The sequence below is a fragment of the Neoarius graeffei genome, chromosome 6, assembly GCF_027579695.1.
Source record: "Neoarius graeffei isolate fNeoGra1 chromosome 6, fNeoGra1.pri, whole genome shotgun sequence".
NCBI lineage: Eukaryota > Metazoa > Chordata > Actinopteri > Siluriformes > Ariidae > Neoarius > Neoarius graeffei.
The window spans coordinates 14404979-14549157 of record NC_083574.1 but is presented as its reverse complement, the minus strand read 5'-3'; the positions used below and the strand labels follow the sequence as shown (position 1 = coordinate 14549157).

At 40.5% G+C, this 144179-nt stretch overlaps 3 protein-coding genes across 5 annotated transcripts in view; 2 read left to right on the top strand and 1 right to left on the bottom strand.

Annotated features, from left to right (window-relative positions):
* Positions 1-30408, top strand: part of mob2b (MOB kinase activator 2b) — a 123309-nt gene extending 92901 nt beyond the window's left edge. For 2 of the 3 annotated variants that reach the window (XM_060923342.1, XM_060923341.1), the window contains exons 2-5: positions 18495-18655; positions 19647-19740; positions 25231-25355; positions 28783-30408. In XM_060923342.1, coding sequence (XP_060779325.1) covers positions 18495-18655; positions 19647-19740; positions 25231-25355; positions 28783-29054 — 652 coding nt within the window. In that variant the 3' untranslated portion in view covers positions 29055-30408. Of the gene's footprint in view, positions 1-621; positions 825-18494; positions 18656-19646; positions 19741-25230; positions 25356-28782 lie in introns of those variants that run through there. The other variant, XM_060923340.1, reaches the window with a different exon arrangement.
* Positions 30409-31964: 1556 nt separating this feature from the next.
* abcc8b (ATP-binding cassette, sub-family C (CFTR/MRP), member 8b) lies at positions 31965-111567 on the bottom strand. The gene is made up of 40 exons (XM_060923109.1): positions 111547-111567; positions 111019-111178; positions 108431-108572; positions 108117-108238; positions 104203-104369; positions 101726-101968; positions 100716-100904; positions 98050-98214; positions 96804-96959; positions 94617-94751; positions 89586-89748; positions 86539-86579; positions 86270-86421; positions 84473-84581; positions 84234-84368; positions 84084-84156; positions 83834-83939; positions 83711-83743; positions 80315-80353; positions 70877-70975; positions 65429-65513; positions 65273-65374; positions 62176-62313; positions 60614-60727; positions 59701-59782; positions 52678-52910; positions 49527-49693; positions 49337-49406; positions 48671-48828; positions 47972-48064; positions 47757-47859; positions 44070-44183; positions 43862-43982; positions 43330-43460; positions 43155-43233; positions 42948-43056; positions 41124-41227; positions 37939-38072; positions 36208-36270; positions 31965-32224 (listed from the first exon to the last, which is right to left on the bottom strand). The coding sequence occupies exons 1-40, from the start codon at positions 111565-111567 to the stop codon at positions 32087-32089; spliced, it is 4788 nt and encodes a 1595-aa protein (XP_060779092.1). The 3' UTR covers positions 31965-32086.
* Positions 111568-115891: 4324 nt separating this feature from the next.
* scamp5b (secretory carrier membrane protein 5b) lies at positions 115892-137826 on the top strand. Its single transcript, XM_060923108.1, has 6 exons — positions 115892-115898; positions 116002-116121; positions 121200-121356; positions 123773-123874; positions 127182-127299; positions 137626-137826. The coding sequence occupies exons 1-6, from the start codon at positions 115892-115894 to the stop codon at positions 137824-137826; spliced, it is 705 nt and encodes a 234-aa protein (XP_060779091.1).
* Positions 137827-144179: the final 6353 nt, after the last annotated feature.

Here is a 144179-nt window from a genome sequence, read left to right as displayed (position 1 = left end):
GATGACCTGGCGACTTGTCCAGGGTGTACCCCGCCTTTCGCCCGTAGTCAGCTGGGATAGGCTCCAGCTTGCCTGCGACCCTGTAGAAGGATAAAGCGGCTAGAGATAATGAGATGAGATTTTCTTTCTCTGTTTATTCTGCTGAAATTTTAATTTCCCTGCGGGAACCCTCCCAAAGGGATCAATAAACATCCATCCATCCATCCCTCCTAACATTTGTTTATGTATTGTAGTGATAAGAGATATGTGCTAATCTTTGAAAGGTTTGTGTACAACAGTAATAAAGCAGTAAAGTGTAATTAAACGAAGTGCAGTGTGCCAGACTCCTCAGCTCTGCTGTCATCATGTAACTGTCACCAAAGTGTATTACAATTTAAAAAAAATAATAACTCTGTATTGAGATGTGTACAGCACTATATAAAGTGCGTAGAAGCCTTTATTTCGTGCCACTCGCAGTGCGCGTGTGTAGGGAAGAGCGAGCTATTTGGAACGTTTTTCACTTTTCCGGGTTTGCGCTTTGGCTCCGCCTCCTACCTCTGTTCTGATTGGTCCGAAGTTCGCCACCAGATCCAGCGAGCGGAACGGAGCGCGTGCGCGCAGAGACGCGGGTGAAAAGCGGCAGGACGATTCAGAGCTCTGTCAATGTGAACGCCGAGCGGAGTCGAATCTGTTGCTCGCATTTCGAAAGAAATAAACCGAAGCAACTGGAGTTCGTCTGCAATGGTCGGAGATCACACCATATCCGGTGAGAGCGCGCTCACTCAGCGGCCTAAAAACGGATTAAGCTGTAAAATGGTCCTGCAGGCGGTCGGCAAAGTGCTCAGGTGAATGATCAGATTAGTTTTTTTTTTTGCACTTTAAATGAACGCATGTCCTTTTTTGAAAGTGTCCTACTGTAATGAAGCTTGTGTTTTTATATTGGTCCAGTCATCTAAACTTCCATGCATGTCCTGGAGATGACAGTAGGTGTGTTGATGTCGAGATCCTGTGTGTTCAGCTCCTCTTGTTTAAACACATCTGTCCTGCTTGGAATTACCCTGAGGATTGCACTGCTCTTTTAGGACCCAGACTTGCTCTGTCTTGTGTTTTCTCAACTCAGGTTGTGTCAGTGCATGAAGAAATGTGATGGCGTGTTAATAAATCATGCCAATTTGTGGTCTAAAACAAGGACATGGATAAAATTATTACTGCAGACTTGATCTGGACTTATTGTTATGTAAAGTTTTTTTTTTTTTTCCTTATGAAGTTTTGTATACTTTTCCGCACATTAATGCCACAATGACATGACACTACTATTACAATATTACTACAACCAAGTGGATCTTTTGTACATAAAATTCCATGCTGGCAAATATTTTCAGGAGAACATATCACATGCATGCTCAACAAGTCGCTAGAAGTCACCAGGTGATGTCATGCTCATTTGCATATCGAAAAACTAGTTATATGCAGAAAAAAAAGTGATTTTTCTTCTGAGGACACAGAATAGCGTGGAATAGAATATACTTGAATAGAGTATAATCGGGGCGGCACGGTGGTGTAGTGGTTAGCGCAGTCGCCTCACAGCAAGAAGGTCCGGGTTCGAGCCCCTTTCTGTGCAGAGTTTGCATGTTCTCCCCGTGTCCGTGTGGGTTTCCTCCGGGTGCTCCGGTTTCCCCCACAGTCCAAAGACATGCAGGTTAGGTTAACTGGTGACTCTAAATTGACCGTAGGTGTGAATGTGAGTGTGAATGGTTGTCTGTGTCTATGTGTCAGCCCTGTGATGACCTGGTGACTTGTCCAGGGTGTACCCCGCCTTTCACCCATAGTCAGCTGGGATAGGCTCCAGCTTGCCTGCGACCCTGTAGAACAGGATAAAGCGGCTAGAGATAATGAGATGAGAGTAGAATCACAGTAGAAACTATATAGTAGTGTAGAAGTAAAACTAGAATCGTGTTTTATTAAAATGGAAATTGAGTAAGGAATAAAACACATTTGTCCTGTCACAGGAAAATAATCCACGATTCGTGTGCCACCTCGAAGTGGACTATTTTCCTCTCACGGCACGTCCAAAAGTGTTTTGTTTTCTTTTGCACCTCATAAATTTGCCAGTGATTTACAACACATCATGCTTGTGGGTTTTTGTTTGTTTGTTTTTAACCCATTTATCATTCCAGTTAATGTTGTGGAATGCCAGTTAAACAATTATATAACTTTTGTAAAAATATTGACACAATATTGTGATACCAACAATATCTCCGAAAAGTGTATTTAATTAATTACAATATCACAATTGCCCGTCTCTAATTGGATCATGAGAATTTTTTTTTTTATTTTATTTATTTATTTAAGTTTATTTATTTAGTGCTTAATTATAGCATAGCTAATCATAGCACTTGCGGTCTAGTGGTATAATAAATCATATAAATTTACAAGCAGAATGTTAACATAGTATGAAGAAATAAAATATAAGTCAGGCTATATCTTCTGATTATATGCATCTAAAAAGATATTGCCTTCTCTTTAAATCTCGAAACATGTTGTGCATTCACAACACAGGCTAACAATTTTTTTTTCTTTCCAGTTTTTTTATGATCTTGCAGGGTTAAGGGTTTCTGATGTACTGTGACTTTGTGACATGAAATATCCTGTGGGATTATTTGGCTGAATTCCTGTTAATCGGAACGGTGGTGGGTTGTTTTTTTAAAACCGAAAACGAGAAATAGAGATACAGTAAAGTGACGTAAAAATAGAACTGTTGAGTCATTTAAAAATGCTAGTGTTGAGATGAGAGCTTAAAGCTTAAATTTTAGGGATTTGTGAATAAGGTGGAAAACCACCTTGACAGGTGTGAAAATGAAGTGAAACCATCATATGATTACTGCGATACAGTTTAGGTAATAAACAGGATTTCTAAAATGTATTATCAAGGCCCCCCCCCCCCCCCCTTTTTTTTTTTTCTTCCTCAAAAACCAAATGTGAAACCATGCTGACTTGGCAATTGATCCTTGGCAAAAGATTCGTGCATGCCTATTTGATTACAAAATTTGACCAACTTACTGATTTTGTACAGGAACTCTAATGACTGAAAGATGATGTGGAGTGGGTGGTGTGATCTTTAACCAGGTAAAACATGGGGAAAATACAGTGAACACCAGATTCCCTGATTTGAGCTCTTGTTTCTGTAAAAATGAAAGCCCTGATGAGTGAAAACTAATTGTTTAAAAAAAAAAAGGTACTTTGCCTGATGCTATGTAGTGCAACATGTTCCAGACACAGGTGCGCCCCCCCCAACTTGGTTGCATAGTTGATTTAAAGGAAAACTCCGGAGTGAAATGCTTTTTAGGTCTATTTTCGCATTATTGGGAGTGCATACGTTGAGTTGCTATCAATCACATAAATTGGATGTGTTTTGAGAAAATTTGTTTTTTGTGATTTCAACCGGAAAGCACTAACATGGCAGTGTCCGGGGCATGTCTTTTTGCCGATACAAAACGCTAGTTTTAAAACCATTGCAAAGCTCAAAATATGACAGTTCTGTGGAAGTGAGTAGAGGGTTCCTACAAACAAAACGAGGTGCGTCTAGCTCTAAAATTGCACGAATAGAGTGTGTAGAATAGTAAATATAAAGGCAGTGACCTTACCTGAAGTCAGTCTTCCTCAGACGCCATCTTCAGGGGACAGTCCGTGAAAGTCGAGTGCAGAGCCCATCCCGCTGGAAATGCACAATGGGCTCTGCACTCAGCACTCGACTTTTACGGACTGTCCCCTGAAGATGGCGTCTGAGGAAGACTGACTTCAGGTAAGGTCACTGCCTTTATATTTACTATTCTACACGCTCTATTCGTGCACTTTTAGAGCTAGACACACCTCGTTTTGTTTGTAGGAACCCTCTACTCACTTCCACAGAACTGTCATGTTGTTTTGTGCTTTGCAATGGTTTTAAAACTAGCGTTTTGTATCGGCAAAAAGACATGCCCCGGGCACTGCCGTGTTAGCGCTTTCCGGTTGAAATCACAAAAAAATAATTTTCTCAAAACGCATCCGATTGATTTGATTGTGATAGCAACTCAACGTATGCACTCCCAATAATGCGAAAATAGACCTAAAAAGCATTTCACTCCGGAGTTTTCCTTTAATATGTTGTGTTTTAGTTCGCCAGTGATCCCAAGTTATTTGAAAGCCCAAACAATTACCTTTGAATTAAATCTAAAGGCATTTTTGTGGTCCAAAATAGGGCAGTTAAGGATAATAACCACAGAAAATAATGCAGCATGTCTCGGCAATATCCGAAACATTTTGCTAAATGTATTCTGGGTTATGCTCCCCCCCCCCCCCCCCCCCCCCCCCTCTAAATAACCGTACTGGCATTGCTGTAGGCGAAGCATTCCCACACATTGTGGCTTTTCGTAGAAAGGCCTGATTTGGTACTTCTATAATGGGATTTTAAATGGCGGTTTGAAGGCCCCGGAGCGTTCATGGCAGCCACACTGGAGTCAGAGCCACTAAACGACACTCTGAGTAATGACTACAGCTGAAACACATCTGATGGATTTCAGGTTTCAACATATGGTTAGATGACCAGGTTTCTTTGGACGTCTTTTGACTGGCAGCTAAATCCCATCCACTTATGTTTTGGCAAGTCCAAAGCACAAAGCCAAAATTATATTCTAGTATAACCAGCTTTTTGCATATCGATGGGTTTGTCATTTAATGGAAAGATGTCTTAAATGGTCACTTTGTACACATATATATGGCTAAAGCGTTATCCAGACCTAGTGGGATTTTGTAAGTTATTGCTTATTTTATGTTCTGCCTGTGTTTTTAAAGACGAAGGTCAGTCCGCGTGGAGGAGGCTTGTCTTTTGGGATTGTTGAAATACTTAACATTCTAGCAAAGGGAAAAAAAATAGATGAGTGTACAAGCCGTGTTGCTTATGAAGACCTTAGAAGACATTTGTTGATGATTAATAATAACAGTACTGCCTTCATGAGAGCTAGCATACTTCTTATTGGTGTACCTCCTCTCGAGTACATTTGTAGGGTCCCGTTCCCCCCCCCCCCCCCAAGTTACATAATGCATCAATAAATGAAGGAATGCTTTTTATCATGGCTCTTGACGTCAGCAAAGGTCTGAGGAATGTTTCTTAGCATGTCTGGTTCATATTTCTGATAGTTTGAGGGAAGTATGATTGTTTTCCAGAGTACACGAGTCAACAATGAAGTAGTTTTGCAAGAAATATTTTTGGTTCCTTCCCCTTCATCTTACGCATTCACACACTCATGGGTTGAAAAATGAAGGGCTACTATTACACTTGCTGCCCTGGCATAGCAGCAGTCCTATCATGTGATCAGCATTTGCTTTCTGATCAGCATGCTCATCTTTCTGTGCAAATGCAGCCACAAGACTCGGCACAGAGACCAGAATAGCTCCTGCATTCCCACTGCCTTCGTCCATTCTGTTTCTCTCTTTTCTCTCAAAGGGTAGCAGTCTTTTACCACGGCTTCAACTGCTGACGTACGGGCAGCCAATCACTCCGAAACCTTTCAAGTCGCCTCGATTCCCAATAGTCTTTAACTTTTGTCTAACAAAAGGAAACGACGCTATTAAGTAGAACATTCACTGCTGTGTTCTGCTTCCCAAAACCTGTTCCAGCTTCGATTGTGGCTTTATTTTAAGGAAAAGAAAATGTCCCCTGTGCCAGGAGTCATCCTGTTTTCTGTTCTCCACCCACTATTTCGATGATTAGCCATAAATGGAGCTGAATGTGGCCAGGTCAGGCAGCAGAAAACAGTCCTGCATGAGCTGAGGCCACAGGCATCTGAAACCGTGGTTAGATGGGCTTCAGGAACTTTTAACTAGTGGAAACGCATCATGATAAATAGTGATATGAACTAAGGACTGTGATTAAGGGATTTTAAACACAGTCTTGGGTTCAGTATAATTTTTGACTTGGAGAGCTGAAAACTGGATTGAACTTTGTATGTATTTGGTGCTTTTAAGGGGTTTGGGAGGTACACTACTTCTTATGAATCGATCACTGCTGCGTTCTTACCAAATTTCTTAAATCTGTTCAGCGAATATCAGTGTGGCTCCTTTGACCTCACAAGGATCCAGGGTGGTGGTGGTTGTTGTTTTTTTTTTTTTTTTTAAACTTACTCGATTCTTGCTCAAGATATGAATCAACATTAAGTCTCATCGCCGCAAGTCTCCTGCCTTGTTCTTTTTTGTTAAGCTTTGAAGTTCCACCCCAAAGAATAGGATGTGGCTAGACAGATCTGGGAGCGCCTATGATCGAGAAGGCACAGGACTGAACGTGCCTGAGAAAGCCGCTCTTAATCTCGCAGGAATGCAAGCAGCTTTTGCGCAGGATAGTGTGAAATACAGGGAAGCGCAGAGGCCATCTAGAACTCTGTTATGATATTTAGCAAGCAGTTCTTCTCTATTTGGACTGAATTCCTTCTCAGTGCTATAGATATGTTTTTATTCCAGGAAAGTCATTCAAACATGAGCTTTGCCAAAACATCTTGAGAATTTATGCTACCTGAATTCCGACTGAAATGCATTTACTAAAGAAGAGGGGCTCATTGAGGAGTGTGATGACGCATCAGTAGATTTGTTAACAATGGCCGTTGTGGTACATTGGCATTTTGATTTCCAACATTTCTGGATACATTTTCTTATTTAAGTTATATTCTGCCCATTCTGATTCCCATTCTTCAAGTATATTTTAGCCTATAAAGGATGGTGGGATAATAGTCAGTCAATCAATTAACGACCAAGAGTTTGATGGTTCAATTTCCAGGACTGCCAAAGAAACACTTTTGGACCCCTTTGAGTAAATCTATAGACGTTCCACTGCTCCAACTGTGTGCTGGAATACGTTTTTGGTTTGCTAACCTGGGGGAACTCTTGATGTTGAGCCCCCATGTTAAACTGTTTCTTTTCCAGAAAGGGTTCCTAGAGTTCCTTTAGAAAGTTAAGTGCCTTTAACTATCCAGAGACCCCTCAAGCAACCCCTTTCCCACTTAAGGATGGCTCCAAGTGGAGTCTCCAAAGACTTAACTTTCCAAAGACCCCTCAAACAACCCCCCCCCCCCCCCCCCCCCCAAGAGTGGGTTCCGCATGGAGTCCCTTTAGATAGATAACTATTCAAAGAAGTCTCTGGCAGACCTTGAGGATGTGGGTTATAGTCTGTTTTATTCTGGAGTTGTTTTGGATCAAAGCATCTGCCAGATGAGTACAGGAAAATGTTTTGTTTTTGAATAGTGATGGTGTTAGGAGTCAACCAGCCCTGAAGGAACAAGGACCGTGTGATCCTGTCTTTGTTTTCTACCATTTTTGTGTCTGTGCAGTGGCTGTCCAGTGGGCAATTTTTTTTTTTTTTGACCAAGTTCTGTATTGTCTCCACCTCTGCCTACACCAATCTGAGAGTCTGTCTTTTACGGCTGTTATGTTTTCCAGCAGGCCCATGTGCTTGGCACGGGGTAACATTTTTCCCTTTAGTGACCTACCAGCTGTGCCTTCCTTCATCTGTCATCTGCCTCATCCTCTCGATGCTGGAAGAATTTTGGGCATAGTTTTTAAGTTCATTGTGAACATCGTCTTGAAATCCAGTGTAACTGTGTTTCCTAGGTGGATCTTACAACCTTCCTCTCTTGTCTAATAGATCAAAAGCGTGACCTTGACTTTCATTCTGAAGTCCAGCTGGCTTCTGATTCTGAAGGTCTCTTCTAAGAAGACAATATAAAGCTTGAACAAGTCCACTCTTGGCCCACAGGCGAACCGTGTGCTTTTTCATGCTTGGCATTGTCATGTGTGGGCTTTTTTTTTTTAAGTCCAGGATCAGTGGCCTCCTCTTGGCTGAGTACCGCACTTTTCCAGGAACCAGAAACTGTTTGTCTGAATGAGCAGAAAAGGGGAGAGGAACAAGCCCAAAAATGTGCCCTAGGGGGTTGCAGCTTTTGTTTTTGAACAGAGTGATCCTTCATAGATGCCAAAAAAAAAAGCAGGCCTTAAAGACACATTCTGTAAATTAAAGCCAGCTTCTGCTGTCCCTGCTGTCCTCAGACAACCTTATCTAAACTGAATGCATCTGAATTGAATACCTCTGAACTTCTTAAATGAAACGAGGATGAGGAGACTGTCTATCTTCTAATTGGAGCCATGTTGTACTCCAGCCAGCAAAATCTAAATATTGTGTCCCAAGTTAATTCAGAAAGTTGTGATCCGGGGTTTGCCAGCGAGTTACATCTAAATTAGAACATGAAACAAAACCAAGACTGTTGTTGAGACCACATGTCTGAAGACTGGCTGGTGAACCCCAAGAAAGCAGTTTGCAAGGAATTAAGATAGTAAATTGTTCACATGTGAAGTCGTAAAACTTGAATCAATTTAACTGAAATAAAACTCTAAAGGGCTTGAAGTTGTTTTACTGTAAAATATTAAGAAAACATTAAAATACGTTGGTTTTTTTGTGATTAGATTTGGAGATTTCATCCCACAAATGGTCCTTTCATTTATTCCTGTTTTTTTATTTTACAAAAGGTAATGGCAGATTCTACCGTAACTGGATCCATTAACCACTTGCCCACAAAAATAAGAAATTTTTCTTGTCCTTTTTTCAGTGAGGTAATATTTTCAAGATTGAAAATATGGTATTTGGTCTTCTAAAACAGCACGTCATTTAAAAATACACGGAGTATATCAATAAAAGATTTTTAAAGAATAAAGTTCTATTTCTTTGACATATCTGACAGACATAACTCCCATTTTAAAAATCCCTTTCATTATCCCTGTTGCTATCGTCAGTGAATTTCTGTCAGATGACCTGACGATAGACTCGGCCATTATGGATCTTTGGTAGTTATCGTGTGGAAGCAGGCTTTATCATTTTTGGGTGTCAACAGATAGAGTTGAAATAGATTAACAGCGAAAAAACTATTTCGTTCACGAGAGAAGCCCACAGTTATTTTTAAAAACTGCTATCGTCAGTCTGTCAGTCAAATGCACCTGACGATAGCAAAATTCAAGCCCTCACCACGCACATGTTGACTGACGCAAAGAGGAAATTCTACTGCGCGTGATTTTTGTGACGGCAGACATTTACTTCCGAGCAAGACTTGGAGTTCTGACAGCTAGATTTCATCAAATAAATCAAGGTAAGATTTTCAGTCAGCTATCCTGACGATAGAAATTTTTGACGATGGAAACATTGAGAATATATTTGTGCATTCATGTTTAAATTTTTCTGGAGGAAAGCTATCGTAAGTTGAGATAAATCAGAGCCACTTGCGACCCTTTCAGCCGACAGGCCATTTCAATGTGTTATTTCCCCGCGAAAGTGACACAGTCGTGTCTATCGTCAGTGTTCTGACAATTATTGTTGATTATTTCAATTTTGAAAATAAATTTTATCTTTATTTCAATATTTAATTTTATTATTTGGTTCTAGTGATGAGGTATTTAATATTACTAAATTTGTCAGATTAATAATGTAAGAAACGGTTTTGTTGCTATTGTCATCTAGAGTGTCTGTCAGAATATGATGGTAGACGTTGGTTTGTCTGTCAGATTTTGATGATAGAAACCGATGTGTTTCTATTGTCATTTAGCATGTCTGTCATGTCAGGCTTTTATTAATTAGTTACCAGGACGACTGTCCTAAAATTTACTGTGAATGTCCAAGACCCCAAATGCTACTAGAAAAACTTAATAGAATGATCAAAATAATCAATTCAGCAATTTAAGGAGATGGGACTTAACTGGCCTCTGTTATGGTAGAATCTGCCTAATACAAATAGTCAGCACGATATTGAATAATTATGATAATTATTTCGATCGCTTCCTAGTTTTTAAAAAGTAGACGGAGCCTTTTAAATCGTGTTAGGACTTGTCAGCATTTCCCTCAGGGTAAAGAACTAATAAAGAAAATACTGCTTATGACTTGAATTACACTTAGCATAGAATGCAAACAAATGGCAAATTTTAAACTTGAAACAAAATAGAGGAATATCGGCATTCTTCTCAGATGTGTCAAGAAAATATGAATATAAAAACCTTGATGAGTCATGACTAGTGTAATTAGTATTAGCATTGATTGCTTGCTAATGCAACATCCAGTGTGTACACAAGGCCTTTTAAATTGTGTAAGTGCTTCAAAACATCAAGAATAGAAACATTTTCCTCAGACGTGTTGATAAATTAAGGCCAAAAAAAAGTGTTTTTTTTTTCTGGTTACGTAGATTTCAAAACTAGGGTAGGTAGGCAGGCTTTTTTTTTTTTGAATATTTTTTTTCAAGATGGCTGCCATAACCTATATTTAGACAGGAATAATTTCACAAAATATAATGAATTTCTTTGCAGGTCACCTGAGTTACCACCTTCTGATGAATGTGATGCAGCATGAGACACCTTTTAACATGAATTTTTCTGTAAATATAACAGCTCAATACACCATGTTTGTTTCAGTTCAGGGTCTATGGTTTAAATTAATAAAATGAGGTTTAAATTTGAAAATAGTCAACACACATTTGGAAGTAGAAAAGAAACTATGCTTAAATATATTTAGATTTAATTTATTTAACGTTCTTAACAAATTACACAAAATTGATTCACAGAATAGTGTATATATAGGAATCCACTTTTGATAGCAACATGATAAATACTTTTACATACAGTTTTGCTATGAAACTAAGGCAATATTTGGAAATTTGATCTTTTGGCCATATATTTATAATTATTGTCATGTTCATAATTTATTGATTCAATGCACCTCCTTTCTGATATTGCACCTTTTTAAAAAAAAAAAAAAAGGTGTCTACGAATTCACCTACATTTTGTCTACAAATTTCTATCTACGAATTCACTTTGTCTACGAATTCACCAATCCCCTTATAATTGTACAGATATATTTGATATATATTTATATATTTAAGGTAATGTAATGCTTTTAATATTCATGCACTTTTTAAAATGTGATTTTACAAATACAAATTTATGTTTATAATTTCAGGGTTCTTTAATTTATTAAATATTTGTGGGTTGGGGGATCTAGGGGATAGCTTCATGGCTAATCCCTTGCTAGATCATGCTAGAAAATCGTTTTGACTTGGACACATGTTCAGCGATTTTCAGATTTATCTATACGCACCGACTGGTCTTCTTCGGTGGAAACTCGCGTCCTCTCGCCATGAGAATCTGAAAAGCGTCGATAGTCTTCGCTGTAGCTTCGTTGGCAGCCGTTTCCAAAGGGTTGTCCACTGGGATACAAGTATCCTTTAACTTTTTTACGCCAAAATTGGCCACAAGGTCACCAATTATAAGACCAGGATCCACATCAAAATATTTCGTTGACGAGTTTATGTCTGGATCTGTGGAGGCCTTGCTTTGAAAGATTTCCCCTTTACCGTGTTACCTATGGTAGTGGTAAAAAATGTCTCGCACAGTCAACAGTTTTGAAAATGATGTCAATGCCTTAATGCCGCCAATGTGTTTACAAGGATCAATTTCAATTGCCACGACCACATGTGAGAACATGGCAGCCGCCATTTTCCCAGTGAGTGACAAAAACTTCCGGTTCACGCGGTTGGGTTATATGTAAAAGTCGCGACTGGGAAAAAAACGAAAAAAAAAAGTTTAGGGTCGGTCGGGTAACCGGAAACACTTTTTTTTTTTTTTTTTGGCCTAATAGGAAAAAGTTATTGACTAGAGTTGCGCTGTATTTGCATTTAGCACTGAATGCTAACTCGTGAATTTGAAACTCTAAACAAAGCCCTTTAAATTGTTACCGATTCAGACTATTGGGAATATAAATATTTTTCACAGATACACTACCGTTCAAAAGTTTGGGGTCACCCAGACAATTTTGTGTTTTCCATGAAAAGTCACAATTTTATTTACCACCATAAGTTGTAAAATGAATAGAAAATATAGTCGAGACATTTTTCTGGCCATTTTGAGCATTTAATCGACCCCACAAATGTGATGCTCCAGAAACTAAGGCTACGTTTACATTAGACCGTATCTCTCGTTTTCTTCGCGTATGCACTGTCCGTTTACATTAAACCGCCGGGAAACGGGAATCCACCAGCATCCACATATTCAATCCAGATCGTGTCAGCTCCGGTGCTGTGTAAACATTCAGAATACGCGGATACGCTGTGCTGAGCTCTAGCTGGCGTCTCATTGGACAACGTCACTGTGACATCCACCTTCCTGATTTGCTGGCATTGGTCATGTGACGCGACTGCTGAAAAACGGCGCGGACTTCCGCCTTGTATCACCTTTCATTAAAGAGTTTAAAAGTATGAAAAGACTGCAAATACTGATGCAAATACTGCCCATTGTGTAGTTATGATTTTCTTTAGGCTTGCCATCCTTCCACTTGCAAGTAGTAAGTGATGTGCGTTGGGATCACACACACAGCGGCTCAGTCCCGAATCGTGGCTTGTGCACTTCACTCGCGCGCTCTGTGAGCTGCGCAGGGCCGGAGTGCGCACCCTCCAGAGGGCACTCGCTGTTCAGGGCGGAGTGATTTGGAGCTCAGGATGCCTGCGGAGCCGAGCGTATCCGTGTATTGGCGTTGCTATGTGCACGCAAATCGTGTATTGGTGTTGCTGTGTGCACACTAATCGTTTTAAAAACGTTAATCTGATGATCCGCTGATACGGTCTAATGTAAACATGGGCTCAATCTGCTCAAAGGAAGGTCAGTTTTATAGCTTCTCTAAAGAGCTCAACTGTTTTCAGCTGTGCTAACATGATTGTACAAGGGTTTTCTAATCATCCATTAGCCTTCTGAGGCAATGAGCAAACACATTGTACCATTAGAACACTGGAGTGAGAGTTGCTGGAAATGGGCCTCTATACACCTATGGAGATATTGCACCAAAAACCAGACATTTGCAGCTAGAATAGTCATTTACCACATTAGCAATGTATAGAGTGTATTTCTGATTAGTTTAAAGTGATCTTCATTGAAAAGAACAGTGCTTTTCTTTCAAAAATAAGGACATTTCAAAGTGACCCCAAACTTTTGAACGGTAGTGTATGTTGAGAAACTACTAAGAAAAGACTGTTAATGACTAGATTGGTACGGTTATTACACTTCAAAGCTAACCAAAATTCCAGTCTTTAGACTTGTAAACCAGGCCAATTGTGTCGGTGCTTGTTTGAGAGATCATCTTGAATTCAACACATGAGTAATGATGATATCGAGAGTGCTGAATATTGGGTAATACTTCACTGCTAAGACAGGTGAATTCAGAAAACTGCAAATGCTCCGATCTGTTGAGTTTGTGCAGTTGGTGTTTGGACTGCTTGTTGGACTGCTGTGGTTAGTGCTCAGGGTGGACAAGAGGCTCTCATGCCTACGGGGTGTGTGTGTTTGTCCAGCCTAAGAGCAACAAGGCTATGCTGTGTGTGCGAACCAGAGGCCAAGCAGGATAACATGGGAACAGCTGCTTAAAGAGCAGGGGCACACTGCCTGCACACACATACAGAGCTTTATACAGTAGCTCTGCTGTTATTGGCCAATCAGTCGCAATATAGACGCCAGCGACTTGAGGCCTATATGGCGTAAAATCAAGTTTTCCCTCTTTTCACTAAAAGGGTCATTGAGTCAGTGAAAAGCTCTTTAGTCGAGCTAGACAAGAACACAAGCAATTGCAACAGATGCTGTTACAATGATGGCCTGTTGGACACAGATGCTTTCTCAAATTACCCTCGAGGGAAATTGGTTTTATTGGTATTCTCACCTGTTTCATCACACAATTGACCACAGTAATGAGGTATTTGCGTGCTGAGACGGAGCTGAGGAATTGTCGAGGTGTCAGAACAACAATCTGGGTTTAACCATCAGTAAATGTCAAGTTTTTATTGCAGAGCGGACGTACAATGAAGGATTCATAGCTCCTTGAGTGCGGTATAGTGTTAAGAAGGCTGGATTGTTCACCCAGAAAAATATCTGCCTTCGGTTGAGTGAAATTATATGAATTGACTACGGTACTAGCATCACTTTAATTTGGCATATCAAAATTGGCATGGAGTGATGATCAACAAAGACCAGACAACATCATCCATCCATTATCCCAAACCGCTTATCCTGTGCAGGGTCACAGGCAAGCTGGAGCTTATCCCGGCGGTCTGTGTGCGAGAGGCAGGGTACACCCTGGACAAGTCTCCAGATCATCGCAGGGCTGACACAGAGACAACCATTCATACTGTACTTGCATTCACACCTACGGTCAATTTAGAGCCACCAATTAGCCTAACCTGCGTGTCTTTGGACTGTGGAGGAAACCCATGCAGACATGAGAACATGCAAACTCCACACAAAGGCCCCCATCAGCCACTGGGCTCGAACCCAGAACCTTTTTGCTGTGAGGCAACAGTGCTAACCACTACACCACCGAAGCACATCCAGATATTTTAATAAGTAGAGATGTCCATAAGCGCTGGTGACCGGCGGTTTTCTCCCCCTACACAGGCAGTCTGCACTGACTACTTGATCCCAGAAACGGGGGGGGAAAAAAACCCTTTGCTTTTCAATGTTCAAGTGATTTGATATTGTCTCTGCTGCCCATAATCTACTGCAAATCCAATTATTTCACCATGAGATTGTCTTCAGTTCGGGTCTAGTGTGACTGTAAGCGACGCCATAGTTGTTGATCAATTCTCGCACTCGGATTGGCTGAGCCGGACCATGTGACCATGCCATAGCATATGTAGTTGTTGCACCATGTAGTTATGTTACAGAGCCAGGCAGCATACTACAGAGGGTAACTGAGAAAGCCAAGCACACAAACATCTGGAAGGACATTTCATACATATTTTGCAAGTCTTTTACAGGGAAATGCTTAGTAATGTATTAGCTGAGAGTGCATTAGAAGTCATCAGAAGGCATGCAAGTTTCAAAATTTTCTGTGCATTAGCACATCGTTGGCTTCGCCGCTGCAAATTCCCGAGTTGTCTATTCCCTTTTTTTTTTTTAAAGCCAGCTACTTCAGATTTTCTGGCAAACACTGAATAAGCGTTTCCTAAATGATATTCTATGAATTCTCAAGTTTTAATTCCATCAGATTTCATCATGGAATTCTTTCAACTTTGCACACATGGCATTCAGAGCTAATTTTATGTGCAGTTTCAACGTGGCATTGGCTGAATTATAAATGCTAGTTTGAATCCAGTATTCTTTACATGACCAAGTAATACACTGGTTACTAATCCAACACTAGAACCCTACATGCTACCTATATATTTGCTTCCATCAATCAACTACTGTATATCGAATGCCTGGTACACGTGTTTTGGGAGCTTGTTTTAGAATCCACACAGACTGGACTCGATTTTACATCCATAAAATGTTTAAAAAGTTTGAATGTGTAAAGGGTTAAGGCTTCCGAAAACGTTGTTGCTCGGAAACTGGGAAACCTGAACACACTATAAGCTGGCGAACAGCTAGCTCGTGGCTATTTCGTCTTTAATACGGACAGTGTAAAGGCTTGGTGACCTGTGGAAACCAAATGGAAGCATCTGGAGTAGGAACGTTTCTCTCTGATATGCTAATAAATTAATAAGAAATGACTGTTAAATCCTAGAATTACACTGTAATTGCACTTAGCATTGAATGCTAACTCACAAAAGGGCAATTCCATGTAAATGTCAACCTCACCATGCAAAAATAAAGCAGCATGTAATACATCAAAACCACTCCCAGAGATCTCACCTAGGCCTGTATTTTACAGATGTGAATAAGTTAAACCAATTTGTAACCAACCTAATGTGTCACAGTCAGTCTTTCTTTCTTATAATGTAAAACCCAAGCTAAAATCAACTTTGATCATGTACAATTCTATATTATTGCCACAATCCACAGAAATGTATGCTAAAATCCACAAAACAGCAAAACAATAGCCATCCTAAATATTATTTAAGAACTTTGATAGTTTTAGCTGATATTTAGAGAGTTTTTCAAAGGGTTATGGTGGTTAAATTGCTGATTTTCTAAACATATGCCATGTCTATTTCAGACGCGTCACATCCATAACGCTGACTTTTCCTTCCGAAACTCTGCATGAAATACAAAATATTTTAAACAAAGATTTTTTAATATTCACCTTGGACCCCTCTATCAAATGGATATCTCCATTTCGACATTAGGTTTACAATTTCACAGAGTTTGATAAAAATGTACAGTCACCCAAGAAAAGTGATACTTTTTCTGTCACATCCATAACGCATCTTTTATTGGCATTTTCTGGCATGCCCTAGATGTACTATGGGAATTGTTCTTGTTCTATCACTTCTCCAGTATGGTACAGCCTTAAAATATGCAACACCTGTTTAAATACTGGGAGACGATAAAACATGCACTGGGTCATTTGTTGCCATTTTGAGTTCAAGTGTCACGTCCATAACGCTGGAATTGCTCCTAACAGTTTAAATTGTGGTCATGCTTCAAAACATCAGGAATAACATTTCCCTTAGACGTGTTGAGAAATTTATCAGAAAAGACTCTTAATGACTAGAATCACACTATTTATACTTGGCATCACATACAAACTCAACTACCATGGATTCTGCTATATGGAGGAAAACCAAATTGTAAAGTTTAGAGTGGTCAGAAAATTTTGACTTGTGAAGATCACAAGAATTGCTGTTTATGAGAAATCATGAGCTTTTGAGTGTAGGAACTTTCTCCTTTGCCATGTCTTGCATTTTTTGTCCTACAGAACATTGGCCATCACTGCCATATGCTAGTTATATCCTCTTAGATCATCCGTTCCGTATTTCTCAGGGTTGTATTTTTGTAACAAAATAAACCTACAAAAGTGGGTATTAACCAGTATTCCTGATTCTCTGGCACAACCACAAACATTCTAAAAATAGAGAATGAGGCAAATGGCAAAAGTACCCATCTCTGTTCCACACAATCTGCTGGTTTGTGGCTTTTGATGAATTGTACCATGACGTACAGTTGACGCCCCAAACCTCTCGAACCATTCGACCATCCCCCACCCCACCCCACTTCCATGAGGGGCTTAAGGGGAGCGTTTGATGTTCGACATTGGGTGGAGGTCTGCTTGTAATATGACTCTCCAGCACTAAAAATAGCTCGGGCAGGAAAAGCCTGCGTGTCTGGGGACCTCATTGGCTAATTACAAGCCACGGTTGAGTGTTAGCAAGTATGTGCTCCGCTCAGGCTGCGTAGCTCATTGGGCTGCTGGAGAGTTGTGCAAGTCTGGGAAAGCATGGAGGTTTGAGTTTTAAGGGGCTGATTTTTAGATCGAGGAAAGTATGGCAAGTGCTAATCTTTCATAATAAGAAAAGAGTAAGATTTGAGACACTAAGGTTTTAAATTTGTAGCCTTTAGATAGTCCTATAGTTTCTACACTAGCATGATTACTCTATATGTGTATATATTGTATGTTTGCCTCTTTTCCTCATATATTTTAATAACACGTAAACTGGCCAAGGATACTGAAAATGGAAAATCTGGAAAGCTTAATTAGCCAGCAAGGACAGCACGCCAACTGTGATGTATAGTACCTTGGCTTCTTTATGCTGAATTTTTGTCTGGACAACGAGCCCGAATAACCTATCCATGTCTCTTGGTCCTGTTTTTATCCTTTTTTGAAAAATCACCTTGTTCAGAAGCAAAGGACTGAACACGCATGTAGACAGGAGTCAAATATAAAGTGGTACATAAGTACAAAGTAGAGGCGTTCAAGGGACTGTTTTTGTACGCATTCCCAGTTTCGCCACTCCCAGTTTATTATGCACTCCCAATTCCATTCCAATTCCCATGAACTTAGTTGGTTCTATTTCCTGAAATGTTATTTGTTGATATTCACTTAACCACAGCAATCCTGACACAGAACCCCAGAAGAAAGCATTTATTGAAGGAAAAATGAATGAACAAACAAGGTAAAAACCCACATGTCCATCATGTTCCCCTGTTAATGAGTGTGGTCTGGTTGGGTTCCCCCCCACACACACACCTTTCCCCGTGAGCTTCCTATCCCACCTGCATGAAACTAAAAATGCCCACTCCTATGGGTAAACCGCAGCACAAGGAGTCACCATGTAGATGGAGTTAAGATTAGAGGATGATGCTACTGACCTATCCCTCTTTCTTGCATCATTTTAAAGGTATACTAATAAAATTAAGTCCAAAAATGGGGCAAAGTTAAGGTACAGGAGACCAGAGATGTGAAAGGAAGGCGAAGGAAGCTTGTTGCTAGGGATACGACTGTCTTAAACCGTTAATGTTTAAGTAAGGTGACGCCAAGTGAAGAGCAAAGACAAAAAAAACAACTTTGAAGTTCAAGCTAAATGAGACTAGAAAAGAGAAGGATGAGCTGAGGGAACCTTTGACCTTTTATGTTTCACTTGGAGCCTTTCTTGGTGAAGGTCTGAAATGATGTGCAATGGAAAAATAGGGGGGGGGGGGAAGGTATGGCGAAGGGAACTTGCTTGTAGAGACACTACTCAACGATGTGCCTGTCTTTACAGGAAGTCTAAGACGAAGCCAAACGGAAAGAAGCCACCTACAGAGGAGAAGAAGCCGTACCTCGAGCCAGACTGCACCAAAGTAAGGGTCGTTGACTTCGACCTGAAGGAGCTGGTGGTGTTGCCACCCGAGATCGACCTGAACGAATGGCTCGCCAGTAACAGTAAGCGTATTCAGTTACCTTTGCTCGTCCTCATTGTCTCTCAGAGCATGGGCTTGGAGCAGATTTTCCAACTTGCTTTTGTTTCTCTGGAGCCTGGTTTAATCATGCATGTTTCACCTGCAAATAAATCCCAAATAGGAATGCTTACAGGGTTGAATAATGGCCAGTTTTGGAGCCAAAGCCACAGGAAAGTTGACTGGTTTTGTTATGTCTAACATTTTAGAAACACCCATTATTTTGTTGGACTTCTGTCCATCACAGGAAAACGCAGGACATTATTTCAGCCTTATGTAATGGATGAAAGTTGTCGAAAGACTGAACTTTGATTAACATTCCAGCATGAGAGAACATGGACTATTGTTTTGTATTTCCTGCAATTTTTATCTTTCTGGCAGATCATTCATTAGAGCCATGGAGAAACAGGGGTCTATTTTGGAGGGACCAGAATGTTCTGGGTGGGATGTTTATTTTATTTCATTTTTTAAAAAATTTTTTATAAACAAATTTAAATCAGCACAATGTGTCTATTAGAGCCTTTTTATGGTTATTGGATGCACTTGGTCCCTGCTCATTGGGTGGTTTATAATGTGTATCTGCTAAAGGGTGGCGATTATTCTGGAATCTTTTCAGCGGTTTTACTTTTAACATTTAACCTGACCGTGGTTAGAACCTGACGCAGATGTGTGTTAAAGTCTAAGTTTGTGACACGAGTGAATTTTCCAGCTATGCATTAAGGTTGTAAAGCTGAGCCTGCACAGTATTACTGTTACAGTGTATTGCACTGCACTGCGATTACAATCTGCCTTTCCTGATGTTAAATCTTTACGAGGATAAATCGGCCATTCCTTGAATGCGCTTGGTGGTTTCTAGGTGATTGGCATTTATCAGTATGCAGACATGAATATGAAAAGTCAGCGTCATAAAAAATTTGAGCTTGGCCTACAAAAAACTTGAAATTACCAAACAGTTTTCCTCTTTTTCTCCTCCACAGCCACGACGTTCTTCAATCTGATCAACTTGCAGTACAGCACGGTGTCCGAGTTCTGCACAGGAGACACGTGTCCCGTCATGTCGGCCTGCAACACGTAAGAATGCTCTCTCCTGCATTATTCACTCTCACTTCACCATAACTTATTGATCCTGCAGCCACTCTGGCAACTCAACACTCGCTGTATGACAGGTGACTGCTCAAAGTCATGACCTTCGACACGAGGTCACCCTTTGCCCCATCAGCGGGCTTCACCTCTGGGAGGCAGTGTATGTAGTGTTGTGTTTTAGCCTTGCTGCTTAAAGATGATACGGAGAGATTAAAGTGCCCCGAGCACCAAGGACAACAAAAACTGATATCCAAGAGTGTAGATGAAAATCTGATTAATTCTGGTAAAATCTTTTAACAACGATTTTATTACTCTAAAATCATGAAATGAAAATTCATGCCTGGGTTTTTGGAATCACTTTGCTGAATGCCAAATACTGAAACTCAACTCAATGGATTTTTTTTTTTTCCTTTAGTTAATTTGATATTTATGATGTATATAGATGACGGTACAAAAAAGTATCCTTTTCAGGGAAAACTGAATTACAAAATGACAAAATTAATAAACAGTTGTTGTCTCTTCAGGGAAAGCTTGAAGACATGAGGTGCATGTCTTCATACCAAACATTAGTTAAGTCACACTGTCGTTTTATCATCCGTGTGCTTATTTTGCCTGGAAAATGGCATATTCCCCCCCATATTTTTTAAATTTAATTTTGTAAAAAATAAATTGGGCATGTAACTATTCACCTGATTCACAATATTGGGTTCATGATTCAATTTTCCCATGATTTTTTTTTTTAAAGAAATATTAAATGAAAATTATTACTAAAAAAAAGTGTTTTTCCTATCCTTTATCAACTTAAATATTCCTTTTGTTCAATTAAAAAAAAAAACCTTCATTTTCTTAATCACCAACAGTATTCACTCACATTTAAGAGTTGGAGTAAAATATAATGGCCTGTTCACAAAAATATTGCTTTTTATTAAAAATGAAAAAGTTAATGACAGACCTTTTCTTAAAAATAAACTTTGATGAACAAGTTATTTATTCTGCCTGCATTTGCCTCTCTTTTCTTTAGCTTTCAGCAGTCTGTAAAAAGAGAGCTCTGATCTTTCTTGTTAAATCTATTTGTACAGACAGCTATCTCCCATTTTAGATCTTTTTTTTTTTTTTTTTTTTCAGCATGAGAGCTGTGCTACTTCCACCTAAAGTGAAGTCACATGTATTCCTACAATTGTCCCTTTTTAAAAAAAAAAAACACCCTCTGCTGTCTGGACAACACAATTATAGCTACGAAAAACGAAGAGGTTACATAGGCCGAATCCCATTTCACCCCTTGGACCAACCCCTTGGCCCTTCCCCTCCATTTTGCGCGTTCACGTGAAGGGGTAGGGGCATCCCAATCCCAGTTAACGCGGAGGGGTAGGGGAAGGGGGAGGGCTTCTGTACCCCTCCAAACGGAGATTTTCCTGGAGCTGACTCCGAACGAAGGGGTTTGAGTGATTTCCCACAATGCCATGCGGATTTCAGCGAGATTTCATGCGGATTTCAGAAAGATGGCGGTTCCCGCGGCGAAAGATTGTCATAAATGTATTTTCTCCATTATTTACGTGTTTTAAGTTGTTATCCAGAGGAAACACGCCGCTTGATTCGCTTTCGAGCTGAGAATGAGTGGCGATTTCTGAAATCCAAGCTGCTGCTAAAAAGCTTTGGGAGTGAGTATTGTTTCCGGTTGCTTTACTGCGTACGTTTTGTTCTGTTATTCTCGCTTTTATTGTTTACATGAGTGTTCTGACACCTCATTCTGTCGGATGTGGTGCACGAAGCGCCAAAGATATCCCATTCAGTGGTGTTAGTTAACAAATCACATCCTGCCAGCAGAGATTTCTGGCTCTGACTGTAGCGGCTGGTCGCAGCCAATGACGCGTCGCGTTTTGCTAACATAAACGCTGACGGAGGTACGCGATGACGTATGCGATCGTTGAAGGGCTATCCCAATACGTAAGGGTTGAATTTCAAGCCCTATCCCTTGTAGCTCAGTTTCAAGGGGGAGGGGAAGGCGGAGGGGTAGGGGTAGAAATTAGAATTGGGATTCGGCCATAGTCTGATTAACACAACTTATTATTTAATAGATTCAAAATGTCAAGTTTGTATCACAATTTGTCGTGAAGTAGAATTGCATGCAGGTTTTTTTGTTTTTTTTTTTATATAAGGGCCTTTCTGTGTGGAGTTTGCATGTTCTCCCCGTGTCCGTGTGGGTTTCCTCCGGGTGCTCCGGTTTCCCCCACAGTCCAAAGCCATGCAGGTTAGGTTAACTGGTGACTCTAAATTGACCGTAGGTGTGAATGGTTGTCTGTGTCTATGTGTCAGCCCTGTGATGACCTGGCGACTTGTCCAGGGTGTACCCCGCCTTTCACCCGTAGTCAGCTGGGATAGGCTCCAGCTCGCCTGCGACCCTGTAGAACAGGATAAAGCGGCTAGAGATAATGAGATGAGATAAACAACTATACTCTGTGCTTCACATGTTATTGTCCCACTGATCAGCCAAATGATTTTATTATCAAAAGGAATTTATTCAATTCAGCAAACTAATAAGTTATTGAATACTTGCTGTCAGTTTGTATTGAACCAGACAGCACTCAGGATCCTAGTTTAAATTTAATATGTTGACGTATGCAAATAAAAATGTCATGAAATAAAATTCCTCATTTCCTCCTTTCCTACGGATGATCTTCCGTTTGAGAGTACGCCGTGCGTGTTTTGACAGGAGTGTTTCATTTCATTTTTATTTTTTCCTTTTTTGCTTTTGTGGTTTTTTTTTTGGGGGGGGGATGTTTTGTCCACTGGTTGTGGTGTAGCTCCGGACCCAGTTTTGGGCATCAGTTCCCTTCAGGCCTTGGTGCGCCATGGGTGATGCCTGTGCTCCTCGCCATGGACTGCAGTGAGCTCGTTGCCATTTTTAATATCAGGGTTGTCCAGCGCTCTGTGCAGTGATGCTTTTGTGCTGGGCGCAGTGTTCCGTGCGATGTTGCCTGGTGGCATCACGTTGGCTGTGTAGTTGGTTTGGAACACAGGTGCTTCTGTGCTCGCTTTCTGGATCCATGGCACGGTGTTTGGCATGATGTTGCCCAGCGGCTGTGCAGGCGGTGTGGGATTTATCTTCGTGCGCCTGGTGGGACTGTGGTAACTACGCCAATGGACTTGCATCCTGACCCTCTTTTGGTGAAATACCCCCCCAAAAAAAATTGTAAAGCGACCTTGGGTGTGAAAAAGGCACTATGTAAATTGAACTGATTTATTAATATTAAGTGTTTTTACTGGAACAAACCTGCATGTGCGTTGTGCTTCCAAATGATCAACAAATTCTTGAGTCATCAGCAATTCTTGCGTATTTTTGGCTCAGTATATTTAGTAGCCGAATGTTTTCTGCAGTCCATATATTTTAAGAGATACGGTTGCGTGTGGGGGTCGGAGACAATCTATTGAAAGTCGCTGTAGTGGAATTATATGCAGAGATGCACCGATTGACCGGCTGCCGATCGGAATCGGCCGATTTTCACGTGATCGGCCATGACCGGCGACCGGCCGGTCAAAATTAAAATATGCCGATTTTCTGCCGATCAAAACTTGTGTATCACATAGAGATGAAAGTGGAAATACTCGTAATTCGCAACTAAAAAGGCTGCAGCTACACTGGCAGCTTGAACATGCTTTCTAGTGCGATTGTGTTGCGCTTGCGCAGAACAGTGTCAGTCCTGAGCGCCTAACGAGCACCGGCGCGCGCGCCGTTAACAAAAAAAAAAATTCACGATAGTTAATTTTTTTTTTTTGTGCCAGATATTGGATGTGAAAAGAAGAAAACATTTGTGGTTGTGTGAATTTCCCATTACAGGAATTAATACGTTAGCCTATTACCAAACATCTAGTTAGATTTGTACAAAGAGAGAAAGAAAAAAATGTCTTTTTGTTTGTTTTACGACCTTGGTTGCACTTGATTCCATTGGAAATTACTCTACAAATACACATTTGACAAAGATGATAGAATGGCTGTGGTATAAGTATGACTGGAAATTATTTTTGTATTTTGATACTGAATGAAGAAATGGGTTGTTCTATAAGGCATAAGTTTTCAGATGTAAATAGGCTTATGAAAGTGTGTTCCGTAGCAGTTGGCAAATAATATATGAGGGGGAAGTTGTTTTTGTGCCAGATATTGGATGGGAAAAGAAAAAATGTTTGTGTGAATTTCCTATTACAGGAATTAATATGTTAATACCAAACATGAAGAAAGATTTTACAAAGAACAATGTCTTTTTGTTTGTTTTCAACCTTTGAGGTGTTGAAAATTTATTACTGAAAATCTGGCAGAATGTTCTATTAAAGAAAAGATAAAAAGAAAATAGTCTTTGTGTGTGCTGTGAAGTGGTTTGAAAAAATGAAATCGGAATCGGCCAAAATCGGTATCGGCAGGTCACACTCCATGGAAAATCGGAAATCGGAATCGGCCCAAAAAATTGCAATCGGTGCATCTCTAATTATATGGGGGGGGGGGACTGCCAAATTGACAAGTTTTGACAATTTGAGTGTTTCTGCCACTGATGTACTTTGACATCTCTGTTTTAAGAAGGAAAAACAAAACCATGTCATGTTCATATTTGGGCTACTTTTCTAACCTTTTTGTGTCTGTCGAAGATCATGTAGGGGAAGGAGGCAGGTTAAGAAGCGCAGCAGTAAGTGCAGTCAGTCTCTATGAAACTCTAAAACCTTGTTAGCTAAGTGTGATTTCCTCACACAGTGAAGGTCATGATTTGATCAAGTTGTTGGATTGCTGTGTGCTGGAGTGAAACGTACATTCGACTAATCAATTCAGTTTAGTACTGCCATAGTATATCTGCAGTGCTCCTGTGCCATCATATATCATCAAAACTGAGAAGAGCGCTTGTAAGAAGTTCAGTTGAATGCAGACACATTTTTGAGATGTTTAAAAAAAAGACATTTTTGAAGAAAGCCAGACTTGTGCTTTGAGCTTTACTTGTGACTGAGATGCATGCAGAAAAGAAACCGAAAACCATGTAATTCTCAGAGCTATAAATGGGAGGAGGGTTTTCCCTTGTACATCAACGTGCACATACAGCACAGGTTAAAGGTCATTTCGTAAAAAGGCTGGGAAGTGCTAATTTAATCAAAAGACAGACTCCTTATCAGGAGTCAGGATGTGCGCACAGAAGCCCTTTTGTTTGCGAAGGTGACGCCCAAAATCCCTGCAGCTGCTCTTACACTGTAAGTGGGTCACCTGCCAGGAGATAAACTGAAGGGGGGGCAAGCTGATCAAACCACAAGTTCAGCTTCATGCACAGATGGTCGACTACACGGTTTAGTTAATGATCCAAATCAGAGTGTTGGATAAGGAGCTTGTTGGATCATGTTTTCCTGTAATTCAAGATAATTTGCAGTGTCTTTGTTGTACAAATAATGGAAATTTTTAGGAAAATCATGCATGTCCTGCTATCAAGCCTTTCTTTTTCTTTCTCTCAGGACGTACTACTGGTATGATGAGAAAGGGAAGAAGTCAAAATGCACAGCGCCGCAGTACGTAGACTTTGTCATGAGTTCAGTCCAGAAGCTCGTCACCGATGAGGATATCTTTCCCACAAAGTATGGTGAGTATAATCCTCTACTGCCACCTAGTGGTGCCATAGAAACACAATTGATTTGATTTAATTTCTGCTTTGCAACTGAAAACGGAACTGAGAGTCCAGAACACGCCAAAGGATAATATTCGACAGTCCTCATTTCTGGATGCTAATATGCAATTCATCAGATATATATTTGGGAACAATCAGTCAGCCCTTTGCCCCGGAGAATTGTTGCCCTGTTATTTCTTTATTTTATTTATTTTTTTTTAAATGCTGAATTTAAAAAAAAAAAAAGGCAGCAAGAACAAGCAGCTTTGCTTATAAATGTAGGTCCCAGTCCATGTACATTAAATATTCAAGATGTTAAGCATTTACTTTCTTTGTTTTAAATATTTCAGACTTCTGAGACTTGTTTTTTTGTGATCTTAGACCAAGTGAAAAGCAAATTGTTGACAGCGAGAGGAGCGTTTTCACTGCATAGTGCATGTGTTCATTATTAACTTGTTCATGGTGCAAAGGGTGGAGTCTTTGTAGGGTGTAGTCATGATCAGCAGATTGGATAAAAGCCATCGTTAATTAAGGCAAGTCACTACAGGTATATCAGCTTATTTGTTGTTTAACCAGTAAATGTCAGTCAGTCTTTGACAGTTAATTTCTAAAATTAAAGTGCTTTTCTATTGGAACGTTATCAAAAATTTGACGTTTATGCAAATCAGGCTTTGTCTAAGTAACTCTGCCAACTGTGTTGGAGGTTGTTTTTGCCTCCGTTTGTTTGTTCCCAACCCAATTCAAAAAATAGTGAACAGATTTCTATGAAATTTGGTGTTGAGCTTGAGTATTATCCTAGGTCCAAGTGAAATTATTATTATTATTATTTTTTATTTTTTATTTTTTTGATGTAATGTGGTTTGTGGTGGAGGCATGAACTCTACTGACTGCCCTTCTGGTTAATAATGCAAACGTTAATAATGCATACATGGTGCAGGTCAAAAATCTAGTATTTTGACTTTTGTAATTGAAATGTTCTCTCCTGGATCCATATACGTGTCCGAATTTGCTTCAAAATCGTTCCTTGGCTCATGGCTCCCCTTTACTCAATGTCATCAAAATCTGTTCTACTTTTTGAGTTAGGTTGGGAACAGACAAACAAACGGAGGCAAAGACATGACCTCCGGCACAGTTGGAGTAAATTAGACAAGGCCTCATTTGCATAAATGTCAGTTTTTGATGAAGTTCAAAGTACCAATGGGTAGCACAAGGAGTAGAATTCTTGTATCTCAGCACCTCAATCCAGGAGTGTCTTGTACATTAATAAAATAAGTCAGTATACAATCTAATTTAACAATAATCAAGACTTTGGAAAATTCCTCTAATGTAATTCCAGTTACGGTAGGGACACTGTGGACTTAAAATATTTACTTGTAAGAGCTTTGACTGGAAAAACAAAATCATAACGAAATTTCATATTTTTTTTATATAAGTTTCAATTCGTATTGAAACTCTCAATTTTTGTTGTTGCTATACTTAATGTTCCATTCGTATTTTTTAAAAAATGTTTGTACACATTTTTATTTTTTTCTTTTACACATTTTAAACATCTGTGCTTTTCTTTTTAAAACATCTTGTTTTACACATTTTAAACATCTCATAGCATCGTTAGCTAGCACCTCTTGGCAGACAACACACTGTGGCAGTGGAGCATCTTCAGATCCAGTCCATGAAAATCCAAACTTTAAATAATTGTGGTCATACTTCCTTCTTTTTTCAGTCCCCCCAGGATTCTGCGGGCCTTTTTTGTGATTGTTGCGGGCTAAAATGTCTGATGTTGCGGGTGGGTTTCCAAAAAAATTGCGATGAAAGTTGCGGTGTTTTTTTAGGTTTTTATTGCGATTACATTGCGGGAGGAAGTGAAAGTTGCGAGAAATTGTTGCGATTTTCTCTTTTTGTGATTAAAATTGAGTGATGTTAAATATTAAGTTATTACTGAAAAACTATTGATTAAAAAAAACAAAGACACTGAGAAATGGTCCTATAAACAACTTTACCAATATAAAAGATTACCAGGACTACAAAAATGCAGAAAAATAGGCTTTACTTATCCAAATGCACCTGTTGGTTCAAAAGTTAAAGTGCATAGAACCTCACAGCACAGCATGAAGTTACCTTAAAATATAATATGCCTCAGCTTTCATGTAAGAAAAACAACTATTAATACTAGTACTGTGTGCAGGCAGTCTCTCCTGAAGACTAAATTAAACAATAATTATAAACTAATAAAATAAATGGCTCAGGCTTCATAGAAGAAAAAAAACAATTTGAACAGAATCTCATAGTATGATGCTGAAGCTGCCTAAACAATGGAAAATAAAATACCATTTTGGCAAAAATGTTGGCGTCCATTAATTTCTTGTATTAAGTAAAAAATAATGTAAAGTGCACACAGTCCTTCACTGTAAACATGACACACTTTCAGTAACAGAATTTTAAGCCTACATAAACACTGACTCACACATCATGCAATGTTGCCAGATACTGCTGACGTTTTCCAGTCCAAAATATGTTCAAAACCCGCCAAAATGCACTTAAAACCGCCCAATCTGGCAACACTGCGCGCATGCTGCTTCTCTTGAACGTATACACGGAAGTAAGGCGGAAGGTAGTTTGTCGACGTCACCTCAAGACGACGCCAACGATTGGTCAAATTTGCGTGAAGGTTGCGGTGATTGGATATAATTGCAACACCGCCCTGAATTCGTGGGGATTGCTTGAATTTGCGTTGAAGTTGCATCGCGAAATCCTGGAGGGTCTGATTTTTTGCTTGGCCCAGACTCTGTCTCCTCACTTACTGTAGCTTTAGGTACTAAAAATCGATCCATTTTGTCTCTGGCAAAGGCTAGCTGAACTTCGCTAAATGTCTGCAATAGTAACTTATTCTGGTTTATGTTTCCTCACGTTGCGCCCCCCCCTGAAGAACTCTGGCACCCCCCAGGGGAGGCGTGCCCCACACTTTGAAAGGCCCTGGTATATCTTATTGATGCATGCATTGATGTACATCAGAAAACAAGATTTTCAGGCATATATACCTACGTGATTGTGCCAAGTGGGCAGAGCTTTTAAGCATTTTCTTGAAGTTGCAGCGTTTCAGATAATGTAGTAGTTGGGGGGTGTAAACTTCTTTTTTTTTTTTTTTTTTCCCCCCTCCCCTCTCCCACTGTCCCAGGTTGTTTTGGTATTTTTGCATCACTCCAGTGTAAAATACATGATGCATATTATTTAAAAAAAAAAAAAAAAAGCTAAAAAGATGGCCAAAATTGTTGGTCTGTAGTGCAGTAACTAAAGCAAACGTCATTCCAGTTATTACTAGGTCTTTTATCTCAGTTTCATTGGTTCATGTTGTAGACAATAAATGATGGCATATCCACTGCTTACCTTTTACTTGGTCTCTGTCCAGGCAAAGAGTTCCCAAACGCCTTCGATTCGCTGGTGAAGAAGATCTGCCGCTACCTGTTCCACGTGTTGTCGCACATCTTCTGGTCTCACTATAAGGAGACCTTGGCCATGGAGCTGCACGGACACTTAAACACGCTCTACACGCACTTCATCGTATTTATACGGGAATTCAACCTGATGGACCCCAAGGAGACGTCCATAATGGACGACCTGACCGAGGCCCTGTGCACCCCTCTGCCCCCTCCTCCACAGAACCACGTGACGGAGAGATGAGGCTCGCACTTGTCTCCCCTCCATCCCTCTGCTCAGGGGAGGACAGAAAGACTGCCCTTTCACCTCCCACAAACTTCGCTCTCTTTTTTACGACCTGGTCAGGATGGGTAAGCCTGGCCTGCGGGTGGCAGCACTCGCCAAAATCCCAACCCACCCCACCAGCCCTTTTTCCAGAGGCTGAACTGTTCTGTGAGTCCTTTAACCAGGAAGCATTCACACTTTCAACACCCCCCCCCCCCCCCCCCCCTTTATTTATTTATTTTTTGGGGGTTTGGTTTTCTCATCCTCATGTACTAATGAGTTTGGGTTCGGAATATTGGGACACTTGGTTTGGTTTGTTTCTTCCTCCTAACGTTAGCTCCATCTATCAGTCGAGCCATGTTAGAATGAGAGGATGTGAGGAAGATACTGGTGGCACTGTTTTTCTGTACAGTTTAAGAAGGCTGAACTGTAGTCCTGGTTGTCTACAGAGTCCTCTAAAACTTTTTTTTTTTTTTTTTTTTTTTTTGAGGCATAACAAGCGTAAAATTTAGACCTTCAGGACCAGACTGTTTACCCATAATCCTTTTAGTCTGACTACTTTCCACCCAAGATGCTCTTTAATCCAGCATCTTCCACAATGGGTGCACCTTTACTCCCCTCCAGTTCTTTTCCAATATCTTAGATAATCTTCTCAAATCCCCCCCCCCAAGCATACCTCCAGCACTGGAGTGTACCACAGGCGGCCGTATCGGATCCATCTAGAAAGCGGCACCAGTCCGAAGGCCTCGCTTTGTGGTGCTTTTCCATTAAGCACAATGACAAAGACATTTTGTCTGCTACATTTGATTGTCCTATATCGCATATAAAGGTACATTGAAATTCCCCCTCCATGCTTCATTCAAAAATTGCTAAGGGAACAATTAGATTGGAATCACGCTAGACTCGAGGTATCTCCCAGGCTCGCTTTGCAAGGACACTTTCACAGAGGAAAAGTGGCAAAAGAATGTAAATCTAGTCTTTATGTATTTAACTGTTGGAGAAAATTATCCAGAGTGAGTGTGTGAGAGAGAACGAAAGGAATAAGTGTCTGTAAGCATGAAAGAGAGAGAAAGATATTTTAAAGTCCTCCCTTCATCACTGTTCAGAGAGTTCTCTTGGGTTGAGGTTCTCTCATTAGAGGGTTGGATGTTCATTTTTAATTTATTTATCTTTTTTTTTCCCCGTTTTTGGTTTAATTTTGGCTTTTTTTTTCTTTTTTTTCAGGACACAGTTCTGGCTTTCATTTTTATGTATTTTAATAATACTTAAGTTAAAAGCGATTTAATATTTTAAGCTCTGCAAATTATACCCTAATAAAATATTTAAAATGTCATTCACTCTTGTGTTTATCATTTCTACCAGTAGTTTGTCCTGAAGTCAATAGTAACAGTGGAATAATGATAGAGTTCTTTCGTGGAGGCTTTACGTTGGGACCGTTTTTAAAAGGTAAAGCTTCTTGGTTCCATTGTTTTGTTCCAAGCTTCAGATTTTCTGTCAGTAATTATACAATTAGAGATTAGTAACAGATCATTAAGCGTGTAACTACTCACCCGATTCATGGTATTGGGTTCATTATTTGATTTTTATCCCCCCGCTGGCCAAAAGGCCCAAAGGGAGATTGTTTGTCCGTCCCAGGCAGGGTACTCACTTTCTGAAATAGACTCCTCTTTCAGTTTTTGGAGGAATTTCACGAAACTTGACAGGATTCTTTGTTTTTTGTCATTAATATGCATACTGCAATTTTGTTCAATTCGGTTGCATTTTACCAGAGTTATAGCCCTTGATTACCAAACTTGTACTTTATACTAGCACTCTTGTTCTACAGTACTATATATGAAAAAAAATAAATAAATTTTATCACCTTTATCAACATAAATATTCCTTTTGTTAAAGTGACAGGTTGATGTATTAAAAAGATGAATAGTACCCTGTGGTGCTAGAATAACCCCTTTGAATCACACGCTGTATTGCCTGCTGCTTCATGCCTGTGAAGAATGAGCTGGAAAAACACGGCACGCTAATGTTTACACTTGGGTACGGAAGCGACAAGTTTATCCTCATTTTATAATTTTATAATGATCGAGCTTGCAACAAATATGGCGGAACCGGCGGCCTCTGACACAGCAGCGACCGCTCGAGAGCTTTCAAGCTCACAGGTGTTTAGATTTGGAATATTTCAAGTGTTGATTTTTTTATTTTAAATTTCTAAATATTTCAGTCTGTCTCAATTTGGGAGTCTTTGTTTGATCTGGGTGATCCGCCATGTTTGCTGTGGCTCTGTGGATGCGACCTCTGACCTGTGCATGACTTCACGTGACTCTTCCGAACTGGCTGCCGAGCAGTTTGTAAACAGACTAACGCATGGTTAGGACGCCCCATGTTAGGAAATCAAATGTATTGAAACAAGATGACGCATACCAGCTATGAGGATGGGTATCGGCTCAAGCAAATCAGAAAGGGGAGTGGATTAAATGATTCCTGAACCAGCACACTGACCTGTGTCACTTTTAAAGATTTTGTTTCAGTTTCTTCATAACCACCAATAATTATTTACTCACATTTGTAAAGGTTGGAGTAAAATATAATAGCCTATAAAAAAAAAAAACTGACTTTTTTTCTTAACATGAACATTTGTACTCCTTCCATTTGCTTTTCTTTAGCTTTCAGCCATCTGTAAAAAGAGCTCTGATTTCTTTTTAAATCTTTGTACAATCATACATCTCTCCCGTTTTAGATATATTTTTTGTGTGTTTCTGAGGTATTAGAGCTGTTACTTCCGCCTAAAGTGAAGTCACGCGTATTCCCACTATTTTATAACACCCTGTTGTCTAAACAATGCAAAAACTTAAGATTACACAACCTGATAATCACAATTATTTATTCAATCGATTCAAATGGTCAAATTTTTATTGTGATTTACATTACATGATATATCGTTACATGCTTATAGATCAGAGTAAAATCCCTTTATGCGTCCTTGCCCATGAAATGCACACTCCTTGTTGCCTTTCTCACTTGTCTGCTCTGACGAAAGAGTAGAAGACACTGTCTTTCTGTTCCAGCAGGACATCAGGTCTGTCGTATTCCAGAATGGCTCCACCCTTCATCACGATGACTACGTCTGAGCCCAGGATGGTGTGCACACGATGCTGCAGCATGATGCACAGTATATCATGGATACACTACATGGTCTGAAGTTGTGTCGGAAACTTTGTATTAGTGTACTATACACTGCGTACTTGCCCAGTATACCCTGTGTACTGCACACTACTCCCCACCCTAGTATACAGGTATGACACAGCATCCATGTAGTGTACTATAAACGAGTACATCGGTCATCGCTGTACATTGCACAGGCTGGCAAACTTGTGGTGGCTCCATGAACTTCCAACATCGTTCAAGTCCACATGCCTTCACTTGATCAACTCCAAAAACAATATAGGCCGTGTCTGATACTCCTCGTATACTGATCTTGGTGGAAAAGTAGAAAGTTGTATACAGTATATGGAAAAGTAAAAAAAAATTCTGCAGTACACGACAGTTACCTGGATAATGTACACCACTTACTCTGGTGAAAACTTCCAGTATACAGCCAGAGCTCAATCTGTTGTTATTGCATCCCATGATGCAACACGGTGATTTCAAAGGCATGAATTTTACACGTAATGCAGCGTTCATGACGCCAAAAATTGGTTAGAAACAAGCTCTGATTCAGACAAAATATAATATAAGGACTGTAATCAAATATATACATAGTACATAAGCTGAATGGTAAGATAAGTAAAATATAAATAACTATTATATTCAAATTGTATTATTATTATTATTATTATACATGCAGGACACTTTTTCGATGGAATAAAAACGTGTTCTATTCCCTTCTAGTGGGTTTCATTCATTTGGTTTGATAGCATTCAATATTGTTAGCATATCACTTATCCTACGTGTATTACATCGCTCTACCCAATGGAAAATAAGTGTTTGAATATGGTTTACGATATTGTATGGTTGTCAAGATAACATGACATCACACGCCGGTGACATAAAAGTTCCACGCTAGCGAATAACTGACAATTTGTGAACAAACATGGCCGCCAGGTTTGCTTCGTTAAATATAGATGCGTTGAACACCCAAAAGGAATGTGTATGCATAATAATAAAACAGTTATTCCCCAAAGGTGAAAAAGAAGATTCACCGATACTCATTGAACCGGAGGCGGATAATTGTTTTAGTATAAATACACAGGTAACTTATTTTTTTAAAAATTGTATTAAAAAATAATTTATTTCAAACTTCAAAAGCGGCATGCAAATGTAATAACGGTGCCGTGCAGACTTGTCGCTTATCTATGCCGACTCACATAAAATACTTTCTTTTGAAATGGATAAAATAAATCACAATCCCACCTTACCTTTGAATAGTTTTAGACCAAACTTTGTAGCATCTTTAGTGCTTTTAGGAACAGCGTTTTCTTTCATAATTTCTCATTCTTCCTCACTTACGGTGACAAAGCATTTGGCCGCCATTTTACCGAGTCACTCGAGGTGATTATTGAGAAATAGTCCGAATCTCTCGACCAATCAGTGCGATTGTTTTCAATGATCACTAACGAACTATAAATAATCCCTCTAATAAAGTATAATAATGTAAAGTTAACGTATCTTGGAGACCATGCAGGTAAGACAACAGATGTTGCTGCTGGCATCTGTATTCTTTTCTGTTATCAAGTGCACAAGTTTTTCAGAAGTTGAAGGTTATTGGACGTAGCAGTACGGTAGACTGTCACAACACGGTCGTACTTGGTGATTGGAAGTTCGGATCGTATTACTGACTCGGATCTTTGAATCTCGTTCAGTAAACTGAACAAATCTTTTCACTGGAGCGATTGTGGCGCTGTAGCCACCATAACAGTTCTCAAACACTACGAGCAGCATGGTTTGCTTCACTTGGTAAAGTAAAAGACACAAGTTCAACTTTTGGACTGTGGACTATTGAGTTATTCAGTTGAAATGACAGATTACTTAACATTCAGTTGCCTGTATGAGAGAGCGGTGTCCATCAATATCACTATTTATTGTATGATTGATAGTTGTTCACTTGAGTCTATCCTAGTCATTGAAGGTGTGTCATGAATGAACTCATTCCAATTGAAAGGCAAATTAGACATCTATTCAATAGTTACATTACGCACAACTAGCTAAGGAATCATTCTAGCTGAGCAGCTAACGTTAGCAAGCTCTGCTCTCGTCTCCAGTAATAGCATTGGTCACATGATTGCTGTAACCATGTGACCTAATGAACAAGAGACTCCTCCCTGAAAGACCTGTCGTTATGATTTGTGAACGGATCACTCCTCCTTACTGAGAATACGCAGCAGTCATGTGACAAGTGAACGAGAGACTCGCACCTGAAAGACCCTTTAATGAACCAAGATGAGCATGAATGCGTGGCCCAGGGGAAAAATGAACATGTTGAATTGCTCACTGAGATGACTCATTACTCCCTGAGTCGTATAAAAGATTAGTTCAAAAAGAACGAATGGATGCTGTCTTACCTGCATACTATACTGTATAGTAGGGTGGGGAGTAGTGTGCAGTACACAGGGGATACTGAGGTAGTGTGTCGTACACCAGTATGGAGTTTTGGACACAGACTTACTGAATCAGAGTCAGGATCAGATGGTAGTTGTTAAGAATCAAAAACGGTTAACACTGTGTGAGGAGTGTCCAGGTATGTAAGGGATCATGTACAGTGAGCCAGACATTATTATGAGAGAAACCCCAACAGGAGGATGCAGGAATCACCTTGAAGGCATTTATTATCCAACTTATGAAATGGCTACTTACTAAGGAAATTAATCTGTCCGTCTGCTGCCATCCTCCTAGTTGAGGGTCAGCGATCCAAGAAGCTATCAACCAGCTTCCATGAAGTCTCCAATGATTTATAGGACACCAGAAGGACCCAAACCCTCATCTGGTCGCAGGTACACACCGATTGGCAATTTGGAGTAGCCAATCGACCTAAACTGCATGGCTTTGAACTGTGGGGGAAACCGGAGCACCCGGAGGAAACCCACACAGATACGGGGAGAGCATGCAAACTCTACACAGAAAGGACCCCTGTCTGCCATTGGGCTAAAGAAATTAATATTTTGTGTCAAATTATTAATTTAAAAATGAATTTATTGCTTCCGCTTAAAGATTAGCTGAGTGTTATAATTAACAATTATTCCACGAAAACGAGTCGTACATGAGCTGATAGCTGATGAGGCACGTAGTGCTGAGTTGGCTATAAGCCATGTATGACCAAATTGACTGACTGGAATAACTGTTTTATTCTATCCACATTCACTGGATTTTGAGAAACGGAGCATTTTTATTTTTTGCAAATTCGATAAATAAAAATTTTAAACAAAGCATTCCACAAAATCATTTCTGCTTAGAATGTCAACAAACCGGCGAAATGATGGTAGTAATTTGTGAAAAATGCGATGATAATTCTTGAAAAATGTTCTTACCATCAAATATTTTCAGTCCATGCGCCGCCATTTTGTTTTTCTCGGCTCATGGTACATGAGCTAGTAGTAGAGTAGCCAATCAGAGTGTGCGATTGCTTATATCCAGTGAATGCGGATAGAGTAATTCATATTATATTGAATATTTCCATTGATGGTGTTTTTCTGATGGAATAATTTTACTTATTTATTTTTGCTTTTGGCCACAAGGTGTTGTGAATGAGCTTTGATTATTAAAGCAACATTTACCAACCAGAGTATTCAACAAAGCCGTGTAATAATACTCAATATTGATCCTAAGCTTGATTGATTCCTAGATTCTTCATTAAGTTGGTTCCTAGAAGGATTTGTAGCTTGATCGATTCTTCAATAGCTTTTTTCCCCTGAATGATTATTTGATTGATAGCTTAGATTGTTTCCTAGGATGATTTTTAGACTGACTGATCCATTGAATGAATGTTTGAATCCTTAGATTCTTTGATCGATTAATGTATCTTTGTTTAAGTTTTATACATATTCATTGATTTGAGTTGAGGGAAAGTAAAGCGTAGTGTTAAGTGATGATGGGTGAGATCTAAAGATCTCTTTCTATTGCTACATCATGAGCAGATACTTACAGCAATGTTTACGACAGTCCAATCTGCAAAAGCAGTCATAACGACTTTTTGTAGAATGTTTTCCTGTTCAGAAGAAGAAGGGTGTTGAAGGTTCGAGCACTTTTGTTACGTGTATTGTGAGATACAGTTGTGGTCAGTTGTTTACATACAGTGACATGAATGTCATCTTGGATATGAAGGTCATGGCAATATTTGAGTTTTCAGTAATTTCTTTGAACTGTTCTTTTTCTGTAGCAGAATGATTGTACAGCATACATCTTTAATTTAAAAAAAACCCACGAATTTGGTGCACAAGTTTTAATTTTCTTTTGGTTTTCTGAAATCAACACAGGATCAAAATTATATATACAGCACATCTAATATTTGGGTAAAATGTCTCTTCGCAAGATTCACCTTGACCAAACATTTGTGTTTACCATGAACAAGCTTCTGGCAGAATTCTGGTTGGATATTTCATGACTCTTCATGGTAGAATTGGTAGAGTTCAAATAAATTAGATTCCCCCCCCCCCCCCCCCCCTTTTCCGAGTCGACTTATAAGCACGGGCCAAATATTTTCAATCGGGCTGAAGTCAGGATTTGTTTTAAGCTTAATATTAGCCTGCTTTATCCTCCACAACCAGCTCTGATGCGTGTTTGGGTTCATTGTCCTGTTGTAACTCCCAAGTCGTGTTCAAGTTTGATGGTTTATGCTGAAGAATTCTGAGGTAGTCCTCCTCCTTCATTATTCCATCCACTTTTGTGCAATGAACCAGTTCCACTGGCAGCAAAACAGCCCCAGAACATGATGATCCTACCACCACCACCAGCTGCTACAGTGTCCCTCTGTACATGGTGGTCATTGTGGCCAAACAACTCAATCTTTGTCTCATCTGACCATATAGCTATCCTCCAGAGGGCTTTTTCTTCGTCCATGTGGTCAGCTTCAAACTTTAGTTAAGCTTGAAGGTGTCAATTTTGGAGCAGGGGGTTATTTCTTGGATAGCAGCCTCTTAGTCCATGGTGATCTGAACTGTAGACAGTGATCCATCAGCTTCCAGTTCATAGCAGGGCTGTGCCATGGTGGTTCTCAGGTTGTTCCTGACCATCCAAACCAAATATCTTTCAGCTGAGGATCACAGTTTGGGTTTTCTTGAAGCAAAGTGACTACACCTCACAATAACTTGCATACAAAAGTTTGAACTGATCTTGGAATTTGCATTTGTTTAGAAATGGCTCCAAGAGACATTCCGGAGTTCAGATCTGCACTGAGCTCCTTGGACTTTCCCATTTTATTGGGTGTTGGTCAATCCAATGAGTGCTGTAAACAAACCCTTTTTAGGAAGGTACAGAGAAGCTACCAGCTGGAGTCAATCATGATCACTAACAGGAAGTTAAGAGACCTCCACCTTGGCAAGATAAGAGACATTTTGGAAGTTTCAGCACCTCTGAATTAATAATCAGTGAGTGTATGTAAATTTTTGACCCGGCATGTATAATTTTGACCCTGTGTTGATTTCAGAAAATCCAAAGATATTAAAACTTGTGCACTGAATTCTAGTGTGTTTTTTTTTTTTTTAATTAAAGATGTATGCTGTACAATCATTCTGCCACAGAAAAAGAACAGTTAAAAGAAATTACTGAAAGTCCAAATATTGCCATGACATTCATATCCAAGATGACATTCATGTCACTGTATGTAAACTTCTGACCACAACTGTATGTACTGGATATAGTATATATGATCTCTCACAGTGGCCATGTCTATAGACGCTGTGGCTTCATCCATGATCAGGATGCTGCTCTTCCTCACAAATGCTCGGGCCAGACAGAAGAGCTGCCGCTGCCCCTGGCTGAAGTTTTCTCCTCCTTCTGTAACCATGGCATCTGAGACATGGACAAAACAATCTTGTTAAGCTTTATTAGGTAGTACGGTTCTCTCTCCCTGTATCCGAAATCACTTACTACTCACTATATTGGACTATATAGTGACTTCGCCATTTTGTAGTGCTGTCGAATGTATAGTGAGAATCATTACACCCTTTATCGTAGACTCAAAGTATCCCACAATGCACCGTGAAAAGTAGTGTACAACCGATGGTCACTAACCAAGCAATATATATCATCATGCATTGTGGTTGTGCTGAAAACAAGTGTGTTGGGGTGAATGTACAGATTATAAACGGACATTCAAGTACAATTAAAAATAGTAAGATAATAGATAAAAGCTAAAATAGAATAAGATAGATAAAATACAAGAATAAAAGTTACAGTGCAGAGCGAGGAATTAATCAAAAGCCTCAAATTTGATTTAATAAAAGGCAGCGGCAAAGAAGGTAGATATTCAGCCTTGATTTAAATGAACTGAAAGATGCAGCAGAGACCAAGTACTTTTGTATTTATTATTTTGAATGAAAACCTACCAGCTGAGTGATCTGGCACGTTTTAATTGTGACAGTAATGGTCCAAAAAAAAAAAAAACAATCAAAAACTAATCAAAACTGAATGTTTATTGAAATATTGATCACCAAAAATTACTGTTATTAACTTACACAGGCATTTCCTGTGCAAAAATAGATTTGACACTAAAGTAGTTGATGAATTTCCAAAAATAGGCTGAAAAAAATCTAATTTAAAATGCAGCTCAGTGACAAAGCTTTACAGCAATGGTTCTCAATTTTTTTGTAGCCAGAGACATTCATGCTCTAAAATAAATTCCATGCCCTCTCATTATAGATTTATTTCCTGAAAATGATTACAATTTTTTTTTTAATTATATTGGGGGGGGCGCCACAGAAATTTGTATTCCTGAAATTTCCATGAATAGCACACATTCAGTCTGAGTTGACTTTGGTGCTTGGACCCCTAAATATAATAACTTGAATAATGTGACATTGTGATTTCCACCAGTGTGTGTGTGTGTGTGTGTGTGTGGGGGGGGGAGTCATGGACCCCCAGGCGATGCTTCGTAGGCTCCTGGGGGTCCCCGGACCCCACTTTGAGAACCACTGCTTTACAGTCTATGCAAAAATCATGAAAAAATAAAAACAATCCCTTAATAAAATAACAAAAAAAATTGAAAATAAAAAAAGTAAAAGTCAAGGTATTTCTCCTTTAGATTCAACAAAATAGATTCTTTAATTCTCAGAATAATTCTTTGATTTCATTGTTTAATTTCTGGTATAAAAAAAGTTTAAATATGAAAGTAAAATGATGCAAGTTTTCATGATAACACAATCTAGAATTTAAAATGTGGTCAAGTACTATATGGACAGTATAATGATTAAATGCTAATTTACTTTCTAATGCTTTGTTCTCGGATAGTTTCTTTAACAGAATTATTCAGTGAATGATTCTTTGATTGGCTAATTCCGAGAAAAAAGTAAAAATTACCAAAGTGAAATTGAATAAATGACTGCAAATTAATAATGTTAACTGACCATATAAATACTCCAGCTCTCCCAAAACCAAAGTGCGATCAAAGATATTATATCCCTCATCAAAAAATTTCCGTGCAGGGATTGGCCAAGGATGGCTCACTTGACATAAAATAGTTCCACCATTGATTAAGCAATGTATCTCGGGACATCAAAAAAAAAAAAAAAAAGGATATGGTGAGTCAGTCATGGTATATCCTGGATATACCATGAACTGATGTCACAATTTCAAGCTATATGCCCAACTTGAGTCGTGGCTGTGGCTCTGTGAGTGTTTGTGTGCGTAGATCTACGTGTCATGATCATGCCTTGGCAATAGCATGGTTAAAAATAAATAAATATTTGAGGGGGGGGAAAAAAGGGGAAAAAAAAGCGAGAGCATGGTATATTGCTCATGCACAGGTTGAAGCTCACGCAGACGTAAACGCCAAACATGGCTGCCTCCAGTGAGTTTATGCTGGAATTCAATCTCATAGCCGAAAACTAAAAGTTGACACTTTTTTTTTAATTTGGAATTTTTTTGATGAGGGATATTTAAGTTATACTCCGAAATCGAGTCGTACATGAACTGATAGCTGGCGAGGCGCATAGCACAGAGTTGGCTATAAGCCATGTATGACGAGATTGAGTGGAATAACTGTTTTATTCTCTCCACCTTCACTGGATTTTGAGAAACGGAGCATTTTTATTTTTTGCAAATTCAATAAATAACTTTCTACAAAATGTCTGACAATTTCCTCTTAGACTGTAAACAAATTGGTGAAATGACAAGCAATTTGTGAAAAATGCTCTAATAATAATTCTTGAAAAATAATTTTAAAAAAAGATATGTTCTTACAATCAAATACTTTAATTCCATATTTTGTTGCTTTTTTTTTGTATTTTTCGTGGTTTTGGTTTCGAGTCGAGTTTTTTTTTTTTTTGTCCTCGACTGGTTCAGCAACATGCTCCGCCGTTTTGTTTTTCTTCTTCTTTAGGGTTTTTTGGCGGTTGGCAAACCAATTTAAAGGTGCATTACCACCACCAACTGGGCTGGAGTGTGGAACAGGAGATATTGGGTGCGGGTGATGTATCTGACTTGATGTGCGCCGCCATTTTGTTTTTCCTCTACTCATGGTATATGAGCTGATATCCTAGTAGTAGAGTAGCCAATCAGAGCATGCGATTGATGGATGGAATAAAAATCAAATATACCATGCACTGAGAGGCACCGGTAATTATGGATTCTCTTAGGTGACTGGCATAGTATGATATGCCAGTCACCTCAGAGAATCCATAGTGTGTGGGCTTAATCACTGTACTGTTGTAGGTTCTGTTATACAGTTAATCCAGCAGGACAGCATGCCATCAACAAGCGTATTGGCACTTTGGTGAGCAAGGATGTCTAATTTGGCACTTAGATTTGTCTTTGATTCCTCCTGTTGTCTCCCCCCGCATTCTCTCCGAGAAAAGCTAAGAAGCAAGGAGATGAGTAGAGACCAAGAAGTACCCAAGGTCATACCTAATCCGCCAGGTAAAGCTTCCACCACGGGTGTGAGCTGAGCGATATCCAGAGCTTCCCACAGCATCCGGTCAGTGGCTTTTCTCTCTGGATCCAGATTAAATCTAAAACAAAACCAAAAAATGTCAGCAGTCAGTAAAAGAGCATTCACAGACACATCTTTTGGTGAAGGTTAAGAATCTGAACTAGCAAAATAAAGTTCCCAGGACTGCAAAAGAGCCATTGTTGGACTCCTTGAGAAAGTGTCTTAATCCTTAATCAGGGGTGTCACTAAAAATGGTTGAATGAGTCAACTGAATTCTGCTTCACTTCGGATAAAAGTGTCTCCCAGATGAAATGTGAACTCCTTGGACAAAAACTAGTCACATCCATTAGCACCATACGTTACATCTCCCACTGGTTGCATATACGGTGTCTTGCAAAAATGTTTGTCCTGTTTTGTCACATTACAAGCTGGAATTAAAATGGATTTTGGTGGGTTAGCACCATTTGATTTGCACAACATGCCTACCACTTTAAAGGTGAAAATTGTTTTATTGTGACACAAACAATAATTAAGATAAATAAAAAAAAACACAGAAATCTGGAGTGTGCATAGGTATTTACCCCCCAAAGTCAATACTTTGTAGAGCCACCTTTTGCTGTAATTACAACTGCAAGTCTCTTGGGGTATATCTCTATTAGCTTAGCACATCTAGCCACTGGGATTTTTGCCCATTCCTCAAGACAAAACTGCTCCAACGCCTTCAAGTGAGATGGGTTGCATTGGTGTCCAGCAATCTTAAAGTACGGTATGCCACAGATTCTCAAGTGGTTTGAGGTCTGGGCTTTGATTAGGCCATTCCAAGACATTTAAATGTTTCCTTTTAAACCAGTCCAGTGTAGCTTTAGCAGTATGTTTAGGGTCATTGTCCTGCTGGAACATGAACCTTCATCCCAGTCTCAAACCTCTGGCTGACTCAAACAGGTTTTCCTCCAGAATTGCCCTGTATTTAGTGCCATCTATCTTTCCTTCAGTCCTGACCAGCTTTTCTGTCCCTGCAGACACCAAGGGGGATGAATACTTTTGCAAGACACTGTATTTCGGGGTTTCATATGAAAGGGGGTGAATACCTATGCACACTCCAGATTTTTTTTTTTTATCTTATTGTTTGTGTCACAAAAAAACCCCAAAAAAACACATTTAAAGTTGTAGGCATGTTGTGTAAATAAAATGGCATTAACCCCCCCAAAATCAATTTTAATTCCAGCTTGTAATGTGATAAAATAAGACAAACACCAAGGGGGATGAATAATTTTCCAAGACACTGTACTATATTTAGAAAAACCAAATGGTCCACTTTTTAGCCAGGCTTTGAGGTTGCCTTTTATTCTTCATATCCAATCAGAACACAATTGCTTTCAGGATAACAGTACGATGAATATAATGGAATATTTGACTGGACTGCGAAATCTCCAGACCGGAAAACACACTTTTAAAAAATAAACAAACAAAAAAAAACCCAACAACTTTGGAACAGCATGTGAAACACTCAAATAAGCCACAAACCAAAGTTGAAGAGCACCACATCAACAGAAAGGCCATCTCTCCATTCACAAATAATTAGTCTTGTCTATTTCTTTTCTGATACCTGGTTACGCACACCAAGAAGAGCTCTAATCCTGGCAGGTTCGGCCTCCAACAGTGTCTTGAACCTGCTGTTCCAAAGAATCCTAAGTGTTTTCAATAGGATTATCTGATAACGGTTGAGCTCTGATACTGCAGCAAAACTAAAGGGCGATACCAGTATCCAATGGCATGGTTCTAAGATCGCCAAGACTCACCGAATTGTTCCACTGAATAAAATGGGGTCCTGAAGAATGATGGAAAATTTGGAGCGCAGGGTCTGAAGGGGCAATTTAGCAATATCAATCCCATCAATAATAATTCGACCTTGAAGAAGAAAATCATAGAATGTCACCAAATTTAGAAGATGACTGTGTAATACTGTACCGAGAATTCAATAAAGAATGAAAGAAAAGAAAGGTTACCCTCGCATGTGTCTACCATTCGGAAAAGAGCCAACGAAAAGGAAGACTTCCCACTTCCTGTTCGGCCACATATCCCCACCTGTATAAATACAGAATTATAGAACATAACTGATGGGAATGTCTCTGAGTGTGTAAGAAATCAAGTAATCTCTTCAGTGGGTTATAATGGTGTTGCCTTTTGTCCAGGTTTGATATGAGCATTGACATGCTTTAGGATGGGTTTTAGGCTGCTATCATATCTTGCGCTCAGGTTCTTGATTTGGATCTCGCCATACTTGGGCCAGCCTGCTGGAACCTGAGCTGGAGCTGGAACATTGAAACAAATGAATAATCAGTGAGTTTGTGTATATCGCACCGAATTAGCTGAATCAGATTCATTTTGCTAAACAAATCAAGTGATAAATATTGTCAAGCATTCACCAGCTGCGATTTTTAAATTAGAATGCCCTTTTTTTTTATAGTTAGTTGTTTTTACATGGCAGCATCAACAAAATATATGCTTCAAAGATGCTGCTATGGGGGGAACCATTGATATCCAGCCCGTTTGCCATTGATATCTGTTTGCCTTTCGATCATTTTGACTCTCAATACACAGTTCTATTCACAAAATATGGAAAAAGTCAAGGGGGCACATATTTATGCAAGGCATTGGATATCATCCATCAAACCCTTGCATTAAAGACAACTTTAATTTCTCATCCACGCACTCATTTCTCCATTGTAGTTCTCAGGCTCTGTGTTGAGCAGACGGCTGATCCTCTTCACACAGCCGAGTTGGACCTCCATATCAGCCAGATTGCGCACCATCCAGTTCAGATAGTTCGACACCTTGAATATGAGATACAGAACTGTTTTAGAAATTGCAGAAACCTGTGTGATTTATGTGAGTATTGTTTAATACACATGAAGTTTTACCATGAGAGCATATGTGAGGCCCAGACCCACTAATCCAGCTGAGAGTTTACTGTACAGGGCACTGCTGATGGACGCCACAGCTGCTATCAGCACCACAAATGCCCCGATGTACTCCTGGTGGGTGAAGATTAAATCTATTACTACAGTCGAACCATGAGAAGGGTCTTTGGTTTGTACATGTGGACTGCAGTCTTTAGTTCAATCCATAGTATTTCAGCAATATTCAAATATATTTTAAAACAATAGTTTTGGCTCAAGGCAAGTACTTCTGTTTCGATTTCTTTAGATGTTTGTTAGTGGTCATGTTCATGTTGAACATCTCATTTATGGCCAAGCCATAACCTTGTAGCAGATGCGGCTAAGTTTTCAGCTAATATATTCTTCTATTTAAAGATCCAACTTAAAACCAAATTATTTGTCAAATGTGCATTAGATACAGGAAGTTGATTTAACAAGTCAGCGTAAGACATCAGTGCAACATGAACCAAGTGTCCGGTTTGTACACACAAGTGGTCAAATAATTAGTTGAGAAATTGTGAGGTTTAATTGCATCAGTATCATATACCATGCTCTCTGGGTGAGTAGGAGGGATGGCATACTCGGTCCCCTTTTCCATCAACAGGGAACGGGTTCTGTTCTGGTGTGTGCACCAAATTTTGAACCGTTCAGAGCATTTTGACCAAAATAAATTGTTTGGAACCTAAAAAGTTGGTTCCCAACTGGAACCAAAATATAGCTGTTTTTTTCCAGCATGAACCATGATGACATCAGTGGGTGTGTTGTTAGTTTGGAGAGGAAGCAGAACGCAGCAATGGAGAATGCAACAGAAAAGGATACGTCTTCAGAAAATAGGGAATGAAAACAAATATCTGCAATAACAGAACAAAAGCTTGCAGGTCATCACTGAGCACTCCGATCTTGCTACTACGGTTTACTTCCACTGTACAATGCCCTTTGTTCATGATAGATTCTTGATTATAACAATTCCGTTCAAAACTGGTGAAAATGTGATCTGGTTCACAAACTGGCACCAAGGTTCAAAGAATCCTGATTGGAACTGGTTCAAGAACCCACTGGTCGAAAAGTGGTATCTCTGTCCTCTGTCAATCACAGTGACAGTTGACAATTGTGCAAGGGGGTTTATTTTTTTTTTTGTGTGTGTGCAAGAATTCTGCATGTATGCAGAAGAGGATAGACAGCACTTTTCTCAGAATGTGTAAAACTGCCCTGTGACATAGCACATGTAGATGTTGGGGGGGGGGGCATTCGAGGAAACACATGCTAAACCCCACCCTCTGCAGTTGGAAACCCTTGTTTGACAGAGTTAGACTAATCAGCCATCACATTAAAACAACTGACAAGTGAAGTGTATAACATTGTTTATCTTGTTACAATGGCAACTTTCAAAGGGTGGGCTATATTAGGCAGCAAGTGAACAGTTAGTTTTTGAAGTTGATGTGTTGGAAGCAGAAAAAATGGGCAAGCATAAGGATCTGAGCAACTTTGATGAGAGTAGAACAGAGCACCTCTAAAATGACAGGTCTTGTGGGGGTATTCCTGGTATACAATGGTCACTGGTGAACTGGTGACAGGGTCATGGGCACCTAAGGCTCACTGATACATGTGGGGAGTGAAGGCAAACCTGTCTGGTCCAATCACACACAAGAGCTACTGTAGCACAAATTGCTGAGAAAGCGAATGCTAGCTGTGATAGAAAGGTGTCAGAACACATAATGCATCGCAGCTTGCTGTGTTTGTGGCTGGGTAGCTGCAGACTGGTCAGAGTGCCCATGCAGACTCCTGTCCTATGCCAAAAACACCTACAATGGGCGTGCGAGCATCAGAACTGAACCATAGAGAAATGGAAGAAGGTGGCCTGGTCTGATGAATCATGTTTTCTTTTACATCATGTGAATGGCCAGGGAAGAAGGCAAGCTGGTGGAGACAGTGTGATGCTCTGAGTAATGTTCTGCTGAGAAATCTTGGGCCTTGGCATCCATATAGTAGCTAGGGAGAACTGACCAAGATGGATGAAAACTGAGATTTTCATCGACTCAGATTGATTAAGCAATAGTGACAAAGAGCAACTCATTACCGACCACAATAAGTCATTTTTTACTGTACATCACTCCTGAATGGCTATAGTGTGATATGCACTATTTTAATTGCACTAGTGCATCTCAAAAAATTAGAATATTGTGAAAAAGTTCAATATTTTCCATCAGTTATTTAAGAAAGTGAAAATGTTATATATTATAGACTCATTACACATAAACTAAAATGTTTCAAGCATTTTTCTATTTTAATTTTAATCAGTATGGCATACAGTACAAAAACATAAAAAAAAACCCCATCTCAAAATATTAGAATATTTCATTTCAAGTATGAACACAGTGTATCTCTTGGTCTAGTTCAGTACACACAACCACAATCATGGGGAAGACTGCTGACTTGACTGTTGTCCAGAAGATGATCACTGATGCCCTCCACAAGGAGGGTAAGCCACAAAAGGTCATTGCTGAAAAGGGTGGCTGGAAAAGGTGCACAAGCAACAGGGATGGCTGCAGTCTTGAGAGGATTGTCAAGAAAAATTGATTCAAGAACTTGGGAGAGCTTCACAAGGAGTGGACTGAGGCTGGTGTCAGTGTATCAAGACCCATCATGAACAGACATCTTCAAGAAAGGGGATACAACTTTCGCATTCCTAATATCAAGCTACTCCTGAGCCAGAGACAATGTCAGAAGTGTCTTATCTGGGCTAAGGAGAGAAAGAAATGGACTGTTACTCAGTGGTGCAAAGTCCTCTTTTCAGATGAAAGTACATTTTGCATTTAATTTGGAAATCACTGTTCTAGAGTCTGGAGGAAGAGTGGAGAGGCACAGAATCCAAGGTGTTTGAAGCCCAGTGTGAAGTTTCCACAGTCTGTGATGATTTGGGGTGCCATGTCATCTGCTGGTGTTGGTCCACTGTATTTTATCAAGTCCAAAGTCAACACAGCCATCTACCAGGAGATTTTAGAACACTTCATGCTTCCATCTGCTGACGAGCTTTTTGGAAATGCTGATTTCCTTTTCCAGCAGGACTTAGCACCTACCCACAGTGCCAAAACTACTACCAAATGGTTTGCTGACCATGATATTACTGTGTTTGATTGGCCAGCCAACTTGCCTGACCTGAACCCACAGAGAATCTGGTATTGTCAAGAGGAAGATGAGAAACACCCGACCCAAAAATACAGATACGCTGAAGGCCACTATCAAAGCAACCTGGGCTTCAATAACACCTCAGCAGTGCCACAGACTGATCACCTCCATGCCACACCGCATTGATACAGTAATTCATGGTAAAGGAGCCCCAACCAAGTATTGAGTGTATAAATGAATATACTTTTCAGAAGTTGGACATTTGTATTGTAAATCCTTTTTTTGATTGATCTTAGGGAATATTCTAATAATTTGAGATACTGGATTTGATTTTCATGAGCTATAAGCCATAATCATCAAAATTAAAACAAAAAAGGCTTTAAATATTTCACTTTACATGTAATGAATATAGAATATATGAAAGTTTACCTTTTTGAATTAAATTATGAAAAAAAAGGAACTTTTTCATGGTATTCTAATTTTTTGAGATGCACTAGTATATGTCTGTGTATGTTGACATATTAACTGATGGAATGACTTTACCATGCGGACTTCGAGCCAGCGATTGGCTGCTGTGAGAAAGAGCGAGGCGATGTTATTGGCATCTGTGTATTCCAAAAGTTTCTTCTTAAATCTTTGTTCATGTCTGTAACCAAACAGGAATCAAGTAAATGCCCAAATAAACTCATGATCAATGAAAATAACCTTGATAATATTTTGTAATTCTTCTTTTTAACCTGTAAGTGTGTGTAGTGTACCTAAAGGCTCTGATGGTGGTCAGACCCTCTATAGTTACGGAGTAGTGGGACAGCAAGGGGATCTGGGTGCTGTCCTCTAACTGCTGCAGATCTCTACAAACACACACACACACACAATCCATTTATGAAATTTCTGTGATTTGAAGCAGATCAATCTTTCTATTCGTGAGTCTTCTATGGAAATTTAGAAAACTCATGAGTTCTCGAGGATACACACCTTTTATTTTTTGAAATAAATACCTTTTCATGAATATTACATTTCTTGTGTAAAAGCTACTGTAAATAATTTATGTACAAATTCATTCATATAAATGGCAGCTTGATAAATTAGGCCCACTGTTACAGGATTATTATCAACCACTAAAATGAACAATAATTGGTACTAACTTTTTTTTTTAAATGCAGAAAGCCAGATCACGAAAATGATCAGGCATTCATGACTGCCGTGGTAATTCATAAAGGAATCATGAGGAAGCCTGATGGTTATACTGTAGAAGCAGCTTGGGGACCAAAAGGTCACCGGTTCAATTCTCTGGACCATCAAGAATGGCTGAAGTGCCTTTGAACAAGGCACCTAATCCCCAACTGCTCTCCAGGCTGCTCTGGGTATGTCATATGTCGCTCTGGATAAGAGTGTCTGCTAAATGCCTGTAATGTAATCATAAACTGATGATGCTGACTAGCCAATGGAGAACCCACCTGGATGCCACCCGGAAATACTTCTGGACAAAGTAGCAGATGATGGCCAGAGGGAGCAGAGCGATGAGGAAGACTGGGGTAATGTAGGATATGACACCCACCGCTGAGACACACAGCAGAGTGGAGCGGCTCAAACATTCCATGGCAACCGGGATGTGCTAGGTTTAATTCAATTCAGTATATTAATGTCATGATCTTAAATAAATACTCTGTTTTGAATGAAACCTCAACCATTGGCAAATTATATTGACAAAAGGAATAAAACACTTCAGGATGTGCTGTTATTGAAAAATAATCAACCTGAGGGTAAATATAACCCCAATTCAAGTCAGGCTTCATCACACCACTCCATCACTGATTCATTTTCCTATCACAGTGTGTCCTGAAGTGTTTTATTCCTTACTTAGCACTTCATTTATAAATACCTTATGAAGAAGCCAGGATAGTGTTTTTTTTTTTTAAGTACATGTTTGGTATGAACATTTAATAGACACTCTGACCAAGTGCCCTTAGATATCCGTTATAAGCAAATTGTATTATAAATAATTATAAATCAGTAGTTCTTTATTTTCCCACTATAAAGAAACTTGTATAGCCCCCGCTGATTGATACGAGTGGTTTATAAAATTTTCATCTGAAAACAATTAAAAATATGACCTTAATTACCTGATCAATGATGTTGACATCACCAGAGAATCGGTTCAGAATATTCCCAAGAGGAGTTGTCTCAAACAATCTGAAATGTTACTTGAATAATAAACATCTCCAAAATAACTGCATCATTTTATATTTAAGCTCTAAATCATTACTCAGCATGATTCAACAAAATTCTGTTGTTTCTCGAGGAAAGCAGCACCTCATCGGAGCGAGGATGATGACACGGAGAAGACTGCAGTGGAGTTCCTGAGCGGCCCGGAGTCCTGCCCACTCGCTGGCCACAGAGGTGATCAAACATAACACGATACCCAGAAAACACAAGACACAAAACACCTGCAGGTACAGAGACTGACTCGGCACACAGTCCTAGGGCCAGAGGAAAAGAAAGAAAAGGGAAAGAAAGAGAGAAATCAGTGGACAAAAAAGGTCAGATGTTGAGTTTAGTATGTTAAAAAGACTTAGACAGTGGGAAAAATAAGTATTTGATACACTGCTGATTTTGCAAGTTTTCCCACTTAGAAAGAATGGAGAGGTCTGTAATTTTTTATCATAGGTACACTTCAACTGTGAGAGAGAGAGTCTAAAAAAAATCCAGAAAATCACATTTGTATGATTTTTAAATAATTAATTTGCATTTTATTGCATGAAATAAGTATTTGATACAATAGAAAAACAGAACTTAATATTTGGTACAGAACCCTTTGTTTACAATTACAGAGGTCAGACATTTCCTGTAGTTCTTGACCAGGTTTGCACACACTGCAGCAGGGATTTTGGCCCACTCCTCCATACAGATCTTCTCCAGATCTTTCAGGTTTTGGGGCTGTCCCTGGGCAACACGGAGTTTCAGCTTCCTATGGAGCCACTCCTTAGTTGCCCTGGCTGTGTGTTTCGGGTCATTGTCATGCTGGAAGACCCAGCCACAACCCATCTTCAATGCTCTTACTGAGGGAAGGAGGTTGTTGCCCAAAATCTCGCGATACATGGCCCCATCCATCCTCCCCTCAATACGGTGCAGTCGTCCTGTCCCCTATGCAAAAAAGCACCCGCAAAGTATGATGTTTCCACCCCATGCTTCACGGTTGGGATGGTGTTCCTGGGGTTGTATTCATCCTTCTTCCTCCAAACACGGCGAGTGGAGTTGACCAAAAAGCTCTATTTTGGTCTCATCTGACCACATGACCTTCTCCCATGCTTCATCTGGATCATCCAGACGGTCATTGGCAAACTTCAGATGGGCCTGGACATGTGCTGGCTTGAGCAGGGGGACCTTGCGTGCGCTGCAGGATTTTAATCCATGACGACATAGTGTGTTACTATTGGTAATCTTTGAGACTGTGGTTCCAGCTCTCTTCAGGTCACTGACCAGGTCCTCCCGTGTAGTTCTGGGCTGATCCCTCACCTTTCTCATGATCCTTGATACCCCACGAGGCGAGATCTTGCATGGAGCCCCAGACCGAGGGAGATTGACAGTCGTCTTGAGTTTCTTCCATTTTCTAATAATGGTGCCAATAGTTGTTGCCTTCTCACCAAGCTGCTTGCCTATTGTCCTGTAGCCCATCCCAGCCTTGTGCAGGTCTACAATTTTGTCCCCGGTGTCCTTAGACAGCTCTTTGGTCTTGCCCATGGTGGAGAGGTTGGAGTCTGATTGATTGAATGGTGTGGACAGGTGTCTTTTATACAGGTAACAAGTTCAAATAGGTGCAGTTAATACAGGTAATGAGTGAAGAAGAGGAGGGCTTCTCAAAGAAAAACTAACAGGTCTGTGAGAGCCAGAATTCTTGCTGGTTGGTAGGTGATCAAATACTTATTTCATGCAATAAAATGCAAATTAATTATTTAAAAATAATACGAAGTGATTTTCTGGATTTTTTTTAGATTGTCTCTCACAGTTGAAATGCACCTACAATAAAAAATTACAGACCTCTCCATTCTTTGTAAGTGGGAAAACTTGCAAAATTGGCAGTGTATCAAATACTTATTTTCCCCACTGGATGTGGCTTCTAACACTGTTTAAGACACTGTTATTTATAAAATAGATAAAAGATATTGGATAATATTATTGTTGTTTGGTGGTGGGGGTAGTAGTAATAATAGGTCGCCACAGTGGTGTAGTGGTTAGCGCTGTTGCCTCACAGTAGCAAGGTTCTGGGGTCAAACCCAGCGGCCAATGGGGGGGGTTCTGTGTGGAGTTTTCATGTTCTCCCCGTGTCTGCGGGGGTTTCCTCCGGGTGCTCTGGTTTCCCCCACAGTCCAAAGACATGCAGGTTAGGCTAATTGGTGGCTCTAAATTGAGTGTGAATGTGAGTGTGAATGGTTGTTTGTCTCCTTGTGTCAGCCCTGTGATGACCTGGCGACTTGTCCAGGGTGTACCCCATCTCTCGCCCACAGTCAGCTGGGATAGGCTCCAGCTTGCCTGCGAACCTGCACAGGATAAGCGGTCACGGATAATGGATGGATGGATAATAATAATAATAAAGAAACAAAAAGATAGGAATGAAATGAAAAGAAAGAAATATTATGATTAACATCCATCCATCCATTACTGCTTATCCTGTACAGGGTCACAGGCAAGCTGGAGCCTATCCCAGCTGACTATGGACAAGAGGCGGGGTACACCCTGGACAAGTCGGCAGATCACACACTCACTCACATTCACACCTATGGTCAATTTAGAACCAACAATTAACCTAACCTGCATGTCTTTGGACTGTGGGGTAAACCGGAGCACCCGGAGGAAACTCACACAGACACGGGGAGAACATGCAAACTCCACACAGAAAGGCCCCCATTGGCCACTGGGCTCAAACCCAGAACCTTCTTGCTGTGAGGCAACAGTGCTAACCACTAAACCACTGTGCTGCCCCATTATTATTATTATTATTATTATTATTTTTACAAACCTCTTTATTATGAAACTTACTATTACTGAGCCAAATAATGATCGTCTATTACTAAGCCAAATAATGCCTTGTCAGGTGAGTGTTAGTTCTATACTGTATGTTATATATCGTTTTAATATGCAGTTCCTATTAATCTAAATCCATTAGCCTCATCCAAAATGTATGCTAGCCACAAACATCAAACGTGTCGATCCTGGGATCATTGTTTGTTATTGCATTCCGGCCTCGATCACTAATTGCTGGAGGGATCTTGAATACTTTTTAACACAGCTATATTTTCAATGTGTGTGTTCGATCTCTGTGACTTCATGACACTCACCTGAATTTCACACCATTCACAAGAACTAGAAATGATGAAACCCAGAAACAACAAGAAGTTATTCTTGTCCAAGATATTCAAACCGATCTGGTTGAACAGAAACCTTCATAGACGTTGATCGTCGTCACCTGTGCAGATGATGTGCAGTTAGTACGAGCTGCGATAGCCTGAGATGTCCAGTGGGCGAGCCAGTAGTCTATTGCCAGCATGAGCGAGTGTTTGGTGAGCTGCGACAGGATAAGCAGTGGAAGCAAAAGGAAGCCAGCTGCTCGCAGGTATGTCCCCAGTGAGCCCCATAGCATAGTGTTTCTCTGATGCAGCTCGGCTGTCAGGCTGTCCTCATCTGTACACAGGGAACCATCTGTGGGGACCAAACACTGCAGTCAGAGTGGTGTTTTTCATTTCACAGGAGTTTAGTGTGGCTCATGCAAAGTTGGAAGAAAGTTTTGAAAACATCTTCAAGAGTTGATGCATGCAATGATGTTCTTTACACACAGCAAAAGGCTCAGTGTTGAATGAACACATACCTGAAACACAAAATAGCACCACGGAAGTTGTTGAGATTATTACAAAGAAGCAGCGTAGGATAGAACAGTATTCAAGTAAAATTTGTGAAGGTCCAGCTTCATAAAACTTGAAGAAGAAGAAGCCTTTGTCACATGCACACTCAAGCACAGTGAAATTTGTCCTCTGCATTTAACCTATCTCAAGCAGTGAACACATTCGAACACACACACACACACACACACACACACACACACACACACACACACACACACACACACACACACACACACACACACAGAGCAGTGGGCAGCTATGCTACAGTGCCTGGAGAGCAGTTGGGGGTTAGGTGCCTTGCTCCAGGGCACTTCAGCCCAGGGCCGCCCCCATGTTAACCTAACTGCATGTCTTTGGACTGTGGGGAAAACCGGCACACCTGGAGGAAACCCACACAGACACAGGGAGAACATACAAACTCCACACAGAAAGGCCCCCGTTGGCTGCTGGGCTTGAACCAGAACCTTCTTGCTGTGAGAAAACAGTGCTAACCACTACACCACCGTGTCGCCTGAAGGTCTGAATATGGAAGTAACATGAATGAACAATAGTCTCCTTTTAAAGCTTAACTATTTGGTCTTGCTAACTTCAAGGGAAAGGGGAAAAAATGGGGTGGGGTGAAGGAGCCACTGTTTATAGCTAATAATAATGTGATAGCAGGAAGTAACTTCCATAAATGGATAAGTACTTGAACAATTTTTTAGTACTGGCAAATTGCTGTGGTGTTAGAACTATCTCCTAGTGCATCTCTAGCAATTAGATGTGTATTGTAAAAAAGTTTGAAATTTTCCATTAGTTATTTAAGAAAATGAAAATTTCATATATTCTAGACTCATGACGTGAACTAAAACATTTCAAGCATTTTTCTATTTTAATTTTGATAAGTATGGCCTACAGTGTAAAAAGAAATTTAAAAACAAATCTCAAAATCTGAGAATATTTTATTTCGCGTTTGAGTAAAACTGTAAATACTGTGGATCTCTCGGTCTAGTTCAGTACACGCAACCACAATCATGGAGAAGACTGCTGACTTGACAGTTGTCCAGAAGATGATCATCGACACCCTCCACAAGGATGGTAAGCCACAGAAAGTCATTGCTGAAAAGGTTGGCTGGAAAAGGTGCACAAGCAACAGGGATGACTGCAGTCTTGAGAGGATTGGCAAGAAAAATCGATTCAAGAACTTGGGAGAGCTTCACAAGGAGTGGACTGAGGCTGGTGCCAGTGTATCAAGAGCTACCACACACAGATGTCTTCAGGAAAGGGGCTACAACTGTTGCATTCCTAATATCAAGCCACTCCTGAACCTGAGATGATGTCAGAAGCATCTTATCTGGGCTAAAGAGAGAAAGGACTGGAGAGTTGCTCAGTGGTCCAAAGTCCTCTTTTCAGTTGAAAGTAAATTTCCACAATTTACAAAAATCGCTACTCCTCCTACAGGATTGGTTGGATTTCAATCAAACTCACATACAATGTTCCCCAGGTGGGTGTGCACAAAACTTGTGGTGGCACCACCTGTCCTATTTATGACTTCATGGGCATCTGAATTTTTTGGGTGACTCGTCACATTAAACACTACTCTTCGTAAATAGCTGGGACATTTTCACTGAAACTCACCCAGAAGACTCTAGACATATTCCAACGAGTTGTTCACCAGGTGGCGCCACCTACAGAGGAGTCACATGCAATTTCATGAAAATCGCTATTCCTCCTACAGGAGTGATTAGATTTTGATCAAACTCCTACAGAACGTTCTCCAGGTTGGTATGCGTTAAAATTGTCAAGATGGTGATGCCACCTGTCATATTTAACATTTTATGGGCGTTTGAAATTTTTGGGTGACTCATCACACCAAATACTACGGTTCGTAAACTGCTAGGATGTTTTCACTGAAACTTACCCAGAAGACTCTAAAGACATATTTCAACAAGAGTTGTTCACCAGGTGGTGCCACCTGCCATGGACGCGGCTACACGGGTCATATGCAATTTCACAAAAATCGCGACTCCTCCTACAGGATTGATCGGATTTCAAACCCACATACAACAGTGGCTGGTACGAACTACAGCCTCATTGAGGCTGTTTTTTTTTCATAGTGGGCAATGCATCTTTCCATTGTATGCTTTTTTTTATATGAATGATTTCTTACTCTGCACGCTCGTGAAAACATAATTACTGTATAGTTCAATAGCACTTAAGAGCATCTTTCCTGAGTTGTCGACAATCTAAAACTACCACTGATGGATATTGATTAGTTCTTTTGTCTGGTAATATTCGATCGTAACTATATAGTAATGATGTAAATTGAAAGCGCTGGTTCACTGCTGTCCACCAGGCACCCAGCAGAGTCACACCATAATAAATGTCATGGTGTTGTTTCTGGTGCATGGCATGTGGTGTCAAAGAAAGGAATAAATATGTATTCATAACTGTGATGCATATCTCATTATTGGTGTCACTGTCACAAGACAGTGCAGCAGTTTATTGACATGAAATACACAACACTACACAATTCAGTGGTTCTTTCATATGCTATATTATTATTCTCTGCACGTTTTGTGCCCTTGCAAATAATTTGCTCATACACTCATCAGGAGCTCTTCTTTTAGGCAGCGCTTAAATATATATTACAGTACCTTCACAATACAATATACAGTGTCTTGCAAAAGTATTTATCCCCCTTGATGTTTATCCTGTTTTGTTGCATTACAAGCTGGAATTTAAATGGATTTTTGGGGGCTTAACACCATTTGATTTACACAACATACCTACCACTTTAAAGGTGAAAATTGTTGTTTTATTGTGACACAAACAATTAAGATAAAAAAACAAAAATCTAGAGTGTGCATAGTTATTCACCCCTTTTTACATGAAACCCCTAAATAAGAGCTGGTCCAACTAATTCACTTCATAAGTCACATAATTAGTTGATTAAGATCCACCTGTGTGCAATCAAAGCGTCACATGATCTGTCACATGATGTCTGTATAAATCAACCTCTACTGGAAAGACCCTGACTCAGCTACACTACTAAGCAAGCAACATGAAAACCAAGGAGCACTCCAAATAGGTCAGAGGCAAAGTTGTGGAGAAGTATGGATCAGGGTTGGGTTATAAAAAATATCCCAAACTTTGAATGTCCCAGGGAGCACCATTAAATTCAATATAGCAAAATGGAAAGAATATGGCACCACTACCTTATTACCTTAACTTCTGTGCAGACGTGGTCTCCCCCGCTAAGACTGTATGGTGTTACCCTAATAACAAGCCATGGGTAACACAGGAAGTCAAAGCTGTCCTCAACAGGAAGAAGGCCGCCTTCAGGAGCAGGGATAGGGAGGCGATGAAAGCAGCACAGCAGGAGGTAAAATGCTGCGTGAGGGAAGCTAAGGACAGCTACAGGAGAAAGGTGGAGCAGAAGCTGAAGGAGAACAGCATGAGAGAGGTCTGGGCAGGTGTGAAAACCATCACAGGCCACAATACAAAGACCAGAGTCGCTGAGGGAACAGTGGAGAGGGCGAATGAGTTGAATGATTTCTTCAATTGGTTCAACCAGCCCGCATCCCCTCCACCCTCTCCCTCACTGCAGCCATCTCTCCTTCTTCCCTCAACACACCTCCCCCCAGTCATCACAACAGCCCCCTTCTCCCCCTCATCCTCCACCTCAACACAGACTCCTCCATGCATTACTGCAGACCAGGTCAGAGGTCAACTGAGGAAGCTTCAACCCAGGAAAGCGGCAGGCCCGGACAAGGTGTGTCCCCGACTACTGAAGACCTGCACTGCTGAACTGGGCGAACCACTCCAATGCATCTTCAACCTCAGCCTGCAGCTGGGGAGAGTGCCCACCCTCTGGAAGACATGTATCGTTCCAGTTCCCAAAAAGAATCAGCCCAGCGAGCTGAACAACTTCCGACCAGTGGCACTCACTTCACATTTGACAAAGACATTGGAGTGGCTCTTCCTCAGCCTTGTCAGACCCCAGGTACAACATGCCCAGGACTGTCTGCAGTTTGTGTACCGGGCAGGTGTTGGTGTGGAAGACGCCATCCTCTACCTGCGACATCGAGCCCACTCGCATCTGGATAAGGGAAATGGCACAGTGAGGATCCTCTTCTTGGACTTCTCGAGTGCCTTCAACACCATCCAGCCCCTATTGCTTCAGGACAAACTGAACAGGATGCGAGTGGACCCCTGCCTGGTCACCTGGATCTCCAGCTACCTCACTGACAGGCCACAGTACATCAGGCTGAAGGACATCACATCTGACACTGTGATTAGCAGCACTGGAGCACCCCAGGGCATGGTGCTGGTCCCTCTTCTCTTCACCCTGTACACCGCGGACTTCTGCTACAACTCGGAGCTGTGTCACATTCAGAAGTTTGCCGATGACACAGCCATCGTTGGGTGTATCAGTGACGACAGAGAGGAGGAGTATAGGAGCCTGGTGAAGGACTTTGCTGTGTGGTGCAACAGGAACCATCTGCAGCTCAACACCTCGAAGACCAAGGAACTGGTCATTGACTTCCGGAGGTCCAGACCAAGGTCACGACCAGTTCTGATCGAGGGAGTCGAGGTGGAGGCTGTGGATTCCTACAAGTACCTTGGGCTGTGGCTGGACAGCAAGCTGGACTGGACTTGCAACACCAAACACTTCTACAGGAAGGGACAGAGCAGGCTATTCTTCCTTAGGAGGCTGTGGTCCTTTAACATCTGCAGGAAACTCCTGTGGATGTTCTATCAGTCTGTGGTCACCAGTGTCCTGTTTTACACCGTGGTGTGCTGGGGGGCAGCACATCCAAGAAGGACACATCCAGGCTGGACAAACTGATCAGGTGGGCTGGCTCTGTGGTCAGCATGAAGCTGGACTCTCTGGTGACAGTGGCAGAGAAGAGGTCTATGGACAAACTATTGAACATCATGGACGATGCCAGTCACCCTCTGCACACCGTCATTAGCAACCAGAGGAGCCTGTTCAGTGACCAAATGCTCCTTCCCAAGTGCAGGATGAACAGAGTCAAAAACTCCTTTGTCCTTCATGCCATCAGACTGTACAACTCCTCTCTGGGGGGGGGGGGGGGAGGGGTAACAGGAGGACAGAGGACAGGAAGAAGCAGTGGCCTAGCCTAACAATAAGCAATACCAGACAATGTGCAATATAAAGTGCAATATCTCTCCTGCCGCCCCCTCCCCTTTCCACCCTTCCTCTCTTCCCCATATCTTCTTTTTATATTTGTATATGTAAATACTTAATTTATTTTAATTTATCTGAAAGTTTTCCTCTATTTCTTTTCTCTGTTTATCTGTAATGATGCTGCTGGAATCTTAATTTCCCTGAGGAAACCCTCCCAAAGGGATCAACAAAGTTTTATCTAATCTAATCTAATCTAATCTAATCTAATCTAATCTAATCTAATCTAATCTAATCTAATCTAATCTAATCTAATCTAATCTACAAACCTGACAAGAGAAGGCCGCCCACCAAAACTCACAGACTGGGCAAGGAGGGCATTAATCAGAGATGCAACAAAGACACCAAATGTAACACTGAAGGAGCTGCAAAGATCCACAGTGGAGATGGGAGTATCTGTCCATAGGACCACTTTAAGCCATACATGCCACAGAGCGGGGCTTTATGGAAGAGTGGCCAGAAAAAGTCATTACTTAAGAAAACACATTTGGAGTTTGCCCAACAGCAGGCAGCAGACTCCCTAAACACATGGAAGAAGAGTCTCAAGTCAAATGAGACTAAAATTGAACTTTGGCCATCATGGGAAATGCCATGTGTGACGCAAACCTAACACCCTGAGAACACCATCCCTACAATGAAGCATGGTGGTGGCAGCATCATGCTGTGGGGATGTTTTTCATCTGCCAGGACAGGAAAGCTGGTCAGGAATGAATGAAAGATGTATGGCACTAAATACAGAGCAATTCTGGAGGAAAACCTGTTTGAGTCAGCCAGAGGTTTGAGACTGGGATGAAGGTTCATGTTCCAGCAGGACAATGACCCTAAACATACTGCTAAAGCTACACTGGAGTGATTTAAAGGGAAACATTTAAATGTCTTGGAATGGCCTAATCAAAGCCCAGACCTCAATCCAATTGAGACTCTGTGGCATAACTTGAAGATTGCTGCACACCAGCGCGACCCATCTAACTTGAAGGAGTTGGAGCAGTTTTGTCTTGAGGAATGGGCAAAAATCCCAGTGGCTAGATGTGATAAGCTCATAGAGACATACCCCAAGAGACTTGCAGCTGTAATTGCATCAAAAGGTGGCTTTACAAAGTATTGACTTTGGGGGGTGAATACCTATGCACACTCCAGATTTCTGTTTTTTTTTTTCATCTTAATTATTTTGTGTCACAATAAAACAACAATTTTCACCTTTAACGTTGTAGGCATGTTGTGTAAATCAAATGGTGCTAACCCCCCAAAAGTCCATTTTAATTCCAGCTTGTAATATGACAAAACAGGACAAACACCAAGGGGGATGAATACTTTTGCAAGACACTGTAACTCTCTTGTCATGTTTTTTTATTTGAGTGGGTAACATGTTCATCATTTCTGATGTGAATACACACTTTACCTTCATCGTCTTCCTCTGTGGCAAGTATGTCTCTGGTGTACATCCTCCTGAAACTCTTCCTCTTTAGCTCAACAGTGTTCTCCTGTCAGAGAAAAACAGAGTCCATACTAAAGCTTTCTCAGTAAACCTGACATCTGGCTACGAGGGAATTAATGACATTTACTTTTTTTCATTACAGAAAAAATAGAGAAATAATGTAATGCATAATGGAGATTTAGCTCTTTTCTTTTTTGAAGTCTGCTTTCAAGTTCAAAACCAAATGTTTAACAAATATTACAATGAACTGCAGTCAAACAATTAATAAATAATAATAATAATAATAATAATAATTGTTATAGAGACAAGAAAAAAAAAACAGTGGAAGCACAATATACAATGGATTTTTATTGCACCAGTCCAAAATAAAGCCCTACATTACAATATCTACATGCATTTTCTGATGACCTCTGTGGAAGGATTAAGCTTAACATCTGAAAACAGGCCAATCTAGAAGGGCACTCGATAGAGTGTATACCTCCACCAAGCCACATATTATGGACATCAAAATCAAAACACTTGAATCTTGGATAATACTAAAGCTGTGCACCAAATTTCATCCAAATCTGTTCATTACTTTTTGAGTTATGCTGGGGAACAAAAAACAACCAAACAACAAAAAAAGAAACTGCTGGATCCGCATACATGTCTGAATTTGCATTGAAATCTAATCAATCGTTCCTTGACCCACGGATCACATTTCCTCAAATTTTCACCAAAATCCATTCATTAATTTTTGAATTATGTTGGGAACAAACAAACAGAGGCGAAAACATCACCTCCAGTTGGTGAAGGTAATAATGAGGAATTTTATTGACTTCATGTTTGCATTCCCCTTAACCTCACAGAAAAGGTGGAAAGTTAATCATTTCATCACCTTGTCTTGTTGGTTCATCAGGGTTTTCCAGTGTTCAAACAGTTCAGGCTCGGCACACTGGATGTCCTTTAATGTGCCTTGTGTCTGGACTGTCCCATCTTTCATGGCTATGATCTTAGAGATTGTAGAAAGGAAATATAAATATATTTATAGGGATAATATAATAATTTCATTTTATGAAAACAGTACAATCAAATAAAAAAAAGATGAAGAAAAAACCCAGTGGATCCTAAAGAAAGGTAGACTACATGAAATCAACTTTCCAATCAGCTCCAGAAGACTACACTTGTATTTTTTTTGGCCTTAACAGATTGCCAATACTTTGATACACTTCTCCACTTCATGCAAAGTGATAAGGGAAAGGGGGCATTAGGTCCTGTGTGGTATTCGGCCCCAGTACATTGAAAATTCATGGAATTTATCACCAGTTTGTCAGTCATTATTACAGATTACTCAGGAGCCAATTAGAATGCGTGATAACTTTACTCAGTAAAATGAAATAGAAATTGAAAGTTGGGATCTTCTTGCCCCACACCTTTTGTCATTGGATTTGGTGCATTATGTTTCTTTGCTTTATTACACTGTTAATAAGGTTACATTCTTTATACCATGTCTTCTTCCAGCTGCTCCTTTTAGAGGTCACCACAGCAATTTTTTGGTTGGTTTTTGTTTGTAACACCACATGCTCTACCCGACGCGACCCTCCCCAATTTATGAAGTGTGTCCTGCTTGGACACGCTTCATCAGAGACGCACCAAACTTCACATGAGATGTCAGGCCAAGTTCCCTGACACATATCTGCAGTTGTTTTTGACCTGCACTCATCTTTTCTTTTCTTTTTGCTCATCCCTTTTTCCATCCATAGACTTCCATTCGTTTTTGGGCCCATTTAAATGTTTTGCTCAGTAACACTTCACCACACATCTACCAAACTTCATATGGCACCTCAGCCCAACTCACTCACTCACTCACTCACTCACTCACTCACTCACTCACTCACTCACTCACTCACAGTGTTAACAGTCTGCTACCTCTTGCGCAATAACCCACATTCTCTTCAGGGAATGCACTTTCTAGTTTATTTATTTTTACTTTAACTATGGAATAGAATACAGTAATAGTTGATTTTTATTTTTCTTAAAATTATTTCTTCTTTTCCCCATAGCCTGTAAGGGCACCACTGATGACATTTTAACAGTTCATCATTGGTGTGTCTGGGGCATTTTAAACTTGGTGGAGCCCATCCCTTTCCAAGCTTGATCAATGGATAATTTAGAGTAACCAGTTAACCTAAATGCATGTCTTTAGACTGTGGGGGAAACCGGAGCACCCAGAGGAAACCCACACAGACGTGGGGAGAACATGCAAACTCCACACAGAAAGGCCCTTGTCGGCCATGAGGTTCAAATCCAGAACCTTCTTGCTGTGAGGCGACAGTGCCAACCACCATTCCGCCCCTTAAATTACTGGTCAACCAAAAAACATGGAGTTAGTAGATGTGGCTTGCTAATGCAGAGCCATGTTAAGAGTGTATGAATATGCATCAGATGTGTGGTTCTCACCCAGTCTGCATGTGGTAAGTATTGCAGTTTGTGTGTGACCAGCACCACTGTCCTTTTCTCCTGTCTGAGGAACTTCAGAATTCCTTCCAGCATCAGATGGTCACTCAGGTGGATGTCCAGAGCGGAGAATGGGTCATCCTGAAGGTAACAGACAATTTTATCCATTTGTACACACTACAATGTAACAAAATATGAAAACAGTTCATTCAGAACGAATAGATAATTGATATAAATAGGAGGTGCAGAAGCAGGAGGTCTTTATTTTCATGTGTGAGATCAGATATGAAGCTCACAAGACAAACAAATAGCATGTTCATGAACATTAATATCGGCCTCTGCGTTTGCTCATCCTTAGTAACTGCCTGGTCAGTGCCAGTGTGGTTTAGGTTACTAGTTTGTTGACATCTAGTTTTGGCATTTAGTCCTGAGGATGACTTTAAACTGCAACCGGTGGTGAGTCTCAGGCTCAGCAGCACTTGAGTATTGGGGAAAGTGGAGTTACCCCTTATTCACCATTGCTCCCAGGTCCGTTCTGACTCAGAGTGGTAGCACCTGCCTGGGTTCCAGCTAGGGGTTAAATAATACATCACCAATAAGGCACTGGCAGCAGAGCGCTTTTTGGTGCAATGCAGTAGATGAACCCAACGCGGTCAATGGCACACCATCAGATGGCATGTGGAAGAGCTACTCAAATGGCCAATGGATGGCATCACTCAGCAGGTCAGTTGTCACTGCGGGGCAACTTCCATACCTGTCAGGTCTGTGGCACTTTTGTGCACTACTTGGTCTGGAGGTCCAGAGAGACAATACGATGGGGGCATGACATCGTTTGTCTTACCTTACTGTGCAAGACACTTCATTAGGTGAGGAGAATAGTATGTGAGTGCTCACAAGGCCAGACATTCCATGGCTGCTTAGCCGGGCCATTCGTGCCACCACTGCGGGCAACTCCGTCACTCTGGTGTGGGCCTCGCAGCCCATCTGCATTTCTGCACATCTTAATGAAGCCGTCATCGTCGCTAGCAATGGACAATCGATGAGTTTAGGTATTTAAATTTGAATACAGATGCAGGTTTATGTGAGAGAAATTGTTTGTGGGAAATTACTACTCCTTATCAACCATCCACAGATGGCTATAATGTGGCTGGGATTCAAGCTCAAATTTCCTGACAATATGGAAAAATGCTTAAAGTACTTCACCAAAAGGAACCCTAAACCTCATTTTTAAAATTGTACACTGATCTCAATACAGCCTAAAACTAGTTTTACCTTATACTGTGTGATTACAGTTTTTTTTTTTAATTACTTGTCATACCATACCAGGGGTGGACAGTAACGAAGTACATTTACTTGAGTACTGTGCTTCAGTACACTTTTTGAGTATCTGGACTTTACTTGAGTATTACTTTTTTTTGGAAACTTGTGACTAACTTCACTACATTTGAAAGACAAATATCGTACTTTTCACTCCACTACATTTCTATCAGGGTCCTCGTTACTATGAAGCAGCTTTGAAAGTGGATGTTTTTTCTTTTCTAAAACATGATTTTTTTTTTCTTCTCAGGTGACAGACAGCCTATCAGTAATCACTAGGGTCACGTCCATAGACTGGATAAAATCAAGTTCAATTATTTCTCAGCAGCATTATTTGAACATGATCAGTTGATGACAGAATGGAAGGAGGCAGTTCTTCTGGGGAATGCGCACACTCATGGCTTTACCTAGAACCCATGTTTCAGTTTTCTGAAAGGATTAAAGATAAATTTTGTTTGAAATGTTTGCTTTGTTTGCTGAAAATGAACCACATCACGGCCTACAAAAACTCGCCGTCCAACCTGCGGAAGCATGCTGAGGTATATAAACGTTTTATTCCAAGAGAAAGCTTGCAATGAAGTTGTCTGTGTTTTTAGAGCTTGCGATATTGTTGCAATAGCTGTGCGGTCTGGTTAGTCAAATGACTTTCTATGGATTTGCCCGCCAAGTTGCCATAGCCTTGTCCACGGCTCACATTTACACATAGCTAGTTAATGTGGACACTGTTATTTAGCATGTAAAAATGGAATTATGCTAACATGAACAACGTTAACTTATCTGAAGTCCTTTCAGAAACGTTTTAGCATAATCTTGCCAAATAAACAATGGAGAAATCTTTCTTTTCTAGGAATGTTAGCTACCCAATATGATGAGTTTGAAAAGCGTTTGCTAGCATGTTAGGTGGAGTTTCACTGTCTAGCAAGCTTAATGTTAAACCACCATGATGGCACAGCATGCATTCATTTTGTGAATTCACATTTCTGTCTTTGGTAATAGCATTAGGTTTTGTAAGTGTTGTGGCAATAATACAACAATGCATTGACAGAAAATGTACTTTTAATACTTAAGTATTTTTAAAAGCAAGTACTTCAGTACTTTAACTTAAGTAAAAATTTGACTGTACAACTTTCACTTGTATCGGAGTAACATTTCACCAGTGGGATCTGTACTTTGACTGAAGTAATGAAGTTGGGTACTTTGTCCACCTCTGTACCATACAAGATGATCCAAATAAAATCATGACCGAATTCTCGAACAGATTGTGCATTAACATGCTTGCCATGTCTAATGATAGGTTTGCAGCTGAAGGAAATTTTATGTTCTTATGTCATTAATTAGTATGATCTGGGCTCAAGCAGAAAACAGGGTTGCATAAATTGAAACATTCAGATTTTTTTTTGTTCATGAGCATGGTTCATTGATGTTTCTTCATTACTCTTGCTTACTTGTAGGTTTCCTGTAAATGTAATCCTATGCTGTCTGATTTGTGGATTTGGAAGATCATCATAGCAGAATCATAGCACACTTTTTTTTTTTTTTTAATCAAAACACTGATTTTGGATACTGCCAGAACTTTGTCATTGGTTATTTTTGGTCAAAGTGGCACTAAATGGGGCGCTGGTGAACACATTATGTGCATTATGCATTCTAAGATCTCAAATCATGACCAAATAATTCTGTTTCAGTGTGTCATTTGTGTCTGTGACCACAAAATCAGGTCAAAAACCACACAGCGTGAACGCAGATGAAGAATAGTGGTACTTTGTAAATGAGCTGCACTTACCAGGAACACCACTTTAGTTTGCTGATAAAAAGCTCTGGCTACACTGATACGCTGCCGCTGCCCGCCAGACAGAATAATGCCCTGAGAAAGAGACAGAGAAACCTGAACAAACACACATGCATACACATATATATATATACCCACACAAACACATACCCTCTCTCCAATCACGGTTTGGTCTCCTTGGGGAAGTGTGTCGATATCAGGTTGGAGCTGGCATGCCTCAATCACTTCTGCGTACCTGAAGGCACAATATATTTAAATTACCATGCAAATTTGCTGTCTTCTATACCTTACCTTCAGGAATATCAATATTTTTCTCACAATAACTTCGAAATATAAGTTTGAAAGTTCTTCTAAATGGAGCCATCACATACTATTGGAGAATCAAACTGTCGCTATTTGCCTAAAGCAAAACTTACATCAGCTTCAGTGCACTTCGAAATGATTTTGCCAGACATGTAGGGCACATAATAAGGAAGTCTCATGGAGGATTTAAAATGTCAGGTCTTCCATTTTGCTAAAGGGGCTTTAAAGCCCTATTCAAACAGTATTAGTTTCACGTGTGTAGGCAAAGCAATAGAAATGTATGCATCAAATTCATACATTTGTACTGTGTTGCTTTAATATACTGACATATATTGAGCTTGTGCATTGGTCACGATTGCGTGACAATAGGAAGTTTATCTTCAAGTGTTGAATATACTCACAAGTGAGCGAAGCGAACAAGTGAAAATATTTTCAACATGAGAAGATAAACTTCATATCTTTGTGCCACCATGTAATTTTCTTGATATGATATCAACACAGCCACAAAACAAACAAACAAAAGTCAAGTTAATTAAAAGAATTTTAATTTTGAACCGGTTCGCCCTTTTGACAACACACATCAAGTCAGCAGGAAAACATTGGGAATGACATCATCGGAGTGAAATATCAGGAACTATTATCCATACGGGCCTTTTGAGATTCAGTTCATGGACAGATGTCCTGATGTTTTCCTTTCGAATTTGCTGGTATAATTCAGAATTCATTGTTCCATCAATGCTGGCAAGCTGTCCTGGCCCAGATGCAGTAAAACAGGCCCAAACCACGATACTACCATCACCATGTTTCACAGATGGGATACGGTTCTTATGCTGGAATGCAGTGTTTCTTTCTCCAAACATAATGCTTCTCATTTAAACCAAAAAGTTCTATTTTGGTCTCATCTGTCCACAAAACATTTTTCCAATAGCCTTCTGACTTGTCCACATGATCTTTAGCAAACTGCAGACGAGCAGCAATGTTCTTTTTGGAGAGCAGTAGCTTTCTCCTTGCAACCCTGCCATGCACACCACTGTTATTCAGGTGGACTCATGAACATTAACATTAGCCAATGTGAGAGAGGCCTTCAGTTGCTTAGATGTTACCCTGGGGTCCTTTGTGACCTCACCGACTATTATATGCCTTGCTCTTGGAGTGATCTTTGTTGGTCGACCACTCCTGGGGAGGGTAACAATGGTCTTGAATTTCCTCCATTTGTACACAATCTGTCTGACTGTGGATTGGTGGAGTCCAAACTCTTTAGAGATGGTTTTGTAACCTTTTCCAGCTTCATGAACATCAACGCTTTTTCTGAGGTCCTCAGAAATCTCCTTTGTTTGTGCCATGATACACTTCCACAAACATGTGTTGTGAAGGTCAGACTTTGGGAGATCCCTGTTCTTTAAATAAAACAGGGTGCCCACTCACACCTGATTGTCATCCCATTGATTGAAAACATCTGCCTCTAATTTCACCCTCAAATTAACTGCTAATCCTAGAGGTTCACATACTTTTGCCACTCACAGATATGTAATCTTGGATTATTTTCCTCAATAAATAAATGATCAAGTATAATATTTTTGTCTCATTTGTTTAACTGGGTTCTCTTTATCTACTTTTAGGACTTGTGTGAAAATCTGATGATGTTTTAGGTCATATTTATGCAGAAATATAGAAAATTCTAAAGGGTTCACAAACTTTCAAGCACCACTGTAGTTGTCCACTGCTCTGGGTATGTGTGTGTGTTCACTGCTCACTTGTGTGTGCATGTTTGTGTTCACTGCTTCAGGTGGGTTAAATGCCAAGGACGAATTTCACTGTGCTTGAGTACTCATGACAAATGATATGACAAATGGCTTCTGATGACTTCACTCCATATTGTTTCCACATTATAACTAGCTATTATAATATGGAACCTAATGAATGAATGAAAATAAAGCCTGCTGGAATATGCCTCTCTAGAGATGTCACCCTGAGAAAATAGCACCATCTCAATTCAGCTTCAGAGACTGCAAAGAGTGTATTTCATTATATAACATCTCGAACAGAATATCCAAGCTGTAATATTCTTCCCCATGGCTTCATAGAAATATCCAACAGCCCTAAAACTGTCACTTAACTCATCGACTTATTTTATTATGATTTCAAGACATTTAACATTGTAATTACACAGAGATTAAGCAATACCAGATTTTTTTTCCACATATTTTCTAACGGCGGCACGGTGGTGTAGTGGTTAGCGCTGTCGCCTCACAGCAAGAAGGTCCTGGGTTCGAGCCCCGGGGCCGGCGAGGGCCTTTCTGTGCGGAGTTTGCATGTTCTCCCCGTGTCCGCGTGGGTTTCCTCCGGGTGCTCCGGTTTCCCCCACAGTCCAAAGACATGCAGGTTAGGTTAACTGGTGACTCTAAATTGACCGTAGGTGTGAATGTGAGTGTGAATGGTTGTCTGTGTCTATGTGTCGGCCCTGTGATGACCTGGCGACTTGTCCAGGGTGTACCCCGCCTTTCGCCCGTAGTCAGCTGGGATAGGCTCCAGCTTGCCTGCGACCCTGTAGAAGGATAAAGCGGCTAGAGATAATGAGATGAGATGAGATGAGATATTTTCTAACCATGAATACTTGCTGTTATTCTATCCATGTTCACTGGATATGAATAATTGTGCACTCTGATTGGCTACTCTACTATGAGGCTATCAGCTCGTATACCATGAGTAGAGAAAAAACAAAATGGCAGAATGTGTTGCTGAACCAACCGAGGACAAAATAAAAACTCAAAACCAAAACCCCCAAAATGATAAAATATTTAAAAGAAACAGAAATGGTTAAAAGAATATGGCTGTTCCACTAAATATCTCCTGTTCCACACTCCAGCCCAGTCACTGGTGGTAATGTACCTTTAAGTTGGTTTGCCAACCACTAAGAAACCCTCAAGAAGAAGAAGAAGAAGAAAACCCCCCAAAATAAAAAAGCAATAAAACATGGAATGAAAGTATTTGATGGTGAGAATGTATTTTTTTTTAATTTTTTCAAGAATTATGGCATTTTTCACAAATTGCTCCTGTCATTTCGCCAGTTTGTTTACATTCTCAGTGGAAATGATTTTGTCAGATGTTTTGTACAAAGTTTGTTTCTTGAATTTGCAAAAAAGAAAAAGATGCTCTGTTTCTCAATATCCAGTGTACAGTGGTGCTTGAAAGTTTGTGAACCCCTTAGAATTTTCTATATTTCTGCATAAATATGACCTAAAACATCATCAGATTTTCACACAAGTCCTTAAAGTTGATAAAGAGAACCCAGTTAAACAAATGAGACAAAAATATTATACTTGGTCATTTATTTATTGAGGAAAATGATCCAATATTACATATCTGTGAGTGGCAAAAGTATGTGAACCTTTGCTTTCAGTATCTGGTGTGACCCCCTTGTGCAGCAATAACTGCAACTAAACGTTTGCGGTAACTGTTGATCAGTCCTGCACACCGGCTTGGAAGAATTTTAGCCCATTCCTCCGTACAGAACAGCTTCAACTCTGGGATGTTGGTGGGTTTCCTTACATGAACTGCTCACTTCAGGTCCTCCCACAACATTTCCATTGGATTAAGGTCAGGACTTTGACTTGGCCATTCCAAAACATTAACTTTATCCCTCTTTAACCATTCTTTGGTAGAACGACTTGTGTGCTTAGGGTTGTTGTCTTGCTGCATGATCCGCCTTCTCTTGAGATTCATTTCATGGACAGATGTCATGACATTTTCCTTTAGAATTTGCTGGTATAATTCAGAATTCATTGTTCCATCAATGATGGCAAGTTGTCCTGGCCCAGATGCTGTAAAATAGGCCCAAACCATGATACTGCCACCACCATGTTTCACAGATGGGATAAGGTTCTGATGCTGGAATGCAGTGCTTTCCTTTCTCTAAACATAACGCTTCTCATTTAAACCAAAAAGTTCTATTTCGGTCTCATCCGTCCACAAAACATTTTTCCAATAAACTTCTGGCTTGTCCACGTGATCTTTTGCAAACTGCAGACGAGCAGCAATGTTCTTTTTGGAGAGCAGTGGCTTTCCCCTTGCAACCCTGCCATGCACACCATTGTTGTTCAGTGTTCTCCTGATGGTGGACTCATGAACCTTAACCTTAGCCAATGTGACAGAGGCCTTCAGTTGCTTAGAAGTTACCCTGGGGTCTTTTGTGACCTCGCCAACTATTACACGCCTTGCTTTTGGAGTGATCTTTGTTGGTCGACCACTACTGGGGAGTATAACAGTGGTCTTGTATTTCCTCCATTTGTACACAATCTGTCTGACTGTGGATTGGTGGAGTCCAAACTCTTTAGAGATGGTTTTGTAACCTTTTCCAGCCTGATGAGCATCAACAACGCTTTTTCTGAGGTCCTCAAAAATCTCCTTTGTTTGTGCCATGATACACTTCCACAAACATGTGTTGTGAAGATCAGACTTTGATAGATCCCTGTTCTTTAAATAAAACAGGGTGCCCACTCACACCTGATTGTCATCCCATTGATTGAAAACACCGGACTCTAATTTCACCTTTAAATTTACTGCTAATCCTAGAGGTTCACATACTTTTGCCACTCACAGATATGTAATATTGGATCATTTTCCTCAATAAATAAATGACCAAGTATAATATTTTTGTCTCATTTGTTTAACTGGGTTCTCTTTATCTACTTTTAGGACTTGTGTGAAAATCTGATGATGTTTTAGGTCATATTTATGCAGAAATAGAGAAAATTCTAAAGGGTTCACAAACTTTCAAGCACCACTGTACATGGACAGAATAAAATCGTTATTCCACTGAATCTTGTCGTACATGGTTTATAGCCAACTCAGTGCTACGTGCCTCGCCAGCTATCAGCTCATGCACAACTCGATTTCGTGGAATAACTGTAAAATATTCACAACAAAATCTTAAAAACTGGAAAACATTTAGAAAAAAAAATCCTTTTGACTTTTAAATGAGAAGTGAAATTGGTGTTTACCGGATTGTAATGGTTCAAATGTGATGAGTGCCTATAAAGGCAAAGTTTTTTTTTCTTCATTTCCCATAAAACAATTTGCCCAGTAGACAAAGGCGTTTAAATTTGTTTTCAGGGTCAAGATGAAACTCAGCAGAATGAGGTATTGTGTTTGTGCAGAGAAATGTGCTTGCTCTGCTGAAGCATAGTCCACATTTGTATCTATCACCAGCCTGAGCTTTTCACATGACTAACCATGAAGAGAAGGAAGCATGAAGAATACTTCTAACTGCTCAATCAGAGCTGGACAGCTCTGTACCTTTTCTTGTTAGGGGCCATGTTGAATAAGATGTTCTCCTCCACTGTGGCATTGAGGAGCCATGGTCTCTGAGAAACGTAGGCCACTGGAGCTCTCTTCCTACAAATCAGAGCCATGGTGTCATTTAGGAATAGTAATGTTAGACGTATGGAAAAGGAATTAATCATTTGCTTGCACTGAACAGTGTGATATATATATATATATATATATATATATATATATATATATATATATATATATATATATATATTACACTGTTCAGTGCAAGCAAATGATTAATTCCTTTTCCATACGTATATATATATATATATATATATATATATATATATATATATACACACACACACACGGTGGTGCTTGAAAGTTTGTGAACCCTTTAGAATTTTCTATATTTCTGCATAAATATGATCTAAAACATCAGATTTCCACACAAGTCCTAAAAGTAGATAAAGAGAACCCAGTTAAACAAATGAGACAAAAATATTATACTTGGTCATTTATTTATTGAGGAAAATGATCCAATATTACATATGTTAGTGGCAAAAGTATGTGAACCTTTGCTTTGAGTATCTAGTGTAACCCCCTTGTGCAGCAATAACTGCAACTAAACGTTTGCGGTAACTGTTGATCAGTCCTGCACACCGGCCTGGAGGAATTTTAGTCCATTCCTCCGTACAGAACAGCTTCAACTCTGGGATGTTGGTGGGTTTCCTCACATGAACTGCTTGCTTCAGGTCCTTCCACAACATTTCGATTAAATTAAGGTCAGGACTTTGACTTGGCCATTCCAAAACATTAACTTTATTCTTTATTTTTTACATCCAAGATGGCGCCGCAGACGGTTGCCTCGGTACTTCACTCTCTCATATTTTCTATGTTTTTGTGTATTTGTTGTTTTTTGCGCTCCTTTGCTGGTCACAGACTCCAGAGAAGAACTTATAAACATTGGAATAACCACCAGTAAAGTTTTTTCATCGGTTTTCATTGATCCGGAAAGTTTTCCAGAGCTACTTGTTGGAGGAGCAGCAGCTCTCTATGGATTACACCGAGGATGCCGGAGACACGGGAGGAAGCGAGTGGGCGTGCTCGTTAGGCTGAGGCAGCGGGGTTTTTGCACTGCGCTCCCATCTATTCACCTGGCTGATGTCCGCTCTCTGGCCAATAAGATGGATGAACTGCTGCTCCTCAACTCAATTAACACAGATTTTAACAGATCTGCTGCCTTGTGCTTCACTGAAACCTGGCTCGGTGAGCACATCCCGGACTCTTCTCTCCACCTGCCTGGATTTCACCTGCACCGAGCAGACTGCAAAACAGAGCTCACAGGGAAAACAAGGGGAGGCGGAATCTGCTTTTACATTAACGAAGGTTGGTGTACTGATGTCATGGTTCTAAACAAATCATGCAGTCCTCATCTGGAGTCATTATTCATAAACTGCAAACCGTTTTATGCTCCGCGAGAGTTTTCCTTATTTATTCTGGTTGGAGTTTACATCCCCCCTCAGGCGTGTATTAATGAGGAGTTACAACACCTGGCTGACCAGATAAACAATGTGGGGAAAAAACACCCGGACTTTTTGCTCATTGTTTTGGGGGACTTGAATAGAGCAAACCTCAGCCACGAACTGCCAAAATATAAACAGCACATTAAGTGTCCCACCAGGGACACTAACACTCTGGACCATTGTTACACTGTTTTAAAGGACTCATACCACTCTGTCCCCCGTGCAGCCTTGGGACTATCTGATCACTGTATGGTTCATCTTATCCCATCCTACAGGCAGAAGCTGAAAGCTGCTAAGCCTGTAGTTAAGACGGTGAGGAGATGGTCCGATGAGGCCAAAGTGGAACTACAAGCCTGCTTTGACTGCACTGATTGGAGTGTTTTTGAGGTGGTGTTTACATTAGACCGTATCCGTCTCATTTTCGTCGCGGATGCACTGTCCGTTCACATTAAAACGCTGGGAAACGACTCCACAGGCGGAACAACTTGAATCCGCCAGGGCCCACGTATTCAACCCAGTTTGTATCTGATCCGGTGCTGTGTAAACATTGAGGTATGAGGAAACGCAGTGCTGAGCTCTAGCTGACGTTGTCATTGGACAACGTCACTGTGACATCCACCTTCCTGATTCGCTGGCGTTGGGATCACACACACAGCGGCTCAGTCCCGAATCACTGCTCATGCGCTAAACTCGTGCGCTCTGTGAGCTGCGCAGGGCCGGAGTGCGCGCCCTCCAGAGGGCACTCGCTGTTCAGGGCGGAGTGATTTGGAGCGCAGGAGGAAGCGCTGAGCCGCACTGAGGTTTATTTACACATTTCAACTTATTTACCTCCTTCAGGCGCTTAAACTCAGTAAGAACATAAACATCACAGCCAGGTGTGTTTATCTGCTGGAGAAGGTGTTCGCTTGCCATCCTTCCACTTGCAAGTGGTGAGTGACTTGCGCATGCCCGATATGCAGTGGGATCATGTGACGTGCCATCTAATTAGTCATGTGATTAGCGTATCTGTGTATTGGCGTTGCTGTGTGCACGCGAATCGTGTATTGGCGTTGCTGTGTGCACACGAATCGTTTTAAAAACGTTAATCTGATGATCCGCTGATACGGTCTAATGTAAACACCACCTGAGGCTGCAGCCTCAGACCTGCATGAACTGACTGATACTGTGAGATCTTAAATCAGTTTTTGTGAGGATATGTGTGCGCCTACCAAAACCTTCCACATATACAACAACAATAAACCCTGGTTCACTGCAAAACTCAGGCAACTTCGCCAGAACAAAGAAGAGGCCTACAAAAGTGGAGACAGAGTTCTGTATAATCAGACCAGAAACATACTGACAAGGGAGGTGAAAGCAGCTAAGAGGAGCTATGCTGATAAAATTAAAAACAGCCTTTCAGCAAACGATCTGGGCGGCACGGTGGTGTAGTGGTTAGCGCTGTCGCCTCACAGCAAGAAGGTCCGGGTTCGAGCCCCGTGGCCGGCGAGGGCCTTTCTGTGTGGAGTTTGCATGTTCTCCCCGTGTCTGCGTGGGTTTCCTCCGGGTGCTCCGGTTTCCCCCACAGTCCAAAGACATGCAGGTTAGGTTAACTGGTGGCTCAAAATTGACCGTAGGTGTGAGTGTGAATGGTTGTCTGTGTCTATGGCCAAGTTTACATTAGACCGTATCTGTCTCATTTTCTTTGCGGATGCATTGTCCGTTTACATTAAAACGCCTGGAAACGCCGGGAAACGGGAATCCGTCAGGGTCCACGTATTCAATCCAGATCGTGTCTGGTCCGGTGCTGTGTAAACATTGAGAATAAGCGGATATGCTGTGCTGAGCTCCAGCTGGCGTCGTCATTGGACAACGTCACTGTGACATCCACCTTCCTGATTCGCTGGCATTGGTCATGTGACGCGACTGCTGAAAAACGGCGCGGACTTCCGCCTTGTATCACCTTTCATTAAAGAGTATAAAAGTATGAAAATACTGCAAATGCTGATGCAAATACTGCCCATTGTGTAGTTATGATTGTCTTTAGGCTTGCCATCCTTCCACTTGCAAGTGGTAAGTGATGCGCATGCCCAACATGCACTGAGATCACACACACAGCGGCTCAGTCCCAAATCACTGCTCGTGCACTCCACTCACACGCTCTGTGAGCTGCACAGGGCCGGAGTGCGCACCCTCCAGAGGGCACTCGCTGTTCAGGGCGGAGTGATTTGGAGCGCAGGATGCCTGCGGAGCCGAGCGTATCTGTGTATTGGAGTTGCTGTGTGCACGCGAATCGTGTATTGGTGTTGCTGCGTGCACACTAATCATTTTAAAAATGTTAATCTGATGATCCGCTGATACGGTCTAATGTAAACCCCACCTATGTGTCAGCCCTGTGATGACCTGGCGACTTGTCCAGGGTGTACCCCGCCTTTCGCCCGTAGTCAGCTGGGATAGGCTCCAGCTTGCCTGCAACCCTGTAGAACAGGATAAAGTGGCTAGAGATAATGAGATGAGATGAGCAAACGATCTGACGTCAGTGTGGAGAAGCCTGCAGAACATTACTAACTATAGGAGACCATCCACCAACACTGCAGTGAACCATCAACTGGCTGCCTAGCTGAATGTGTTTTACTGCAGATTCGACACATTCACACCTCTCCCCCCTTCAGTCATTAAAGACCCATTTACACCCCCTGCGATTCTGCCACCCCCCGCCTCTGACCCCCCACCAGCACTCAAGATCTGTGACGAGGATGTCTGTCAGCTTTTCCAGAGACAGAAGATCAGGAAGGCACCTGGCCCAGATGGTGTGTCACCCTCTTGTCTGAAGGTCTGTGCTGACCAGCTGGCTCCCATCTTCACCCAGATCTTTAATAGATCCCTGGAGCTGTGTGAAGTCCCCTCATGCTTCAAACGCTCCACAATAATTCCAGTTCCTAAGAAAACCAATATCACAGAACTGAATGACTACAGGCCTGTTGCCCTCACATCTGTAGTCATGAAGTCCTTCGAGAGACTGGTGTTGTCATACCTGAAGGACATCACAGACCCCCTGCTGGACCTCCTGCAGTTTGCCTACCGGGCAAACAGGTCAGTGGATGATGCAATAAATATGGGTCTACACTACATCCTGCAACACCTTGACACTGCAGGGACGTATGCCAGGATCCTGTTAATGGACTTCAGTTTGGCATTCAACACCATTGTTCCAGACATCCTCCACACCAAGCTCACCCAGCTCACTGTGCCCTCCTCCACCTGTCAGTGGATTACAAACTTCCTGACTGACAGGAAGCAGCAGGTGAGGATGGGGAGCATCTTATCCAGCACTCGGTCTATCAGCACTGGTGCCCCCCAAGGGTGTGTGCTCTCCCCACTGCTCTTCTCCCTTTATACCAACGACTGCACCTCAAGAGACCCGTCTGTTAAACTCCTGAAATTTGCGGACGATACAACGGTCATCGGCCTCATCCGAGATGGTGACGAGTCCACATATAGACGGGAGGTTGAACGGCTGGTCTGGTGGTGCAGTCAGAACAATCTGGAACTGAACATGCTCAGAACTGTGGAGATGACAGTTGACTTTAGGAGGAGGCCCCCCCCCACTCTGCTGCCCATCACCAACAACACTGTGACTGCTGTTGAAACCTTCAGGTTTCTGGGTTCCACAATCTCTCGGGACTTGAAGTGGGAGACCAACACAGTCACTATCATCAAAAAGGCTCAGCAGAGGTTGCACTTTCTGTTCCAGCTCAGGAAGCTCAACCTGCCTAAGGAGCTGCTGACACAATTCTACTCTGCCATCATTCAGTCTGTTCTTTGCTCTTCCATCACTGATCGGTCACCAAACAGGAGAAGAACAGACTGCAATGGACAATAAGGTCTGCAGAGAAAATTATTGGTGTCAACCTGCCCTCTGTCCAAGACCTATACCTGTCCAGAGTCAGGAAATGGGCAGGTAAACATCTCTGCAGACCCATCACACCCTGCTCACAATCTGTTTAATCTTCTCCCCTCAGGGAGGCAATATAGATCACTGTATGCAAAAACAACCAGACACAAGAATAGTTTTTTCCCCTCAGTCTGTCTCTGTGATGAACAGCTAAAATCCAGATTCATATATAAGTAATATCACTTGCAATATATCTGCACACTCATACTGTCATTCTGTGCTCACTGTTACTCACATTTATATATATATATATATATATATATATATATATATATATATATATATATATATATATATATTATATTTACTATTTGATCTTTGCACTATGCACCATATTGCACCAAAAGGGAAAACCCTTTCTGTGATTAACAGCTAAAATCCAGATTCATATATCAGTAATATCACTTGTAAAATATCTGCACACTCATACCATAATTCTGTGCACACTGTATACTTTATATTTATCTATTCCATACTTGTCTTACTTGGATTACTTTGCACTATGCAACTATTGCACCATTTTTTTCTTTGTTAGTTTGTTTGTTTTATGTATATGCTTTTTATCTGTTTTGTACTATGAGAGCTAAGTGAAACCAGAGTCAAATTCCTCGTGTGTGTCCACATACCTGGCAATAAAAGTGATTCTGATTTCTGATTCTTTAACCACTCTTTGGTAGAACGACTTGTGTGCTTAGGATCGTTGTCTTGCTGCATGACCCACTTTCTCTTGAGATTCAGTTCATGGACAGATGTCTTGACATTTTCCTTTAGAATTCACTGGTGTAATTCAGAATTCATTGTTCCATCAATTATGGCAAGCTGTCCTGGCCCAGATGCAGCAAAACAGGCCCAAACCATGATACTACCACCACCATGTTTCACAGATGGGATAAGGTTCTTATGCTGGAATGCAGTGTTTTCTTTTCTCCAGACATGACGCTCCTCATTTAAACCAAAAAGTTCAATTTTGGTCTTATCCGTCCACAAAACATTTTTCCAATAGCCTTCTGGCTTGTCCACGTGATCTTTAGCAAACTGCAGACGAGCAGCAATGTTCTTTTTGGAAAACAGTGGCTTTCTCCTTGCAACCCTGCCATGCACACCACTGTTGTTCAGTGTTCTCCTGATGGTGGACTCATGAACATTAACATTAGCCAATGTGAGAGAGGCCTTCAGTTGCTTAGAAGTTACCCTGGGGTCCTTTGTGACCTCGCCGACTGTTACACACCTTGCGCTTCGAGTGATCTTTGTTGGTCGAGCACTCCTGGGGAGGGTAATAATGGTCTTGAATTTCCTCCATTTGTACACAATCTGTCTGACTCTGGATTGGTGGAGTCCAAACTCTTTTGAGATGGTTTTATAACCTTTTCCAGCCTGATAAGCATCAACAACGCTTTTTCTGAGGTCCTCAGAAATCTCCTTTGTTCATGCCATGATACACTTCCACAAACATGTGTTGTGAAGATCAGACTTTGATAGATCCCTGTTCTTTAAATAAAACAGGGTGCCCACTCACACCTGATTGTCATCCCATTGATTGAAAACACCTGACTCTAATTTCACCTTCAAATTAACTGCTAATCCTCGAGGTTCACATACTTTTGCCACTCACAGATATGTAATATTGGATCATTTTCCTCAATAAATAAATGAACAAATATAATATTTTTGTCTCATTTGTTTAATTAGGTTCTCTTTATCTACTTTTAGGACTTGTGTGAAAATCTGATGATATTTTAGGTTGTATTTATACAGAAATATAGAAAATTCTAAAGGGTTCACAAACTTTCAAGCACCACTGTGTGTGTATGTATGTATGTGTATATATACACACGTGTGTGTGTGTGTGTGTGTGTGTGTGTGTGTGTGTGTGTATATATATATATATATATATATATATATATATATATAGTGTTTGTCCTGTTTTGTTGCACTAAAAGATGGAATTAAAATGGATTTTTGGAGGGTTAGCACCATTTCATTTACACAACATGCATACTACTTTAAAGGTGAAAATTTTTGTTTTATTGTGACACAAACAATAAAGATGAAAAAACAGAAATCTGGAGTGTGCATAGGTATTCACCCCCTTTCATATGAAACCCCCAAATTAGAGCTGGTCCAACCAATTTACTTCATTAGTCATATAATTAGTTGATTAAGATCCACCTGTGTGCAATCAAAGCATCACATGATCTGTCACATGATGTCTGGAAATCAACCTGTTCTGGAAGGACCCTGACTCTGCAACACTACTAAGCAAGCAATATGAGGACCAAGGAGCACTTCAAACAGGTTAGAGAAAAAGTTGTGGAGAAGTATAGATCAGGGTTGGGTTATAAAAAATATCCCAAACTTTGAATGCCCTAGGGAGCACCATTAAATCCATTATAGTAAAATGCAAAGAATATGGCACCACTACAAACCTGACAAAAGAAGGCCATCCACCAAAACTCACAGACTGGACAAGGAGGGCATTAATCAGAGATGCAACAAAAACACCAAATATAACACTGAAGGAGCTGCAAAGATCCACAGTGGAGATGAGTATCTGCCCATCGGACCACTTTAAGCTGTCCACTCCACAGAGTGGGGCTTTATGGAAGAGTGGCCAGAAAAAAAAGCCATTGCTTAAGAAAACACATTTGTAGTTTTCCCAACAGCATGTGGCAGACTCCTCAAACACATGGAAGAAGACTGTCTGGTCAAATGAGACAATTTAACTTTTTGGCCATCATGGGAAATGCCATGTGTGGCGCAACCCCAACACCCTGAGGAGAACATCCCTACAATGAAGCATGGTGTGGGGATGTTTTTCATCTGCAGGGACAGGAAAGCTGGTCAGGATTGAAGGAAAGTTGGATGGCACTAAATACAGGGCAATTCTGGAGGAAAACCTGTTTGAGTTGGCCAGAGGTTTGAGACTGGGGCAAAGGTTCATGGTCCAGCAGGACAATGACCCTAAACATACTGCTAAAGCTACACTAGTGTGGTTTAAAGGGAAACATTTAAATGTTTTGGATTGGCCTAATCAAAGCCTAGACCTCAATCCAATTGAGAATCTGTGGCATAACTTGAAGATTGCTGTACACCAAAACAACCCATCTAACTTGAAGGAGTTGGAGCAGTTTTGCCTTGAGGAATGAGCAAAAATCCCAGTGGCGAGATGTGCTGAGCTAATAGAGACATACCTCAAGAGACTTGCAGCTGTAATTGTAGCAAAAGGTGCCTCTATAAAGTATTGACTTTGGGGGGGGTGAATACCTATGCACACTCCTGAGTTCTGCTTTTTCATCTTAATTATTGTTTGTGTCACAATAAAACAGCAGTGTGCACCTTTCAAGAGGTAGGCTATCAGAGAAGCAACTGAGCTATTATCTCATCTCATTATCTCTAGCCGCTTTATCCTGTTCTACAGGGTCGCAGGCAAGCTGGAGCCTATCCCAGCTGACTACGGGCGAAAGGCAGGGTACACCCTGGACAAGTCGCCAGTTCATCACAGGGCTGACACATAGACACAGACAACCATTCACACTCACATTCACACCTACGGTCAATTTAGAGCCACCAATTAACCTAACCTGCATGTCTTTGGACTGTGGGGGAAACCGGAGCACCCGGAGGAAACCCACGCGGACACGGGGAGAACATGCAAACTCCGCACAGAAAGGCCCTCGCCGGACACAGGGCTCGAACCCAGGACCTTCTTGCTGTGAGGTGACAGCGCTAACCACTACACCACCGTGCCACCCTCAAGAGGTAGGCATGCTGTGTAAATCAAATGGTACTAACCCTCCAAAAATCCATTTTAATTCCAGCTTGTAATGCAAGAAAACAGGACAAACACCAAAGGGGATGAATACTTTTGCAAGGCACTGTGTGTGTGTGTATATATATATGTATAGGGGTGTGGGTATGGGTGTGTTTGTTTATATATATATATATATATATATATATATATATATATATATATATATATATATATAATATTTTATTACATACTCTGGTGCTTTTGGGCCAGCAACGTGATTAACAAACAACCTGAAAACAGGAGGAAAAGGAGATAATTAAGTTAAGGAAATTAAAGGGGTAATTAATTAATAATTGATGTAATATCATTTTCTTCTGTTAACAGAAATATCATAGATCAGAGTGCTGTAGATAAATAGACTAACAGACAGCATGAATATTACATGTCTAATGTGCTGAGAGTTCGGGTAATGCTAAGGTTACACATAACTGGTTAGTCCGTGAGAACCGTGGCTGGGGCTACTGTCGCCATTCTGGAAGATTTTGGAGGTGATCCATTGCATAAATTTGGGAAGAGCAATTATGCAAATGAAGCCACAGTAGCTGTGACGGTAGATGCTGGAAAGACCGCTGGCAACAACGGATGTCATGACAGTTGCTGATTGTAATGATGGCTGAGCAGCAGTAGCCTCTGTGGTTGAGGCCGGCTAGGTGATGGTGACATGTAGTGATGTATGGCCTTACGGCAGTGTGTACGGTTTTCACGGCTGCAGTACGGCATAGCCATGGCAAAATGAATTAAGCCATGATCCCTCTGCAAACTTTTCACTTTCTGCAGAGTGTTGTTCCGTGAACATTTTTAGCTTGATGGTATGCCTCACATATGCTCACGGATGCCTTCGCAATTGTGTTGGATGAATTCATCCACCGCTTGACCCACGGCAATTTTCAACACAACCAAACTTTCTGGAGATGGAAGCCACGCCCTCCTGGTTGTCAAGGTAGCTCCGTGGCACTCGCGTATTCTGACAGAAGGGCCATGAACACATGCTGGTTGACCCCCAGAAGGCCCAAAATTGTCTACCAGCATCTACCATGAAGTGATTCCAGCTATGTTCGACTGAGGCATTGGGGTTTGGATTCTAGCGAGGAGTAATAAAAGTGGTACGAAGTGATGGTGATAATGATCAAGAAATTTCCTTACAACCCTGATTCCAAAAAAGTTGGGACAAAGTACAAATTGTAAATAAAAACAGAATGCAATGATGTGGAAGTTTCAAAATTCCATGTTTTATTCAGAATAGAACATTGATGACATATCAAATGTTTAAACTGAGAAAATGTATCATTTAAAGAGAAAAATCAGGTGATTTTAAATTTCATGACAACACCACATCTCAAAGTTGGGACAAGGCCATGTTTCCCACTGTGAGACATCCCCTTTTCTCTTTACAACAGTCTGTAAACGTCTGGGGACTGAGGAGACAAGTTGCTCAAGTTTAGGGATAGGAATGTTAACCCATTCTTGTCTAATGTAGGATTCTAGTTGCTCAACTGTCTTGGGTCTTTTTTGTCGTATCTTCCGTTTTATGATGCTCCAAATGTTTTCTATGGGTGAAAGATCTGGACTGCAGGCTGGCCAGTTCAGTACCCAGACCCTTCTTCTATGCAGCCATGATGCTGTAATTGATGCAGTATGTGGTTTGGGATTGTCATGTTGGAAAATGCAAGGTCTTCCCTGAAAGAGACGTCATCTGAATGGGAGCATATGTTGCTCTAGAACCTGGATATACCTTTCAGCATTGATGGTGTCTTTCCAGATGTGTAAGCTGCCCATGCCACACACATTAATGCAACCCCATACCATCAGAGATGCAGGCTTCTGAACTGAGCGCTGATAACAACTTGGGTCGTCCTTCTCCTCTTTAGTCCGAATGACATGGCGTCCCTGATTTCCATAAAGAACTTCAAATTTTGATTTGTCTGACCACAGAACAGTTTTCCACTTTGCCACAGTCCATTTTAAATGAGCCTTGGCCCAGAGAAGACGTCTGTGCTTCTGGATCATGTTTAGATGCGGCTTCTTCTTTGAACTATAGAGTTTTAGCTGGCAACAGCGGATGGCACGGTGAATTGTGTTCACAGATAATGTTCTCTGGAAATATTCCTGAGCCCATTTTGTGATTTCCAATACAGAAGCATGCCTGTATCTGATGCAGTGCTGTCTAAGGGCCCGAAGATCACGGTCACCCAGTATGGTTTTCCGTCCTTGACCCTTACGCACAGAAATTCTTCCAGATTCTCTGAATCTTTTGATGATATTATGCACTGTAGGTGATGATATGTTCAAACTCTTTGCAGTTTTACACTGTCGAACTCCTTTCTGATATTGCTCCACTATTTGTCGGTGCAGAATTAGGGGGATTGGTGATCCTCTTCCCATCTTTACTTCTGAGAGCCGCTGCCACTCCAAGATACTCTTTTTATACCCAGTCATGTTAATGACCTATTGCCAATTGACCTAATGAGTTGCAATTTGGTCCTCCAGGTGTTCCTTTTTTGTACCTTTAACTTTTCCAGCTTCTTATTGCCCCTGTCCCAACTTTTTTGAGATGTGTTGCTGTCATGAAATTTAAAATGAGCCAATATTTGGCATGAAATTTCAAAATGCCTCACTTTTGACATTTGATATGTTGTCTATGTTCTATTGTGAATACAATATCAGTTTTTGAGATTTGTAAATTATTGCATTCCGTTTTCATTTACAATTTGTACTTTGTCCCAACTTTTTTGGAATCAGGGTTGTAGAAAATTCTAAAGGGTTCACAAACTTTCAAGCACCACTGTAGGTTGTTAAAAAGTGAATGAAAATTAATTAATAAATAAACATTTTTCCTATTTCCTGCAAACAGCTTCATGATGTCATGGAAAATTCAAAATGCTTGTGCAGATACTTTTAGGTATCTGGAGCCTCCCAACTCACAAACTCTGAAATAAGACACCTAGTCAGTTTCTTTTGTGCTGCCTGTTTCAAAAAACCATGTGCTTCAACAAACAAGTCATTCAGATTTGTCTCCCCTTTCGATGTCACAAGTGGAGCTCAATAAAATTATCCCACCCCCTCATTTGAGTATCTCCATTCATGGCTTAAGAACTACCTAGGTGAATGAAGATTCATCAGAAAAGTGCTACCTGATTGGTCGGCGGAAGAGGAGGTGGGGTGAGCAGTGGCTCATTAACATTTAAAGGAACAGGCACTCAAATCGGCCATTTTGAAGAGGGCTGTTGCGACAAGGTCCAAAGGGAGCTGTGGTGTTTTATCCAGTGTTGCCAGATACTGCTGAAGTTTTCCAGCCCAAATTATGTTCAAAACCCGCCAAAATGCACTTGAAACTGCCCAACTTGGGCGGGAAAGCTCCCAATCTGGCAACACTGGTTTTATCCTTGTGGTATTTTGACTAAAACATGTCAGACATTTCATTAAGAGCTCAGAGAACTGTGTCAGCTTGTGGAAAATGAGTATGTCATCTTTAAGACAGAGAGATACTGTAACAGTAGAAAGATATTTATTCAAATATAATAATTTTCTAAAATGATTAAAAAATTGATTACTCAGGTTGGAATCATATGCAAAATCCTGTACATTACCTGTTATTCTCTTCCTCTTCCTGATCTGGTAATCTGTTAGGAGTAGATACACAATATATATAATAAAAAAATACATATAATAAATACAACAACGCGATGGTGGATGTGTGATCTATGTGTTACTTGTTCCATGTGACGCTTCCTGAGATTTTCTGCATTTCCCCCAGAGCAGCTAACAGTAGGGAGGATTTTCCACATCCTACCTGCCCTACAACCATAGTCAATGCACCTATAAAACACACACGTTTTTGGGGCGTGGGAGGAAACCAGAGAACCCAGAGGAAATGCACACAGATATAGAGAGAACATGGAAAACGCTACACACACAGGGATACTGGAGCTGTGAGGGTCAATAAAATACTGCACAGCTTACCAAAAGGAACCTTTATGTCAATGTTGGTCAGAGTCGGACATCCCTGAGTCCAGGTGAAGTAGCCATTCACGATCTACAATATATAGTACAGTCATAATTTAAAATTTATTTGAGTAAAAGCCAACAACCATTGCTGGAAGTGATTTCTACCTTGAGACAGATATTCTCCTCGTTTACAACAGACATGTTCAGGTTTGGATCCTGCTGTGGTATCTTACTCTTCTTGTCCTGTTTGGCTTTGTTCTTCCGGTTAACCAGCTTTGAGGCCTGGAGTTGCAACATGTACTGGGAAAGGAAAAACAGTCGTCCTGTTTGTTCAGATTTGGTGTTTCCCCTTTCACATATGAACATTCTCTTGAAAATTGAATATGGGCATAGCATGGACTCACCACTGATTTTATGTTACTGTGGTTGTTTGTATCAGTTGGTGTGGGAGTTTTTGCTTCTTGATCAAGTTCAATCTCTTCACTAGCAAAAAATTCGCCAAGTTTCTGCACACTGAAGCAGACAGAGATGAAGCTAAGTAGCACAAACACTGTCTTATTCTCGAAGATTATACCTATCTAATGTGAAACATGTTTCCTGGAATGTATATGATGTTTAAAGTGAAGCGTAAAGACAAACATTTGCTCATAAATACTGGAGTACCACACCGAACATAAAAACACTAACAACATACAAATTATAATATTGCAACCTTAATAATAAATTATAAGGCATGACATGACGATATGGTGACTGGTCCAGGGTTTATCCCGCCTCTTACCCATAGTCAGCTGGGATAGGCTCCAGCTTGCCCGTGACCCTGTACAGGATGAGTGGTTACAGATAATGGATGGATGGATGGAAGGCATGGTTTTGAATGGCCTCATCAGATACCGTACATTTGATGACAATCCATACTATTTTACTGCTAATTCGTATAAAAAAAAACTTGTATGCTGTATATACTGTACTTAGTTGTTTGGAAGGAAGGTCGGAAGGAAGTAAATTTGAAAAGAAGTTTAGAAGGAAGGAAGTTCTGAAGTTTAGAAGGAAGGGAGTTCTGAAGTTTGGAAGGGAAGAAACTCAAAAGGAAATTCGGAAGGAAGTTCTGAAGTATGGAAGGAAGAATGGAAGTTTGAAAGGAAGATCGGAAGGAAGTAAGTTCTGAAGTGTGGAAGGAAGGAATAAAGGAAGGAAGTTTTGAAGTGTGTTTGGAAGGAAGGAACGGAAAGAAATTCAGAAGGAATTTTAGAAGGAAGGAAGTTCTGAAGTTTGGAAGGCAGTTTGGAAGGAAATTTGAAAGGAAGTTCAGAAGGAAGTAAGTTCTGAAGTATGGAAGGAAGGAAGGTCAGAAGGAAGGACGTTCAAAAGGAAGTTCAGAAGCAAGGAAGTTCGAAAGGAAGGAAGTTAAAAAAGAACTTCGGAATGAAACTATGAAGTTTGGAAGGAAGGATGTTCGAAAGGAAGTTTGGAAGGAAAGAAGTTCTGAATTTTGGAAGGAAGTTCAGAAGGAAGAAAGGAAGTTTGAAAGGAAGTTCAGAAGGAAGGAAGTTTGGAAGAGAGGAAGGGAGGCGTGATGTTTGAAAAGAAATTCGGAAGGAAAGAAAGTTCAGACAGAAGTTCAGAAGGAAGTTTGTAAGGAAGGAAAAGAAGTTTGCAAGGAAGTTCAGAAGGACATTCAGAAGGAAGGGAGCATGTTTGGAAGTTCAGAAGGAAGTTCAGGAGGAAGGAAGTCCAAATTTTAAGCTTGCAGAAATAAATTAAATATAAATTTTCCATCAATTATCTTCTGTCACTTTAATTGTATGCATTGCAAATTATTCATATATTCTTCCATAATGTAAATGTAAAGAAGAATAGATTTCACTTAATTATATCATGTTAGTTTTCAATTAAGTGGATTAAACACAAAAGCGTGTACTGTTATAGGAAAATGATCAAAGACTAGGTGGTGTAATATGGAGGTTATCACCCTGAAGTTAATTATTTTCATATCACACCCTGACTTTATATTTCCATATAAAGTCCTGACATGTAGTATTCCACTTATACCACAACTGACCACCTTTTTTCACTCTTGTAAAGCTAACCGGACAAAAATTCAGCTTCTTACCACCGACTTCAAGAATTCAACAGTGCTTTGGTATCATAGGTCAAAACACAGGGAGAAATTGTGATTACATCCAGAGATGTTCAGTCACCTTACAAGCGCCTTAACAGTTGAGTGTAGTACACTAGAAAGAAGGAAGAGGGGTGTGACCAAGATGTGGAAGAGTGAGAGAGAAGCAAAGGCCACAGCAGGAGAGAGAGAAGTGTCTGTAGAGCTGTGTACGTAGGCATGTACTACAAACGTCTGAGGAGACACAGCAAAATGCAAACATGTTTTAGATATTATGTGATTCATATTAGGACAGACAGTATAGTCGATAATCAGGAGAGATGTGAGGACTGGAAAGAGCAGAATACTCACTGTAAGAACTGCTGCGATTGGAATGGCTGCATTAATGAAAACTAGAAAGGAAAACAGAACAGAGTTAAAGTTTTTGCATTTAGGGCGTACTCACACTAGGCATGGTTGCCAGGTACAGTGTTCGAGCATGATTTTCCCTCCTCCCTGCTGGCCTGCACTCATATTTTGCTTAACGTTAACGTCATTACGATGCGACTTTTTGTGTTGAAGAAAAATGCTCTCGCATAGCATGATAGCACAAAAAACATGACTGTTTTTACATTGTGGATTATTTGGAGTCATTTTGGGTGTGGCGACACATGGCCCTCTCACATGCTGTATAGGTGTCTAAGCTATAAGATGATTTTTTTTTAATCTTATCTTTTATCCAGAGGTGGACAAAGTACCCAACTTCATTACTTAAGTCAAAGTACAGATCCCACTGGTTAAATGTTACTCTGATGCAAGTGAAAGTTGTACAGTCAAATTTTTACTTAAGTTAAATTACTGAAGTATTTGCTTTTAAAAATGCTTCAGTATCAAAAGTACATTTTCTGTCAACGCATTGTTGTGTTATTGTCACAACACTTACAAAACCTTACGCCGTTACCAAAGACAGAAATGTGAATTCACAAAATGAACGCATGCTGTGCCATCATGGTGGTTTAAAGTTAAGCTAGCTAGTCAGTGAAACTTCACCTGATATGCTAGCAAACTCCTTTTCAAACTTCAAATCATATTGGGTAGCCAACACTACTAGAACAGAAAGATTTCTACATTCTGTTTATTTGGCAAGATTATGCTGAAACTTATTTCTGAAAGGACTTCAGATAAGTTAACATTATTCATGTTAGCGTAACTCTGTTTTTTTACAAATTAACTAACAGTGTCCAAGTTAACTAGTTATGTGTAAACGCTAGCCGTAGACAAGGCTACAGCAACTTGGCAGGCAAATCCATAGAAAGTAATTTGACTAACCAGATTGCATAGCTATGTTTGCAATGTTATCACTCGCTCTAAAAGCCCAGACAACTTCATTGCAAGCTTTCTCTTGGAATAAAATGTTTATATACCTCAATACGCTTCCGCAGGTTGGATGGCGAGATTTTGTAGGCCGTGATGTGGTTCATTTTTGACAAACAAAGCAAACATTTCAAACGAAACATATCTTTAATCCTTTCAGAAAACTTAAACATGGGTTCATGGGCCATGGGTGCATGCATTCTCCAGAAGAACCACCTCCTTCCATTCTGTCATCAACTGATCATGTTCAAATAATGCTGCTGAGAAATCACTGAACTTGATTTTATACAGTCTATGGACATGACGTGACCCTAGTGATTACTGATAGGCTGTCTCAGTGTCACCTGCGAAAAAACCAATCACGTTTTAGAAAAGAAAAGAAAAAAAACACCCACTTTCAAAGCTGCTTTATAGTAATGAGGACCTTGATAGAAATGTAATGGAGTGAAAAGTACGATATTTGTCTTTCAAATGTAGTGAAGTTAGTCATAAGTTTCCAAAAAAAAAAAAATACTCAAGTAAAGTCCAGATACTCAAAAAGTGTACCGAAGTACAGTACTCAAGTAAATGTACTTTGTTACTGTCCACCCCTGCTTTTATCTTTACTATGGTTAGCAATCATATCAGATTGATTGATCATTAATCATTGATCATTCTACTGAAACGAACTGGACTTTGGGGGTCAAACGTGCTCAGGAATGGTACAAATCACCTCATGTGAGTATGCCCTTAGAGAGCCCTCTGTTGGCTGAGAAGTGAATCACAATTGTAAAAACTTTAAAAAGTGACCCCTTCTTCCAAACAATCTCAATTTCAAGTTACAAGGGTACTTCAAAAAGTTCTTGGCCTCACCCAGAAAACATCACAGGAGAAAGATTGTTCTTGCATTATTTTTCAACATGGTCTCCTTTAACTTCAGTGTACTCAGTCCACCAATGTTCAAGCTTCGGTATCCCTTCATGGAACAAGGTCACATCTTGAGACTTCAGATACTCCTCAACAGCATGGATGACTTCATTATCACTCTGAAAATGGTGACCATGTGAGTGGGATTTCAGTTTGGGAAACAGAAAGAAGTTAGATGGTGCAAGGTCGGGTGAGTAAGGTGCACGGGGCAACAGTTCAATGCTGCATTTGGCTGCTTCTCCCACTGTGACCTGAGCTGTGTGGACGGGTGCATTGTCCTGGAGCAACAGCACACCAGCTCAAAGTATTCCTCTCCTTTTTTTCTTTGATTGCTTCTTTCATTTGAGTTTTTGCAGACAGTGATTTATAGTATACAGTTATGCCCCAAAATGGGGGTTACGCCCCTTGTTTCCTGGTGAGGTCAAGAATTTTTTGACGTACCCTCATATCTTTTAATGGAGACATAGCAGAGCTCGGGCGGCACGGTGGTGTAGTGGTTAGCGCTGTCGCCTCACAGCAAGAAGGTCCTGGGTTCGAGCCCCGGGGCCGGCGAGGGCCTTTCTGTGCGGAGTTTGCATGTTCTCCCCGTGTCCGCGTGGGTTTCCTCCGGGTGCTCCGGTTTCCCCCACAGTCCAAAGACATGCAGGTTAGGTTAACTGGTGACTCTAAATTGACCGTAGGTGTGAATGTGAGTGTGAATGGTTGTCTGTGTCTATGTGTCAGCCCTGTGATGACCTGGCGACTTGTCCAGGGTGTACCCCGCCTTTCGCCCGTAGTCAGCTGGGATAGGCTCCAGCTTGCCTGCGACCCTGTAGAAGGATAAAGCGGCTAGAGATAATGTGATGTGTGATGTGATAGCAGAGCTCAGCAGCTCAGTTTCAGATGGAGGTGGGGCTAATTTCTAGGTCAGAATTTTTTTTTTAAAGAAACTTGTAATAAACAATCTAACCAGATCCACTGCGTAAAATTTTACAATGTACCATTTTTATAAGGTCTGTCTTGAATTATGTTATAATTAAAGCTCTTAGAAACACTTTTTAAACTGTACAAGCTGCACCTTTAAAGAAAAAAAAATGGCATTTGAGTCAGAAACATGGCTCCAGCAAGATTTCAGTTGAGTCTATTAGAGCATGTCGTACTGGAGAGTGACGTGTAGAGGGCGAAGGCTCGGAGGCTAGTCAGCTCTTTTTTTCTTGTCTCCTCCACACTGGATCTAAATATGTGCTCCCAGGCATATAATTTTAACAGCTTAATACCCCTCAACATCTCATTAGTCTTCTTCAATCTCTCACTGGAGTACTCCTGTAACACACACACACACACACACACACACACACACACACACACACAGAGTGTTTTTCATGGTCTGCTGTTGCAAAAAAAAAACCCTTGCTTCAGTGTATAATCTCACCTGCATCATGTAAAAGTAATGATTTATAATCCCACTGTCTAGCATCACTCAGATGATGATGGAGTCCCTTTTGAGTCTGAATTCTCTCCAGGTTTTGTGTTTATAGCATTTTGGAGAGGGTTTTTTTCCCCCTCGTCATTGTCACCTCTGTCTTGCTCAGTCAGGATCTAAATCTCCATCTTGATTTCTCTAAAGCTACTTTCTGACAATGTCTTTTGTTAAAAAATGACTAAACGTATATGAATTAAATTGATTTTGGCATACAGTGGCAGTCAAAGATGACCTTCCTCTTTTGATCGTTTTTGTTGTGCGAGTTAGTTGACATCAAGTCTTCTTCAACTTGTAAGGTTTTGAAGTAAAAAAAAAAGAACTTTATTTACACTCTTGTGATAATGTATACTCTATAAAACCTAAAATAACTATAATATGTACAATAATAATCTATTAATATTGCTGAAAGTGGTGATAAAGGGCCAGAGCACCTCTAATTCTGCAACCCGTGACATATGGTCATCATACGATGCACACGTATCTGAGATGTGCGACAAAAGCCTGGGTATGTGATGTGTGCACCACTAGTGATGAGTTTTTAGGCAATGGAGTCATTACTGTCCAGGTCCAGATGGTGGCATCTTAGGACACCCCACACACCTACTAAATTTGACACGGGTAGGTGAAACTATATGTATGAGGCAAAAGTCTCAATGACATGTAGGGGCGCTATGGAGTCCCCAGGACAGACCTGGGGCCAAGCCTCTATCCCTGAGTAGCTCTGGCCAGGACTGATGTGTAGACCAAATTTCATAGGTTTTCATCCATGGGAACCACCTCGAATAATATAAGAATAATAAGAATCCTTAGGAAAACAATAGGGCCTTGCATCTTGATGCATCACCCTCTGGTGGACACAGGAGGCCACGCACCTCCAGTGCTCAGGCCCTAAAAATGCGACCCAGAACTTAAGTTAAAATACATATTCATCGTCCAAATAAACGTCTACTCAATTTTGCCAGTTGCATTTGAGATTTCCACACTGCTAATGCCAAAATTAATTTCCTGTTTGTTTGTCCTTGAACCTCTCAAACATAACACTGCTGATCCAAATAAGTTAAATGATCACTTTGATCTTGGCCAGTGCATTACTACACTATTCACTACAGGTTTTGAAGTACCAACACGAAGTCCAAACTTTGGCTTTTTCTGCACTTTAAACAAATTTGGCTGTGTTCACTTAACAAAATGAAACCGATCCAAAAATCAGATTAAAAAAAAAAAATTCACGCTGAGCCAAGCTAGCTTTTGTCCACATAGCAGGACAAATCTGATTAATTTCTTAAATCTAATTTTTAGACTGAGCGTTGCAAATTCCAAGTGACCACGTCCGACCTGATTACTCAGACAGAAATTAAATTTGCCCAAAGGTTGTTATAGCAACAAGGTGAGTGCGCATACACTGAACAGTGCAAGACTAGGTCTCATTGATCAAACTGGACACAAGCAAATTTATTTGCAAATTGTTCCAGGGAGCATTTTCACCAGAAATGTGGTATTCATGAAAATCTAGTTGGTTCAGAAAAATGTTCATATCCTATGACAGCTCATGAGTTTACGAATATGAATCCTGATCAACCGTTTTCATATTGTATAATTGGTGATTACACTCACTGGCCACTTTATTAGGAACACCCATACACCTGCTGTTTTATGCTTCAGTTCATTGTTCACAATGTTCAAACATAAGAATGGGAAAAATTGTGATGTCAAAGTGTGACTTTCTTTGACTGTGACATGGGTGTTGGTTTGAGCCAGATGGACTGGTTTGAGTATTTCAGAAACTGCTGATCTCCTGGGGTTTTCACACACAACAGTCTCTAGAGTTTACGCAGAATGGTGCAAAAAACAAAAAAACATTGAGTGAAGAGTTTTGTGTGTGGAAAAGTCTTGTTGCTAAGAGAGGTCAGAGGAAAATGGCCAGATTGGTTCAAGCTGCCAGGAAGGATATAGCAACTCATAGCAACTAGACAACCATGGTGAGCAGAAAAACATCTTAGCATGCAACAGCAGAAGACCACATTGGATTCCACTCCTGCCAGCCAAGAACAGGAATCTTAGAATCAAGAACAAGTTCCTATTAAAGTGGCTGGTGAGTGTATTTACTGCAATTTTTATGCATGGATTACACTGTCATGTTTGTTTGCTCTGAACTTTCGTGGAATTGTCATTTCATATAAACCCTTTCACCACAGTGTAACTTTTTCTAGAAGGAGTTTGCCTTCGACAATGAGACAGGAATAGCGGTCAACAGTGCTGAAAGGGTTAATGACCTGAATAAATGCAATCAAAAACAAATCCATAAATTAAGATTTATTCAAACAAGACTATTTAGATGACAATTAAGACAAACAAAATAGAACCCAGTACTGAACCAGTACAGTGTCTTGCAAAAGTATTAATCCCCCTTGGTGTTTGTCCTGTTTTGTTGCATTACAAGCTGGAATTTAAGTAGATTTTTGGAGGGTTAGCACCATTTGATTTACACAACATGCCTACCACTTTAAAGGTGCAAATTTTTGTATTATTGTGACACAAACAATAATTAAGATCAAAAAACAGAAATCTGGAGTGTGCATAAGCATCCCCTCCCAAAAAAAAATAAAGTCAATACTTTGTTGAGCCACTTTTTGCTGCAATTACAGCTGCAAGTCTCTTGGGTTATGTCTTTATTAGCTTAGCACATCTAGCCACTAGGATTTTTACCCATTCCTCAAAGCAAAACTGCTCCAAATCCAAGTTTAGAGGGGTTGTGTTGATGTACAATCGTCAAGTTATGCCACAGATTCTCAATTGGATTGAGGTCTGGGCTTTGACTAGGCCATTCCAAGACATTTAAATGTTTCCCTTTAAACCACTCCAGTGTAGCTTTAGCAGTATGTTGAGGGTCATTGTCCTACAGGAACGTGAACCTCCATCCCAGTCTCAAACCTCTGGCCAACTCAAACAGGTTTTCCTCCAGAATTGCTCTGTATTTAGTGCCATCCATCTTTCCTTCAATCCTGACCAGCTTTCCTGTCCCTGCAGATGAAAAACATCCCCACAGCATGATGCTGCCACCAACATGCTTCACTGTAGGAATGGTCTTCTCAGGGTGTTGGGTTTGCATCACACATGGCATTTCCCATGATGGCCAAAAAGATCAATTTTAGTCTCATTTGACCAGAGAATCTTCTTCCATGTGTTTGGGGAGTCTGCCACATGCTGTTGGGCAAACTCCAAATGTGTTTTCTTAAGCAATTACTTTTTTTCTGGCCACTCTTCCATGAAGCCCCGCTTTGTGGAGTGTACGGCTTAAAGTGGTCCTCTGGACAGATACTCCCATCTCCACTGTGGGTCTTTACAGCTCCTTCAGTGTTCTCTTTGGTGTCTTTGTTGCATCTCTGATTAATGCCCTCCTTGCCTGGTCTGTGAGTTTTGGTGGGTGGCCTTCTCTTGTCAGGTTTGTAGTGGTGCCATATTCTTTCCATTTTGCTTTAATGGATTTCATGGTGCTCCGTGGGATATTCAAAGTTTGGGATATTTTTTATAACCCAACCTTGATCTACAGTATACTTCTCCACAACTTTGTCTCTGACCTGTTTGGAATGCTCCTTGGTTTTCATGTTGCTTGCTTAGTAGTGTTGCAGAGTCAGGGTCCTTCCAGAACAGGTTGAGTTATACAGACATCATGTGACACTTTGATTGCACACAGGTAGGTCTTAATCAACTAATTATGTGACTTATTAAGTGAATTGATTGGACCAGCTCTTATTTAGGGGTTTCATACAAAAGGAGGCGAATACCTACTGTATGCACACTCCAGATTTCTCTTTTTTCATCTTATTGTTTGCATCACAATAAAACAACAATTTTCACCTTTAAAGTGGTAGGCATGTTATGTAAATCAAATGGTGCTAAACCTCCAAAAATCCATTTTAATTCCATCTTGTAATGTGACAAAACAGGACAAACACCAAGGGCGATGAATACGTACTTTTGCAAGACACTGTAGGAAGTGTTAGTGTGTGTGTGCACTACAGTGGCTGAGCTGCATTACTAGAATACATTTGCTGTGAATACACTTGCTAATTTATAAACAAAGTCCTGAAACTTTTGTAAAACTTGTGGAAATCTTATTTTGGTCTGCCCTTCACTAACTTTACTCAATCAGGCCCAATCACAGTCAGTTTTGAATGCATTCAGTGCAGGGAAGAGTGACAGACGAGATTAGACAAGGTTCTGTTCTCAGTCACCTTCATATTAGTTCTAGTCTGTATACCACAGGTCCTTCATCCCAACCACTGCCAGAGTCTTCAATGACACCCTGGTGTAATGTAGCACTGTTTTTCAATGTTACTATCACCTTTTTGTCACTTTATTCACATCTCCTCACCATCATCCACTTATGCTGTGCAGTAATATTACTATTTGGTACAATCCTTTTCATTTGCAAGTATTTTCTTATTTAAGTCTCACTCTTATAATTGTGTACAATTATGTTCATAATCTGTGTATTTTTTTTTGTTATTTTTTGGTTACTTTACACACACATTCCATCCTACAGGGTGTCAGGATGAAAAAAAAAGCACTCTATTTTTTTGTTACTGTTTTATTCCTGACCCTTTTCTATCCATGAGCTGCTGAAACATGTAAATTTCCCCACCGAGGAATGAATAAAGTTTATCTTATTCTTGTAGCAAAGAATTTTGACAAGTTTGATGCTCACCAGTGTGCTTTTCTGTGTTCGGGAAAGCTGTGTGGCCACAAAGTAGTGCATCGGGGCGAGAATGGCGATCACTGCAGCTCCAATCAGGGCACTGATTCCCAATAAGTAGTACAGCAGGATCACACCAATAGTGATCTGTGAAGAAAGATACCATAGTGGTTCACTAAATCAGATGTATGTAATCTTCTCCATCATTTTTATCATAATTTGACCCAGTTCTATTTTAGGACTCATTGGTACAATCCCTTGCAGAGTGTGTCTGCCTGAGCTAACACTGGTGGTGATGGGCATGCAAACTGAGGGTCTCCAGGTGGGTGCCCTAATGGTATTTGGGTGGAGTGTGGAGGAATAAAGCTTCATTGGAGTCATCAGGTGGGCACCCTCCTTCTTAGGTGTTTTGATGATAGGCCCACAACACCTCCAGAGAGCTCATCGGCGACATCTGGCGTCCCAGGTGTGCCCCAGTCTGCTTTAACTCTCACTATTCACCCTAATGGAGTGGCTGTTATTTGGGGGCCCAGGTGATGTCTCTCCTTTTAATCCAAAGCCACCAACTGGCCTGTTCGGCAGCAATGGAAAGGGCTTTGATGGCTTGCTGTTGGGCTTGACCTCTGACACCCATGTCCTTTAGCAGCCTGGTGGTTGACTTACCAACAAAACCTCTGCGGCCGACCTCAACCGGGGAGACCCTAGCCTTCCAGCCATATTGCTCAGCATCGACTGCCAGCTTGGCATACTTCAAGCTTTTGCGCTCATATGCCTCCTCCACAGCACCCTCCCAGGGCACAGTCAGCTCTGTGATGTAAACGGAGTGAAGCGAGGAGGACCAAAGTATGAGGTCTTGTCTGAGATTTGTTGCAGTGATCTCAGCTGGGAAGCAGAGCCACTGGTTCAAGTCCCCCGAGAGCTTTCAGTCTCGTGCCCCACATAGCTGGCCAATGTGTGGCTTGGATGTATGGGCTTTGTCATGTTTCGCTCCTGCACTGACAAATTCTATTACAGATGAATGATAGGCTGATGAAGGAGGAGGTAGGGCATTGATGGATGTCCGCCTGGTCTCTAGCGTTGATGCAAGGCACTTCAGCACCTGGTTGTGTCGCCAGGTATAACGGCCTTGTTTCAGGCTTGTTTTGCAGCCCACCAGGATGTGCTTCCGGTTGGCCAGAGACTGATAGAGGGGGCATGTCGGGTCTTCTCCGTACCACTGGTTGAGGTTGATTGGAGATGGTAGGACATCATAGGTATGATGTCGTATGAGGAAGCTGGTTTGATGTGCTTCCATGTTCCACAGATCCCTCCAAGAAAAATTTCTCTTCTCAACCCCCTCCCATCACATCCACTGCCCTGCTTTGCTTGAGAAGCAGCATTTGCGCACCTCATTGCTTGTTCAAAACCACATTATGTTATTAAGAGGAAACTCTCAGCTGGTGACAGCAATGTGATCTTGGTATACAGAATATTTAAGTTATTCCACGAAATCGAGTCTTACATGACCTGATAGCCGATGAGATGCATAAGCCATGTACGATGAGATTTGAGTAGAATAACTGTTTTATTCTATCCACATTCACTGGATTTTGAGAAACAGAGCATTTTTATTTTTTGCAAATTCGATCAATAAAAACTTTATACAAAACGTCTGACAATCATTTCCGCTTAGAATGCAAACAAACCGGCGAAATGACAGTCGCAATTTGTGAAAAATGCTATAATAATAATTATTGAAGAATTAAAAAAAAGATACATTCTTACCATCAAATACTTTTATTCCATATTTTGTTGCTTTTTTGTATTTTGGGGGGTTTTGTTTTCGAGTAGAGTTTTTATTTTGTCCTCGGTTGGTTCAGCAACACTCTCCATCATTTTGTTTTTCTCCACTCATGGTATATGAGCTGATAGCCTAGGAGTAGAGTAGCCAATCAGAGCATATGATTGCTCATATCCAGTGAATGTGGATAGAATATTAAATCAGATCTGATCTGAATATCCTGTTGATATTTATTCATTTGTTCTGATGCTCTTAATTTGATTAGGATGATGGAAATACTCTATCAAATTCTACATATAGAACTATATAACTCGACAGTCATTATATATTTGTTCAGTGTCTCTGTCAATATTGGATGATATACCACTCTAATACTAACTTTCGATGGTGATAGTGATGTATTCATGCATGACTCTCACCTGCACTGGCATGGCACACAGGTTGGGACACAGAAAGAAGAACCACATGAGCTGCTCTGTGTCTCTGGCCACCAGATTGCAGATCTGAGAGATGGTCATGTCGCCCATGGACATGTTGGAGGTACTCAGGCACATGATCTTATTGTAGATCTTGCACTGAAAACACAAAACATAAATCTCAGCCCACGTACCTCCATGGAATAGTGCTCAGAATGTCATGACTTTGGCAGGCTGAGGAAAAATGTTACATTTGGGGAAAATCATGGTCCAATATTTAAATGCCATGCAAGCATTAAAAATGTTGATTGAATTTGGTTTAGATTCCAAAGCTACACATTTGGGCCAATTTTGACCCACAAAACAGTTTCCCTGTATTGTATGTGACTGTATGTGGATAAACTATGTATGAAAACCAGACCTGACTTACTTTTATCAAACTTTTCAGTCATTTAAGTCACAAAATTTGGTCTTGAAGTATACTTTTTTAAAACTTTAAATAAGAAAAAATGTTTTTAATGTATTCTGAATTGATGTGTTATTGAATTTAGCATTTACACTCACTGGCCACTTTATTATGAACACCCATCCAACTGCAGTTTTATGCAGTTATCTAATCAGCCGATCCCTTGACAGCAGCACAATGCATAAAAATCATGCAGATACAAATCAAGAGCTTCAGTTAATGTTCACAATGTTCAAACATCAGAATGGGAAAAATTGTGATCTCAAAGTGTGACTTTCTTTCCCTGTGGCATGGGTGTTGGTTTGAGCCAGATGGACTGGTTTAAATATTTCAGAAACTGCTGATCTCCTGGGTTTTTCACACACAACAGTCCGTCGAGTTTACACAGAATAGTGCGAAAAACAAAAAACATTGAGTTGAGTGAGTGACAGTTCTGTGGGTGGAAATGTCTTCTTGATAAAAGAGATCAGAGGAAAATGGCCAAATTGGGTCAAGCTGCCAGGAAGGATATAATAACTCATAGCAACTCTTTATAACCATGGTGAGCAGAAAAGCATCTCAGCATGCAACAGCAGAAGACCACATTGGGTTCCACTCCTGCAGCCAAGAACAGGAATCTTAGAATCAGAACAAGTTCCTATATATATGGATAGATTCCTATAATGCGGTTATATTCACTTGTTCATAGTATTATTAGTCATTTTGCACAATAAAAATATTTCTTCACTTGAACAAAGTTAATGTACAGAAAAAAACATGCATTTGAAAGATTGATATACCAACCTGGATGGCTCCTCTGATTTTAATGCCGGTTTCTATGGCGGCATAGTAGGAAGCCTGTAGGAATGTCCTTTGAAGGAGCAGAGCTAGGAAAAGCAGCACCGCCAACACGTAGGCATTCGCTAAAAATGCCTGTGAGGAAATGAAATGGATGCCTAGCAGCTTCACCTGTAACACACAAACACACACTGATGTGATAGCCCTAATATATTATATTCCCCCCCCCCTCCCCCCAGTGGTCAAGCATGAGCATGCTTTAAGGGCATTTGTATTAATACGTGTACATTAATATAGCCGTGCAGGGGCTTAATACTGTATACTTGCACAATATCAACACACAAAATTGTTCTGTGAGTACGTGATCTCCACACGGTGTTCAGAATTGACAGATTATATACAAAGTGTGTCATGCTGACAGCTTGCTTTAATCTTCTTACTCATTTGAGTAGAATCAATGTTTGTTTAACCCAGGCCATGTCTTGGATTTTATATCAAATGTCTTAGATGTCACGAATTGTTTTGTACATCTTATCTTCGGCTAAATTAATCAGAATTTAAGAATATCTGAATATTTCAACCATGCTCAAGGATGATCCGACTGATATCAGATGTCAATAAAGAGATGAAAGGAATGTGACAGAAACTGTTATACTGGATATATAAGTCCTGTTATTCTATCCACATTCACTGGATATGAGCAATCATGCACTCTGATTGGCTACTCTACTATGCTATCAGCTCATACACCGTGAGTGGAGAAAAACAAAATGGCAGCACGTGTTGCTGAGCCAACAGAGGATGAACCCCCCCCCCAAAAAAAAAGATCAAGTATTTCAAAGAAATGGCGAAAAGAATATCGTCCCCCCCCCCCCCCCAATTTTTTTTTTTAAATCTCCTATTCCACACTCCAGCCCAGTTGGTGGCGGTAATGCACCTTTAAGTTGGTTTGCCAACTGCCAAAAAACCCTAAACAAGAAGAAGAAGAAACTCCCCCCTCCAAAAAAAAATTACAGCATTTCTCACAAATTGCTACTGTCATTTCACCAGTTTGTTTACATTCTTAGCGGAAATGATTTTGTCAGACGTTTTGTATAAAGTTTTTATTGATCAAATTTGCAAAAAATAAAAATGCTCTGTTTCTCAAAATCCAGTGAATGTGGATAGAATAAAACAGTTATTCCACTCAATCTCGTCGTACATGTCTTATAGCCAACTGGCGCTATGTGCCTTGTCAGCTATCAGGTCATGTATGACTCGATTTTGTGGAATAACTGTTAATTATACATATGTGATGTGGGTGTTATAATGTTATGTTTATTCTGTTTGCTGCTGAATTCCTGAATCTGATCATCCAGGTGTTCATGCATATGCATATATATATATATATATATATATATATATATATATATATATATATATATATATATATATAAACAAGCTCTTTTTTATATGGTTTCTGTAGTAATGGCTTGTTTAATGGGACTTGTATGGTGGATGCTCCATATAAAAGTAACAAAAAATGTTTTGTCATTTAACAAAGAAAAATGTATAGTCATTGACATGGCAATGTTTTCTGGGACATTGACCATTTTTTTTAACCTTGTTATCTGTTCTTTAACGTCAGGGGAACCCCCCCCCCCAAAAAAAAAAAAAAATTACTAATTAATTAAAGCTTTGTTGATTGTGAAAAAAAAATAGCCAGACTCTTTATAACCCTTTAACCAAATACTTTTTATATATATATATATATATATATATATATATATATATATATATATGGCGGCACGGTGGTGTAGTGGTTAGCGCTGTCGCCTCACAGCAAGAAGGTCCGGGTTCGAGCCCCGTGGCCGGCGAGGGCCTTTCTGTGCGGAGTTTGCATGTTCTCCCCGTGTCCGCGTGGGTTTCCTCCGGGTGCTCCGGTTTCCCCCACAGTCCAAAGACATGCAGGTTAGGTTAACTGGTGACTCTAAATTGACCGTGAGTGTGAATGGTTGTCTGTGTCTATGTGTCAGCCCTGTGATGACCTGGTGACTTGTCCAGGGTGTACCCCGCCTTTCGCCCGTAGTCAGCTGGGATAGGCTCCAGCTTGCCTGCGACCCTGTAGAAGGATAAAGCGGCTAGAGATAATGAGATTATATATATATATATATATATATATATATATATATATATATATATATATATATAAAATATTTAAATTGTTCTTTGTTTGTACTCATTTAATTTTTTTAAATTTTTTTTTTTTTTAAGTAGATAATATGTATAGGCAGCACGGTGGCGTAGTGGTTAGCACTGTCGCCTCACAGCAAGAAGGTTCTGGGTTCGAGCTCAGCGGCTGACAGGGGCCTTTCTGTGTGGAGTTTGCACGTCTTCCGTGTGTCTCCGTGGGTTTCCTCCAGGTGCTCTGGTGTCCCCAACAGTCCAAAGACATGCAGGTTAGGTTAACTGGTGGCTCTAAATTGACCATAGGTGTGAATGTGAGTGTGAATGGTTGTGTGTCTCTATGTGTCAGCCCTGTGATGATCTGGTGACTTGTCCAGGGCGTACCCTGCCTCTTGCCCATAGTCAGCTGGGATAGGCTCCAGCTTGCTCGTGACCCTGCACAGGATAAGCGGTTATGGATAATGGATGGATGGATGGATGGATGGATGGATGGATAATATGTATACCGGTGACTTGATGGTGTGATTATCACGGCTGATGTGGTGGACGATGCCAGAGATGCAGAGTGGCCCGGTGAAGCCAAGCAGGTCAGCCAGGAAGCGGTAAGTGATGCTAAGGAGTAGAGGGCCTCCAAATGCCTGCCTCAGAGCGTACCAAATTGACCGTGGGCCTCGTGCAGGGATCATGCCTCGCTCCTATACCACACACACACACACACACACACAAACACACATATCCGCCACAGCTTGTCTGGAGCCTTGTCTTTTCTTTGGTCTGTTGTGTAACAGTGGCCTGTTGTGTAATACTCTACTTTCTTTACTAATATAACCTGTGTGTGTGTAAAATGTACTGACTCAATAATGCGGAAGTCATAAAATAAACATCAGAATAGTGTGTCTACGACATTTGCAGAGCACTGTCCACAAAAAGTTATAACAAAATGCTTTCACCATATTTTCTGTCCTTACTTACTTACTTCTGTCCTTATTCTTGGTCAAGCTCATGATCAAACACAGCACTGTCTTGGAAAGAACTTCATGTGCTCACCTCAGCTTGGACATTTCTTGGACAGTCCTATCCTAACTTTGATTGCAATAATAATTCAGTGGTTAAGGTTCAGTGTTACTACCCTGAAGGTTGTAAGTTCAAATGATCTGCCTGTTTGAGAATGTTTTGAAGCTCACCTTTTCAGCTATGAGTTTGGATTGAATTCTGCATTGCATGCAAATAACGTTGGATAAGTGTGTCTTCAGAATGAAGAAATGTACATTTTTTTTTTAAATTAGAAAACATGCTAAATAGAGGTAGTGGGAATAGCGTATGTATTAACTTGTAAATGATTAGCCCCAGTCCTCATTTCTCTGTTCAGCACTGGTGGGAGTGTCTACGATGTTCCTTTCCTGAATTCTTCATTTGATTTAGCTAAAAGCAGAAGTGTAGGTGGACTCATGGTGTATTTGTAGAGATATGACATTTCTGAAGCACACTGAAGGAATATACTCATGTCCTTCTGTACCTTTTGTGTATTGAAGGCCTTACGTAGCTTCTGATAGTTGGTGAGTGCTCTCATAGCTATGGGCAGCTTGCCGATGGTTTTCAGGTGGATGGGCTGTTTGTGGGCCGATGTGATGAATGTGTTCATCCACCAGTATGTGCTCTTGGACAGTAGGTTGACAAAAGGCTGAAGGAAACGGACACCAAGGTCCTGCAGGTCCTCTGGAGGTTTCACCTCAGTCGGGTGTGGGAAGAATATGTAGCGCTGGAAAACAAGAGCACCAGATGATCAACAGTAAAAGATTACTTTGGTGCTACTCCCATACCATCGAAAGTAATTGTAGATGTAGGTACCAGAGATAGTAATACATTAAGAATTACCAACAGAACATGGATCGGCATTCTTCTTTATCAGATAACTGCACTGTTATTTGGCCCAAGAAGATCTTTCTCTTCTTCTGATTAAAAATAGTTGGGGTAATCCTGGGAAAGACTGTATAAGCTTTAATGACACCAAATTCAAGGCTGATCCATGTGAAAACTATGCATTCTTGCTTTGTCTCTTGAAATCTGAGCAACTCAATGAGAGAGAGCAAATCTAACAAGCCACATCAGCTCATTTGTTCATTCACCTTTAGCAGCCATTTTTTCCTCATCATAGTCATATTGGCTCCAGATGTGATTTGGGAATATACCCTGGATGGGACACCAGTCCACAGCAGGGCACCACATACACTCAGTATGGGTGTTCTTTGGGGCTACTCAGTGTAGTCAATCCACCAAAACGGTATGCTTTTGAGAGGTGGGAGGATCCTGGAGGGAACCCATGGAGGCAACCCATGGAGGCACAACGCGAACATCTACAGAAACCCCACACAACCTGAGCTCAGCATTGAACCAAGGAGCTGTGAAGTGGATATTTTAAGCTGCTGGTATATTAAGCCATGCCCAAGTGAACAGTTGTGATCATCGAAATCTTCAGATGTGGCAAAATATGTGGGAAAGGGCTTCACTGTGCACCAGTGTAGCTTTCCAGAACTGGTCAAGTAGGGCTGATTATCAACTACATTGGTGTTTTATCTATGGATTCTTCACGACAGAGAGCCAGATATGTAAAAAAAAAAAAAAACAGATCCCAAAGCTGCTCAAGGTTCTTCACCCTCAAATAACTGGAACATAATTTTTGCTTAAACTCATCTATCAACTTCAAATACACAGAATGTCTCTTTATAGACCATAAACATACTTTCTGTAAATAGGAAAGATTTTCTTTTGTTTTCTTTAAAGAATATACACTCACCATTCACTTTAATATGAACTTGTTCTTGATTCTAAGATTCCTGTTCTTGGCTGCAGGAGTGGAACCCAATGTGGTGTTCTGCTGTTGCATGCTGAGATGCTTTTCTGCTCACCATGGTTGTAAAGAGTGATTATATGAATTTCTATACAATTACCTTCCTGGCAGCTCGAACCAATCTGGCCATTTTCCTCTGACCTCTCATATCAACATGGCATTTGTTTCCACCCACAGAACTGTTGCTCATTCAATGTTTTGTTTTTTGCACCATTCTGTGTGAACTCGACAGACTGTTGTGTGTGAAAACCCCAGGAGGTCAGCAGTTTCTGAAATACTCAAACCAACAACCATGTCACAGTGAAAGTCACGCTTTTTCCCATTCTGATGTTTGAAGTGAACATTACCTGAGGCTCTTGACTTGTATCTGCATGATTTGATGCACTGTGCTGCTGTCAAGGGATCAGCTGATTAGAGAACTGCATAAAACAGGTGTTCCTAATAAAGTGACTGGTGAGTGCAAAATGTTCTGTCCTCACTACAAAGGTTATGCAGGATCCCAAGACCATAACTTAACCTCTATTCACCTCCCCCTGATAAACAGCTTAACACAGGCTAAAAGTAGTGGGTTTATTATCCAGCCCCAGCTCTGGAGGGGAGGACAGATGGACAGATGAAAGTTTTGAAGCATCAGTCTTTCAGGAGCAAACAGTCTGAGTTCATTCTGTGCTGCAATGCCAGGTGACTGAAAGGTATTACACGGCTAGTGTAATGCCTTTGCTTTCTTAATCCTGCATAGACTGAAAGGACTGTCTGTGGATTAAATTATATAATGGGCAGAGAGAGAGCAGATCATCATGGACATCACAAGTAAGTGTCCCTGCTATTTAATTTGATGTGTGAAAGAGTATCTGATCATAATTCATGTGAAAGGAGCCACTGAAATGCAATGTTAGCTTTGCAACAAATATACAGTTTTGGCTTTAATGGCTTAAAGTCTTCACATTTATTTATTTTTCCTTTCTAGATTAGAATGACCCAGGTTCAGTTTAACTAGTTGTCCCTGTTTGGACTATTAGTCACCACAAAGCAACAAATGACAGCATTAAAGAAATACTTAAATAGCTGGGTAATTTCTCAGCAATGATATTCACACCCAAACACACAGACACTCAATTCCCTCCAGTTTCCTAATCTTCTCTTACCCTGCGTAGTATAACGTTGATCTCCACCGTCAGCAGCAGGCCGTAGATTAAAGCCAGCAAGCCCGTGATGCAGAAGCGCAGTTGCCCCAGGCTGATTCTGTGTTCATTGTACTTGGTGAACTTGATGGTTTTGGTGACAAAGGCCAAAATCCAGTAGATGAGCAGAGCTTTGTATAAATGGAAATCACAAATTGATTACACAACAAAACAGATTTCCTACAATCCACACCATGAAAAAAACAGTTAATAATGATTGCAAAATCCAATATTACTCAACGTGAGGATTTGATCGAGGGCCACTTTTGGCCCTACACTGAATACATAAGTGTTTTTTTTCTTTAGGCTATGTCTACATTGATATGTTTTGGTTTCAAAATGCATCACTTTTGCTATGTTTATGCCTGGAGTCCACACTACTCCAGAGTTCTTCAACCCCATAAAGCAGAGACTTTTGTAGATGGTCCTGGCCCCATTTTAGTTTGAAAACTCCATGATTGTGTTTTTGTGTGGACGGGCAGAAATGGAGACTTTGGAAACGATGGTGTAGATACCCACATTCGTTTCTTGATTGGGCTTTATCAGTCACTATGGATCCTTCCTTTATTTGCCATGCTCCAATCATGTGACACTTTTGCTGAAGAAAACAAACTGATGTGCGTAATGCTGGAACACATATGCCCAGTGTACAACCACAATTCCAAAAAAGTTGGAACACTGTGTAAAACATAAATAAAACAGAATGTGAAGATTTGCAAATCACAGAAACCCTATATTTCGCTAAAAATAGTACAAAGACAATAGCTCAAATGTTGAAACTGAAAAGAAATTTATTTTTGAAAAATATATGCTTATTTGGAATTTGATGACAGCAACACCTTTCAGAAAAGTTAGAAATCATGGACACCACATCCTCCAGGTTAAAGAAGAGATGGACTATCCAGCTTGTTATCAGTGCACAGTTCAAAAGCCAGCATCTGTGAGGGGATGAGGGGGCATTAGTGTACATGACATAGGTAGCTTATACATCTGGGAAGGCATCATTAATGCTGAATGATATATACACGTTTCAGAGCAATATGCTGCCATCCAGACAAAATCTTTTTCAGGGAAGGCCTTCCTTCTTTCAGAAAGACAATACCAGACTGCTTTCTGCACATATTAAAACTGCATGGCTCCATAGTAAAAGAGTCCAGGTGCTAAACTGGCCTGCCTGCAGTTCAAACATGTCTCCCATTTAAAACATTTGATATGTTGTCTTTGTACTATCTTCTATGAAATATAGGAGTTCCATGATTTGCAAATTATCATTTTTTGTTTACAGTTTACACAGAATCCTAACTGTTTTTGGAATTGGGGTTGTACATGAATGGTCATGTGATATGTTTTTAGATGTGTTAGTATGGATGGACATTATTTTTGATCCAGAGCTACAATGCTCATCTGACAGAGATCATTTTCATTTCAAAATGCCATTTTAAATAAAAAATGCATTGATGTGGACATAGCCTTTGGCTGTTTCTAGCCTATAGTCCAAATGTCATTAAAAATGAGAAATGTAGCTGTTTCCAGTTGGGACACTGTTACCTGACAATATACAGTGGTGCTTGAAAGTTTGTGAACCCTTTAGAATTTTCTAGATTTCTGCATAAATATGACCAAAAACATCATCAGATTTTCACACAAGTCACTAAAAGTAGATAAAGAGAACCCAGTTAAACAAATGAGACAAAAATATTATACTTGATCATTTATTTATTGAGGAAAATGATCCAATATTACATATCTGTGTGTGGTAAAAGTATGTGAACCTTTGCTTTCAGTATCTGGTGTGACCCCCTTGTGCAGCAATAACTGCGACTAAACGTTTGCGGTAACTGTTGATCAGTCCTGCACACCAGCTTGGAGGAATTTTAGCCCATTCTTCTGTACAGAACAGCTGCAACTCTGGGATGTTGGTGGGTTTCCTCACATGAACTGCTCGCTTCAGGTCCTTCCACAGCATTTTGATTGGATTAAGGTCAGGACTTTGACTTGACCATTCCAAAACATTAACTTTATTCTTATTTAACCATTGTTTGGTAGAACGACTTGTGTGCTTAGGGTCGTTGTCTTGCTGCATGACCCACCTTCTCTTGAGATTCAGTGCGTGGACAGATGTCCTGACATTTTCTTTTAGAATTCGGTGGTATAATTCAGAATTCATTGTTCCATCAATGATGGCAAGCCGTCTTGGCCCAGATGCAGCAAAACAGGCCCAAACCATGATACTACCACCACCATGTTTCACAAATGGGATAAGGTTCTTATGCTGGAATGCACGGTTTTCCTTTTTCCAAACATAACGCTTCTCATTTAAACCAAAAAGTTCTATTTTGTTCTCATCCGTCCACAAAAATTTTTCCAATAGCCTTCTGGCTTGTCCACGTGATCTTTAGCAAACTGCAGACGAGTAGCAATGTTCTTTTTGGAGAGCAGTGGCTTTCTCCTTGCAACCCTTTCATGCACACCATTGCTGTTCAGTATTTTCCTGATGATGGACTCATGAACATTAACATTAGCCAATGTGAGAGAGGCCTTCAGTTGCTTAGAAATTACCCTGGGGTCCTTTGTGACCTCGCCAACTATTACACGCCTTGCTCTTGGAGTAATCTTTGTTGGTCGACCACTCCTGGGGAGGGTAACAATGGTCTTGAATTTCCTCCATTTGTACACAGTCTGTCTGACTGTGGATTGGTGGAGTCTAAACTCTTTAGAGATGGTTTTGTAACCTTTTCCAGTCAGATAAGCATCAACAACGCTTTTTCTGAGGTCCTCAGAAATCTCCTTTGTTCGTGCCATGATACACTTCCACAAAGATGTGTTGTGAAGATCAAACTTTGATAGATCCCTGTTCTTTAAATAAAACAGGGTGCCCACTCACACCTGATTGTCATCCCACTGATTGAAAACACCTGACTCTAATTTCACCTTCAAATTAACTGCTAATCCTAGAGGTTCACATACTTTTGCCACTCACAGATATGTAATATTGGATCCCTTTCCTCAGTAAATAAATGAGCAAGGATAATATTTTTGTCTCATTTGTTTAACTGGGTTCTCTTTATCTACTTTTAGGACTTGTGTGAAAATCTGATGATGTTTTAGGTCATATTTATGCAGAAATCTAGAAAATTCTAAAGGGTTCACAAACTTTCAAGCACCACTGTACTTTAGGAGTGTAATGCTAGAGACCAATGCATTGGTCTCAGCTAGAGATGGGGTGCATGGGACTGTTTATTTTTTGTCCCACTCTTGCATTTACTATATTTCTGTTGCAACTGCTTCTCACGCTGTATCACAGGGAATCCGAGCACACTCACAAGAAAGTGCTGTCCAACCTCTTGTTCATACATGAGTACAGAGACATGTACAATTGGCTAGTGTAGCTGTGACAGAAAGGGAAGAGAAAGGATGTCATCCTTCCCATCCAGATTGAATGAATGACCAATTTTGCTCCCTTGGCCTCAGGCCATGGATGGCTGTGGAGTGAGTGTGACTCAAATTTGCATTTTGCTGACAATAGGGTGGACGCTTTTCTGCTGTAGGACTCAGGAGCCACTTGTGACTTCATTTAAAATATATTGACCCTGACCAGGCAGTTAGTAAGGATGACTGAAGGAGCAATTTCTCAAGTATATTATGGAACAAGTACATAGCTGTATATGAATATTTTTAAAGGATATAAAGTCAATAACTTTTGTTCTTTCTTCTCAGTTTTTTTTTCAGGGTTTCCCCCTCTTTTCCTTGTGTGTGATAAGTAATTGGATTTGAAACCATATGAACCAGTTTAGGAAATGAAGCTGAAATTATTTAGGATTAACAACAACAATACTATAGTAAGCTTTGCAAGCTTTATGATCATGTTCTGTACATACCTAACAGAAGTTTAGGAAAGTTGGAAGTTTCTATGTTGTGGTAGTACACTATGGAGGTTATAGCTGCCAGAATGCCCAATCCAGCAGGCATATAAAGATGGAGGTGGCGTGACTGGTTAAACCTAGAAGAACATAACAGTTCATCTGAAGGAGCAAGACACTGTTACGATCTCAAAATTCTGTATGTTCTCAAAGTTCTCAAATTACAGTATGGTTTTGACTAATAATGATGGTTCATGGCTGCTAATCCTCTAAAACTAATAATACTCTATGATGCAGTATTTAACAGTATGGATTATGTAAGGAACACTCACCCATCGGAGACAATCCCCTCAGCGACCTCACACACCAGCACAAACAACAAAGCGGCTGTGAGCAACCAGCGCAGGTTATGGCCTGGGAAATGCAGCCATGTGCTGTGATGGATGTGAACCTTAGAGCTTTGGCTGCCCCAACCTACAGTACAAACATTACAAATACTTATAAGCATGGCAGCTAATTGACCACACTATTAAAAACATGTACAACTCAAATTCCAAAAAAAGTTGGGACACTGTGTAAACTGTTAATAAAAATAGAATGTGATGACTTGCAAATCATGGAAACCCTATATTTCATTGAGAATAGTACAGGGACAACATATCAGATGTTAAAACTGACAAATTTTATTGTTTTTTGAAAAATATATACTCATTTTGAATTTGATGTCAGCAGCATGTTACATTTGTGTTACATCACCTCTACTTTTAACAACACTCTGTAAACATTTGAGAACTGAAGAGACCAATTGCTGTAGTTTTGAAAGAGAAATGTTGTCCCATTCTTGCCTGATATACAATTTCAGTTGCTCAACAGTTCAGGGTTTCCTTTTGTCATATTTTGTGCTTCATAATTTGCCAAATGTTTTAAATGGGAGACAGGTCTAGACTGCAGGCAGGCCAGTTTAGCACCCAGACTCTTACTACAGAGTCATGCAGTTTTAATATGTGCAGAAAGCAGTTTGGCATTGTCTTGCTGAAAGAAGGAAGACCTTCCCTGAAAAAGATTTTGTCTGGATGGCAGCATATTGCTCTTAAACATGTATATATCATTCAGCATTCATGGTGCCTTCCCAGATGTACAAGCTATCCATGTCATGTGCACTAATGCACCCTCATACCATCACAGAAGCTGGCTTTTGAATTGTGCACTGATAACAAGCTAGATGGTCCCTTTCTTCTTTAGCCTGAAGGACGTGGTGTCCATGATTTCGAAAGAGAATTTCTACTTTTGATTCATCAGACCTTGTGACAACTTTCCACTTCGCCTCAGTCCATCGTAAAAGAGGTCGGGCCCAGAGAAGGTGGTGGAGTTTCTGGATATTGTTTATATATGGTTTTAACTTGCATTTGTGGATGCAGTAATGAACTGTTTTCACAGATAATAGTTTTCTGAAGTGTTCCTGAGCCCATACAGTGATTTCCACGACAGACACATGTCTGCTTTTAATGCAGTGTTGCCTGAGGGCCTGAAGATCACAGGTATCCAAGGTCAGTTTTCAGCCTTGTCTCTTGCATACAGAGATTTCTCCAGATTCTTTGAATGATATGATGTACCATAGATGATGTGATCCACAAATTCTTTGCAATTTTACATAGATGAACGTTATTGTTGCACTGTTTGCCCATGCAGTCTTTCACAGAGCGATGAACCCCTCTCCATCTTTACTTCTGAAAGACTCCGCCTCTCTGGGATGCTCTTTTTATACCCAATCATGTTACTAACCTGTTGCCAATTAACCAAATTAGTTTTTTTTTTAGCATTACTCAACTTTTTCAGTCTTTTGTTGCCCTGTCCCAACTTATCTGAAATGTGTTGCTGACATCAAATTCAAAATGAGCATATATTTTTCAAAAAACAATACAATTTCTCAGTTTCAACACTTGATATGTTGTCTTTGTACTATTTTCAATGAAATAAAATTTCCTTATTTGCAAACCTTCACATTCTGTTTTTATTTATGTTTTGCACAGCGTCCCAACATTTTTGGAACTGGGGTTGTAGACATTCTTTGGTCTGCCAGTTTGGATTCAACAGCAAAGTGTGTTTCAGTGTTTGTTTGTTTTTGTTTGTTTGTTTTTAAATCAAAATGGATTCCAAGGTGAGCCATTTCAGAAGTGAAAACAAGTTATATAGTGCCTTTCACCAACCCAAGGATGCTTTAGAGAGTAATGGCACTATGAAATGACAAAACAGAAAGACAAATCAACCAAAAGAAGACATAACACATAAGAGACACAGAAAAGGAAACCAAAACAAACAACAATTAACTATCCAATTAATTAATTATCCAATTAGCCCTTTTACAATCTTTGAAGATTTTTTTTTTGTAAGAGTGTATGTATTGATTGGAAAATATGTGTGGTACAAACTCCAAATTATTAGCAGTTATTTTATCTAGAATCTGTCAGGTATTTAAAATGTAGCTGTCTTGGTATTTGGTACAAAAAGCGCTCCTGAGGGGTTTATTAGATAATTACTTGGATGACTTTCAGATAGGGAAAAACTCGAGAGGGACAACTTGGATAAAGCATGGCTATCTTCAAACCGTTCATTAATTCATTCATTTATTCATCTTTGAATGCTTTATCTTGGTTGGAGTGGATCCCAGGAACACTGGCTGCAAGGTGGGATTGCACTCCAGTCACACCTGGGATTTCCAGTAGCCAATTAACCTCTTGGCACATTTTTGGGAGATGGAAGGAAATTGGATAATCAGAAAACCAGAATCGAGCCGTGAATGAGGCAGCAATGCTGCCTGCGACACTACCATCCCACCCAATTTTCAAATTTGTTCAATACAAACTTCTATCATCATCTACAATGACAGTGATTTGTCTGTTTTCAGGATAAAACCACTAACCGATGAAGAGGATGGGGAAAGTGCTGAAGAGAAGGAAGACGTGTGGTACAAGCCCAAGAGCATCCAGGAAACAGCCGTTATTCAGAAGTCCATTATCCACCTTGTAGGCAGATGAGTTATCAGTCCCACAGAAGGACAGGGTGCTGTTGGAGATTGGAGTCTAATACAAAGAGAGAAATGAAAAAGAAACAGAAGTCTGGCAGGCAGTGAGTGGAAACTATAAAGCAGTTAGGATTAAATTATCTGTCGTCAAAGCTGCAGCTATGGAAAATTAATCAACATGTTCTGAACAGTAAGAATGGAGAATTCAGCAGGAGGATATATGTATAGTCCACTGTTTTTCTTTTATCTTGGGTGTATTTTATGATTCAGATCTGATCTGCTTCTTCTAACAGAATTTCTTAACACAAAGACAACTTTTTAAGGTTTAAATAATTTCAAGACATTTAAGTACTGTGTATAAATATTCATTTCCCTAATAAATGTTTCAAAGTTTGATTTCTTTGTCAAAATGCAAGGCAAACTCACCGCTCTGTATCCGTGCATCATGTTGGAGAAAAGCAGTGCACGCTCTGCGCTTCCTAAACTCCACTCTTTACTGAAATACAACCAAAACCCGACAGCACTGATGGAGCTCCTAATCCCTGCAGATTATACAGCTGTTGTAACATTTCTGAAAACCCTCAACTGCTGGGGGTAAGTATCATATGCGTGTGTGTGTGTACGCACACCTGTGTTAACACAGAGCCTCCTCCTCTCTGAATCCTTTATATACTGCTGCTACTACTACTACTACAACTAATAATAATAATAATAATAATAGTTGAATTATTATAAAAATGATTTAAAAAATATATAATAAACAGCTTTGTAACAACAACAGGAACAACAATAGCAATAATAATAATAATAATAATAATAATAATAATAATAATAATAATAATAATGCTCTTGTTGTTGTTGGTGATGGTGGTTGTAATTTTTGAATGCAACATATTGCACTGTCTGTCAGAAGATCGTGAACTCCCTATATTTTAACATTTTCTGTTCAGTAAGTATGGGCTTATTTCTAACTAATTGTAAAATCTAATGAAAGATGAGATTTAAATTGGAAATGATATAGCTCTAATAGTCAGTGTCTGAGATCTTGTCACACACCACTTTCCTTCACATTCCTGCAAAAAAGTACATCTATCCATCCATAACTACTTATCCTTTGCAGGGTCGCGGTCAATCTGGAGTTTATCCCAGCTGACTATAGGCGAAAGGCGGGGTACACCCTGGACAAGTCGCCAGGTCATCACAGGGCTGACACATAGGCACAGACAACCAATGACACTCACATTCACACCTACGGTCAATTTAGAGTCACCAGTTAACCTAACCTGCATGCCTTTGGACTGTGGGGGAAACCAGAGCACCCAGAGGAAATCCATGCAGACACGGGAAGAACATGCAAACTCTGCACAGAAAGGTCCTTGTCGGCCACTGGGCTTGAACCTAGAACCTTCTTGCTGTGAGGCAACAGTGCTAACCACTACACCACCATCTCATCTCATCTCATCTCATCTCATCTCATCTCATCTCATCTCATCTCATCTCATCTCATCTCATCTCATCTCATTATTTAGCTGCTTTATTCTGTTCTACAGGGTCGCAGGCGAGCTGGAGCCTATCCCAGCTGACTATGGGCGAAAGGCGGGGTACACCCTGGACAAGTCGCCAGGTCATCACAGGGCTGACACATAGGCACAGACAACCATTGACACTCACATTCACACCTACGGTCAATTTAGAGTCACCAGTTAACCTAACCTGCATGTCTTTGGACTGTGGGGGAAACCAGAGCACCCGGAGGAAATCCATGCAGACACGGGGAGAACATGCAAACTCCGCACAGAAAGGTCCTTGTCGGCCACTGTGCTTGAACCTACCGTAGAACCTTCTTGCTGTGAGGCAACAGTGCTAACCACTCCACCACCGTGCTGCTGCAAAAAACTACAGTATTTAGTTATTTGCTGGAACAATAGTTTAATTTCAATAATAATGATGATAATGCATGGATTCATGGTATGTAAATCCAGAGGCACAAACTCTCAAGGTGTCTTAGTTTTCACTGGTCATGAACCAAATGTAAGACAGACACTGCCCTCTGGCGGTTACATCATATATGTCGCACTATATCTCATCTCATCTCATTATCTCTAGCCGCTTTATCCTTCTACAGGGTCGCAGGCAAGCTGGAGCCTATCCCAGCTGACTACGGGCGAAAGGCGGGGTACACCCTGGACAAGTCGCCAGGTCATCACAGGGCTGACACATAGACACAGACAACCATTCACACTCACATTCACACCTACGGTCAATTTAGAGTCACCAGTTAACCTAACCTGCATGTCTTTGGACTGTGGGGGAAACCGGAGCACCCGGAGGAAACCCACGCGGACACGGGGAGAACATGCAAACTCCACACAGAAAGGCCCTCGCCGGCCCCGGGGCTCGAACCCAGGACCTTCTTGCTGTGAGGCGACAGCGCTAACCACTACACCACCGTGCTGCTGCAAAAAACTACAGTATTTAGTTATTTGCTGGAACAATAGTTTAATTTCAATAATAATGATGATAATGCATGGATTCATGGTATGTAAATCCAGAGGCACAAACTCTCAAGGTGTCTTAGTTTTCACTGGTCATGAACCAAATGTAAGACAGACACTGCCCTCTGGCGGTTACATCATATATGTCGCACTATATATATCTGTGAAAATTTGAAAAGAAAAAAGAAAGAAATATGGATTAAAAAAACTGAAAAGGAAGACAGAAAAGAGTTTAGACACAGACATTAAATTCTAAAAAAAAAGGTAAAATAAAAAATAAATAAGAGTTCTTTAATTTGTTTCTTGAAGGAACCTTTAAAGGTTTTATGTAGAATCCTACAACAGGGTTTCTATCATAGAGTACCATGCATTACCACTTCAGGAAGCTCGGAAACCTTAAATATCCAAATCACCTTTTTTCCCCAAAAAAAGTTTAGACACCCAGTGACTTACAGGCTACCTTATGTCTTAATGCAACTTGTTTGGTTTGGAGTCCTATACTACAAAGTTACAATGCTTTGTTTTAACTGAGCTTAAATAAGGCAACATGCAATACAGTATACAGACAAGGTTGGTTAGATTAATACCACAGAATACGTACTTTAGGTTCTTGTTTAAAGAACCATTCTAGCCTTCAGTGTGCAAAATAATAGGCGTGGTTCATGGTCTCGTTTTCCTCACATGGAATCCATGTACATATTAATAATGATGATATAATGAATTATTTATGCATCCACACAAACTACAGTGTACTTTTTCGAAACCTCATCCTACCGCACTCTTGTGTTATCCGATACAGTCGGATAGAATGACTGCTGACCAATCACAGCGCACAGGACTCATCAGGGGGCGTGGCGAGTGCGCAAGAGCCTAATGTCGGAACGTGTGGAGGATTCAGCACCGCGGACAGCTACCGCGATGCACACACGTGACTGGTTCAGCAGGAGAAAGAAGGGGCGGGGCACTATAATCATGCATGTCAGCTATTGGATGATAAAAGTGGGTAGGCGGGCTTGAGAACTGTCACTCTGGATGTTAGATGAGATAAGTCGGAAAATATCCCGTGCCGGAAATATAACTATTTTCCCCTCAGTAGTGTTTAATTAAAGTGGAATCCAGTTTAATGGGAGGAATGAGCAGTATAAAGTGGACTTCAAGGGATTCAGGGTGTTGAGTATACATGAAAAGGTAAGAGGATTATTGGATATCCGGTTCAAGTCTCTAAATACTCGCTTGTTTGCTATTTTCCTTAGAAAGAACTATTCTTAATATGACACCATTCATTCATTCATTCATTCATTCATTCGTTGAAGTACAGAAATATCTAACACTTGTCTGGTTTGGTTAAAAGTGTTTCATTAAACCCATAACACAAAGATTAAGGTCTGTAAATATCACCAAATCTCCTGCCTGAAGTCATGGAAATTCCAGTGAGTCCCTGGTCTGTGTACAGACTACACAAGGATAGACAAACTGGAGCATTATTTGTAGGCCTGCCCTATGTAGTGCACCTTTATACTAAGGAGCACGTATTTAGGGTTCTAAAGAGGAGTTTCATATCCTATGTATTGCACTTAAGGGAGATTTGAGATTAAACCTTTACATTTCCAGTGCTTCCTTGCTGTCACGATCATTTTGATTTTATTGTCGCTGTTATAAGGTGGCATGGTGGTGTAGTGGTTAACACTGTCACCTCACAGCAAGAAGGTTCTGGGTTCAAACCCAGTGGCCGATAAAGGCCTTTCTGTGTGGAGTTTGCATGTTCTCCCCGTGTCTGTGTGGGTTTCCTCCAGGTGCACCGGTTTCCCCCACAGTCCAAAGACATGCAGGTTAGGATAACTGGAGGCTCTAAATTGACTGTAGTTGTGAATGTGAGTGTGAATGGTTGTCTGTGTGTCTATGTGTCAGCCCTGTGATGACCTGGTGACTTGTCCAGGGTGTACCCCACCTCTCGCTCATAGTCAGCTGGGATTGGCTCCAGCCTGCCCACGACCCTGTACAGGATAAGCGGTTATGGATGGATGGACACACTGTTATTAAAAGTTAATCCAAGGGAACTGTTGATCACTGGTGGGTCTGTTTTTCAATATAGGTTTATTATTATTATTATTATTATTATTATTATTATTATTGTTGTTGTTGTTGTTGTTTTTTGCTTGTTTGTTTGTTTGTTTGTTTGTTTGTTTTGCTTTGGCACACAGTGTGTACTAACCTATATTTGACCTTCTTTTAGACTAAATTCAGACAGGCAAAAGCCATAGACATCATATTTCACAATGGCTGGTATTATTATTATTATTATTATTATTATTATTATTATTATTATTATTATTGTGTGCTATTTTATTTTGTTATTTTATTTTATTTTATTTTTATTGTCCAATAGAGAATAATTTCCCTCCTCTGCCGGCATTTATCCCCCTGAAGCCATGTTTTTACCAGGACTTTGAGGAGATCCCGGAGCAGCACCGCAACATGTGCAAGAAACTTTACTACCTCTGGATGTGTGGGTATATGATTTAAGGAAGCATCAATCTCTTCATTAAATACTAGTAAAGTGAAAGTCTTATTGAATCTGTCCTCCCAAGTGCAGATCGAAAAATTTGTAAACCTTTTAGTTCAACTGACCTTTGTGGCGTTTATGGACAATTATTAATTTAGAATTATTCATCTATCTGTCCTTCCTTCCTTGCTTCCTTCCTTAATGCTGGTCCTTCCTTCCTTCCTTCCTTCCTTCCTTCCTTCCTTCCTTCCTTCCTTCCTTCCTTCATGCTGGTCTTTCTTTCCTGCTATTCCTTCCTTCCTTGATGCTGGTCCATCCTTCTTTCCTGTCCGTCCTTCCTTCCTTCCTTCCTTCCTTCCTTCCTTCCTTCCTTCTGATGCTGGTCCTTTTTTCCTACTATCCCTTCCTTGCTTGATGCTGGTCCTTTTTCCCTGCTATTCCTTCCTTCCTTCCTTTATGCTGATCCTTCTTTCCTGCAATTCCTTCCTTCCTTGATGCTGGTCCTTCCTTACTTCCTTCCTTTCTTGATTGATTGATTGATGCTGGTCCTTTTTTCCTACTACTCCTTCCTTGCTTGATGCTGGTCCTTTTTCCTGCTATTCCTTCCTTCCTTCCTTCCTTCCTTCCTTCCTTCCTTGATGCTGAGCCTTCCTTCCTTCCTTCCTTCCTTCCTTCCTTCCTTCCTTCCTTAATGCTGGTCCTTCCTTCTTTCCTGCTATTCCTTCCTTCCTTCCTTCCTTCCTTCCTTGATGCTGGTCCTTCTTTCCTGTTATTCCTTCCTTCCTTGATACTGGTCCTTCCTTCCTTCCTTCCTTCCTTCCTTCCTTCCTTCCTTCCTTCCTTCCTTCTTGCTATTCCTTCTTTCCTTTCTTGATGCTGGTCCTTCCTTCCTTCCTTGATGCTGGTCCATCATTCTTTCCTTCTTTCCTGCTATTCCTTCCTTCCTTCCTTCCTTCCTTCCTTGATGCTGGTCCGTCCTTCCTTCCTTCCTTCCTTCCTTCCTTCCTTCCTTGATGCTGGTCCTTCTTTCCTGCTATTCCTTCCTTCCTTGATGCTGGCGCTTCCTTGCTTCCTTGATTGATTGATTGATTGATTGATGCTGGTCCTTTTTTCCTGCTATTCCTTCCTTGCTTGGTGCTGGTCCTTTTTTCCTGCTATTTCTTCCTTCCTTCCTTCCTTCCTTCCTTCCTTCCTTCCTTGATGCTGGTCTTCTTTCCTGCTCTTCCATCCTTCCTTCCTTGATGCTGGTCCTTCCTTCCTTCCTTGACGCTGGTCCTTCCTTCCTTCCTTCCTTCCTTCCTTCCTTCCTTCCTTCCTTCCTTTCTTGATGCTGGTCCTTCCTTCCTTCCTTGATGCTGGTCCTTCCTTCTTTCCTGCTATTCTTTTCTTACTTCCTTGATGCCCTTCCTTCCTTCCTTCCTTCCTTCCTTCCTTCCTTTCTTGATGCTGGTGCTTCTTTCCTGCTATTCCTTCCTTGCTTGATGCTGGTCCTTTTTTCCTGCTATTCCTTCCTTCCTTTCTTGATGCTGGTTCTTCCTTCCTTCCTTCCTTCCTTCCTTCCTTCCTTCCTTCCTTGATGCTGGTCTGTCATTCTTTCCTTCTTTCCTGCTATTCCTTCCTTCCTTCCTTCCTTCCTTCCTTCCTTCCTTCCTTCCTTCTTTCCTGCTATTCCTTCTTTCCTTTCTTGATGCTGGTCCTTCCTTCCTTCCTTGATGCTGGTCCATCATTCTTTCCTTCTTTCCTGCTATTCCTTCCTTCCTTCCTTCCTTCCTTGATGCTGGTCCGTCCTTCCTTCCTTCCTTCCTTCCTTCCTTCCTTCCTTGATGCTGGTCCTTCTTTCCTGCTATTCCTTCCTTCCTTGATGCTGGCGCTTCCTTGCTTCCTTGATTGATTGATTGATTGATTGATGCTGGTCCTTTTTTCCTGCTATTCCTTCCTTGCTTGGTGCTGGTCCTTTTTTCCTGCTATTTCTTCCTTCCTTCCTTCCTTCCTTCCTTCCTTCCTTCCTTCCTTGATGCTGGTCTTCTTTCCTGCTCTTCCATCCTTCCTTCCTTGATGCTGGTCCTTCCTTCCTTCCTTGACGCTGGTCCTTCCTTCCTTCCTTCCTTCCTTCCTTCCTTCCTTCCTTCCTTCCTTTCTTGATGCTGGTCCTTCCTTCCTTCCTTGATGCTGGTCCTTCCTTCTTTCCTGCTATTCTTTTCTTACTTCCTTGATGCCCTTCCTTCCTTCCTTCCTTCCTTCCTTCCTTCCTTCCTTCCTTCCTTTCTTGATGCTGGTGCTTCTTTCCTGCTATTCCTTCCTTGCTTGATGCTGGTCCTTTTTTCCTGCTATTCCTTCCTTCCTTTCTTGATGCTGGTCCTTCCTTCCTTCCTTCCTTCCTTGATGCTGGTCTGTCATTCTTTCCTTCTTTCCTGCTATTCCTTCCTTCCTTCCTTCCTTGATGCTGGTCCTTCTTTCCTGCTATTCCTTCCTTCCTTCCTTGATGCTGGTGCTTCCTTGCTTCCTTGATTTATTGATGTTGGTCCTTTTTTCCTGCTATTCCTTCCTTGCTTGGTGCTGGTCCTTTTTTCCTGCTATTCCTTGCTTGCTTGCTTGATGCTGGTCCTTTTTTCCTGCTATTCCTTCCTTGCTTGGTGCTGGTCCTTTTTTTCCTGCTATTCCTTGCTTGCTTGATGCTGGTCCTTTTTTCCTGCTATTCCTTCCTTCCTTCCTTCCTTCCTTCCTTCCTTCCTTCCTTGATGCTGGTCCTTCTTTCCTGCTCTTCCTTCCTTCCTTGATGCTGGTCCTTCCTTCTTTCCTGCTATTCTTTTCTTACTTCCTTGATGCTCTTCCTTCCTTCCTTTCTTGATGCTGGTGCTTCTTTCCTGCTATTCCTTCCTTGCTTGATGCTGGTCCTTTTTTCCTGCTATTCCTTCCTTCCTTTCTTGATGCTGGTCCTTCCTTCCTTCCTTCCTTCCTTCCTTCCTTCCTTGATGCTGGTCTGTCATTCTTTCCTTCTTTCCTGCTATTCCTTCCTTCCTTCCTTCCTTTCTTGATGCTGGTGCTTCTTTCCTGCTATTCCTTCCTTGCTTGATGCTGGTCCTTTTTTCCTGCTATTCCTTCCTTCCTTTCTTGATGCTGGTCCTTCCTTCCTTCCTTCCTTCCTTCCTTCCTTGATGCTGGTCTGTCATTCTTTCCTTCTTTCCTGCTATTCCTTCCTTCCTTCCTTCCTTGATGCTGGTCCTTCTTTCCTGCTATTCCTTCCTTCCTTCCTTGATGCTGGTGCTTCCTTGCTTCCTTGATTTATTGATGTTGGTCCTTTTTTCCTGCTATTCCTTCCTTGCTTGGTGCTGGTCCTTTTTTCCTGCTATTCCTTGCTTGCTTGCTTGATGCTGGTCCTTTTTTCCTGCTATTCCTTCCTTGCTTGGTGCTGGTCCTTTTTTTCCTGCTATTCCTTGCTTGCTTGATGCTGGTCCTTTTTTCCTGCTATTCCTTCCTTCCTTCCTTCCTTCCTTCCTTCCTTCCTTCCTTGATGCTGGTCCTTCTTTCCTGCTCTTCCTTCCTTCCTTGATGCTGGTCCTTCCTTCTTTCCTGCTATTCTTTTCTTACTTCCTTGATGCTCTTCCTTCCTTCCTTTCTTGATGCTGGTGCTTCTTTCCTGCTATTCCTTCCTTGCTTGATGCTGGTCCTTTTTTCCTGCTATTCCTTCCTTCCTTTCTTGATGCTGGTCCTTCCTTCCTTCCTTCCTTCCTTCCTTGATGCTGGTCCTTCTTTCCTGCTATTCCTTCCTTCCTTCCTTCCTTCCTTCCTTCCTTCCTTGATGCTGGTCCTTCTTTCCTGCTCTTCCTTCCTTCCTTGATGCTGGTCCTTCCTTCCTTCCTTGATGCTGGTCCTTCCTTCTTTCCTGCTATTCTTTTCTTCCTTTCTTGATGCTGGTCCTTCCTTCCTTCCTTGATGCTGGTCCTTCCTTCTTTCCTGCTATTCTTTTCTTACTTCCTTGATGTCCTTCCTTCCTTCCTTCCTTCCTTCCTTCCTTCCTTCCTTCCTTTCTTTCTTGATGCTGGTGCTTCTTTCCTGTTATTCTTTCCTTGCTTGATGCTGGTCTTTTTTTCCTGCTATTCCTTCCTTCCTTCCTTCCTTCCTTGCTTGCTTGCTTGATGCTGGTCCTTTTTTCCTGCTATTCCTTCCTTCCTTCCTTGATGCTGGTCCTTCTTTTCTGCTTTTCCTTCCTTTCTTGATGCTGGTCCTTCCTTCTTTCCTGCTATTCCTTCCTTCCTTCCTTCCTTCCTTCCTTCCTTCCTTCCTGCTACCTGCTATTCCTTCCATCCTTCCCAAATTCATTCTCTTTCTCTCTCTCTCTCTCTCTCTCTCTCTCTCTCTCTCTCTGTTTTAAACTTTCACTCAGTAGACATTTTCAGGAGTATAAGCTATATACTGTAGTATAAGCATTTTCAGGAGTATAATCTCTTTCTTTCTTTCTTTCTTTCTTTCTTTCTGAAATTGTCCTCCTAAATGCAGATTTAAAGACTTTAAACCTTTTTACTGTGTTGTTTATTAAACATTTTATTGTGTTGTTAAACCATTGTGTGGTTTATGAACAATTATTAATTATCCTTCCGTCCTTCCTAAATTCTCTTTCTCTCACTCTATGTTTAAACTTTCACTCAATAGATATTTTCAGGAGCATAAGCTGTAAAACAAGTCTTTTTCTCTTTCACTCTCTCTTTTAGAAATTGTCCTCCTAAATGCATATCTAAAAATTTTCAACCTTTTTGTTCTAGACCTTTGTGCGGTTTATGAACAATTATTAATTATCCTTCCTCCTTTACTTCATTCCTCCCTCCCTCCCTTCCTTCCTCTTATGTTTTACTTTAACCCATTGAAATGTCATATGCAGGAGCTGAAAAAGACTTAAAAAAAGCTGAACATTTCTTCAATATAAATATTCCTGTTTCCTTCTTTCGTCAATTCTCTTCTGTAGAGAATTTACAGGAGAGACCAAATGTTCTGTATCCCTCCCTCCCACAACTCAAAATCATCTTCTCCATGAGGTATATGGTATGAATCAGTTTCCACACTAATATGAATGTGTTGCTCCTCAGTGTACAGTGCCACACTCGTGGTGAATTTAATTGGCTGTATGGCTTGGATGTTTGCTGGAGGAGGAGTGACAAACTTTGGCATGTCCATCATGTGGCTGATCCTCTTCACTCCTTGTTCCTACGTGTGTTGGTTCAGACCCGTCTACAAGGCCTTCAAGTGAGTCTCATTAGTGCCACAGTCAAGCATCTTTTTTTTTCTCCTCTTACACTATTAGTTTAACCTTATGAGTAGACTTTAAAAGCTCTCATGGCAAGTAGAGAATATTAAAAAAAATCATAGTATGATGACTGTTCGTTTACGATATCAGTTTACAATTACACATTTTTTGGATAACACTGCAGCAACTAAGTTGTTAATTAATTATTTGGTGAGGAAAACAGCTGGAATATTTTAAAGACAGACTTGTTTAAGGGATTACAAGTGTTGTTTATGTAAAATTATAATTCCCTTTTTTTTGCTTTTGCTTCTTTAATCTTGCAGGATACAATATTAATGCATGCACTTCACATTTTTTCATTCCTGACAAATCAGTGGAAAACTATAAGGGACAGTGGGACACATCTGGAACAGTGGCTTCATTAGTGCACCCTTTGTCCTAAACCGAGGTTTCTAATGTGCATTTTTACTGCATATAAAACTAAAAAAAATTAAGTAATAATAGTATGTTTACAAATGAGCTGAGAGCCACAATTAATAACTAACTAAACTTATACAGTCAAGCGAGAAAGTGTGCACACCCCTTTCACCTTCTCCACATTTTATTACGTTACAGACTTATTCTACAATAGATCAAGTTCATTTTATTGTCACAAAATTCTATACAAAATAGCCCATAATGACAAAGTGAAAGCAGGTTTTTATACATTTGTGCTAATTTATTAAAAATAAAAATGTAAAATATCATATGTACACAAGTGTGCACCTTCTTTGATATGACACCCAAAAGTGAGCTGAGGTGCATTTCGTTTCCACTGATACTGCTTAAGCTGTTTCTACAACCTAATTGGAGTCCACCTGTGGTAAATTCAGTTGATTTGGATATGATTGGGGATTGCCAACACCTGCCTATATAAGGTCCCACAGTTGACAGTGCATGTCAGAGCAAACTCCAAGCCATGGGGTCAAAGGAATTATCTGCAGACCTCAGAAACAGGATTGTGTCAAGACATAGATCTGGAGAAGGGTACAGAAAAATTGCTGCAGCTTTACAGGTCCCAAAGAGCACAGTGGCCACCATCATTCATAAATGAAAGAAGTTTGGAACCACCAAGAATCTTCCTAGACCTGGCCGCCTGGCCAAACTGAGCAATCGGGGAAGATGGGCCTTGGCCAGGGAGGCAAGCAGAAACCCGAGGGTCACTCTGACAGAGCTCCAGCATATCCTTGTGGAGATGGGAGAACCTTTCAGAAGATCAACCATCCAGGCAGCACTCCACAAATCAAGCCTTTATGGTAGAGTGGCCAGACAGAAGCCACTCCTTAGCAAAAGGCACATGACCGCCCGCTTGGAGTTTGCCAAAAGGCATGAGAGGACTCTCAAACCATGAGAAACAAGATTCTCTGGTCTGATGAAACCAAAATTGAACATTTTGGCCTGAATACCAACCGTCACATCTGGAGGAAACCAGGCACCACTCATCACCTGGCTAATGCTATCCCTATAGTGAAGCATGGCGGTGGCAGCATCATGATGTGGGGATGTTTTTCAGCAGTGGGAATGGGGTGACTAGTCCCGATAGAGGGAAAGATGAATGCAGCTAAGTACACTGAGATCCTTGAAAACCTGGTCCAGATCGCTCTGGACCTCAGACTGGGGCAAAGGTTTACCTTCCAACATGAAAACGAGCCAAAGCATGCAACCAAGAGAACAAAGGAGTGGCTTCAGAGAAAGTCTGTGAATGTCCTTGAGTGGCCCAGCTAGAGCCCAGACCTGAATCCAATTGAACATCTGCGGAAGGAGCTGAAAATGGCTGTGTACCGATGTTCCCCATCCAACCTTACGGATCTTGCAATGATATGCCAAGAGGAATGGGCAAAAATGTCCAGAAACAAGTGTGCCAAGCTCGTAGCTTCTTTCCCAAGATGCCTTGAAGCTGTAATTGCTGCCAAAGGTGCATCAACCAAGTATTAGGCTAAGGGTGTGTACAGATATGTAACCCATAAATAACATATTTTTGTCAGTAAAATAAAATTGCATATTTTCTAAAAACCTGCTTTCACTTTGTCATTATGGGCTATTTTATGTAGAATTTTGTGACAAAAAATGAACTCAATCTATTGTAGAATAAGTCTATAACGTAATAAAACATGGAGAAGGTGAAAGGGCGTGCAGACTTTCTGGCTTGACTGTACATGAATTTATTTATAATTGAAACATCACATTGTTTAATTGCAATGGATGAGATGAGCTGGTTGACACCGCTGTCATGGGAGCATATATACTGTTCACCTCCTGACAGTTTTGAACACCGTTATTTATAGAACAGTTAATAAGGCCTGTGGGTTTGACAGTTTGAGACAGAATCCAGTTTTTACCACCGATCTGCTGTCCTCTCCCACTGTCCATCTTTAGGACAGACAGCTCCTTCAACTTCATGGCTTTCTTCTTTGTCTTCATGGCTCAAGTTTTTATCAGCACCATCCAAGCCATTGGGATTCCAGGATGGGGGGTCTGGTAAGTGGCTCAGATTGGACCATGAATTGGACACTACATTTTCAATCATTTTCAAAGTGCTTGTGTGTCTTTTTCACTTTTTTCACCAACATTCCACCCAATACCATGTTCTGAGAAGAAACCACCACCCAAATTATGATAGACCCTATGATAGTAACTTTCCATTGATTTTGTGTTTAACAAATTGTACATAGCAGTAATTATACACTTACAAAGTGCTTTTAGATGGTACCTGATAAAATGCCCAGTGATTGTACAATAGTCTTGAGTCTTGTGTCCTTTGTCTGTCTATATTTATATTTATTTTTATCTATAGAGCTATATTCAGAGTTAGTAATAGAAGTCCAACATTTATGTCTATTTCGTCAGGGAAAGTTACATGTATTCAGAGAGTACACAGAAGATTTAGTCAACTTTCTGGGTGCATTATTTGTTATTCACTTATATGATTCAAAATTAAATTACGTGCCAATGGTTTGAATGATAAACTTACTAAGCATAAGATAATTCTGAATGCTACACTGGGAAAAAAATATATCAAGTGAATGATGGCAAGTGAAAATATATTGAATATGGGTAAATTTATGGGCAATTTTTTTGCCAGGCAGTTCATGCTCATATATTCCTAATAAGCAAGCCAGAGGTAACAATCAGTCATCCTCTTCTTTCTGAGTAGAAAATAAAGCTGCAACATATCAGCACCATTAGAGCAAATCCATGCTCTGAAGGGATTGCCACCTTATTGTGGTGGGACAGTTTGTGTGTCCTTATGACCCTGAGGGCGATGTTGGCTGGAGTCTTAGACTCCTAGTAGGGCCACCTATGCTGAACAGGTTGAAGGGTAGGGTCCAGACAAAGAGCAATCCCCTGGTCCTCCAGGTTGGGGGTTGGGCATGGAGCCAACATCCCCACGCCGTAAAAAAGCCCTTTTGTGACGGAAACTAGAGGTGATGACAGCAAGGAAAAATTTCCTAAGACAACATGAGGAAGGACCAGGCTCAAAAGAGAACCCATCCTTATCTAGGTGACACTGGATAGTGCAATTATAAACAACTCACTTCTATAAGTGTGTCTTATATGATCAAAAAGTGCAATTGTGTAACGAGGAAATTCATGATAGTTTAAATCTGTTTTGTTGAACTGTTTGCTCATGGAGACTTGAATGCAAAACTGTTCATGGCAACTGCAGTCTGAAAGTTATCATGGCAATTGTAGGCCTATGCCATCTTAACAAAACTGTATCAATTGCAGCTCAAGGCCATCGTTCTGGTGTAAGCGCATCTTTCAGCTGTTCAAATTGACCATCCTCAGCAGGAGTGAAGTAATGAAAACTCCAGCTAGAAGTAGGGCATCAGGATGGATCAGGCAGGCCCAGAAAGCAGAAGCAGTCAGAATCACTGGTAGCTCAGGAGTAGCCTGTGTATCGATCGAGAGAGAGAGGTTATTAGGTATTCTCATCATGTAATGGTTAAGAGCAGTGTATATTGTGTGCTCATGCTCAAGTATAACTCAGGCAACTCCCCTGTAACTTCAGAGCAGTGCTTAAGTCTGTTGTATCTGAAGCCTGAATACAAATGTGTGCAAATTTGGTATTAAATTCAGCCTATGTACCTTACTACTAACTCTGAATGTACAACCCCGATTCCAAAAAAGTTGGGACAAAGTACAAATTGTAAATAAAAATGGAATGCAATGATGTGGAAGTTTCAAAATTCCATATTTTATTCAGAATACAACATAGATTACATATCAAATGTTTAAACTGAGAAAATGTATCATTTAAAGAGAAAAATTAGGTGATTTTAAATTTCATGACAACAACACATCTCAAAAAAGTTGGGACAAGGCCATGTTTACCACTGTGAGACATCCCCTTTTCTCTTTACAACAGTCTGTAAACGTCTGGGGACTGAGGAGACAAGTTGCTCAAGTTTAGGGAGAGGAATGTTAACCCATTCTTGTCTAATGTAGAATTCTAGTTGCTCAACTGTCTTAGGTCTTTTTTGTCGTATCTTCCGTTTTATGATGCGTCAAATGTTTTCTATGGGTGAAAGATCTGGTCTGCAGGCTGGCCAGTTCAGTACCCAGACCCTTCTTCTACACAGCCATGATGCTGTAATTGATGCAGTATGTGGTTTGGCATTGTCACGTTGGAAAATGCAAGGTCTTCCCTGAAAGAGACGTCGTCTGGATGGGAGCATATGTTGCTCTAGAACCTGGATATACCTTTCAGCATTGATGGTGTCTTTCCAGATATGTAAGCTGCCCATGCCACACACACTAATGCAACCCCATACCATCAGAGATGCAGGCTTCTGAACTGAGCACTGATAACAACTTGGGTCGTCCTTCTCCTCTTTAGTCCGAATGACACGGCGTCCCTGATTTCCATAAAGAACTTAAAATTTTGATTCGTCTGACCACAGAACAGTTTTCCACTTTGCCACAGTCCATTTTAAATGAGCCTTGGCCCAGAGAAGACGTCTGCGCTTCTGGATCGTGTTTAGATACGGCTTCTTCTTTGAACTATAGAGTTTTAGCTGGCAACAGCGGATGGCACGGTGAATTGTGTTCACAGATAATGTACTCTGGAAATATTCCTGAGCCCATTTTGTGATTTCCAATACAGAAGCATGCCTGTATGTGATGCAGTGCCGTCTAAGGGCCCGAAGATCACGGGCACCCAGTATGGTTTTCCAGCCTTGACCCTTACGCACAGAGATTCTTCCAGATTCTCTGAGTCTTTTGATGATATTATGCACTGTAGATGATGATATGTTCAAACTCTTTGCAATTTTACACTGTCGAACTCCTTTCTGATATTGCTCCACTATTTGTCGGCGCAGAATTAGGGGGATTGGTGATCCTCTTCCCATCTTTACTTCTGAGAGCCGCTGCCACTCCAAGATGCTCTTTTTCTACCCAGTCATGTTAATGACCGATTGCCAATTGACCTAATGAGTTGCAATTTGGTCCTCCAGCTGTTCCTTTTTTGTACCTTTAACTTTTCCAGCCTCTTATTTCCCCTATCCCAACTTTTTTGAGATGTGTTGCTGTCATGAAATTTCAAATGAGCCAATATTTGGCAAGAAATTTCAAAATGTCTCACTTTCGACATTTGATATGTTGTCTATGTTCTATTGTGAATACAATATCAGTTTTTAAGATTTGTAAATTATTGCATTCCATTTTTATTGACAGTTTGTACTTTGTCCCAACTTTTTTGGAATCAGGGTTGCAGATGTCTGTTTGTCAAATAAAAGTCTAAAATTAAATAAAAATAATGCTCTGCTCTGTGTTTTCCCAGTGGCTGGCTAGGCACTATTGTCTTCTTTAGCACAAGCATCTTTGCCTCCATCATAATGCTTGTTCCAACCATCATGTTTACGGCTGTAGCGGCTTTGTCCTTCATTGCTCTCACTACGGTAATGTGTTGTTAAAAATCTTACACACACACACATACATATATATGTGTGTTCAGGGAATTTCACTGAAAACAAAAGTTGGTGTCTATCGTGCAGCTGTTCTAACAATGCTGCTCTATGGTTAAGAATCCTGGACTCCATATAGATCACGCATAATCCAACTTGATGTTTTTCATAAACGCTGTCTCCATTTGATATGTGGCTACACTTGGCAAGATAAGATCTCTAACCCTGACCTCTTCAGCAAATGTGATTTTGGCAGAAGTTGGCAGTCTTCTAACATAGTCACAACTCAGATGGGCTGGTCATGTCAGAATAAGCGATGACTGACAGGATCCCTAAAATTCTCATGTTCAGTCAGCTTTCTTATGGTAAACGAAATGTCGGCAGACCTTGGGTGTGCTACAAAGACAAGCTTAAATACAGTTGTAAAGCTATTGAAATCCCTTCTGAAGCATTGGCGGTCTCCACTGAAAACCAGAGAAGCCTTGGACACAAAGATATTGAAAACTTTGAAAACAACTTTCTCAACCATCTAAGAGAATTAATAGCCAACACAAAATCTTGGGCCAACGTATCAGCACCTTTGCTTGATAATCCTTTCACATGCCTCACTTGTGGAATTGTTTGCAAATCTCAACTGGCGTCTCACACGAGGTACAAACAAGATTTGAATATTAAACTGTCAGACCCTCATATATTGAACATGACAGAATAGTCCATCATGTATTCTTAGTTTACAATTTCAAAATTTGAAACTTTGTTTTTTAAGGTACAGAATTCTTTACTGTTGTAACAGCTTAACTTTCCATTATTACCTCCACCAACTTTGGAGGAGTTTGTGTTTTTGCCTCCATTTGTTTGATTGTTTGCCCATTCACAAAGTAACTCAAAAAGTACTGAACGGATTTTGATGACATTTGGAGGAAAGGTGGGCCATGGGTCAAGGAACAATTGTTTGGATTTTGATGCAAATCCGAATATGTCTGCGGATCTAGGATTTTTTTTTTGCCTTTTCCAAATGTAACTCAAAAGTAGTGAACAGATTTTGATAAAATTTGGTGTACAGCTTTAGTATTATCCTAGGTTCAAGTGATTTTGATTTTGGTGTTGATAATACAGTATGTGGCTTGGCAGAGGGATAAACTCTACAGAGTTCCCTTCTAATTATAGCTGCTATAACTTGTGATGACGGGCGGCACGGTGGTGTAGTGGTTAGCGCTGTCGCCTCACAGCAAGAAGGTCCGGGTTTGAGCCCTGTGGCCGGCGAGGGCCTTTCTGTGTGGAGTTTGCATGTTCTCCCCGTGTCCGCGTGGGTTTCCTCCGGGTGCTCCGGTTTCCCCCACAGTCCAAAGACATGCAGGTTAGGTTAACTGGTGACTCTAAATTGACCGTAGGTGTGAATGTGAGTGTGAATGGTTGTCTGTGTCTATGTGTCAGCCCTGTGATGACCTGGCGACTTGTCCAGGGTGTACCCCGCCTTTCGCCCGTAGTCAGCTGGGATAGGCTCCAGCTTGCCTGCGACCCTGTAGAAGGATAAAGCGGCTAGAGATAATGAGATGAGATGAGAATAGTCCATCATGTATTCTTAGTTTACAGCTCTACAATTTCAAAATTTGAAACTTTTTTTTTTTAAGGTACAGAATTCTTTACTGTTGTAACAGCTTAACTTTCCATTATTACCTCCACCAACTTTGGAGGAGTTTGTGTTTTTGCCTCCATTTGTTTGATTGTTTGCCCATTCACAAAGTAACTCAAAAAGTACTGAACGGATTTTGATGACATTTGGAGGAAAGGTGGGCCATGGGTCAAGGAACAATTGTTTGGATTTTGATGCAAATCCGAATATGTCTGCGGATCTAGGATTTTTTTTTTTTGCCTTTTCCAAATGTAACTCAAAAGTAGTGAACAGATTTTGATAAAATTTGGTGTACAGCTTTAGTATTATCCTAGGTTCAAGTGATTTTGATTTTGGTGTTGATAATACAGTATGTGGCTTGGCAGAGGGATAAACTCTACAGAGTTCCCTTCTAGTTATAGCTGCTATAACTTGTGATGACGGGCGGCACGGTGGTGTAGTGGTTAGCGCTGTCGCCTCACAGCAAGAAGGTCCGGGTTCGAGCCCTGTGGCCGGCGAGGGCCTTTCTGTGCGGAGTTTGCATGTTCTCCCCGTGTCCGCGTGGGTTTCCTCCGGGTGCTCCGGTTTCCCCCACAGTCCAAAGACATGCAGGTTAGGTTAACTGGTGACTCTAAATTGACCGTAGGTGTGAATGTGAGTGTGAATGGTTGTCTGTGTCTATGTGTCAGCCCTGTGATGACCTGGCGACTTGTCCAGGGTGTACCCCGCCTTTCGCCCGTAGTCAGCTGGGATAGGCTCCAGCTTGCCTGCGACCCTGTAGAACAGGATAAAGCGGCTAGAGATGATGAGATGAGATGAGAACTTGTGATGACAGGAAGTAACCTGTCTCATGTCTCGTGGACCTCCCATAACATTAAATATAACTAATATTATTAGCATTTCATACGAGTAGAAGTATTTATAGAAAAGAATATTTATATAAAGTGATTGAATTTTGATGTTGGAAATATGTGGCTTGGTGGAGATAGAATATCTTCTAAAAGTATTCATACCCCTGAGTGTTTGTCCTGTTTTGTTGCATTACAAGCTGGAATTAAAATGGATTTTTGGGGGGTTAGCACCATTTGATTAACACAACATGCCTATCACTTTAAAGGTGCAATTTTTTTTTTTATTGTGACACAAACAATAATTAAGATGAAAAAACAGAAACCTGGAGTGTGCATGGGTATTCACCCCCAAAGTCAATATTTTGTAGAGTCACCTTTTGCTGGAATTACAGCTGCAAGTCTCTTGAGGTATAATGCTTATAATGTGACAAAAAAGGACAAACACCAAGGGGGATGAATACTTTTGCAAGACACTGTATGCACTCTACTGAGCGCCCTTCTAGTTTTTTACTGATGTGATTCAATAATATTGCTGTTAAACAATATTGCTGAATGCTGTTGTAATGTTATACTGAATATCAGCATGGCTGTGAATCAGCCATAGATTATCAGGTAATCACAGGCACACTGATAATAAGTAATGCTTTTTATCAACAAGCATAAATAAGAAACAATAAATTTATGTCAAGTAAGTGATATTTCAGACACAATATGGACATATTTTGGTAATTTTTTTTGTCTGTTATGCAGTACACAGAATGACTGACAGCTCATAGGAAGTGTTGAAGGAGTCACTGTAAAACTTTTCTTAGAACTGGAATTTTATGTTGTAAACATGGACAAGTGGAGTGATAGACATAATGAAATGTATCGGTTATATTAAACACTCCTTGTAACGCTGCTTGCCCAATCAAATTAGTGGAGCAGAAATAACTGTTGTATCGTGGAATTTAAAGCTAAACAGCCTTTCGATTTCATAAAATTGGTGAAATTTAGTTCCCTCTGAAATTTGGTCATTGTGATACATGTTTATTTTTGTAATATCTCACAAAATATCAGGTCATTCTGTGGCTGAAGTTACTTAATTTGAGGGGATTCCCTAGCAAATATTGTGCATGAACTCGCTCGCTTCCTGGAGTCAAGCAGACAGAGGAAGTCCATGTGCGCGTGCACAGGTTTACCTTTGACCATTCACTGACAGTTACATTATTTCTGTCGCTAAATGAACAGCTGATCACACCGAGGTGCTCGCTGAGCGCCGATATTTATTAGTTTGGTCCTGCGTTTCCTTTCCTTCACAGCATAACATCTTTTCTTCTCACTTACTGTTACTGTCGTCGAGCTTTCATGTTTCATTCGCACACTCACGTCCTCCATTTTTCTCTCTTGTTTCAAATTTGTATCCCACAATGCTTTGTGTGAATGGGGAAAGCCCACCATGTGATGCATGACGTCGTATCTTGAATTGGGTCAAAAAATAATGGAGAATTTCAGGCCATGTGGCCCTAAATTCATTAATTGTTCTCTTCAGGGGAAAAAAAAATAATTGGAAGTCTATGATTCGAATTCAGTAGCTTTCAGTCCACTAAACAAACATAATTGGGTGTCGGGGAAAAATTATTTTTCTACACTTGAAAAATCTGAAAGGCAGTCTACCTTTAACACACTTAATAAATCATTTTCAAAAGAATAGATAAATATGAATCATAAAATTAATATTAATCTACTTTAAGGGGTTAACCCTACATTCTCATTTGAAATTTGACTAAAAATGTAATGACACTGAAAATAATTTCCTCAACATGGAACTCCATGTGCATTTTCTGTTTTTTCGACTCAAAAATTTTTTAAATCTAAATTTGTATGTATATACCATATTACAACAGATGTCCAGAATTCCATATTCTCAATATTATTACTTTTTGTTTCCTTAAAATAGTCTAGAAAATGTTACATTCTCAAATCTGATTGGTCAGACTGTGTTGATTCATTTCCCATAACAGCAACTCGAATAATAGTTCCATTTGCAAGCCAAGTCACAGGTCTATATTAATGCGCTCATTGTAATATGCTATTCTTTCTAGAGTAACAGCTAATTCATGAAGATTTGTATCCAGACCCTCTGAATAATCTCAGACTAATGATAAATGGATTCAATCATGTGTTTTTTATTGAATGAAAAGAAAACTGTGCAATTGTTGTATGGTGAAGTTTCTATTCAGATATATTTATTTAATATTGATGGAAGGAGTCTTCAGTGTGAGTAAGCTTTTTTTTTGAATGTGAAAGACTTCAAGATGGTAGAACAAGGTGTCTATTTCTTTTGTTTGTCATATTAACTTCCAAAGAAAGAAACAACATAAAAAAACAGGTTAGTGAGAGAACGACTGTTTATAAGTACTATAATGAAATTACTGGGGTGTATGAGGTGTAAGGGAGGGGTAGTACTTCTTGCGGGGGAACATGTCATGCTCATTAGAGTAGTTCATCCACTTTGGTCCCCACCTGGCACCCAGCACCTGTGGCTCTGAGTAGCTGTTTGCATGCAACAGTGGCCACACCCTGGGTAATGGCTTCGACTGGCCGGCAGAACCAGCTGAGGGTAACCATTGGGTCTGAAACCCTCTGTGAGTTAGGGATTGTCTACCCTTTGCATGCAAAATCTGGCTCCACCGGAATGGGCGGATGAGACCCATTCGGTCCAACGGCTAGAAAGGCGGTTCCAGCAGGTGCTATGGAGTGCTTCAGAACACAATGAGACATAAAGCAGTCCTGGCCATCCACTGCAGCAGAGGAGGTCTCCAGACGTAATGGTTCTCTGTGCCATTGAGCCAAGGTTTCATCTGCCGAGAGTGGGATTGCGTCTGTGCAATGGCTCTTCCACTTTAATCAAATTCATTCACGGGTGTCTGTGCAACCCAGCCAAATTACTAAAATGAATTAATTTGTTCTCCAGGCATTCTACAACATAAAATGTAACAATAAATGGATAAAAAGTCTGATATGGCAGTTGACAAATTGTTGTGGTATATGAGGAATAAACCATGTCAGAACAAGCTGTTAAAGGGAAATAATAAACTTTGGGGTGGTTGTGGTAACTCTGTAACAAAACACACCATCAGTGATGATTTTATAGCATGTCATCATTCATGTCATGTTTTACTCCTTATATACAGTGGTGCTTGAAAGTTTGTGAACCCTTTAGAATTTTCTATATTTCTGCATAAATATGACCTAAAAATTCTCAGAATTTCATACAAATCCTAAAAGTAGATAAAGAGAACCCAGTTAAAGAAATGAGACAAAAACATTATACTTTGTCATTTATTTATTGAGGAAAATAAGCCAATATTACATATCTCCGAGTGGCAAAATTATGTGAACCTCTAGGATTAGCGTGTTAATTTGAAGGTGAAATTAGAATCCGGTGTTTTCACAATCAGGTGTGAGTGGGCACCCTGCTTTATTTAAAGAACAGGAATCTATCAAAGTCTGATCTTCACAACACATGTTTGTGGAAGTGTATCAAGGCACAAACAAAGGAGATTTCTGAGGACCTCAGAAAAAGGGTTGTTGATGCTCATCAGGCTGGAAAAGGTTACAAAACCATCTCTAAAGAGTTTGGACTCCACCAATCCACAGTCACAGATTGTGTACAAATGGAGGAAATTCAAGACCATTGTTACCCTCCCCAGGAGTGGCTGACCCCCAAAGATCACTCCAAGAGCAAGGTGTGTAATAGTCGGCGAGGTCACAAAGGACCCCAGGGTAACTTCTAAGCAACTGAAGGCCTCTCTCACATTGGCTAATGTTCATGAGTCCACCATCATGAGAACACTGAACAACAATGGTGTGCATGGCAGGGTTGCAAGGAGAAAGCCACTGCTCTCCAAAAAGAACATTGCTGCTCATCTGCAGTTTGCTAAAGATCATGTGGACAAGCCAGAATGCTATTGGAAAAATGTTTTGTGGACGGATGAGACCAAAATACAACTTTTTGGTTTAAATGAGAAGTGTTATGTTTGGAGAAAGGAAAATACTGCATTCCCGCATAAGAACCTTATCCCATCTGTGAAACATGGTGGTGGTAGTATCACGGTTTGGGCCTGTTTTGCTGCATCTGGGCCAGGATGGCTTGCCATCATTGATGGAACGATGAATTCTGAATTATACCAGCGGATTTTAAAGGAAAATGTCAGGACATCTGTCCATGAACCGAATCTCAAGAGAAGGTGGGTCATGCAGCAAGTCATGTTTTGGAATGGCCAAGTCAAAGTCCTGACCTTAATCCAATCGAAATGTTGTGGAAGGACCTGAAGCAAGCAGTTCATGTGAGGAAACCCACCAACATCCCAGAGTTGAAGCTGTTCTGTATGGAGGAATGGGTTAAAATTCCTCCAAGCCGGTGTGCAGGACTGATCAACAGTTACCGCAAATGTTTAGTTGCAGTTATTGCTGCACAAGAGGGTCACACCAGATACTGAAAGCAAAGGTTCACATATTCTTTTAAGTTCATTTCTTAAGACACGTATTTTTAAGTATGTTACCTCGCTTGTTGACAGTTTCGGCGAACACTTCCGCTTTCTTCAAAACAGTTACCAGATGTCGAGTGGTGACGTGCCTTATCAGCTGATGTACTCTATGGAGGCGTGAACGTCCCGCCCAATTTGACAGGTAGTCCACGCCTCCTGCTGTCAGGTCGCTGCCCCAGGACTGCGCTCCAGGTGTGTGACAGCGCGTACGCTCCCTCATCCCGGTTCATCGTCCTCTGCGCCCGCTTACGTATCTCCACTGCCTCCAAAATCCAACGCTGATATCTATTCTCTTCAGCGCGAATGACTCTGGCCTCTTCCCAATTCATAATATGATTTTGTCGTTTGCAGTGGTCTGAAATGGCTGATTTTAAGTTTTCTTGGCTTGCTTTTTCTTTTTCGGATCTTGTGAGTCTTTTTGTTGTTTCTTTTTCACCTTCTAATTGGTGTTCTTTCCTGCGAGTGTGGAAGCATCTGCCCGTTTCACCAATATAGACTTTATTGCATGACTGGCAAGGAATTTCATATATGATATTGCATTTATTGTCCAGTTGTATTTTATCTTTGGGGTGAACTAGCAGCTGTCGGAGGTTCTTGTATGGTTTGACCGGGGTGTTGATGTGGTATTTCCTCATGGATCGTTGGATGCGTTCTGTAACTCCTTTTATGTATGGTAATGTGACAAAGCCCCGGTTTGTTTTTTCTGTGTTTTTTCTTGTCTGTTTGTTTCTTTCCTTTTTTTATGTCTGTGATTTTCCTTTTCGAATTGCCCACGGTGGATATTGGCAGTTTTTTAATGCCTGTTGGATGTGTTGGTCCTCCTCCTGTCTGTCTTTCTCCTCCGTGATGTTCTGTGTTCGGTCGTATAGTGTTCTGATTACTGACATTTTGTGTGCGATGGGATGTTCAGATGTCCAGAGAAGATATTGGTCGGTATGTGTAGGTTTTCTGTATGTTGTAATTCTAATGTTCCCTTCTTCTGTGTGGTGTATTTTTAGGTCCAGAAATGCTATTGTCTTGTCCGTTTCCTCTTCGTGTGTGAATCTGATGTTGCCTGTCTTGTCTATGGAGTTTAGATGATCCGTGAGTTGTTGTGTGTGGCCTGTTTTGGTTATTTCAAGAATGTCATCAACATATCTTTTCCAGAAGATAGGTTTGCAGTCATCCGGTGCTGTTTCTATGGCTCGGGTTTCCAGATCCTCCATAAAAAAGTTGCATAGAGTGGCAGATAGCGGGTCCCCCATTGCAAATCCCTCTTTTTGTCTATAGATTGTACCTCTGTATTGGAAATATGTGGACGTGGAAATGAAATGTAATAGTTTTGTTATGTCCTGTGCTGTAAGTTTTGTACGTTTTTTCAGGGTTCTGTCTGCTTTTAACCGGTTTTCTACTATGTTAAGAGTGTTTGTGACCGGTGTTTTTGTAAAGAGGGATATGACGTCATGTGATACAAAGATTTCATCCTTTTTTATCTTGATTTCCTTTAGTTCTTTCGCCAGTTGTTTTGAGTTTTTGCAGTGGTATTCCGTGAGTCCGAGGAGTGGTTTGATTATGTCTGCCAGTGTCTTGGAAAGGTTGTAAGTAACTGATCCTATACTGTCTACTATGGGTCTTAGTGGTGCTCCGGGTTTATGAATTTTCGGTGTGCCGTATATCCGGGGGGTGATGTTTGCTGTGGGGATGAGGTGATTGTATGTTTGTTTATCAATTTTGTTGTCATCCATTAACGGTTTGAGTAATAGTTTTAGTCTTTTTTTCTTTTCCTCCGTCGGGTCTTTTTTGAGTATTTCATATGTGTTTGGGTCCGTGAGCATTTCATTCATTTGTTTTTCATATTGATTAGTGTCCATGATAACCGTGGTCCTCCCTTTATCAGCCGGTAGTATTGTTATTTTCTTGTTCTTTGTGAGTGTTCTGATGGCTTCCATTTCCTGTTTAGTTGTGTTTCTGGGTGGCGGTTTAGCTGAGGTGAGGATGCCTGCTATTTCGTTCCTTAATGCGGCCTTCTGTCCTTGGTCCTGTATCATGTTGCATGCTAGTTCCGTAGCCAGTATGAATTCTTCATTTGGGATTTTATTTGGTGTGATGGCATAGTTTAGTCCCCGTGAGAGTATAGTGCGTTCTGCTGTTGTTAGTGTGTGTTTAGACAGGTTGCATATCCATTTTTCATTTATTTGTTTGTCCTTGCATTTATTTTGTTTCTTTTTGATAAGCCTATTTAGTTTTTTAATATGGCGTGTTTTTGTTTTTGAGAATTCTTGTTCTTGTATTGCATTTAGATGTTCTTCCATACTTTTTTCCATGTCACTGCTGAGTTTGAACCGGAGTTTGAAATCTTGTGTTCTTTGTGTTATTTCTGTATTTAAATTGTTGATTTTGTTTGTCGTGCATCTAATTCTTTCTCTTACCAGAGTCATTCGCGCTTTTTCGATGGTCCTTTCCACGTTTTTTGTTGGTATTGGATTTTTTATGTAGAGGCTTGCTGGAATGACGCCTTCGTCCCGGCAGCGGAGATTGAAGCGGAGATGGTTTCTTTGTCGCGCCAGTTTTTTCTTTAGTTTTTCCAGGCAGCGTACCTCTTTGGCACAATCTTCTCCATAACTTATTTTTAATATGTAGTGAAAATTCATTATGTCTGATAATTATAACTATTCTTTTAAGTTCGTTTCTTAAGACACGTATTTTTAAGTATGTTACCTCGCTTGTTGACAGTTTCGGCGAACACTTCCGCCTTCTTCAAAACAGTCACCAGGGCAGCGACCCAGTCCTGGGGCAGCGACCTGACAGCAGGAGGCGTGGACTACCTGTCAAATTGGGCGGGACGTTCACGCCTCCATAGAGTACATCAGCTGATAAGGCACGTCACCACTCGACATCTGGTGACTGTTTTGAAGAAGGCGTAAGTGTTCGCCGAAACTGTCAACAAGCGAGGTAACATACTTAAAAATACGTGTCTTAAGAAACGAACTTAAAAGAATAGTTATAATTATCAGACATAATGAATTTTCACTACATAAAGGTTCACATACTTTTGCCATTCATAGACATTGTAATATTGGATCATTTTCCTCAATAAATAAATGACCAAGTATAATATTTTTGTCTCATTTGTTTAACTGGGTTCTCTTGATCTACTTTTAGGACTTGCATCTAAATCTGATGATGTTTTAGGTCATATTTATGCAGAAATATAGAAAATTCTAAAGGGTTCACAAACTTTCAAGCACCACTGTATAAGACATTTTGGGACAAAAATGTCAATAGAGCATCCATTGTTAGCTCGTGAACAGAAAGTCATGACGTTTGTGTTTGTCTGATCCACCAGGTTCATAACTTGTACAGGGGAAGTGGCGGCAGCATGAGTAAGGCTCAGGAGGAATGGACTACGGGGGCCTGGAAAAACCCACACGTTCAGCAAGCCGCCCAACAAGCTGCCTTCGGAGCTGCCCAGGGAGCGATGCAGGCGCAGGATCCATCCAACACACTCGACGACAACGATCAGATGTTAATACAGAACGAAATATAAGGCAAGCACCAGTGCAGAGACTTTGCAAAAAGCAAGCCAGGAATGTTTGCCTTTGCATCGTACAGATAGATCGAGACAGCTTTGGGCAGAGCTCTTCTGGAATAAAACATAGATTGGTGTATTTAGTTGGAAAAACTAGTCTGATTTCTGGTTTTCTTCAGTTGGAAAAACTGCAATGATTTGTGATTGTGTGCTTCTTTTCCTCCTTTGTATTTGGATGGAAAAGCAGACCGATTTGTAATTATCTCTTTCTTTGACTTTGTATGTAGCAAGCTGGGTTTTATTAACTCATAAGAACTTACAACGTATACAATTGTCCCTTGTGACAAAAATATAGCATAATGATGTCATTGGAAGCCTAACTTCATCAGACTACTGGATAAAATGAACAAGATTTGAAACTGCAACACAAAATTTGATGAAACAATGAAAATACTAAATTACTAATTGAACGAAATGTTTCATTGCGCACAAATAAATAACCTGGATATAACTTTAGTATGGCAATGTAGTGTCATTTCTCATTTACTGTACATTCATGACTGCATTCATTGTATATTTATTATTATTTTAGGTGCTGACTAACTATCCCAACAATAACTGTTTAAATATTTATCATATAGTTATTCAGTACTTATCAAGTTTGAATGCTGTTGTAATCTTATTCTTGCTATGGTTTGGAGCTGAGATTCAACCTAAAAACTTCACCCATTTCAGTTATACATTAAGTTGTATAAATTTGATATTAGGTTTGTCACAATCTTATGCTTACTATCTAAGTTTACTGTCTTATGTTCAAAATTATCATATCACAAAAATTATTAATCAATAAAAACCTGATGAAACCTGTTTAAAACGTTTGACATTTTTTTAGATAACACTAATACAATGTGTCATATGATATTACACGGTGGCGCGAAGATATGAACTTGATCTTCGAGTGGTGAACATAGTGAGTGAAGTGAAGTGAAATGTTTTTCAACACGAGAAGATAAACTTCATATCGTCAAGCCAACATGTAATATCCTTTATATTATTTGGACACATCCACAAAATAAAAAATGCAAGTCAATGAAAAAAATTTTAATTTTGAACCGGTTTGCTATTTTGACAACACGCCTCTAGTCAGTGGCAAAACACTGGGAGTGACATCATCTGAGTGAAATATCCAGAAATGTGTCACTCAGTGGGTGGCATGGTGGTGTAGTGGTTAGCGCTGTCGCCTCACAGCAAGAAGGTTCTGGGTTCGAGCCCAATGGCCAACGGGGGCCTTTCTGTGTGGAGTTTGGATGTTCTCCCTGTGTCTGAATGGGTTTCCTCTGGGTGCTCTGGTTTCCCCCACAGTCCAAAGAGATGCAGGTTAGGTTAATTGGTGGCTCCAAATTGACCATAGGTATGAGTGTGAAAAGTCGTTTGTCTCTTTGTGTCAGCTCTGTGATGATCTGGTGACTTGTCCAGGGTATACCCCGCCTCTCGCCCATAGTCATCTGGGATAGGCTCCAGCTTGCCTGCAACCCTGCACAGGATAAGCGGCTACAAATAATGGATGGATGTCACTCAGATCTGTGATGTATTTTGCATGAAAAATGAGTTTTTCAACACAAGAAGATGAAGTTCATATCTTCAAGCCAACACTATTATATAGACACACTCACAAACAAAAAGTACCCAAATTTATCAAAACAATTCAATGATTTCCTCACGAGTGACATATAGAGATTTATGTCACGGTTTTGGTTCTCCATGTCCTGCATTTAGAACGTATGAAAAATATGAGTGGTGTATTTCCCCAAATAAATAAATAAATAAATAAATAAACAAACGCACACACACACACACACACACACTAAATCGCATAGAAAATCACATTATTTTTCTCTAAATTTGCCTGTTGTGAATCTATTCTTCTTCTTCTTTGTTTTCCTATTATTATTATTACTATTATTATGTTTTCAACAATTATTCAATTGGCAGATATTTTTTAAATAAAAGTATAGAATAATGCTTGAAAAAAACAAACAAACTTCAAATTGAATCAGACCACTCTTAACAAGGTTACTTCAACTTAATAAAACTATTATTTTAAACAAATATTTAATGATAGAAAAGATAAATAATGTGATTTATTTATTAATATGCTCACAATAATAATAATAATAATAATAATTATTATTATTATTATTATTACTACTACAACAATACCTACCTATTAATAAACTTCACCAAAAGGGGGCAGTCTTATTCCAAACACCAAATTGTACAGTTTCTTCATTTCTCTAAGCCACAGAGAGCTTGAGATTTTTTTTCTTCTGTCCTTTGCGAATCTCTGATTTCCCAGATGCTTCTCTGAAAGCGAGCAGGCAACCACTTTCTTGTTGGCACAGCAGCCATAACACCACCATGTCCTCCATCAGCTTCTCTGAGCAATAAATTCACTCTTGGTAAAAGCACAAATCTAACCACGTGTGCTTTCACCTCGGATGTCCTCTGAGACTGGCCTCTGAAAGTCCGAATTAAATTGGAAAGCTCTTTAAACAGATTTATTTGCATCACTTTCTTTATTACTTTATTGCTTTCTTTATTAGCAATGTGCTTTTGCTGCTTGGAGCTCATAAAGCAGGCAAAGTCTTGACCCCCACCTTTAGCAAGCTGAGATGTAAATATACTGTTGCATTGAATTAAAGAGAAATCACATTGAAACTTTTAAATAGTGTGTAAAAGACACCCAATAACATCCTGCATCTGTTTCTCCACCAGAGTGCACTTGAGTCATTACTGAAACATATGGCAGGATAAATTTTCCAGTGTTGAATCAAAACCCACATTGTACGAGGACAGTAGAAATGTGTGTGTATGAGACTTTGTACAATCACTGCTGAAGGTCAGTTATGCACACAGTGTGGTATTTTTAGTGGTGGCACCGAATTTTGATAAAGTAATGGTCATTAAGGCATGATCTCATTTCTCACTGGTGGTATTTGGGTCAGTGCTGCAGTGTGAGAGCTCACAGGAAAATCTTTAACTGTTACAGCTCCGGGAACAGAACCCAAATGTTAGAAAGATTTCTAATAAGAATTATAAGTACCTGCATGTTTGGAATGGTGTACAGGTACGACGTGTTTATTGCGGTAAAGAAGATCCCTCATGTACAACCCACTTTTCCTGTAATTGTTACATTAAAAAAAAATTCTAATTTTCTAAGAGCACTTAGTTGTGACACAACCCAAGGTGTATGCATTCATTCATTCATTCATTCATTCATTCATTCATTCATTTTTGCACAAGACTAAGTGTAATTACTGTGCATTTTCAGGAAAAAATATTGTCCTTCACAGCAATTTTCTCTTTCTCGTTTCCACTGTCACTGTGTATTTACAGTTGTGGTCAGAAGTTTACATACGGTACAGTGACATGAATGTTATCTTGGATATGAATGTCATGGCAATATTTGGGCTTTCAGTAATTTCTTTGAACTGTTCTTTTTCTGTGGCAGAATGTACAGCATACATCTTTAATAAAAAAAAAACCCCACTAGAATTTGGTGCACAAGTTTTAATTTTTTTTGGGTTTTCTGAAATCAACACAGGGTCAGAATTATACATACAGCACACCTAATAATTGGGTAAAATGTCTCTTCACAAGCTTCACCTTGACCAAACATTTTTGTTTACCATGAACAAGCTTCTGGCAGAATTCTGGTTGGATATTTCATGACTCTTCATGGTAGAATTGGTAGAGTTCAATTACATTTGGTTTTTTTTCTGGCATGGACTCGACTTATAAGCACAGTCCAAATATTTTCAATCGGGTTGAAGTCAGGACTTGTTTTAAGCTTAATATTAGCCTGCTTTATCCGCCACAACCAGCTCTGATGCGTGTTTGGGTTCATTGTCCTGTTGTAACTCCCAAGTTGTGTTCAAGTTTCTGATGGTTTATGCTGAAGAATTCTGAGGTAGTCCTCCTTATTCATTATTCCATCCACTTTGTGCAATGAACCAGTTCCACTGGCAGCAAAACGGCCCCAGAGCATGATGATCCTACCACCACCACCAGCTGCTACAGTGTCCCTCTGTACATGGTGGTCACTGTGGCCAAACAACTCAATCTTTGTCTCATCTGACCATACAGTTATCCTCCAGAAGGCTTTTTTCTTTGTCCGTGTGGTCAGCTTCAAACTTTAGTTAAAGTGCATATCACGGGTACAACCCCGATTCCAAAAAAGTTGGGACAAAGTACAAATTGTAAATAAAAATGGAATGCAATGATGTCGAAGCTTCAAAATTCCATATTTTATTCAGAATAGAACATAGATGACATATCAAATGTTTAAACTGAGAAAATGTATCATTTAAAGAGAAAAATTAGGTGGTTTTAAATTTCATGACAACAACACATCTCAAAAAAGTTGGGACAAGGCCATGTTTACCACTGTGAGACATCCCCTTTTCTCTTTACAACAGTCTGTAAACGTCTGGGGACTGAGGAGACAAGTTGCTCAAGTTTAGGGATAGGAATGTTAACCCATTCTTGTCTAATGTAGGATTCTAGTTGCTCAACTGTCTTAGGTCTTTTTTGTCGGATCTTCCGTTTTATGATGCGCCAAATGTTTTCTATGGGTGAAAGATCTGGACTGCAGGCTGGCCAGTTCAGTACCCGGACCCTTCTTCTACACAGCCATGATGCTGTAATTGATGCAGTATGTGGTTTGGCATTGTCACTTTGGAAAATGCAAGGTCTTCCCTGAAAGAGACGTCGTCTGGATGGGAGCATATGTTGCTCTAGAACCTGGATATACCTTTCAGCATTGATGGTGTCTTTCCAGATGTGTAAGCTGCCCATGCCACACGCACTAATGCAACCCCATACCATCAGAGATGCAGGCTTCTGAACTGAGTGCTGATAACAACTTGGGTCGTCCTTCTCCTCTTTCATCCGAATGACACGGCGTCCCTGATTTCCATAAAGAACTTCAAATTTTGATTCGTCTGACCACAGAACAGTTTTCCACTTTGCCACAGTCCATTTTAAATGAGCCTTGGCCCAGAGAAGACGTCTGCGCTTCTGGATCGTGTTTAGATACGGCTTCTTCTTTGAACTATAGAGTTTTCGCTGGCAACGGCGGATAGCACGGTGAATTGTGTTCACAGATAATGTTCTCTGGAAATATTCCTGAGCCCATTTTGTGATTTCCAATACAGAAGCATGCCTGTATGTGATGCAGTGCCGTCTAAGGGCCCGAAGATCACGGGCACCCAGTATGGTTTTCCGGCCTTGACCCTTACGCACAGAGATTCTTCCAGATTCTCTGAATCTTTTGATGATATTATGCACTGTAGATGATTATATGTTCAAACTCTTTGCAATTTTACACTGTCGAACTCCTTTCTGATATTACTCCACTATTTGTCGGTGCAGAATTAAGGGGATTGGTGATCCTCTTCCCATCTTTACTTCTGAGAGCCGCTGCCACTCCAAGATGCTCTTTTTATACCCAGTCATGTTAATGACCTATTGCCAATTGACCTAATGAGTTGCAATTTGGTCCTCCAGCTGTTCCTTTTTTGTACCTTTAACTTTTCCAGCCTCTTATTGCCCCGTCCCAACTTTTTTGAGATGTGTTGCTGTCATGAAATTTCAAATGAGCCAATATTTGGCATGAAATTTCAAAATGTCTCACTCTCAACATTTGATATGTTGTCTATGTTCTATTGTGAATACAATATCAGTTTTTGAGATTTGTAAATTATTATATTATTATTATTATTATTATTATTATTATTATTATTATTATAACTTTTTTGGAATCGGGGTTGTAAATTCAGGAGCAAGATCAATGCAATTCTCCTATTTTATATTAAACTTTGGTCAAATATCTGTAACATTCTGCATTCTCTGCAAATTTTTTTTTACCTTGTGCAATACCAGAAAAATTCAGTTGAAATTAAGCCATTTGAGGCCATTTGAGGCCTCTGAAAAAACTTGCCATTTGAATTTCCTGGCAAACTTTGATTTTCGTGACATCATCTGCAGGATGCCTCACTTTGAATCCTACGTCAGCGCTGGTTTGTTTCTGAGAAAACGACCTGGTGGTTTTCTGCAAATTTCTTCAATGTTATCACATAATTATTAAAATGGTTAACAGATGTATTGTAGGAGGGTGTAGCAAAACCAATGTTAATGGGATTAGTACTCATCGTTTTCCAAAAGACTGGACAATGAGAGAAATGGGAGTGCTTGGTCTACACAGGCTGTGCACTGAAACCATGCAAAGCTTGCGCAGCCTGCTCGCGCTTCCGCAGGTGATGTCACGAATCTGGCTCCAGACTCCCTTGGGATTTTTCCAGACGCGTTTT

Bases quoted from the DNA above. Each gene is read 5' to 3' on its own strand.
- scamp5b (XM_060923108.1), top strand. The intron at 116,122-121,199 runs GTGGGTATATGA...GTTGCTCCTCAG, and splicing joins ACTTTACTACCTCTGGATGT to TGTACAGTGCCACACTCGTG. The intron at 123,875-127,181 runs GTAAGTGGCTCA...GTGTTTTCCCAG, and splicing joins ATTCCAGGATGGGGGGTCTG to TGGCTGGCTAGGCACTATTG.
- abcc8b (XM_060923109.1), bottom strand. From the start codon at position 111,567: ATGATGCACGGATACAGAGCG. The intron at 83,744-83,833 runs GTAACACATAGA...TACTCCTAACAG, and splicing joins GGAAGCGTCACATGGAACAA to ATTACCAGATCAGGAAGAGG. The intron at 52,911-59,700 runs GTAAAGTGTGTA...TGGTCCCCACAG, and splicing joins CACAGAGGAAGACGATGAAG to ATGGTTCCCTGTGTACAGAT.